At 33.4% G+C, this 144,179-nt stretch overlaps 1 long non-coding RNA gene and 1 pseudogene across 1 annotated transcript; one reads left to right on the forward strand and one right to left on the reverse strand.

Annotated features, from left to right (window-relative positions):
• Positions 1–4,763: 4,763 nt before the first annotated feature.
• LOC127546900 (60S ribosomal protein L3-like) lies at positions 4,764–102,833 on the forward strand (annotated as a pseudogene).
• Positions 102,834–131,159: 28,326 nt separating this feature from the next.
• On the reverse strand, positions 131,160–141,252 carry LOC127547129 (uncharacterized). Its single transcript, XR_007950076.1, has 3 exons — positions 141,173–141,252; positions 132,495–132,626; positions 131,160–131,710 (listed from the first exon to the last, which is right to left on the reverse strand). It is a non-coding gene; the product is annotated as an uncharacterized LOC127547129 (long non-coding RNA).
• Between the last annotated feature and the right edge of the window lie 2,927 nt (positions 141,253–144,179).

A 144,179-nucleotide genomic window follows, 5' to 3' on the forward strand; every position in this document is an offset into this window, starting at 1 on the left:
GAGATATAGCTTAAAGTCACAGAGCACTGATAAAAACGTAGATTTCTCTTTGAAGAGTGTTAGAAAGTATATAAAATTTAAATTTATTTAATTACTAGGCACTTAGGCTTTGAAGCATTAAAAAGAATCAAATGACAAGTGTTCTGACCTTCAGTTGGGGGAAGGGAACTTTTAAAAGGTCATGTGACCAATATACTCAGATGGTAAAACATCCATCCACTGTAAGGTAAAAGGATGCTGATGTTCAGATCTTATCTCTGGGAACTTAATATATTTATGAGTGTTTATTTCATTAGGCCATTACCAGGGACAGAAAAAGGGCACATTTTATGGGTTGAAATATTCCCACAAGAATCACAAACTCAGAAATTAGAGATGGAAAAATCATGTTAGGTTATATCAAGCCAATCCTTTTTGGCTTGTGTTCCATACTCCATCCCCCAAAGTTTGATCCAAACTCATCTGACTCAACCAGTGGGATTTCTCCCACTTCCCTTGAGGTACTGACTACTGTACAGGAAGAACATTTTTCAAATATTGAACCTGCATTGTTATCTCATGAATTCATTTTAAAATTTTTCAAATTTTCATCCTTTAATAGTATTTTTAAAAATAAGGAAATCCCAAAATTAGATCAGGGGAAATGAGAAAGGGCCATGAATTAATAAAGTGTAGTGGTTAATTAATAAATAGTATCTAGTAACATTATACTATCCTGAAAGATACCAAACCAAAGAACAAAGTTACTATTTAGAATTCTTTACAAAAATAATGAAACACTGTAAACAAGGTAGGAGTGAATAGCCTAATGTGAATTGGGTTGTAAAAGTTTCAGAGGAGATCCTACTCTTTAAAATTCCAAGATTGGACCATCTGTTGTACCCAAGAGCATCTTAGTTTTGTTAAGCACCAACAGCTGGAAATGAAGTACAATAAGATCTCCTTACATGGAACCCATTTAGAGCTAAATCCCAGGATTTTGAAAAGATTCCAGAATTCTTCCTAATTAGGATAGACAAATGACACTTAAGAAATCTTACTGATTATAAATAACATTTTCCTTGCTCTCCATGCTACCGTCTTCACTTTAAAAAGAGTTTATTTTAAAAAATCTAAATTTATAATACAGAAAATATCAGAAAGTCTTGGACAGTAGTGTCTTTCAAGAGATTTACTAAGCTTCTATTTTTTTATACTGATTCATCTTACCAGTTTCCAATCCCCTTGGTAGAAATTTGGTCCTGTCACTGATGTTCAGGTCTCCAAAGACATGCGAATGATAAGTGATCTTGTGACTTATTAATAAAGCCAGAAAGGTAGCAAATATGAAAACTCACATTTTCACTCAATTCAACACATAGTTAAGTGCTTATCATGTAGACATACTATATGTTAAGGATACAAAAATGACAAGTCTCTGTCCCAAAGAAATAGATAGTCTATTAGAATTGGGGCAGGTATTATCTGTATACAATAATAATGCACATTAGAAAAGGTTAAGTATAAAAATATGTTAAATAACAAAGCTTGAAAAATTCAAGAAGTGAGGGGTCAGGTCTTGGGGAAGAAAACATTGTGGCAGGGATGGTGCATGTACTGGGCTTCAGTTAAAAGGTGAAGATGGGAGTGACATATTTTGTAAATATGAAGTATAATTTATGAAAAGCACAGAAATAGGGTAGGACAGAATGTTATCGGGGAACAAATAAGTCCATTTTTGCTAAAATGTGTGTGATAAAGAAACAGTATTAAGTAAGTCTAAAAAAGTTAGTCTTAAATTCTAGTGTGAGGAATATGTATTTTTTTTTCCATTAGGCAGTGGATAACCAAAGAAAGTCTTTGAATTGAGGAAGTAAAATGGTCCTATTTAAGTTTAAGAAAGATCAGCTTCATGAAGAATGAATTTAAGAGAGGAGAGAATGGACAGAGACCTATTTAAAGGCTATTATAACAGCCTAAAAGGAGTAATTAATGACTAACCTAACATGAGAGTAATAAGAATAGAAAGCAGGTATTACCAATATGAAATATTTGAAGGATTCAGTGTCTAGGTCTGAGCAACGGATTATATGATGGAGTGATGAAAGTTAAAGAATAAAAAATAACTTTGAAGTTTCAGAATTTGGGGATTAGGGATATGGCTCATACCATCAATCAAAAGTGGAGGGATTTTGAAGGGAATGGGATGAATTCAGTTTGGACGGTGCTAAATTAGAAACATCAGAACAATAATCCTCATTGAGAAGTAAAGAAGTCAGGAATGAACTTCAGAAATATGAGTCTAAATATGAGGGAATAGGCTAAATATGAGAATTTACATAAAATAATTATGAAATAATGGCAGTGAATGAAACTGATTAGGGAACAAGTACAAAAATAAATAAATAAAAGGAAGTAGAGGACAGAACCATTGGGATCATCTGCAATTAGAAAGTAAAATAGGAAAAAAGACCCCCCAAAAAATGTCATTAACTGGATTAAATGGGCAGCTTTCCATTTTTTTTTTCCTTTTACATTTTTTACTTTTGCAATATTGCTAATATGGAAATATGTAGGGGGGTTGCTATAATTATGTTTTTGAACAATTTATTGAACAAAGGGCTGTTTTCAGAAATACAGCAGCATTTACATTTGTTGAAGAAATGTAAGCAATTTAGAATCACATTCTCTAGTAATTTAGAAATGAAATTTTTTGACTATACATGGAATAGTTTAGGGAAGAAGTATATGTCAAATATATAGTAGAAATATACATATATATTTGCATATACTTATACCATACAAGTCCAGATTATAAAGTAATGAACTACCTACCTACTTAATAAATAAGATTCCTTACACTGTTAGAAATACCTTGTGTAGCATCCATATTTTTTAATTGTAGCAAGTTTATTTATTTTTAATATACATTGTTTTATAAATCATGTTGGGAGAGAAAATCCGAACAAAAAGGAAAACCATGGGAGAGAATTTTTTTTAAAAAAAGAAAAAAGTGAACACAGAATGTGTTGATTTACATTAAGTCTCCTTACATTTTTTTCTGGATGCAGATGGCATTTTCTGTCCGAAGTCTATTGGCATTGCTTTGGATCGTTGAACCACTGAGAAGGACCAAGTTTTTCATAGTTGGTCATTGCATATTCTTGCTGTTATTGTGTACAATGTGTTCCTGATTCTGCTTGTTTCGCTAAGCATACATTCATGTAAATTTTTCCATTCCTTTATATAATCAGCGTTTTCATCATTTTTAGAGAACAATAATATTCCATTACCTTCATGTAATACAGCTTGTTCAGCCATTCCCCAATTGATGGACCTCCACTCCTTTTCCAACTTTGCTAACCTCAAGAGAGCTGCTACAAACATTTTTGCAAATGTGGGTATTTTTCTCTCCTTTAAGATTTCCTTGGAATATAGATTCATAATGGCACTGCTGGATCAAAAGCTATGTACAGTTTTATAGCCCTTTGAGTATAATTCTAGATCATTTTTTAGAATGGTTGGATAATTCCACAACTCCACCTAAAAAGCATTAGTATCTCAGTTTTCCCATATCTCCCTTCAATATTTATCATTATCTTTTCCTGTCATCTTAGCCAATCTGAGAGGTGTGAGGTAGTACCTCACAGCTGTTTTAATTTGCATTTTTCTAATAAATAGCGATTTAGAGCATTTTTTTATGTAACTATAAATGGTTTTAATTTTGTCATCTGAAAATTATCTGTTCATATCCTTTGAGGCAGATTTCCATTATTCAGAGGAAAGAACCCCTTTGATTCAGAACTGTGATCCCCTCATAAAGGATGCTTCCCATTCACCTGTGTAGTGGCATGGAATTTGTACAAGACATGATCTTGCCTCTAGTCCTGAAAAAGACAATTATAAATATGGGAGTCTGTAGCATATGAACCACATATAATATTTGAAGTTTTAAAATGCACTATTTTTATTATCATCTCCTCCATTCTACTCAGTGGGCAAAGGAGTAGCGGGGGATGATTGACTGTCATCTTGAAATTTCTACTCATTTCCCAAAGGATAGAACAACAAAGACCAGTATAATTCTACATTTTTTTCCTGTAGAAAACTTCCCTAATTGCTTAAGGTTAAGTGGAGGAGTTCTTTCTTTGCCTGATAAGGAGTGAACTTTAGTTTTTTCCTTCTCCACCCTCATTTCCCAAATAGGGATATCAGCTCAAATAGGCCAGGAAGAGGTAATCCCCTTTTAGAAATACTTGTATGTTTTGTATATTTAGGATTAAATTTTGGTGGGAGTTTTATATTTGGCTCTGATAGTGATCATATAGAATTGTAAACATTTTATTGTACATTGCTGAAAAAAACTGAAGGCTAAGAGAAAAATGGCCTATGATAGTTTCTAGGAGAAAACTATATGTGAGTTTACATATTAAAATTATGTCATCAGCAATATGAAGAAATGGTACAGAAAAAAGCTGCCACATTGTATGTGTTAATCTTCTCAATGGAACAGGAAGTAGGGGTATCTTTTGATTGAGAGAGTTGGAGGCACAGTTGATGATTTAAGATTTGAAATGGTCTTTGTGAAGAAAAGGTTTAGAATGTCAATAAGTGAACAAAATATTTTTAGGCAGTCATGAGGGCCAAAGTAATGTAAAATAGAAAAAATCTGTAGTGAACTCAGCAGAATTTGGTGATTTCCTCCAACAATTTGCACACTTGAGAATCAAAAGGAGAAGATAAATATTGGGGGTTATTCAGAATTGGAAATTTGACAGATCACGATGGTGAAAGATTCTAAGACAAGAAAAGATATCATTGAAATGATTCGTCATAAGGAAAGAAGGTAAACTTGAAGGATAAACTAGGAGAACAGTAAATATTCCAGAGACCAGAAGCCATGATGAAGATTAAGAGCAGACTCAGTAGTAATGTGGGTTAGGAGAAGTGTCATATAAGATACCTGCTACAGGGCAACCTTCTCATGTGACAAGGTATTGAGTTTAGCTATAGAGAAACAGATAAGTAGCTCTTAGTTCAGACATACACAGGACATTTCATCACCTTTCAGATACCCTCTTTGAAGGACTCAATGTCCTGGCTCTAAATCAGCCTAGGGCTTAGCCACAAATAATATACAGCATTCCAGGGATATCACAGTAATACTTAAAGAACTCCTGAGTAACTTCCATAAAGGTTTTACAAAACAAGCACAGTGGAAATGGGAAGGGAACCACAAAAAGTCACTGATGAGTTGTTGCTGGCTTTCTAAAACTATTTATTCGTTTACTTTCCCATATAATTATAAACCTAGCAGAAGATGAACTATTTTGAAAAGTGTATAAGAGCAATGAATCCAACATAAATCTCGTTTAATCTTCCTCTTCACTTCTGACTCATGCATGAGTGGAATCTTTAGTTGAAAAATTCTTAATCTAGGTTGAGGGAGGTCAGTAAACTTGGTATTTTGTTTTACTTTATTTTTAATCACTATCCTCAAATAATTGCTTTTTTAAAATCCTTTGTGTTTTATTATATGAATTAAAAATATTATTATGAATAGTTCATAAGCTTCACCAGGTTGTTAAAGGGACCTATGGCATACAAAATATATTAAATAGTTCTGCTTTAAAGTTTATCTTTGGGCTGATTTAGAAAGGCCAAGATCATCCACTGGGCCATTACTAGTTATCTCAACACTGGACTTTGATGACTCTGGAGGAGAGAGTTAAACTGATAACCTTGCTTAACTCTGTCCCACTTAAATCTAATTCAAAACATCATACTTATGATATCATGTTTCTCTTTAAGACTGAAGGATGAACAATAACAACAGCTTTAATCATGTTCCTCTGCCTTTTTATCTTTTTTGCTAAAATGTAGGACAGGAGTATTTTGCCAAAGAAATGAACTTAAAATCTATTGTTATAGGTGAAGAATTTAGAATGATAGTTAGATCTAATCTATTATATTGCATATTGCTTGTGATCACAGAACTCTCTTTTGCCTCTTTTTCTATCTCCATCACTAACCATAGTGTCCAACACATAACTGGCATTTAATAAATGTTAGTAATTGACTGAGTTGCCTCCATCTCAGTGAATGCCAGAAACATATAGAAAAAGGAGGTCCCTGGAGTTAGATTAGGATATTGGAAAGGTCATCAATGCAAATATTTAAATCTCTTTGGATAGGGATAAAAGAAAAGTAAGAAAAGGATACTTTATTATTTTTTCAAATTTATTTTATTTAAAGAAATAGAATAAGAAAAAAAAAGAGAAACAGAAAAGAAATACAAAACAAAATGAAATAAAAGAAAACATTGTCATGTGCCCAGCAGAACACTAGGGAGGATTTAAAACATATAACAACAAATATCAGTTCAAGAAAATATATATACTAATAGAAGAAATTATATTCACGAGTATTCATCTTTTATTTATTTCCGTAAATTGTTCTTTTGTTTTTGCTGCACACCTTTTTACTTTATTCTTTTCTTTCCCCTTTCATTACTCCCATTATCCCCAACCAGGCTTTAGTTAAGAAAGGATATATTTTTCTTATATATGGATATATATATATATCTTATATATGTGGATATATATATATGTATATATGTGTGTGTAGATATATATGTAAATATATATGTATATATATACATATATATATACACATATATAACACACACACACATTACTTCCACACACATATACGCACATATATATCATTTCTATCCCTGCGGACCCTTTGCTTTAATTCTGTTCCTAACTTGCCTTGCTATTGCTTAACCTGTCCCCAGACATGGATCCTTGCCTTGTCTTCTTCCCTCACCCTTTGCTTCCCTGTCTACCCATTCTTTCCCCTTATTTCTTTAGAGATTTTGGAAGGTGCTATACCCTTCATGGCATATATGTAGTGTTGCCTATTTAACCCATTTCTTGTATGAGCAGGCTTTTAGAACTACAAGCCCTCCTGTCCCCTCTAATGTATCTGTGTCTATTCTTCCTCTGCACCTCATTTGAATAACATTATCACTATTTTTACCTTAATTCTGCCCCAGTTTTTTTGAGTTGCCCTATTGTTGATATCAATCTTAAACATGGTATACATTTCCCAATTTAAAAAAAAAAAACCACAAACAATTTGTCCAAGAAGAGTTCCTTTAAGCTGATCTTTGATATTGGCTCTTATATTTTAAATTGTCTATTCTGAGGCTTTCTTTGGATATTCTCCAGTCTTTCCTAAGATCTTCTTAGGTTATGTCAGGAGGACCCCATGTTATGCCCCAAATCTTTTTGATTTTTCAACAGTCTATATTTGCCCTGAGGCACAAATTTGTTCTATTTATTGGGGAATTCAAGAGAACTTGAAATCCACCATCTTCTCAGAATCCTAACCTAGAAAAATACTTTAAATTAAATGTCAAAAACACTGAGGAAAGTCAAGGAATCATTTAAAAATAAATAGAAGTGAGCAGAATGAAATTTAAAAAGGAATATAAATGAACAGGGCAGTGTTGAAATTATTGTGCTAAATTTCAATTACATATGAAAAGAAAATCAAGAGGCTAAGTGGGAGGTTAGTGGATTAGAGGATAGCATTAACAACTAGATAGGAAGAGTTGTATAATCACTTGGCCAATACTTCAAAGGAGAAGTTGCTGTCTGACAAAAGCAAAGGAGGATTTCTAAGGGGCATGTGGAACATTTCTACCTGGCTAATAGTGTGGAAGAAGGTGTCCAATACTAGAGAGAATAAAGGGTGAAAGATGCAGTGAAAGCTTGCTTAAGTTAACACAATTTTTAAAAATATGTTTTAAAAAGTAGGAGGGGCAAAAAAGAAAGGATAAAGGGGGAGATGTTGACAGTATAGTAAGGATTCCAAAGAGTACAAAATGAGAAAGGCTTGGTTTGAGATGAATCATAGGAAAAGCTGGACAAGAGTAACCGGAGAAAGTGGATTACATTTTCCTTCTTTCTGCTATTGAGAATTTTGATCTTTTTTTGAATGACAAGGATCAAAGGAATAGAAAATTGGGAGGCAAATTAAAGTGAGTTTCTAATTACTAGCAAGAAGAGTTTAAAAAAAAAAAAACATGCTGAAAGAATAAATCATTAGCCCTGATGTTCTCAAACTGTACTGTGACACCTTGAGTGCCAGAGCCAATTCACAGAATTATAGGATCTTTCTTTTGGCTTAAAAGTTCCATAAAAAACATTTCTAAGGGTCATGAACTTCCAAAGTTTGGTAACCTCTACATTAACCTCAGATATTTAAGTGGCTTATAACAGCTTGTTCAAAGTTCAAAGTCCAGTTAAGGTCAGTGTCTTTGAATTCAAAAGTGGAAAGATAGGAGAGTAGAATGTCCCCATACCTTAATGAATAATGTCCTAGATTACTTTTTTCTTTTTATTTATTTTTAACACACATTGCTTGATGAATCATGTTGGGGAAAAAGAACAAAAGGGAAAAACTATGGGAAAATTAAAAAAAAAAAAACAGAAAAGAAGTGAACATCGCATATGTTGATTTACATTCAGTCTCCTTAGTTCTTTTTCTGGATGCAGATGACATTTTCTGTCCAAAGTCTATTGGGATTGCTTTGGATCACTGAACTACTTAGAAGAACCAACTCTTTCATAAGTGATCATCACACATTCTTGATATTATTGTGTATGATGTATCCCTACTTCTTGTTTGCTCAGCATCAGTTCATGTAAATCTTTCCAGGCCTTTCTAAAGTCAGCTTGTTCATCATTGTTTAGAGAACAATAACATTCCATTATCTTCATATACCACAACTTATTCAACCATTTCCCATTTGATGAGTATCAACTCGTTTTCCAGTTTTTGGCTATTACAAAAAGAGCTGCTACAAACATTTTGCACATGTGAGTTCTTTTCCCTCCTTTGTGATTTCCTTGGGATACAGACCCAGTAATGACACTGCTGGGTCAAAGAGTATGCAAAGTTTGATAGTGTTTTAAGCATAGTTCTAGATTGCTCTCCAGAATAATTGGATCATTTTACAACCCCACCAACAATGCATTAGTGTCTCTAGACACAGGTGGGCTGTCTTGATAAATTGAATACACTGCTAGGATTGACAGGTTACTTATAACTTTTGCCTGGTATATATTTTTTGGATATTTTAAATTGTAGAATAACAGATGACAATTTCTCAGGGGCACTTTTGTAGTCATCCCAGTTTAGATTCCAGCATACACAAAATTCAAATGGATCTACTGTTCCAATTCTCTTCAGCTTGTAACCCACTATGACTGGGTTATTGAAAAGGCATTTCTTTTCATTAAGGACCCTCAATATCTTATATAATTAGATGAGTAGCTGAATTGAAACATTTTATACTGGCAAATGACTATACAACTAAGAAGACCAAATATGGTCAAATAAGGTACAAAGTATTAAGGAGAGTTTCTTCTAGTTGCATGGACATCTTCTTGTTTTATGCCAAACTAACATATCTTTTATTTAGCTAGTATTTGTTCTCTCATAAAACTTTCTTTGTTTCTAGTTAGAATCCAGTATTATTTGATGCTGACATGATCCTGGATTACATTTTCAAAATATACATATATTTATCTTTTTCCAGTTAGTTACACATAAAAACAATTTTAAACTTTTGTAGTTAAAACTTAGAGTTCCAAATTCTTTCCTTTCTACCCCACCCCCCCCACATTGAGAATGCAAGCAATTCTATAGAGGTTATACATGTATAGTAATATAGAATATTTTGATATTAGTCATGTTGTAAAAGAAAACACATCCCAAAAATCAAGAAAAAAAATTTTTTAAGTGCATTTCTGTTGGAATCTTTAGAAACTGCTAACTCATTAGTTTTTTTTTAAATAACTTTTTATTGATAGAACCCATACCAGGGTAATTTTTTACAGCATAATCCCTTGCATTCACTTCTGTTCCGATTTTTCCCCTCCCTTCTTCCACCCCCTCCCCCAGATGGCAAGCAGTCCTTTACATGTTAAATAGGTTACAGTATATCCTAGATACAATATATGTGTGCAGAACAGAACAGTTTTCTTGTTGCAGGGAGAATTGAATTCAGAAGGTATAAATAACCCGGGAAGAAAAACAAAAATGCAAGCAGTTTATATTCATTTCCCAATGTTCTTTCTTTGGGTGTAGCTGCTTCTGTCCATTCTTGATCAATTGAAACTGAATTAGCTCTCTTTATTAAAGAAATCCACTTCCTCAAACAGTATCATTGTTGAGGTATATAATGATCTCCTGGTTCTGCTCATTTCACTTAGCATCATTTCATGTAAGTCTCATCAGTACTCTCTGTATTCATCCCGCTGGTCATTCCTTACAGAAAATTAATATTCCATAACGTTCATATACCACAATTTACTCAACCATTCTCCAATGGATGGGCATCCATTCATTTTCCAACTTCTAGCCACTACAAAGAGGGCTTCCACAAACATTTTGGCACATACAGGTCCCTTTCCCTTCTTTAGTATCTCTTTAGGGTATAAGCCCAGTAGAAACACTGTTGGATCAAAGGGTATGCACAGTTTGATAACGTTTTGAGCATAGTTCCAAATTGCTCTCCAGAATGGCTGGATGTGTTCACAATTCCACCAACAATGTATTAGTATCCCTGTTTTCCCACATCCCCTCCAACATTTCACATTATCTTTCCCTGTCACTCTAGCCAATCTGACAGGTGTGTAGTGGTATCTCAGAGTTGTCTTAACTTGCATTTCTCTGATTAATAATGATTTGGAGCATATTTTCATATGTCTATAAATACTAACTCATTAGAGTTGGTGTTTTGGGCCAGAACCTGAAACAAGGTACTAAGTAGAACTAATTGATACAATGCTTGTGTTCACACCAGTACTCACTGAAGTTGACAAGTATGGGAGATTCACAAAGTAAACTTTGTAACTTTGTGAATTCACACCTTCCTTGAAGCTCTTAGGGCCAGAGAGCACTCTGGGAAGGTGTGAATTCACAGAATTACAAAGTTTACTTTGTGACTCTCCCATACTTGTGAACTTCAATGAGTAAAGGTGTGAACACAAGCATTGTATCAATTAGTTCTACTTAGTACCTTGTTTCAGGTTCTGCCCCAAAACATCTTCTTGTAAGATTAGATCAATAATCTATCAACTCTAATGAGTTAGCAGTTTGTAAAGATTCCAACACATTTCAATCTGTATTAGGTTATGATCAATTCTTCCTCTGGGTATGGATAACATTTTTCACCATAAATCCTTCAAAATTTTTTTGGATCATTGTATTGCTAAGAATAACAAAGTCATTTATACCTGGTCATCTTACAATATTGCTATTACTTTGTATCATTTCTCTTTGTATCACCTCATAGAAGTCTTTCCAGTATAACTGTTTTTATAACTCTTTGATCATAGTTGCAAATTTCTCTACAAAATGGCTGAATCAGTTCAGAACTCTACCAATAATGCATTTAATGTCTCATTTCCCCATATTCCCTCCAATAGTTTTCATTTTCCTTTACTGTTCTATTAGCCAATCTAATCGATGTATAATAGTACTTCAGAATTATTTTAATTTGCATTTCTTCAATTAATAGTGGGTTGAGCATTTTTCATATAGCTATGTTTACTTCATCTGAAAACTGTTCTTATCTCTTGATCATTTATTAATTGGGAAATGGCTCTTATTTTAACAAATTTGACTCAGTTCTCTATATATTTGAGAAATGAGTTCTTTATGAGAGAAACTTGTTTCAATTTTCCCCACCATTATTTTTGCTAACTGTATTTCCTCCCATTTTATTCTATTCTCTTTCTCCTTTCACTTTGTCCCTTATCAAGTGTTTTGATTCTGACTACCCCTCCCCCAATCTGCCTCTCTTCTGTAACCCAGTACCTTTTCCCTTATCCTTTTTCCCTCCTACTATCCTGTAGGGTAAGATAAATTTCTATACCCAATTGAGTGTGTATGTTTATCTATCTTTGAATCAATTCTGATGAGAGTAAGTTCATTCATTTGCCCTTGTCTCACCTTCTATTCCCCTCTACTGTAAAAAGCTTTTTCTTACTTCTTTTATGTGTGATAATTTACCCATTTGTATCTCTCTCTTTCTCTTTATTCCAGTACATTTCAAGGATAACTTCATATAAAAATTGTGTGATCTCCCATGACACCTCATTTCAACTCCTCTGTGTGATGTGAAAAAGAACCTTGCTCTGTATATGTCATTATTGAGGATAACATTGAGTAGTGGTGTTTTAAAAGAATTGGTGATGGTTACACACCTAGTCTATATCCTTGGATTTTAAAAAGAGAGAAGACAAGACCAACAGAAAAAGATATAAACACAGAGACACAATTTGAATAAAAAGCCATACATATAGTATATTTGCTTGCCTGTGGAAGATATTGGTTAATCATTCAGCCTTCCATAGGAAAATTCTTGGCCCCATAGATGGCAGCTGGGAGATTCAGTGACTGATTACTGAAGGAGTTCTTGGAGAAGGAACCATACGGTTTCAGAAAAGGAAGAATACATGACTTGGGAAAGAAGAGTAGTTGAAATTTTGGAAGAAAAACAAGAATTCCTAGTTCAAGACTCTTAGAGGCAGGAGGAAGAATTCTCAGATAGCACTGAGTTCTGGGACCAAAGTGTTGCAAGAACAGGAAGAACAAACCTAGATCTTATACTTATACAATGAGTTACAAAGGAGTTCCAGAGGTCCTCAAACTATGCCCGTGGGCTAGATGCAGCAGCTAAGGATGTTTATCCCCCTCACCCAGGGCTATGAAGTTTCTTTATTTAAAGACCCACAAAACAAAGTTTTTGTTTTTACTATAGTCCGGCCCTCCAACAGCCTGAGGGACAGTGAACTGGCCCCCTAGTTAAAAAGTTTGAGTACCCAGTTGACATTGTAAAAAACCACACTTCCTTCTTATTCGGCAATACTTCAACCAAAGGGAAGTTCTATAATTCTGGAGACCACTATAGCTCCCTGGATGGAAGGAGGAGGTGTTCTGAGCAGGAAACTATAGTTGTCTTGACTATGCATGGGCTCAAGTGTGAGTTGTTTAAAAAAAATTCTAGAATGTGAAAGATAAAGACTGAATTATATTCGCTCTCTCTCAATATATATACAAACACATATTTTTTTCTACTAGAGTATTGTCATAGGGTGGGAGCTAGAACTTACCTTTTAACTACTCCGTAGAAAGCTAAGCTTGAGCCAAATTTGAAAGTTCCTAGGGGAAATCCTGAGTGGGAGAATGAGCCAAAGAGTGATTGATAAGAAATATCTAAGATTGAAACAAATCCATGTAAACACAAAGCTTGGTTTGGGGCCATGGTTTAAACAGACATTTAAAAGTTGGGGATGAGAGTAGATGTCCTAACTATATGCTGGGATATAATTCTATTTTTTTATTTTTGCTGAGGCAATGGGAGTTAAGTGATTTGCCCAGAGTCACACAGCTAGGAAGTGTTAAGTGTCTGAGGTCAAATTTGAACTCAGGTCCTCCTGACTTCAGGGCTGGTGCTCTATCCACTGTGCCACCTAGTTGCCCGTGAGATAGAATTCTACAGGAGATCTCCCCTTTCAATTTTTTTTAGCATAGAATAGTCTTTCATGTAATGATATAAAGTACTTAGGAAGATGGCAATGTTATATCCAATTTAGTAGTAGAGAATACTAAAGCAAGGAGAAAAATAGTCATGCTATGAGTCAACAGAGAATCTAGAAATAGAAATAGGAATCTTAACTCCTACTTTTCTCTATTATGTCACAGCCCCCTTGTGGCATTTCAACACTTCAAAACAAATAGCAAGAATCATTCTGTATGCTCTTATCTACAGACCAAACTTGCTGACACATTGTTAGATGATTGAGTGGATGATACATATACATTTTTCCAGACCCTGTACTAAGAACTTTCAAGAATAAAACAAAGCTACTGTCATAAATTCAGCTACACATTTATATGTCCCTAAAGTTTTCCTAAAATATGTCAGCAATTACATTTGAATCTAAAAAGTCAACTGATGTGCTAAGCAGAAGCGAATTCCATGTTTGATGCATGGCAACACTTGAAAGCAAAGAGGCTGCAGCTGGTTGAGCTAAGGAGGGAAGACACTATAAAAGGACAAATTGGGAAAGTTGTGGCCAGTGACCTTGCACTTGAGAATTCTGTAGAGACAAATTTAGAAGGAAAAATAAAGATGTTTCAAGCCCCAAATAATTTATTAAAATGTGAGATGACTAATAGAGATCCAAAGCCTAAAACAGAAGTCCAAATTCTGAATCCCTGGGATATTCAAGTATCTCTCTTTGGTTAAGCAGATATTAAATAGACAGACAGTTGAAAGTAACATTATTCCCAGACCAACTTTTCCAAAAAAGAGAAAAAGATGAATTTTCACTAGAAATTTCAAGAGGGATTAAAACCTTGGCCAGAGAAATAGAATGAGATGCACATATGATCAAGAATTAAACTATAAAATGGATAGAACTCATTGATGATTTAACAACACAGTAGCACAAATTTTCTTATGTGTTATTTTTCATGGGGATAAGGATAGGTATGGAACCAATGATTTCTTTGGTACAGGTTACTCCAGAAGAAGAAATACCTGCTACTAATTCAGATCGAGGCTTCTCTGCAACTTAAAATCTCAAGACATTTTCTGGGTGATAGAGCATTTGTTAAATGCTTACTATGTAACAGGAATATAAATAGAAAACGACAGTTTGGGCCTTAAGGAGCTTAAATTCTAATGAGAAATATAACATAATAGGATGCTAGAAATAAAGGAGGCAGGAGGCAGTGTACTCTCTCTCCCCCTAGACAAGGTGAGGAGAATATAGGAAGAGTCATTGAAGTTTGGTTCCTGGTAACATAAGACAAAGGACTCACTTATGAGAGCTGGGATTGTTCAAGTTTCCAGTAGGACTACAGGTATCAGAGAGTGGGACTGTACTAAGGACACTGGAGGAGGTCTGTCTGGCACTGACAGATTGTGACTTTTACCAAGATTAATGTGTGTCAGAGGCAAGACTTGAACACAGATTTTTCAGTTTTTGAGAGTGGCCTCTATCCACTATACCATGAATATTGAACATTTGCACTGTGTAAGGCACCATAAATAAGGTATGGTTACTGAACAAAAGAAATAACCTTAGAGGAGAAAAAATGCATACAAAAATAATGAAAAAATATAATGAATGCCTAAGAGAAGGTCAAAATAGTGTGCCATGAGCCTTCAGAGGAGAGAGAAATCATATGAGCTACAGGTATGAGCTTTGATTATTCATTAAAAATGATTTTGGGAGCTGGGGAGAGGTTGGAGAATGAGAATTTTTGAAAGAAGCAAATATTGACTCCATAATACATTAGCGGGAGAAAGACAATAATATTCTGATATGCAATCTAGATTTTTAACTCATATAGGCAGATTGTTATAGCCTAAAATGCTACAGGGAAAGTTGGCTCAAAATGAAATAAAATGTGTTCTGTTCCTCTCTCTCTCCCTCTCTGTCTCTCTGTCTCTCTCTGTTTCTCTATCTTTGTCTCTGTCATACACACACACACACACACACACACACACACACACACACACACACACACCCTATTCTAATGAGAAATAAAAAGGGGTTGTCAAGTGGCCAATGTGTATGAACAAGAAACTCACTGATCAACATAATTTTTTTAAAAATATAAAAGTGTAGCAATGAGGATGTAAAAAATCCTAAGGAGAACAAAAAGAACTTTTAAAGTGTTTCATAACTTGCTTCTAACTTATCTTTATAGACCTGACCATAGGACAAATTTATGAAATGATTGGTCAGAACTCATTTTACTTAATGTGAGAAACAAATGAGTTTTTGCTAAAAATTATAATTTACATGTAGTTTCTGAATCCTTGTTAGTTAATTATGTGTTTTCATTACTTCATGATTAACAGACTTCATGGCATTTGGTACTTTTCCTATTCAGTATTTCAAATATTGTATAATTTTATCAGTATAGATATATTCTTTTTACTCACACAGATCATAGAACTTCCATGCATCAGTGAATGATCTGATCAGCTTCTGTGGCTAAAAATTCACTTGGTAGCCAAAATTTGGTTAATGAGCTTCTGTGAATTATCTAGATACCCTTGCTTAAAATTATATATGTGTGTGTGTGTATGTATATATATTTTATATTTATACATATATGCCAATTCATCTTTTTTTGACTTTTTCTGTACATATAACATGAAGTTGTTATTCTTAAATTGTATATTTTTAGTTAATATATAGTGTCTTACTGTTTTCTTTGTCACATTATTAAAAATCTTTCAGTACTGCTTTGGATTTTTTCATGTCTATCATGGTATAGTAAATTTCCATTGTATTCTTCCTACTTTTTATCATATACTTGTAGCCATTTAGTTCCTGTAATTATTATAAAAGGCTTAGAAATAAGTCCTAATTTCTTTGGAAGACAAAACTTTTCTGTGTCTAGAAAGATGCATTAATATCTTGGCATTCTTCACCACTTACATGGTGACCAGTCTTTTGGGATATTAGAGAGCACTGGCCCTGAAGTTAGGGGAAAGTGAGTTCAAATCTAGTTTCAGACACAACATTTATTGACTTGTGACTGGGGACAAATCACTAAACTTCAACTGCCTCCCCGCCCTAAAAATGAGGAGACTATTAGAGTAACAAGGGAACTGAGGCCTTATTTTTACATATTATTACAGTATTATATTACACATCAAATACCAACTTTATTTAAATGAAATCAATGGAATTATCTAGATAATGCAATGGATAGAACACTGGGCATAGTGTCAGGAGGACCTGAGTTCAAATCTTGTCTCAGACACTTAATACTGCCTAGCTGTGTGACCCTGGGCAAGTCACTTAACCCGAATTGTTTCAATAAATAAATAAATCAAGTCAATGAATTGCATCTGCTGTTCTGCCTTTTTTCAACTCCAGAGAACAAGATGGTCTTCTCAGGTAAAGCTCATCATCTCCAATCTCAATATTAACCTTTTAACTCAAGCCTTGATTGACACAGTTTCCCTCAGCTTCTTCTCCCCACTGATTGGAGGGCTGGCGTACTAAGTATCAACCTCCACCCAACGCCCTTTATAGAGAGCAGAAACTCAATCCACTCAGAATATTCTCCTCTATTTGGTTTCAAATCCATAGAACAAGATGGCTACACATCAGGTACCCCTGATTTCACCACACCCCTAGGATTTTGCCTTCTTTTGTGTGCAGTCTCCTCCCATTAGATTATAAGCTTTTTGAGGGCAGGAACTATCTTGCCTTTTAATTAATTGTATCTCTGGTGCATAGTACAGTACCTAGCATACTAAAAATATGTTGGATATAGACTACACTCATATTGTATATAGACTCAAATACATGATTTTTTTTTTTATTCCTATGTTATCCTTCAGATTTAACCATCATAAAACATTTTGCTCTATGGTCCTCCAATGTTTAGACAGTAGAGTTGGGCACAATATTTATTACAAGTTTTGACTTAATTTTTATTTTTTTTGTTAAGCCTCCCTATTTTGTGATCTCACTTTTAAGCCTAATTTTGCCCCCACCCTTGCAAAAGCAATGGAAATGGAAGCACTCAGATGCATTTTAGTTGGATGTTTCTTATTTCAATTATATGCCATTTAAAACTATTTCCCCAAGTTATGCTGAATAACTTTTTATTCAAGGTCATCTGAAAGAAAGTTTAAATTTCTTAAAGTTTCAAAGTTAAAACAAAAATTGGGCAAAACTGCATGTATTTTTTGACATGACATTGTGTGTTTCTATTCCTCAGTCCCCAAGACCAATCTTTATAGCTAGTTATAATTTCTGGAAGGCATATTAACTTTCTCAGGACAGTATACTACCAGGATAGTATTCTTGATGATATTCATTTATTTAGCATTTATATATTAAGGTAATATACAATATTTTCTTGGGTAGCTTACTTTGTGCATTATCTTGATAAATAATAGCGTACTCAGTTATTTACTTTGATGACTTAATTTTGTGAGAGTTATTAGCAGATAGAAAGTTTCCTTGAAGGCAGGAAGACGATTCCAAAAACTTATTATTGTCAGGGAGAAATCATGTAATCTTATAATGACCATGGTTAACTTTATAATACTTTCCTTCAAAGTACATTGCTATTTAAGCTAATCAGACTTGCCTGCTCTATTGGCAGAAGTTGGTAGAGGTAACTATCTTCTTCTTCATCTGGTTATTCCCTTGGATAATGACAATGGGTAAAGGGCTTGAAGCAGGAACAGAAGTGTGAGGAGAGCTCCTATTTCCAGAGCTAATTCCAGGGCTTAATTACCTGTTGATGACAGTTGCTCCGTGGCTAGTGTAGGAGGCATTGAGTATTACATAGTCATTCTCCACAGAGTTCCACCCTCCTCAATTGTGGATGTAGGAGCTTAGCTGGAAGTATGCCTGGAAGTCTAGCAGCAAAGGGGTGGGGAATGGGGGAGCACTGCTATTCCCAATGCAGAAAAACCTTTTTTTAATGAAATAACTTTTAATCAGAGTAGATTTGGACCTTTAAAATCATCCTGAGTCATCTTTCTAAATTTGCAATGAAGAGATATTTCAGGACCCAGTCAGTTAATTTTCATGCAAAGGGATGATAAAAGTACCAATTAGAACAAACTAAAAACCATGCAAAGATCTTCCCTTTTTTATAATTCTCTAATTCACATAAATTTCCTTCCCCCAAAGAAATGTGCGTGGATTCTTTTTAGGAATGCTTTCTACCTTTGATGTTCATCTGATTCACCTGTGGCTGCAAAAAGCTTATCTTGTCACTGGATTTTGATAAATGGAAGAGAGAAGACCACAGACATCATATAACTCTGCATTACTCAAATCCAAGTTATACACGAGCACCATATCATTTTACCATTTTTTATTTACCCCCAATGTCCTGTGGCAACAGACAAGTGATGAGGTAGCAGGTACAGACCTACTAGGAGGTACAACTCTGCATAGGCAGCCCAGATCATGGGGTCATCTTCTCATTGGACTGAAGCAGCAATGGGATTTAGCAGTTCCCTGGTGTCTGAGAGCCTTTTTTAAGAACTGCACTTCTCTCTTGTGAGAAAAGGACTAGAAAAGGTGCCCTAAAAACTGTCTGCTTTACCCAGTTCACGACTTGCAGGGATTTCCCTGTGGTTGAAATGCATGAAAAATGTACAAGAGCTTTTGCAAAAATGATTCCACTCACCTTCATTACATGAAATGTGCTCACACAAATTTGCTAGACTTGAAAGATAAACAGCTCTTCTTACAAGAGAACTCAAAGGTATCACATCCAAATAGCAGTCCAGAATGAAACAAGGCTGGCAAATGAAAGCCAGTTTATCAAAGTTGGAGCTTTCATGGAGTGAACACCGTGATGAGGAGTGTCGTGAAGCTGATAAAAGTTTGCAATCAAAACTAATATAGTCAATAAGCTCATATGCCTCCTCAAAGCAGTGAATGATGGGTTCATAACAATGCAAATGCCACTTGCAGGAAAACACTTACACCCTTCATCAGTGTGTATGCTTCCACCATAACAAACCCTGAGGAGGTGAAAGAAAAAATTTCTGAAGACCTAGAGACCTTCTTCATTCATGTTCTGAAGGAGGACAGACTTGGGATTCTGGATGTCTTTAATGCCATATTCATTCTCCACAGACTTCCACCCTTCTCAATTGTGGATGTAGGAGCTTAGCTGGAAGTATGCATAGATTATCAGACATAGCAGAGAGTCTTGGAAGAAAACAGCAATAACAACTATTTGTCCTTAGTTTCAAAGGTTGGCAATGATGTCCTGCTGAAGGAGAGTTTTAGCCATGGAGAGTTTGAAAACAAGATTTCAGAAGGGATGGCACAGTCAATAAGTCTGGCAAGAAATCGTTGGGAAGTCAGGGTGCTCTGGGAGTCAAACTCAAAGGGGATTTTGCATGTGGAACTGAGACTGGCAGTAATGTCAAACTCAAATAGAAATGGGAATCACATAGAAGAAACTCTGTGGTTACATTTTGGTTCAGAAAAATGCATATTGGCATTATATTCTATTTTATTTTTATTAATTTTGTTAAATATTTTCCAATTATAGTTTAATGTGGTTCCAGCACCATGATGTGGGATAGAGTCATTTAGAGAGAGCTTAGAATCCCCCAAACCTCCTTAAAAGTACCAGAAAATCCTAGGTGGAAAGGAGAACTCTAATCTATCTGGCCTTCCAGGCAGTCAAGGCCAAAATGGTCAGTATGTATATATATGCATGCATAGGTGTGTGTGTGTGTGTGTGTGTGTGTGTGTGTGTATTATTTAATTTATACATATATAGATATAGATATGGATATGGATATACATATAAGTATACTTAGATATATATACACATATCTGCTCTAGAACAGTTTCATGTGTATATATATATATATATATATATATATATATGTAATACATATATATCTTTTCTAGCCAGATGTTGTTACTACTTCACCTATAGCTATCTGAGTTGTTTCTATTTTCTAAAGAACTTTTATATTTGTGAATAAGGCTTCCATCTTATAACAGACATCGTGATAACTCATACTCATCATACATGACAAGAAAGAAAAAAAAGACTTCTTTTTTCTCTCTTGGAAATGGTTATAAAAATTAAGGAACCAGAAAATTAATGCATCACATATAATAAATAGCTCACTTGAAATTTTAAGTTTTGGCCAGGTATAGTAATGTATGCTTTTAATTGCTCCTGCTAAGGAGGCTGAGGCTAGTCGATCACTTGACGTCAGAAATTCTCAGCTCTAGTAGGGTAATGAGGTGACCTTACTACATCTAAAACCACTGTGGAGAGTCCCAGGGAGGGGACCACCAGGCAGCTTAAAAAGAAATTAACTACTAAGATCTGAAAGGGATCAGGTCAAAGATCCCATGCCAAATAATATTAGTACCACAGCCACTGTGAGTGGTTGATGCACTTCCAGCCTGGTGAGTTAGGGAGTTAGGTGAGTTAGGATCCTCCCTCCACCACCCAGAAGAGATTTTGCTAATATGGGTCAAATATTAAAATCCTAAATCACACTATCATTGCTAATGATAATGTGTTTTAAATTAAAGTAGATAATAGAAGTAACATGTTTTGCAAACTTTAAAGGATTGTATAAATGTTACCTATTACTATTACATAATTATTTAAATTATATATCTAGTGACACAAAGTTAGGTCATGGCAAAAAATATATAAGCAAGTTCATCATGCTAAATAGCTCCCAAATATCTCAAACTACTTAGATTTTGCCCAATTAGATTGAGACCTAGTGAGAATCATTCATCTCATTTTGTTTATGATTCAGATTTCTGTCTGAGATGAAATATCACAGGATCAGATTTCATTTTGAAAATTCTGATCTCCCATTTCTTTTTCCCGATGGAATCATTTAATTCAGATAAGGCAGAAAACAAAATATAAAGGAAGAATAATGGTCTTTGAACTTCCACAGAATGTTTATGGTGAATATGTTTATTTTGAAAATCTTATTTGAAAAATGAAGCTCCAACTGTTATAAGAAAAACAAGTCATCAATACTTGAACAGGTTTCAAAGTCTTTTTGCTGTGGATTTGGAGTACAAGTTAAAGTACGTAGATCTTTCTCAAAAAAGAAAGTAAACCTTGTGCTTGAGCAAAGGTAAATATGCTAGATTATAGGAAAAGGAAATGGTGGATGAAAAAAGTTCCAAGTAAATTCGATTCAATAAACATATATTACACATACACTATACATACATAACTCTAGTAGATGCTAGGAAGAAACAAAATTAAGCTTTCTTTACCATCCTGGCATTTATAGTCTAGTAGATTATTAGATCAACTTGTAGAATGTGGAAACTCACTCTATAGTCATCATGCATGTTATAATCTTCAGATACTCATTTTTGAACTTGTCGACATCCAACACTCTCATTTCTATTGCAACTTTGTAAACATGGCCTAGTTTTGATATAACCTCGCACCATAGGATGTTTCCAAACAACTTGATATTTTGGCATTCCTGTATAAATACAACCATAACTTTAAGCTAGAACAATATCTCCCCATCATTAAATGAAACCAGTTTTTATCTTTTAGCTCTTCCAAATTTTATGACTTTCATGGACCACAAAATTCCATCTAGAAAATAAATAATAATTAATACTTGGGATGGCTTAACTTTCTGGTGTAATTCAGAATCAATAGCACCATATAAATAATAACAATAACCCTTAAATAGGGCTTTATATTCACTGATCCATTTGTGTTTCCCCAAAACATAATAAGGTATGAATTAGAAGCATTTTATCTCCATTTTGCAAACGAGTAGATTATTGGTAGTAATCAAATGTGGACTGAAATTTGTATCCACAGTGCTTCGCAAAATGCTTATATGTAGTCATTATTTAATATAACTGAGTAAATCAGTTTATACTTAATCTCAATTCAGGATTCTATCTATTATAACATATAAAGGAAAATAAGAGCAGAAAGCAAGTAGAGTTAAATTAGATCATAGATGCCATATGTTTTGCAAACCTTAAATATTTACTATTATATATATATATATATGTATATATATATAAAATCAGGCACTGTGTTAAATGATGGGGCCACAAACAAAGAATATTCTCTCTCCTTAAGTAGTTCAGTCTAATGAGGGACACAATAAAAAAGAATCTGAAAATCAGGGAGGGACTAGCAGGGGTCCTCAAACTTTTTAAATAGGGGGCCAGTTCACTGTCCCTCAGACTGTTGGAGGGCCAAATTATAGTAAAAACAAAAACTTTGTTTTGTGGGCCTTTAAATAAAGAAACTTCATAGCCCTGGGTGAGGGGGATAAACATCCTCAGCTGCCGCATCTGGCCTATGGGCCATAGAGAACCCCTGGAGTAGAGGAAGCCTATCAACCAGAGTAAGTGATCTGGGGAGTATATGTTTCTGAGATGATTTCAGCTTGCAGAATGATGAATTTCCAGAGATGATGAAGTCCAGGAAATCAGGTGGGTGAGAAATGATGAGAATTCTCTGGTATCATCCTTAAATAGAAGAATGTCTAACAATAACCATCCCAATCAGTGGGATTGAGGGACCTAAAGATAGTGGTTGTATAGTTGATATCATCTTGTAGAATGATGACTTTCCAGTGATCATGAGTGGGAAATGATACTACTTATCAAAATTCCATTTTTTAAAACATCAACATGTAATATATGCAATGAGCAAAAAATACAGTGTTTGGGATCATAATCCCATCTACTAGCATCCAAATTGTGATTACTGAGCCTGTTGTGTTGCTCTGTACATATAGTTTAATTGATCTAGGACAGGAACTCTTAACCTTAGCATATTGTATCATTGACTTCTTTGGCAATTTGGTGAAAGATATGGACCCCTTCGGAGAAAAATGGTTTTAAATGCATAAAAATAATGCAGAGGACACAAATTATATTCAAATATGTATCTCTCTCATGTTTTAAAGACAAAGAACTTCACGGACCTGGATTATATTCTCTAGTAAAGGAGAATTTCTAATGAGGAAATTTCTTTTACTATTGTAGACTGACAACTATTCTGCAATTTACAGCTATAGAGAATTGCATAAGTGTCTTTGAGGTTAAATAACTTGCTCAAGGTCACACAGACAATGTATTAAAAAGTGGGATTTGATCTCAAGTCATAGGGATTCTGAGGATGACCTACCTTCTGTGTCATAATGCCTCTCATCCACAACATATTCATGGAAAACATATTGGTTATAGTGTCATGCTAAAATGATTTCATTTGTTTGTAATTTCTTCCTCTTCAGGAACTGTTATAACTCGATTATCTGTAGTTTGGGGTGAGAAAAGTAGTATGAAATCTATAAAAAATAAAAATTTTATTTTACCCATTAGTTTCAACTTGCTCCTTTTAAACATATTCAGCAAAATTTCTAAAGAATATAATGATTTATTTTTAATTTCTTATCACTTCGTCCATACCCTATTCTATGGAAAAACTACTAATGGAGAAAGAAAGAACAAAAGTCTTCTAACAAAAAGGAAAACTAAGAGCCAGAGACCTGGATGTTAATAGAAATTGGAAAGTCAGCTCTGAAATAATTGAGTTAGTGGTGTATTGCCTAGTACTCAGATATTCAAATGGATCTATAATTTCATTGATTTATGAGTTCCCTCCAACATTGTAGATAACAACCCATTCTTATAAGCTTGTCCTATCCAACTCTTATCAATGTTATTCCAAAAATTTACCATAAGCCTTTTTTTATGATATTTATCTTTATCACTTCAGAGGAAAGGGTATTCCACAACTTGTAGGCATACTGGTAAAATGTTAGTACTGAAAACATGAACTTATGCTTTCATAGGGAATAGAAGGTCAGTTTAAGAACTTTGCAAGTTCCAAAAAACATCTCCAACATCTGGAGGCCTTCTTGTATTTATCCAAACCTCTCAAGGGTATTAGTGACCACTCTGGCACTATTATCCCTCTCTCTCTTGCCAGATGACTTGCCCATATCTCCTTCCTTTCAAACAGTTCCTTAATCTGGTTCTTTATTATTGTTCTTCTTTGTAGTTCCTTATTGCTTTTATCTTGCAAGGTACTCACATGCACAACCCACCTTTCAGAGAATCACAGGATTTGAATATAGAAAGGAACTTCAAGTCTAAGTAGTACTGAAATATGCCTGACAAGGGGATAATCAACCTCTACTTGAAGATCTTAGAGAAATATATACCACTTTCAATATCCATTCCATTTTTTAACGGAAAAAATGGTTAGAACATTGTTTCCATGGAGCCTAAATTTGATTCTTGACTGAATTCCTTCTGGTTCAACCCTGAGGTCAAACGGGATGAACCTATTCTTCCTTCAACATGACATCCCTTTAAATGCTTAAAATAACTGTCATGTTCCCTCTGATTTTTCTCTTCTCCAGGCTAAATTTCCACAATCTCTTTCAACTGATTTTTCTATGTTTGGATTCAAGGCCTTTCATCATTTTGCATCAATATTGTTTACTTCTTATGGACCCTCTCCAACATTTCTTCCTTAAATCAAAGCACCCAGAAGCAAACCCAAAATCCAAGATAAGATCTGGCAAGAACAAAATACAGTTGGATTACCTCTGTTGCCTTTTTTGTGATATTTATCTTTATCACTTCAGAGGAAAGGGTATTCCACAACTTGTAGGCATACTGGTAAAATGTTAGTGCTGAAAACATGAACTTATGCTTTCACAGAAAATAGAAGGTCAGTTAAAAAACTTTGCAAGTTCCAAAAAACAATTCATTTTACTGTCCTCCTTTTCAGTTTTGGGTTCAGCTCATTGTTCACCTGCACTGTCCCATATTTTCATCTTTTTGAAAGATGGACAAGTCCTAAAACATCAGTACCCACAAGGCAAATTTGGACAATCCACAGTTTTAATCCACTTGGTTTTTGCTATGTGGTAAGACCAATCTCCTTTAAGTGGCTTTAGATCTCTTCTAACAAGCTCTATAATACCCTGAGACTAGATGCAGTGTACAGAAAATTCCTTTGACTGAGACTCTAACTGGATCTTCTTCATCACCCCAGCAAATACCTTTAGGAAGTAAATATTTATTTACTTGTTAAATGGCTTGCCTAATCTTCATTAACAGAATATCAATGAACACAAATCTTTATTGTTATGTTAAAATTTCATGTATAGTTGTAAAATATAGTTATAAAAGAGTCTTTATGGTAGCTTTTTGTTCTGTTTCTTAAATGATAAAGACAATGGAATATCTTATTCTCTACATTTTTCAATTAATAGTACGGATATCATTTGTTATTCAATATGAAGTGCCACTAACAAAGATGGACTACACCGAGGAGAATGAGTTCTTTTAGCAGTTGTATAGAGAGCATTGTGGATTCCCCAATAGAATGTAAACTCCTTAAAAACAGGGACTCTCATTTTTTTTTTTAATCCCCAAAGTCTAGTAGAATGTTTAGCACATAATAGACACTTGATAAATTCTTTTTGGAGAAGCTAGGTGGGGCAGTGTAATTAAGAACACCTGAGTTTAAATCCAGTCTCAGACACTTTACAGCTGTATGATTCTGGACAGGTCACCTAACCCTCTTTGCCTCAGTTTCTCATCTGTAAAATGAGCTAGTAAAGAAAATGGCAAACCATTCTAGTATCTTTGCTGAGCAACCTCATATAAGGTCACAAAGAGTTGAACATGACTGAAAAGATGAATAATAACAAATGCTTGTTGATTGATTTTTGGAAATAACAAAAAGCTAAAGTGCCTGGATTAAATTTATGACAAGGATTAAGGAACATTTGAACTTCATAGTTACAACTAGGATTCCCTAGGGGAGTTTCACTCTGAACTATGGAATTATTTGTAAAATTCTTCTATTAACTATTATGTTCATACTTTTCCTCATTTGCTTTATCCCACTTCCACACAAACCTATAGATGTTTTGTTTGGATATGTTATTGAGAAGTTCTCCACCATCTCACCCAGTACTCATCGATAACACTTTTACAGGGAGTAGGGGAGGGGGGAGAGGAGAGGATAGGGAAGGATTTAGAGAAAACTTTTTTTCTTTCCCAGTGTCCTCTTTGGCTAATGGGAAAAGACTCATCAAAGAGGATAAGAGCATCAACAATAACTGTAAGGTATAGAATGGGAAGGTAGTCTAATTAGGAAAAACAAAAGAGAAGTAGATTACTATTTATTCCCCAATTACCTTCTCCAAGAGATATACAGAACTGAGATTGCAGCTATTTTAGTAGAGAGAAGAGGGCAGATGTAATAGATGTTGTAAAGGTAGAAATGACAAAATTTGGCAACTGATGAGACATGTGGGTTAAGGGAAAGTGAAGAAGCAAAGATGATGTGAAGGTTGTGAACCTGAATGATGATAAGAGTAATGTTATACTCACAACAATAGGAAAGATTGGAAGAGGAGTGGGGTTGGAGGAGGAAAGAAAATGTAATATTATCTGACATACAGAGTACAACCCACACATGCTTTTACATCCTCTGGAACTCTTGTCACATTCAAAATAAGGGGTAGTGTATAAGGGGACAGGGCTTTAACTCACCATTCACTGCCCTGTAGCATAGAATCTTGCTCAACCATGAAAAAAATGTTAGGGAGCAGGAAGGAAGGAACTAGTGTAAGGAATTTTTTTTTTCTCCCAATTGAATCTGCACAGCTGTTGCTATGGGTATTCTTATAGGGGTTTGGTTACAACCACCCTGAAGGGCCAGCTCAAAAGGAGGAAGGTTTGGAGTTTGCAGAAAGAAAGGAAAAGATATGTGGCTTAGTGTTGGATATAAGCTCCAAGACTAATTATCAAAGAAAAGGTGAGATGAGATTCATGTTCCTAAATTCTGATTGGTTGATCACACATCCTTTGGGATCAAGCCATAATATCCCACTTTGAAGATATCTTAACTTTTTTGTGTATCATAGAATCTTTGGGCACCTTGGTAAAGCCTTCACAGAATATTTTTTAAAATAGTTTATAATTAAAGGAAATGCTAATTTTTAGAATGAGTTTAGTGAAAATTAAAACGTAAGTTTGTTCCCCTTCACCCCTTCCACTTCACCTCTGAACCAAATTGAAATTTATCCATGGATCCCTTGGGGAATCATGGACCTTGAGTTAAAAATCCCTCATGAAGAGACTAAGAATATAATCCCATTTCTGCTACTGACAAACTGTCTGATTTTGAGGTAATCAATTCACTTTCCTAGACCTCAGTTTCCTTATCTGTAAAGTGAAGGCACTATCTTAGCTGATCTCTAAGGCCCCTTTCATTTATCAGATTCTATAAATAAGCTTTCTGCTGATTAGATTGATAAATGTATCAGTTTTGTCCATAGGTAATTAGTCTAACAGCTGTTGCAAGTCAGGGGACTGGATTGTTTCCTTTGATAAAACAAGTAATTTCTATAAATTACAATTACTGATTTACAATCCCCACAGTAAGACATATGTGTGTGTTTATACACATATAACCAGAATGATGTTAAGCATGCAAAATCAGTAATGGGTGCATGATTCTCAAATCTTGTAGAACTGATAAAAATCAGAGCCGCTGTCAGCTTTGTAAATTGAGAGCTCGGAGGAAATTCTGTGACTGTCTTTGGTGAAGGCTTTTTTTGTGCTGGTAACTTGCTCCCCCTGGTGGATACTTAATTGACATGTTAGTGAGTCCAATCTGTCATTAAGAAGTGCTGTTGGCTAAGCTGAGACTCCTTCACAGGTGTAGTAATGCACCTCCTAGAATAACTCAAGCTCCAGACCCCAGAAAATAAGCGACTGCCCTGATCTGGTGTCCAGCAGATGTCTAAAGAGGCCCTCCTATGGTGAGAAGAAAACTGCCCCTTATATGTACACTGACTCATGTTTTCTCATTGTAGTAGTTATTTCAAAATCATTGCCCTGCACTGATTTGAGATGGGAAACTTAGAAACTCTCCCCCCCCCACCCCCAGTATAAATCTTTCCGGGTGTGTAGGGTGGGAGGAAACTACAAAAAAAGTAGTTTATTATAAAATAATTTCCTTTTCTCATTGTCCTCTCCCCCCCAAAAAAGTACCAACTGATTTCCCTCCCTCTATGTGACAGTAGTTGCTTTCTGTTATAACCTGATTAATAGGAAATATGCAAGTTTTTTGATTCTCAGAAGAATAACTTTCCTCACAGGGCTAATTCACCCTTTGGCTTTCTGTTTTTTTCATTGTTACATTCAATGAATTTTTCTTAGAAAAAGGAAAAACTTATTGCATTTAATACTCAGGAGGACTCAGCAGTTGAAATACTGTATTAAATATTTTTAGTACCTGAGTATGGTTTGCATTGATTAATCTAAGCTATCTTGTGGGTACAGTCAGTGGACTTTCACGTTGCGGCCCCAGTCCAAACAGTTTATAAGCTAAATAAAAGAGGCATTTTAAATATTTATTTTACAAGACATATTTTAAATAACCTACATATGTAAATAGAGCATTCTTCACCAGTATGTTATTGCCAGATCAATTCTCATGTTCTGATATATAATTAATTACTGGTTTATTCCTCTGTAAACCATGGCAGGGAATAAATCAGTGATGCCAGGTCACTGATGTCAGTGAGAATTGCAAACCACAAGTCAGTGGCGACTATGTAAGGGAAATGGAGACTGTGTAAAATCAGAAGAGTTGATGTGATAAAGAATAGGAAAAAGGCCTGGCTATCAAGGCAAGTTGCTGCCCTCTCTTCACAGTCTATAAATTTATTCTTGCATTTCCCTCCTAAATGGAAGCTTTCTGTCTTAGAGATATACTATAAGATACTTGAACATTTTAGAAAGTATGTCTCTCTCATGTAAACATGTACATTTATATCTGCAAATTATTCTGAAAACTGTGTAATTGGAATTAAAAGGAAAAATGTGAAAAGGTTATCTTTTGGTCTAAAAATTGTCTAGGTCCCAAACTGATTTGTGTTCAGCTTATGCAAAATTTGTTCAACCCCATTTCAGTTGCTAAAGTTGAAAAATATTTTCCACATTAAAAAAAGCATCTTGACCTTTTTAAAATTTTTTTTAAAGCTGACAGTGCAAGTAGCAAATTTCAAATTTGGTAGGATCATAGTTCTCTCTAAGATTAAAACATGAAACTCAAAATGTATAACCTTTATTTTGGGATCCCTTCAGACTTGCATTTATGTTCTTGTAGAATTAAAAATTGGTAATAAGAACAAAAGCATTATAAAATTACTTGTGGGTACTATGAAAAGTGTACTAGAACTCCAGAAGAGAGATCTGCATTTCTGGTAAGGACAGGGCATACTGATCACCAGCAGTCATTTTGAAAATCCTGGTTGTTGACTTGTGATTTTGAATGCAAACCACATTTTAGCCAGGTGCTTAAAATTGTAAGTCTTACTTTATTTAGCCAAAAACTATTGTTTTCCCATCAATAATTTAGTGATGAAAATTAAAGGGGTTAAATCATAATTATTTGCTAATGTCTTGATTAAACAATCAGTTTATTAACTGAAGTTTTATATTCTGAACCAATTTTCAAATCATACAAAACAGCCATGAAATAGATATATGTTATGCACTTTTAAATCTATAATGTTAAATAAAATTCATGGTAAGGGAGCTATATTCTATTATTGTCTCCCTTTAATGGGGAAAAAAATAGATTTTGGGGAAAAGCAAATAATTTTCAAAAGTTAATTACAACGGATACCACTTATATTTCTAGGTCCACTGTCATTTTTCTCATTTATGTTAATGATTTGGGTATTGTGATGAGATTCTCTTTCATATAAATACAATGGGGACAGCAAGATGTAAATTAGTGCCTAACCATTTCTGAACCAAGGTGAGGTTATATAGTTATTCTAAGAAGGTGTGAAAGGTTAAAAATGACTCACTAAACTGATTCAAATTACCCTTTAGGCACCTTACACTAAATAACCCAAAATGCAGTGAGTGCTATGAATATGCCATGTGCAATGGTGATATCACTAGTTGTACTTCAAGGCTCAGAAAATTAATGCTATTGACATCTGAAGTGTATTGCTAAGATTTGAATAACATGGCTTAGTCACTGAAGTAGAGATACTGCTTGAGTTAGAGCATTCACAAAAAAAAAAAAAATGGAAATGTGTTTTCTTTGAAAACAAAACAACAGCAACATTATCTTGACTCTAGACATTATATATGACAGGCAAGATATTCTGATTTTGCCTTAAGAAATCAGATGTTGGTTTATAAAAGTGCTTCTAGAATTAACCGAAATTTCTGACTTACCAGTCCTTTATATATCCTTAATATTCTCGTTTCTGACTTGTTCACAGCTCAAAATGTTCTTCAAAGTCCTGTACCAGAGACTCTACATACGCATCAAGTATAGCCCTCTTGTCTTTCAGTTTAGTTTTTCAATATCAAAAGAACATCAATCTGAACTGTCTGCTCCTCTATCTATCTTCCTGGTCAGTTGTAAATTATAATAAAATATTCTGAAACTAGAAAAGTATTTTACAGATAATCCAACCTGCTCATATTAACAAAAAGAAAATTGAGGTTAAAAAAAAAAAAAAAGATGAAACATGTTCAAGGTCACACTGGGAGTTTTTAAGATAGACATATGATTAAAAACATGGATGGTCTTTATTCCCCAGTCCCATGCTGCTTCTATTACAACAGTTGTCATGTTGCTTAATTAAAGATACTTCTTAATTTTGATTAATACATTTGTTGACAATTAGCCCATTTCCCCCTTATTTATTTTTTAATGAAACAAAAGTTTATCTTTTTCTTATTTTCTCTTATACTATGAGTTAGACATGAATGACATGACATACAGTTGATATAAGAGGACTTAGAAACTTGGATTGGTCTTAACTTGTAATAGACATAACTGCACTGGAGAGAATGGTTTGCTTTTAGCTTTTATAATTCATTGCTTCCATCCTACAAGATTGGCCTACCTTCTTAGCTGAGCCATTTCTATCTCTAGGGATCTCTTTATCCTGGTTAAACAAATACAAATTAAAAAAGAGATAAAAAAAACCCGCACAAACTTGAGGCAGCTCAGGAAACAAAATAGAGGCCATTTAAGCCCATCTCGGCTCATTCTGTTTTAGTACTCTATTTCCCAAGTTGTTGCGTGAATGATCCCAGTGTCTTTGCCTTTACAACCTTGCCTGATAGGCCATTGCACACATTTATTATCCTCGATGTGAAAAAGTGCTTCCTAACGTCTGTTCTAAATCTGTTTTAATTTCCATTTATGCTCCATTGTCCTATAATCTGTTCGGAGCTGAAAATAGAACCAAGGTATGATCTTTGCACAACCCCTAGCAATAAATTTTATTAGTATTTTTTTCAAACTGCAGAACCTTGCAGTAAATAAGAAAGCTTTATGTGAAGGGGGAAAATAAACAAAATAAACCTCAAACCCTGTTCCCCTCAACCTTCCTAAACTTTCACCAGTATTATAGAGTTTCCCCTTTCTCTTTTAACCCAATCTTCTTCTGGTTAAAGAAGTAAATCTAATTATAGGCTCATGAGAAATGGAAGCAGTTCTCTGCATGTGGGGAGTTGGCACTGCAATTTTTTTTTCATCAGTCACTGGCCTTACAAACAGGAAAATATTCCATAGGCTGCTAGGCAAAGCTTTCTCTCCGTAGTTGAAACATCTGGTTTGCTTTGTGTAAAATCTTTAGATGGGTGGGTACAAGTTTTTTTTTTTTTTTTTTTCCTTCTAATTGAATTTGTAGTTTATTTCAGGTGAGGATGAAGCAGTTTTAGAGGAGAGAAATAAAATCTTTAGTTGAGCAGCTTCTAGAATCAAGGGATCTGGCCCCACCACTCAAGACATATTTTTGTTACAATCAATCAAAAGAAGTACTGAACAAGGCTCCTAGACTCAATGAGATGCAGTCTTGTTCTACTTACAGGATTAGCAAGAATATTTCTGCTGATAATTTTCTCAGTTGTTGTCTTTTTTACCCTTTGTAGGAACTGCTGAAATACAGAATCACACATTTCTGAAATGTAATGCAATGGATAAATATTGAAGATTGACTTCCATCCTGTGGCTACTTAGTAGATATTGAAGACTGACTTGCTAACCACCCTGTGGCAATTTAGTAGAGACTGATTGATTTTAATATAAAAATATCAGAGGCTGAGTGGTAAAATTGAAAAGCATTTGAATTGGTGTCCAAAGTAATGGTTTCCAATTCTGCAACCTATACTTTTTTGTAGTCATTGTGTGGCCTTGGATAAGTCACTTAACTATTCTGATAGTAAATTTCTTGAAGTGTAAAATCAGAATAATAGAAATTTTCTTGGATAGCCTATAGAACTCTTTTGAAAGACAAATGAAATAAGCTATGTGAAGTACATTTTGAATTATAATTGTATAAAAATGATGTTTTTATTATAATAACTGTGAACTAAGGCAAAGTATATGCAATTAATATTAATTGAATAAATGAATTAATAGAAGTATCATAATGCTCTTTGTAAAGGGTTAGACTTGGAGTCAGACAGTCTTGAGTTAAAATCCTGTTCCTGACATTTAATGCTTAAATAATACTTAGTAAAATCATGTAACTTCTTAGAGACTCAGTATCTTGTTCTATAAAATTAAAGGTTTACTCTAGATAGATTTAAAGTCTCTTTCAGCTTTAAATATACTACCCAAATTATTCTAAGAATAATAAGATTGCTGGTATAATGGATAGAGTGCTGGCCCTGAAGTCAGAAGGACCTGAGTTCAAATCTACCTCAGATGCTTAAACACTTCCTAGCTGTGTGAACCTGGGCAAGTCACTTAACCCCAATTGCCTCAGCGAAAAAAAAAAAAAAAAAAAGCAAAAAAAAATTATTTAAAACAGAATTATAGGATTATCTTGATTTATTTGTCATGTTAATTGAGAATCATAATTCAGTTATTAAGGAGTTGCTATTCAGTCAACCCTTATGTTCTTTGCAAAAATAATGGAGTAGTTTGCCATTTTCTTTTACAACTTATTTTAAAGATGAAGAAACTGAGATAAACAGGGCGAAGTGACTTGCCCAGGGTGGCACAGTAAGAGACTGAGGTCAAAATGCCTCCTTGATTCTAGATCCTATATTCTATCCACTGTGCTACCTAACAACCAGATAGAGATCATAGCTAAATTCACAGAAGCTGGAATTGTAAAAAGGTAAAATATTTACATTTAACACCAGAGAACTTTAATGCTCATAGTATTTATTCAATGGCCTTCCCTCATGAACTTCCATGTCAATAAGAGAAATGCAAACAAATCCACAGGCTTTACTTTGGATCAACCATAGCATAGAGACCTGAGTCTCTGCTTTAAGCATCTGCACATCCTCCATCCTTCCTGCCCAGCAGCATGAAGGAAAGAAGGGCTGAAAACATGCTGCCTTATGATCCTGTGGTAAGTTACAGATATTCTATTCAAATGCCACACATCGTTTCTCCAACTTGAAAGAAGTAACAGGGACTGATTCTGTCTAACCACATGAAAGAAAGGATAGAAAAAGAATAAACTGGTTCAATGTACTGGGCCTGAAGGAAAAGAGATTGAAATCCAATTGTGATCATTCCTGATCCTGTAGAAAGTATTCAACGCAGATGCCTAGGATGATGAATCCAATAACCCCAACATGAGGAATCTAAAACTGATTGAAGCCTAGCCTTTCAGGATGAGTAGGGTTTTACTACCCAAAGGAAAGAAACCAAAAAAAAAAAAAAAAGAAAAGAAACCAAATAGCAATAAAATCCTAAAACTGGAGAAAGATGAGTAAAATATGAAGCATCATAATATGAAGCAAAGTAAATCATGGACTGATGAAATACAAAATTCTGTAGATTTTACAGAGTCTCCATAGCAACAAAGAACAATTCTAGAATGCTTCAAGAGAGAATAGAATTCATGAAAGAGATTAGATTCTATATAGGTCCGAATTTTGACCTCAATACAAATTTTCTTAAAAGCACAGTTAACAGATTAAATGTTTGGAATTCACGTTGAATAATCCTTTTAAAGAAAGATAGAAAAGCCAGAGCACAAAAATACTTACATGGAGGAAAATCTGGCTGACAAAAAGGAAAAGGTAACAACTTTGATAAAAATACATGAATTCTGCCAAAGAACTGAAGACAAGTTGCTCAGAAATATTTTAAGAATTACAAGTTTCCCAAAAGAAGAATAATGATAAACATTTATAAAGTGCTGACTTTGTACCAAGTTCTGGGCTAAAAGTGCTTTAAAATTATCTTATTTGATCCTCACAATAAACCCCAAAGACGGTGCTATTATTATCCCCATTTAACAGATGAGGAATCTAAGGCAAAGATATTTTAAATGACTCATTGAGGTAACACATTTATTAAGTAGCTGAAGCTGGATTTGAACTTTTTGAAGTCTTCCTGTTTGAAAGTCTGGTGCTCTATGAGAAATCAGAAACTCTTTTTGTCTTTCTTTGTATATTCCATCCTTACCATAAGGCCTAATAGATAGTAGGCATTTAACAAATGCTTACTGACTGATAGACTGACTGATTAAACTATAAACAAAGTAGGTGTCTATCAATCGAGGAATGGCAAAATAAAGAATAGAGCTGTAATGGAATGTTTACTCTATAAGGAATGGATAATAATTATAAATTTAAAAAAAAAAACATTTAGACATTCAAATGCCATGCCAAGAACTCTGCTAAGTTATGTGGATCCTTGCGGGATCTCTTTCTGGAGGTGATCGACTAGATTCTTTCAGTGACTATTTTGCCCTCTGGTTCTAATATATCAGGATAGTTTTCCTTGATTATCTCTTGAAGAATGCTACCCAGACTTTTTTTTTTTTTTTTTTTTTTTTGGTCATGGCTTTTAGGTAGACAAATAATTTTTAAAATTGTCTCTCTTGAATCTATTTTCCAGCTTGGCTGTTTTTTCAAAGAGGTATTTTATATTTTCTTCCATTTTTTCATTCTTTTTAGTTTGTTTGACTGATGCTTGATATCTCATAGAGTCATTGGCTTTCATTTGCCCGGTGCTAGTTTTCAATGTATGGTTTTCTTTAATTAGCTTTTAAATATCTTTTCCCATTTGATTAATTTTACTTTTTGAAGTGTTGTTTTTTAAATGGATTTTTTTTTTTTTTGCATTTGACCAATTATGTTTTTTGTTTTTTTGTTTATTTTGGTTTGTTTTTTTGTGGTTGAGACAATTGGAGTTAAGTGACTTGCCCAGGGTCACACAGCCAGGAAGTGTTAACTGTCTGAGGGCAGATTTGAACTCAGGTCCTCCTGATTTCAGGGCTGGTGTTCTATCCACTGTGCCACACCTAGCTGCCCTCCAGTTGTGTTTTTTAAGGAATTGTTTTCTTCGTCAATTTTTGTTCTTTCTTTTCCAAGTTGTTGACTCTCTTTTGCATAACTCATTTATTTTCTTTTTTTTTCTTCTACCTCTCCTTTTTTGCCTTTTAAAATCCTTTTATGAGCACTTCCAAGAAGTCTCTTTGGGTTTGAGTCCAATTCATATCCCGCTTTGAGATTTCCTCTGTGCGCATTTTGTCTTTTTCTGAGTTGCTATTTCGGTTTTCCCTATTACCATAGTAGTTTTCTATGGTTAATGTTCTTTTCTGTTTCTTACTCATTTTCTTTCCTTCTCTTTTCTCCCCTATCTTTTGTGCTGTTTATGTTTGGGCTCTGCTCCTGGGGCAAAGGGGGTGCTGCCCCAAGCTTTCTGTGCAGCTCTGAGCCTTGTCTTTAACAAGACTTTGTCTTTAACAAGAGCCCCTTGTTTTTGGTGTCTTGTTCACAGCAGAGGATAATCTATATACTCAACAGGATGCATAGAAAGGTGTGGTATATCACATAAATAGGATTGTTGACAAAATCTATTCAGAGAGTACCACAACTTGGCAGTTAATAAGACCTGAGAACTGGAAGGTGACAATCAAAAACAAAACATTGATGTCTTTCTGCTCATTGAAACAGTTCACTATCTTAGTACTATCCTGCTATTTTATAAATAACCATGTTTATCCCCTATGTAAGAAGAAATGAAAAATTTAGTGAAACATAGAAAGATTTTTATGAATTGATACAAAACAAAATGGATTGTAAGACTATATCTATAGTTTAAAGAAACTTTACAGGATATATAATTCCATTTTTCATTGTAAAGATGAGGAAACCAAACCTCATTTAGGTTTAGTCACTTGCCCAAAAGTGAAAAAGAAAGTAAGTATAAGAAACAGGATATGATCCATGTATTTAGACAAGTATTCTCTCCATTTGCCTCCTAGAATTTGGAAAAGAATATATACAACTACAAAAATTATAAGAACACTAAAAAAGTGTGACATATAATTATAATGATATGCTTTGATGCAAAGAAGAAATAAGGAGATGCCCTTTCCTTTTATTTCACTCTCTTAGAGAGTGAAGGATCATAGTGATATAATGCTGCTTATCATCAGATATGACTCCTGTGTCCATTTATTTTGCCCATTGTTCCTTGGTTCAAGATAAGGCTCACTAGGTGAAGAAAGCTCAGCAAATCAAGGGACATTCAAAAATGAACATGATGTAAAACACAGCATGAATAAAATAAAAATGAATAAAATAAAACAGATGATATCTGGTCATCCTATTTGAATAATTACTCACAAAGGCTCTTCCCTTAGAGAAAATAATCACATAAAAATTCCAAGAATCATTCATTTTGTCTACTTTAATATAAATGGTAAGGGAGGTAGCATGATAAAGTAGATAAATGTTAACGGAATTAAAACAACCTAAATTCAAGTTGTTCCCTTGGACACATACTAGCTATGGAACCTTGGACAGATCACTTACCCTCTTAATGCCTCAATGCCTTGAAATTCTCTGACATTATTATAAGTAACAGACCAATTGTGTCTCTGTAAGTAAAAAATTCTGTTTTATTTCTCTGGAATTAGCCATAATTTCTTGATCTTGGTTAAATGAACTCACTAGTGTAGCATACTGAAGACAGAGCTATACAACTTCTTTTAAGTAACTACTACTTTCTAAAAAGCAATTGTTTCAGTTTTGGCAAGAAACCCTGGGATTTTTCTCTCTCAGGCTGATTTTTTTGACTAGGTAAAAGAAACTATTCTTGCCTCCATGCTTACCTACCCTGAATCACTGAATTGATTATGTAGCTTCAGTTAGAGAGATCTGGGAAAGACCTTAAAAATAAAGCAAAAAAAAAAAAAAAAAAAAAAAAAAAAAAGTTCCCACTATATCTCAGACCATCTTTACTTATCTTGATCTTGATTTCCATTGGACCCAGGTGGCTCTGGAAAATAGAGTGAGGCTGAACTGACTCACCTAAATCTAATTCACTTGCAAGTCATGGTAACACCTTCCTGATGTCATGTACAAACAAAGGATGAACAACAGCAACAAACATCTTCTTGGCCTCCTACAGAGAATCAAATCTCCTTCCCTAAAATTATCTTCAAGGAAAGAAGTTTGGCTATTTATGGCAACTTCTGGCACTTTTTCTAATGAAACATATACTCTTTTGTCCAGATTGTTTTCAATTAATAAGATAAAGTATGATCTTACTAGAGAGGGTTCAGAATACAAAACAGGTAAATGAACCATAGGATCCTAAATCTAGAAAAAGGCAGGACTCTAGAATCTGCCATCTAGTTGAATTTTATAGATGAGGAAATTAAGAGTCAAAAAAATACAATGAATGACCTGTCCAAGGTGACACAGATAAGCTTCAAAGGTCTTATCTAATCTTCAGATTAGATTTAACAGATTGAATAGAGTAGGAGGAATGCAGAGATGGCATAGCAATTCACTGGGTATAGAAAGATATTCAAATTCAAATAGAGATAAAGAAAATCCAAAACTCTTAACACAAATATGTTAAAATATGGCCAGAAGAAATAGCCAAAATTAAGAAAAACTGTCCCCTCCCCCCACTTCTCTTGTTCCATTCCAAGCACACATTTCAGCTCATCATGTGTTGCCAGGTAATAAGCAATAAGAGTTAACTGAGGCCTCTTCTGCCACATGTCAAAGTTAATTCTATTTTAAATCAGTCTTAATTATGCCAGTGAAGTTTATAGTTTTAATGGAAAGAGCCTGTTCGCTGAAACTATAATTTTTATTGTAAAGATTGGGAACAATTTAAAGTCAAACTCATTTTAAATGTGGCAGAATTGAATTTGAAACTCTAATAATAAATTTTTAAGGAAACAAAACTTTAATCTTTCCTCATGAGTTCCTATTTGTTATCCAAGAAAACCCATATTTTGTACTAACTCTGATTTTCTAAGTTTTATATTTCTTAGATTATTAGTTTTTGAAACAAAATAAATCTTTCATAGGGAAACTTCAATCAGGTTTGCAATTATATAATAATCAGGGGATAAATTCTCACTCTTAAACCCCCAAACAAAACTTATTTTGACCTTGGGGGATTCCCCCATTGACTCTCTAAAATACCTGTGATTCTTAGAGTGGAATTTAAAATTATGGTGTTTTAGGTTAAATACCATAATGTTTTTTGGAAGGATGTTGTTAAAATATAAGTACTACCTAAGTAGGATAATATAGCAAGTCACTAGCACCCATAAACATTCATTCAGAAAGAAATATTCCATAGAGAAGTGGTCTCTAAGGAAAAAGTATGTTGAAGGATGAAAAAATTCATATTATGATGAAATCAGGGTTCAGATGACAAGAAAGGCAATATTCATGAGTTTAAATTTCTCGGATTAGTGATCTGTCACTTTGGAAAGCCAAGGTAAAGACCATTAGCTAAGGAAATGTGAGTTAAATGTTGACCTTTGGAAGTGGGGAAAGGTCTGGAGAATGGGCACTGATTAAGGAAAATAGGCTTGCGTTGTATAATCTGGGGAATATGATGCCACTGATAGCCAAACTGGACAAGATGAAAATGTGAGAAACTTTGAAAGGGTGAGTCTGCTAAGAAGATAATGCATGATGATAGCTAAGCTTGAGCTAGTATTCTGACTGCACATCAGTTGTGTTCTGGTATAGTAGTATCAAAATTAAAAAGAAATGGACCCCTGTGATTTCATATTAATTTAGAAAATCACAAATTAATATTATCTATGTAACACTATGTTTTTATTGATTTTATTACATACTTCCCAAATACATTTTAGATTCAGATTAGGTTTAGGTCTTCTTGGAGTTTTGCAGGAAGGACTTTGATACCTCTTTCCTTGAGAATCCAAAATTAGACAGAGATGAAATATATGATGCAGCTACACTGATTGTCTACAAATAAAGAAGAATATTGTCCTTTGAGGTTCACTATTAATTCATCTGACAAAAAGCTCTATGATTCTAGAATAGAAAAATAAAAGTTTTTTTTCCACTTTGGAGTAATTGATCATCAGTATTATCACTATCACCCTCATCATCATAATGACAGTTATATATCATCATCAATCATCATATTTCATCATTCTATATTCAATGTTTGATGGTGCTAATATCATTTAAGCCTCACAACAAATCTATGAGATCAGTGTTATCATTATTTTATTTATTTAACTTTTAATTTGTGGAATAAAACAAGCATTTCTATAACATAATACAATTTTTAAAAATGATTATACATTAAACTGCAACTCGATCATTTTAAACTTGCTATTCCTTTAAAATATATAATAAAGTTATTGTGTAATTTTTCTCCCTTTTCTTCTTCCATTCCTTCTCTCCCTGCACTATTTCTATTATTATTGTTGTTACTTTACAGATTAAAAAATCAAAAAGGAAATTGATTGGGGCTAGAAAAGTAGTAAGAATCTGAGGAGGGATTCAAACCAAGGCTTACTTAATTTTGGGCACAATATTCTATAGCTCTCCTCTACCTCCCAGTTCTAATCACTTTCATGGAATATGAAAAAACTAATAGGTTTCAAGTTTAAGATCAATATTTGTCTCATAAACATTATACCTGGGTTAACTGTGAATTCCTCTTGACTAATGGAATTTTTAAAACACTTTTTATCTGAAACCTACTGATGAGGATTGTGAAGAACAGTGAACTTAAAGACCTATCAGAAGAGATTAAAAAAAATAATAATAATTGCAAGAAGTTTTCATTAGCTTTTTTAGCTTCAAAAAGTACCAAAGAGATCTTTCAAAAATGAATCCGAGAAGAATTTCTAAACCTTTTCTTCAGGAGTTTCAGTTCAGAAACCAGATGGTGACTGATCATTGACATTTCCTTATGGTTTCCAAATGAGGCACCAGTAGGGAAGAGTTGGAATATAGACTCCAGAGCTGCTCAAGTTCAATGCACCATCATAATCAGGAGCAAACAAACTTCCATAGGACAATTTACAAATTCTTGCAGCTATTACTTAACCTTCAAGATGATATATTCCTAAACTGGTTTCTGCTCCTGCTGCCAGCTGTGACTCTTTTGAACGTTCAGTGTTTTCTTTTGAAATAATTAAAGGGAAATGAATTCTAAAAGAAAGACTGACTGACATCTAATATTCCCTAATATTCTCTTGTTGCTTTAAGTGATTGGTATGCTTTTGCAGGGCTGGAGGCCTATCATCAGCCAGGTCCTGACCTGTAGGCCAAGGAGCTTGGCTGTAACCTGACCTGATACCAGGTGTGTGCCTGCAGGTCACAAGTCTGGGAAAACATGTGGTTGCGAATATGCCTTTCCTAAGCTTGAAGCTGTCTTTAACTGTTTCATAACTTGCTTAAATTTAGACATTTTTACATGTAAAAAATGAGACTTTCTATATAATTTCTGAATGTCAGAACTGGCATTTTTACAGAATAGGAAAAGGGGACCAGAAATATAAAATTCTTGACTTCTAGTCAGGATCAGCCCACAAAACCCAAGCCACCTAATTTGAAGTCCAATCTCTTTTCCATTATATCACATAGGTGGCTAATTATGTTTTCAACAACATTCAAAAAGCACATGCAACCCCCCCCCATTTCCATAACTGCTGCAAAACATACAGCTCTAGCCTAATACACCATATTTTACAAATAAAACAGCTCCATAATCACTTTGTTTTAGGGGATTTGCATCCTTTAAATATGGTCTGGCGAGATCAATATTATAGGTTCAATTTCCATATAGGCTATTAGCAATTTTCTTGTTCCTCTGAAGGTAGAGGATGAATCAGTATAGCTCATAACAATTATTTAAAATTACTCAAGGTAACCATCCTACTGACAGTCAAATTCACTTGCATTTTCATATATGGCATATTATGTTCAATGTAATAAAATATGAAATTATATTAAAATCTTCATTTCAAAAACTAATTTGGAGTATGAGTTCCTGGAAAGAGTTTCTTTTGGATGGTTCATTGCATTATGATGTGTAGCTTGTTAATTTAACAAGTTTTTTCTTTTCTTTTATAATCAATAATTATTTATTAACTACTTGCTCTGTGCCAGGCACTGTACTAAGCATTGGAAATACAAAAAGAAGGACAAGACAGTCCCTGCTCTCAAGCAGCTTACAACCTAATGGAGAAGGAAAAAAAATGCAAATTAATATATGTAAACAGGCTATACATAACACAAATAAGAAATAATTTAAAAATGGAAAGCACTAGAAGAAAGTAGAGTTAGAAATGGCTTCCTGTAAAAGGCAGGATTTTAGTTGGGACTTAAAAGCCAGGGAAGTCGGTACATAAAATGACAGGGGCACAGACAGAAAAAATGCCTGAAACCAAGAGATGTAGAATATTTTGTGGAACATCCATGAAGTCAATTTAATAAAATAACAAATAATAATAAAATAAAAACTTTTCTACACACATAGATGAATATATTTCTATCTAAATATCTTCCTTGCCATACTTTTTATCAATCAACAAGTATTTCTTTTTTTAATCAGCTTTTATTGATGTCTTCCATTTCTTACATCATCATAATTATCTCTCCCAGGAAGCCCTCCCATATAATAAATAAATAGTTTTTACAGAGGAAAAAAATAGTATAGTTGATTGATACTTGAAAAGCCCACAAATCTCTTCAGTCATACTTGATTGTTATAATTCTTTAAATTCACTTATGATTTTTTGTGGGTTTTTGTTATCTCCATCTTCCTACCACAAGGAAGGCACCATATAGGCACTGGGGACCCAAGTAGAAAGAAAAAAATAATCCCTACTCACAGTGACCTTATATTCTGAGAAGGGAGGAAAATATGAATATATTCACATATTTACACATCATAAATATGTGTAGTAAGATATAAAATTATATATATATATATTATATAAAGTAATATTTGTAGTAAGATACAAAGTACAATAGGCTGACACTAGTAGTTGCGGGTAGAGCATCAAGAGAGTCTTCATGCAGAAGATGATGCTCAAGCTGTATCTTAAAAGAAGAGTGGGGTAGAAGTGAGGAGGGATTATATTTCAAGTATGCAAAGATCATACTTTCTAAATCTCTTTTAAGATCTTTTTCAAAATCTTCCAAAAAAACCTTTTGAGTTGGAGAACAACTCATATCACCCTTTGAGGGTTCATCCAAAGATGGTTTGTTTTCTTGTTTCCATAATAGCTATCTGTGGTCAGAGCTATTTTTGTTTTTTTTTTTTCTCACTTTTAAAGTCAACAGATAAACTATAATCATAATAAATAAAAAATGATACAAGTTCAAAAAAACCAAATACATAATTAGAGGATGGAGGAAGTCTATAGTTCATAAATATCCAAGTGTCCTAATGGTCTGTAAATTCTACAAAGTTAATTTTCAAAAATTAGCCAAAAAAAAAAAAAAAAAACTAACATGATATAGAAGGACTTTAGATTTGGAGCTAAAGAACCTTGGTTCTGAAATCACAAGCCTGCGGATGGAGCTGAGATGGTAGAGAGTAGATGTCTTTGTCTGAGCTCTTCCTGGCTTCCCTCAAATCAATACCAAATAAAATTTTTAGACTGACAGAACTCACAAATATTTGGAGTATAACAAATTTCCAGCAGAAGATATTTTGAAAGAATTTCAAGAAAAGTCTGTCTCAATTGGTCAGAGGAGCAGGGAAATTGCAGCCCAGTGCAGATGCAACACAGCGCAGGGAGACCCAGGGCCTAGGAACCTCCATGGAGGGAAATCTAGTGAGAGGATTTTAATCAATATATAGAAGCATTTGCTACTCTGATCTGATTCAGAGGGGAAATCTAGTGAGAGGTTTTTAATCAAAATACAGAAGTATTTGCTACTCTGACCTGGTTTGGAAGTCAGTGGATCAGCAGACTACTGTGAGACCAATACCATCACTCTAGAAGGCAAATGATGAGCCTCTGAACCTCAGAGTAACAAGGAGGACTTGATCATGCTCACCCAAAGCGAGAAGGAAGCCAGCAACACTATCACCAAGGCAGTATGAAGCCTTGTCACCCGTAGAGAAAACTTGGGACAAACTCCTCTATGCCCTAAGAACAGACCTCAGACTTTAAAAGTGAGGAAAAAAAAAATAGCTCTGACCCCAGATAGCTATTATGGAAACAAGAAAACAAACCATCTTTGGATGAACCCTCAAAGGGTGATATGAATTGTTCTCCAACTCAAAAGGTTTTTTTGGAAGATTTTGAAAAGGATCTTAAAAGAGATTTAGAAAAAAATGGGGAAAAGAAATGAGAGTTATGGAAAAAGAAACACAGAAATTATCTGAAGAAAAGCACTCCTTAAAAAATTGTTTTGGTGAAATGGAAAAAGAAAACAACTCCTTAAAAAAGCAGAATTTGTGAAATGGAAAAAAATCTAATGAATAAAATAATTCATTTAAAAATTCAATTGGCCATATGCAAAAGGAGGTAAAAAAGTTATTTGAAAAAAAATAATTCACTAAAAATTAGAATTGAACAAATGGAAGTGAATGACTTAATATGATATCAAGAATAAGTCAAATGAAATCCCCAAAAAAGAAAAATTAGAAGAAAATGTAAAATACATCATTGGAAAAAACTGACCTGGAAAATAGATCCAGGAGAGATGATTTAAGATTTATTGAACCACCTGAAAACCACAATGAAAAAAGAGCCTAGTCAACACCTTTCAAGAAATCATGAAGGAAAATTGTGCTGAGGTCCTAGAATAAGAGAGCAAAATAGAAATTTAAAGAATACACGAATCACTATTTGAGAGAGAGACCAAAATGAAAACTCAAGGAATAGTGTAGCTAAATTCCAGAATTATCAGATCAAGGAGTAAATACTGTAAGCAGCCAGAAAAAAACAATTCAAATATCAAGGAGCTTCAATCACGATTATTTAGGACCTAGCAACTTCCACTTTAAAAAAATTGAAGGGCCTAGAATATGATATTTTGAAGGGCAAATAAGCTTAGATTGCAGCCAAGAATCAACTATCCAGCAAAATTAAACATTACCTTTTGGGAGAGAAGATGGACATTCAATGAAATAGGGGATTTTCATTTATTTTTGATGAAAAGACCAGAGCTGAACAGAAAATTTGATCTTTACAGAACTCAAGAGAAAATTTTATCTTTGTAGAACTTCAAGAGAAGCCTAATAAAGGTTAAAGGAAGGGAAAAAATATGTTTTTTAAAGGTCAAGATGTTTACATCCCTTTATGAGAAGATATATTTAACTCTTGAGAACTGTATGTTTGTTAGGGGTATACTTAGAAGGTAGGTATAATTTGACTTCAATGTGATGAGATAAAAAAGAAACTAGAGATGAAAAAAGGATTATACTGGAAGAAGAGGAAAGGAGAAGTCAAATGGGATAATTATATCTCATAAAGAGGCAAAAAAGATATATTAAAATTAAGGGAACAAAGGAAGGGGCATGAGCATTGTTAATGTAAATGGAATGAATTTTACCATAAAATGGAAGTGAATAGCAGACTGGATTAAAAGCCAGAACCCTACAGTATGTCATTTACAAGAAACACATTTAAAGCAGAGTAAAGATAAATGACTGGAGCAGAATCTATTATGCTTCAGCTGAAGTAAAAAAGGGAGGTGGAATACTTATCTCAGATCAAGCAAAAATAGATCTGCATCGATTATATTATATATCAATAATAATATATATATACATGTATATGGTATCAATGATTATTATATATCAATTATAAATTATAAATAATTTATAATTCCAGTTGGCCTTTTCTTAGTTGCCCAATTTGAAGATATTGTTCACTCCAAAATATGGGCTATAGTAATCTTATTGTATTCTTGCTTGGTCTAGAGACTTATCTCTGAGCACCCCAGTTTTACAAAAGATGTTGACATTTGGGCTGACTCAAAGGAGAGTAACCAGGTTAAGAAGAGAACTGGGAACTTAAAAAAAAAAAAAAAGGATGGATTCAAGCAACTTGGGATATAATTAATTAATTTGGAAGAGTTCTAGAAACTAAAAAGAATTTAATTGTCTTCAAGTTTTTGAAGGATTATCATATTTAAAAAGTTAGTTTTGGGTTTGTCTTGTTTTGTTATTGTTGTTCACTTGCTTTGACTCACAGAATAGAACTAACAGCAATGGAAAATATTTGGTTATACATAAGAAAAAGATTTCTTAATAATGAAATCTATTCTAAAATAGAACAAAGCTAATGCAGAAAATAGGGAGTTTCTTATCAGTAGGTGCTTTTTGAGTTAAGGCTGAATGTCCTCTTGTCAGGGATACTGACAACATTTGTTGTTCACGTAGGGGTGAATGAGATGACCTCTAAAATTCCTTCTTATCCTGAAATTTTGTAATTTATGATCTTTGAACCAAGTTGCTCACTTTGCAAAAGCCTATCCTTATTCTCAAAAATATTTTCCCCACTATCACACTTCCACTGACTTCTAGATTTAGAATTATGGCAAATATTTGTGAATTTTTATAAGCTAGTCTCTGGGTAATTAAACTCTAATTATACTGTTTTGAGTTTTGAAGTCAGAAGACCCCAGAAGATCTCCTGATTCTACCACTTATGCCCAGAATGACTTTGGATAAGACACTATATCTCTTTGGCTATCAGTCTTTTTATTGATAAGTAAGAATTTTTTTTACTAGATGTTCATTAAGGTTCCTTTCAACTATCTCTATGATCCTGATTAAAATAAAGTAAGGAATGAGTAATAAATAGAACAAATTACCTTTTTGGCTAAGATATGAAGATTTCTTTGTTGGAAATAGAAAGTAGCTTGCCACTGAATGACAGAAAAAGTGAAGGAAGGAAGGAAGGAAGGCAAGGCAAGGCAAAGAAAGGAAAAAAAGAAGAAAGAGGAAAAAGAGGGAGGGAGGGAAAAAGGAGGAAGCCCACTATGGAACAGAAAAGAAAATGGTAAACTGAGAAAATCCTTTTATATGGATAAAAAAGATGCTATGAGAAGGTGCCCACTAATTTACAGAAGATCACAGGAACTGCTAAATGAGCAAAAGTAAAATAGTTCTATTTGCTTGAAGAAATATAAATAATTTCTAGGTGATCAGAAATGACTGTTACTTTCAGAATCCAAAACTGAAAATTTCAAATGATTAACTATAAGTCCTCTAAAAATATTTCAGTTAATCAATTACTATGCCTGTCTTTTTATCACAAATTCTTGTCTCATTCTCCCAATCCAATTCTCTAGTGAAGTGGTTGGGAGTAAACCTCTCTGATTGAAGTTTCCAATATAATTATATAAAACTCCTATTGATTATCAGTTGATAGAAATTATCCATTGATAATTAACACATTTTTAGAAATGGGCATTTAGTAAATTGATACAATAAGAATAGTTAATACAAAAACATTCCCTTAAAGTCTAAGTTACATTTTCCTACAAATAGATACAGCAGGCAAGGAAGATGATCTTGAGTATAAAACACATGATACACACTAATAGATTAATTCTTAGTTGGTTACAAATCCTTTTCTCTTGTCTTAGGGTTTTTATGAAGTTTGCTGGAGGGATAGTTCTTTGTTGAGCTTTGAGGTTGGGATTCTTCTTGGGTTTCCAGTTTGTCCTCTGTTTCCTATGAAGATTTTGTCATCAGCAATTGCTATGCTGGAGATATCAGTAGTAGCAATAATGGGAAGACCAAATCTTCTGACCCTTCACACTTGCAATGTTTTTCTCTGGTCATGGAGAGAAGAAGAAATAGATCACCTTTCCTACTCACTTCAAGTGATTCCCTCTCAAAGATTTGACTAGAACTACTATACCATTAATTAGTCGACTATTGAATACTTTTGTCTCTCATATAATTAAGGACTTTTTCCATACCTGAAGTTATGCCTTTCATTTATTTAAAGTGCCTGGGAATTACTCACACCTGTTTTACACTTTGGATAGATTTTGTAACTCAGTCTAAGAGGTATATTTGTCTCATAAAGTCATCATAAAGTAAAATATAGTGATATCTACATTGGGGTGATAGATTCACAGACTGCAAATGTCCAAGCTTTCTCTGCTCAATTAGAATGAGTTGGATCTCATCTTTATGCTTACTAAACCCATAAATAAGACCAGAATTTAAATTGTTACTTCACTGGACCTTCGCTTATCAGCCTAAAGTGTTTCATTTATCAAAATTTATGCATTGACTACCCAGAGTTTCTTCCCAGGATCACATTCTCTTTGTCCTCATCTCAAGAATTAAATTGTATAACCAGTTAGAATTCTCCTGTGCCACAGATCAGTCAGCAAAACACTGTAATATCGGCCATTAAGGTGAATGTACTCTTCAGAGTTCTATTTTGGGCTATTGTGCCTCACTTGTGCCCCATAAATATAGCACAGATATCACTAACAACACATAATGTTCACTAAATACTACATAACAGCACCTAGTCTGATGAAACACTGCCATTTCCATGTTCTATTAGACTCCTGAGTATTGCAAACATTGTGTTAGAGATTTTTTTCTGTACTATCTGTGGTGTGAAATGAACAAATATGTCACTAAGCCCCTCAGAGAAGAATGACATGTATTATTCACATATTTGTTATGACACCAAACTCAGTTAGAGGAGAATGAGTTGAACAACTGGGGTATTACATGGAGTACTTTTCTAGCATATAGGAAAAAGCATAATAGGAGAATTATGGAAGAGTTTGGATGAAAGCTTTTCTCTGTCTTAAAAGTAAAATGAAGATGATTAAATTAAGGAGGGAAAAAAATCACTTATTGCTTAAATTCACTGCTACATACTATGTGATGAGAACAAAACAGATAAGAAGGAACTAGTCACAACTTTACTTTCTGGAAGATTCATAAAGTCAGAATTCACAAAACTTTGACAAATCGTTGTAATAATAGCTTATATTATGTAGTGGTATAACATTTGCAAAGTGCTTTGCATATGTATTCTCATTCTAATCCTTGAACTATTCTGTAAGTTTAGCACTATTATTATCTCCATTTGATATATGTAGGAACTGAGAGTGAAACAGGTTAAGTGACTTGCTCATGGTCAAACAAGTATTAAGTATCTGAGGAAAGTTTCAAATTTAGCACTGCTCCACTTAGTATACGAGTACTAGGTTGCATTTGATCTTTTGAAAGAGAAATCACATGGTTATATCACTAGGACTAGAAAGGACCTCAGAAGCCAGCTATTCTATTGATAGGATTTTATTAAAAAGTACAAGAATTCTTAGAGGTCATCTACTCCACTGCTAAAGAAAATGTTGTCTGGGGAGGATAAATGGACAATTATCAGAAACCCTGGTTGGTTGGACCATCCTGATTTTGAATAATCTGTAGCAGAGGTACTGCTATCTCAGAAAAAGAACCAAGGAAGATTCTATCCCAACTCTTTTGTATATTGTATATATTTCTCTACAAATTACAAGAAAAACAAGATAAACTAAATTAGCATATACATGTCTGGTATATATAAAGAGACAGAGAAATAGATTGGGAATGAGTGTGTATGTATGTATGTATATATATATATATATATATCATATATATTATATATATGTATATGTATAAATGTGTATATAGACACACACATATCTATATTATATGTATGCCTATTTACAATTTACAGCATATATATAAAAATACGTAGAGTTATCTGATGTCTTATGCCTTTGAAATCCCCCTGTTCGTGGTGGGTATGATAGGAGAATGCACGTTATCAGAGATTTTACTATCCTAAAAAATCTTCAAGTATGGCTACAGAAACCAACTCAATCTATTTTTGAAGACCAGCATAGATAAATATGGAAAGTCTCATTATGATAGATTGATTTGATTAATCTGAAATTATTAAAACCCATGAAATAAAGAATATTTGAAAATTTAAGAAAGATGATGAAAAGACTATCACAAAGTAACTCCTATGTTTAACAGTTTCCTTATAGATTAGAAACTAGAATCACTTTCTCAGAAGAAACTTATCTTAAACACCATAAGGGAACATGGAAGACTTCTCTCTTATTAGTTACTTATTTTATCTTTAAAAATTCTCATCCATTTTTGTCCTATAAAAGGTATCTGAATGAACAGAAAATCAGGTTCATGACCCCATCTAATTTAAAATCTGAACTATATTAGTAGCACTTTTTAATAGGATACTTTCTTCCCTTTGTCAAATCCAGTTTTCAGTGTTTTTTGGCAAAGAGATTACTGCTATTTCCTTTTCTGGAAACAATTAGAAATTAAGAGAAAAATACCAGAATTTTCTCCTCCTGACCCCAATGGAACACAGGTGCATTTTAAAGTCCTTTTCCCCATCCTCTGAAAAATAACAGAGTTGTAATTCCACCAAAACTTCAACCTACTTAAAGTATCTTCCTACATAAAAAGACAGAAAGAATGAAGGGAAGGAAGAAAGAAAAAAAGAAAGAAGGGAAGGAAGAAAGGAAGAGAGAAAAGAAGAAGAAAAAGAAGGAAGAAGAAGATGAAGATGATGATGATGATTTTGGAGTTTTTCAGATCTCCAAAACAACATTTCTCCATGTTAAAATATTGTGCACTCTGATCTTTACAGATAAATAGAACTTTTGACTAGAGTTTAAAAGCTCATCTATCCAGGTAACCTCCTCTGAATCCCTTTCCTTTCAGCACCACATTCCCACCGGCTGTAACACATTTCTCTGCTCTGAGTTTTCATCTGTTCCCTTCTACATCTGGCTCAGACCATATCGACATTGTCTGATAATCAAAGGGCTTTAAAAAACAAAAATAAAAACCCATCACTTTGTGGATAACCATAATGGAGAGTTGCACTTAGAGGCTGTGGACAGTTGCCCAAATTTCAGCAAGAACCCATATTTGCCAGAGAGTACAATCTGCAGCATGGATGCTTTATGCTTCATCAGGTTTGAAGGAACAGCTGTGGGTAAGAGGGGAGGATAGTTCTGTTTATTTTTTAAAATGATCCTTTCCTCGTGTACCAAGGACTCGCACAAGCTGCTTGGCTTTCTGATAAGCTGTCTCAGTTCTCAATCCAGTACAGCTGTAAGTGATGTTATCGGCCCAAGCACAAGCTGAGGCTAGAAGCCAAGGATTCCCTGATCAAATAGGAACTGAAAACATCCACCATAGCATTTCTAGCAACAGGTCAAGTGCTTTGTAAGTAATATTATGGAGTAGCCACAGAGGCACACAATAGATGGGGTGGAGGGAGGGAGGAGGAATTGGATACTCTTCCAATGCATGTTCCTAAAAAGGTAAATATTATGCAAGAAAATACCATTTTGAAATGTTGTGATTTCAGAACTGAGGATTTCAAGGTCTTTTTCTTTTGTGAATAATCATAATATTTCTGGTGTTTACATAGTTTATAAAGTGCCTTCCTTACAAGTGACCTGGGAGATAGGTATTATTCTTTTTTTTTTTTTTTTTTTTTTTTATTAGTGGATTGAAAAACAGACAGGAAAACAGACTTTTCCAAAGTAATATAGCTGTCAAGGCTAGATTAGAATCTAGGTCATCTGACTATCAAGGCCAGTGCTCAATCTACTATTCCATATTATCTCTTTAAATACTTTAATTCATTGTTAGCCTAGGTAGCAGTCTTAAAAGTGATAATAATACTGCTGCTGCTGTGCTGTTGCTACTACTACCACTACTTCTATGCAGGAAGAGAAGAAGCAGGAGGAGAAAGTGAAGAAGGAAGAGAAGAAAAAGAAATAATTCATCATTTATAGAGCACTTTAAGATTTACAGAACACTTCTATATATTAATTCATACTGTCACTACAAACCTGGGAAGTAGATTGTAAATGACATGCTGTAGAATTATCTTAGTTTTACTTGCTTCACAATAGTCATAACAGAAAAAAAAAATTGTTTAAAGCCAGTTAGATTACCATTTGATGAGTTTGGCCTGACAGCCTTAACTATTTAAAGCAAGATGTTAATGAAGGAAGGTCTAGGGGTTTTACTCCTCCATGGGTCAGTTGAGATGACACAGAGGAACAGTGTTCAGTGGCCACAAATTAACCCTGACTGGTAATTGTGTACATTTGGTCACCAGAGAGACGTCACTGAGAGACTGTGGCTAGTTTGGAAGCAAAGCATCACCATCAACTGAAAAAGCAACCATTCAAAGAAAATGTGCTACCGATGGGCTGCTTGCAAAGCTTAACCATCAGTTTTTTGTGTTCGGGACAAACAATATCTCACCCTCAAATGTTGGAAATCTGGAGCAGCTGCTAGCCATGACCTCAAGTGTAGCCAACAGCCTGACATCTGGTTACTTCCTATTGTGACTAATTATTATTACTAACTAGGTGCTAAACTGGATTGTTTCTAAGCTGTTCAAGGACTTCAACTGTTGTGAGCATCCTCTAAATTCTAGGGCCCTAGGGCAAAGCCCCAAGTGCCCTGCATTAGTTCTGGCTCTAGTGTCTAACACACTCACATTACTATAAGAAGGATAGCACACTTCTTTTAATGAGGAAATTTCCTAAAGGAATAATATAGTTCAAGGACTCTAGAAGATGAGTTTTCCACTTCAAGGACAAAATTTAAAAGAAAATAATCTAATTTTTCCATTCTGGCAAGTCCTGAAACGATTGTACCATTTGCAGAATAAAGATTGACAGACGCAGATTAAAATGCTGGTGCTGCTTTATGCTGCAGGTATGAATTATCCATATACCAAAGAATTTGTGGTCAGAATAATAGCATTTATATTACCATATGGTTTAAGATTTTTTTTAGTACAATAAAGGGTGCCCATGGAAAAATCTGAGTCTTATGGCCTGTTTGCATAATGTTTTTGTGAGCTGAAATTTTGCAGGTGCAAAGGTTATAGATGCAAATATTTTTATGTGAATATGAGCCAATTAACCAACAACTATATTTTATGAGATTTCAACCACCTAATTGTTTTGTGTCTGAAACGAATTATTTCTGGAAGGTTTTTTGCATATGAAAAAAGTGTGATCTAATCACAGAGTACTTTGTAACATAGAGGCCTGATTGTAAGACCACATGGAGCAAGGGTCACACCATTTCTAAATTCCAGAATCAACTTGCCTCAGTGGGTACTAAATACATATGGAAAGAACAAGGAAAATTAATCTGGAATTTTTGAGGAACAAATAAAAGATGATGCAATAGTAAATTTTATATGATAAGAATGTAAGATCCAAATCCAATTAACCCCATGCCAAACAGAACCACAGAATATTACTTTTTAAAAGCAAGTGGCTATATTTGACTTTTTAAAATGGGTCTGTCCAGAAAAAAAATAGTAAGTGAAGCATGCCGTTTTATGTGGATAATCCTCATTTTTGTTATTATTACAGCTGTTAGCTTATATTTTAATGAATGATTTTATTGTGCTATGCCCTAAGGCTTTTTTCCCCAAAGAGTTCAATTTTAAAAAATCTAATAATTAATAAATGAATGACTCTAGTCAGAAACCTGACAATCTTAATATAAAGGTTAGACTCCAGAACAGGTTGCAGAGAAAGGCTTAGACTCTTTTCCCAGGGGATGTTTTAGAATAGGACGAACTACTTATGATTGAATAGTTTATGAAAAGATAGATGAATGAAATGATTTGCTTCCAGTTTTATGATTATATAATTTATTCTCTTTCCAGATATTCTCCTGAGGAAAATTATGAAATAGGTGAAGTTTGCAACCAGCATCCTCCTACTTTCTATTTCTGTTCCCTATATACTTCTTTTGCTCCTCTCCACCTTCATGCTGTCCACTGTTGCAGGGCCCTTCCTGAGACAGTACCCCTTTTCAGTGCCCCATAATATAAATAAATAAAAATATTTATATTTTGATGGAAGGAAAAGAAGTAGTAAAAGATTTATAGTACTTCTTTTTCTTCCATCAAAATATAAATATTTTCTACTTTTTACTTTTCTATCAGTTACTTATGAAAGAGAAAACAGTTAACCAGCAAATTCAATGATAAGATGAGAATGGACCTGTAATCTCACTGATGTGGGTATTTCAGGAATATAAATGAAAACTTTTTCATACTGTGTAATTTTTCTCAACAATTTACCATAAACCTTCCGTAAAGGATTTATCCTATACTTTGGAGGTCTTTCTCTGTGTGCTTTATGATTCTATCACTACCAATATGTATCCAATATAGCACCAATATACCAATATAGCAACATACCAATATAGCACTCCTTTGTAGCCTTATCATGTCAAAAGAGAGGGCATGATTAGGTGTTTCATTTGGTGGGCAAACATGGCTGGATAGCATTCTATATTGTTTGAAACAATGGAAACAACAATGGATATCCATTGGAATGATTTTCTGGTAATTTTACAGGTTTATGGTTCATAGGATAGCAATTAGTTCATTCTCAAATGATCATAATTTGGGGCCATCCAAAAAAAAGTGGTGGGCATAAATAGGTCTTATTCTACTACCAATCCATAATGATAAGTGCCATAAAGCTTAACATAAAGGTAAAAGTTTAAGAAACTTAAAAGACACCATATAGATATGAGAACAGAACAATGTGGGGTTTGAGGTATTGATAGGTTGTTCATCTAATAGGAACAATTAAGTTAATGAAAAAAAATGTAAATGCTTATGATATGATAAGCATTATCTTAAATGCCATACATACAAATCCAAAAGCAAAGAAAGTTCTGGTTTTAAGAATTTTATAATCTAATGGTGAAAGTACACATATATTAGAGTGATAGACAAATTCAGGAAATATTTGCCTCAAAAAATTTCAGATATTGAATGATCTTTAAGAGATTAATGTGTCCTTTTAAGAAGCAATGACTAGAGTTGGCTTGATTAATATTTCATAACTGGGAAGAAAGGAGAGGTTAGACACATAATATACACACGTGGTAACATTTTTGGCCAATACATTATCTGGTGAGTAAATTATATCTTGAACTGGTTCTTAAAGTAAAGGATGGTTGCTGATTGATCAGCACCTACTTCTCAGAATGGAAGTCTAGATGCTGGTCTGGGCAGCATGAGGTCCAGTGAAATGGCAGGTAAATGGAATAGAAATATAATATAATAAATGAACAGCCTCCAGGATACCGTGTTGGGTGCCTCATGATTTTAAAAGGATTTTTGAAAGGCAACCCAAAACAAGGATAAGACTAGTAAAGCTTGAAAAGGTATGCATGGGCTGTGAGCTGTATCATTGCAAGAAGTACAAATTGATCACATCACAGATCTTTTGATGAATTAAAGACATCAATATAATAGATATTTACTGAGCATCTCATTAATCTTTACCAATCAAACATCTTTTGTTGTGATTGGGATAAGGGGAGAAGATGGAACAATGAATGTTGGCAAGACACCAAGTTTAGGAAAGCTCCACATAATCAGTGTTGTTTTGTTCTAACTCTAGTTATAATTCATTTTGTGGGACTTTAATGCTTCCAGATTTAGTTCTGGAATAAAATCAGAGGTGAAAAAATTTAATCAAACATAATCTGGATTTCAAAACAATAGTAATATTTTAAAAGGTCATTTATTTTCATGTTATGTTTTAAAGGTGAGAACCCAACTAAAGAGAGTATTTAGAATTTTAAATGCTTCCAACATTTTGCTTTATTACTGAAACAATTTCTAGTTACTTCTATAAAACTATTGGTAAGACACATATGTATTTTTAAAACTGCTACCTTACCTACACAAAAATTGACCATGTTATTAGAGCATAAAAACTTCACAATCAAATGCAAAAAGGCAGAAATAGTAAATGTTTCCTTTTTATATTACATTGCAATAAAATTATATTCAATAAAGAGCTAGGGGAAAATAGACTGAAAACAGTGTTATTATCTGTTAATTAATTAAACTAATCTAATTTATTAGGGAATTAAATAATCTAATTCTAAAGAATGATTAGATAAAAAAAACAAATCACAGAAATAATCCATAATTTCATCCAAGAAAATTACAATGATGAGACAACACACTAAAACCTATAGCAGTTCTTAGGCGAAATTTTATCTCTACATAAAAAAAATAGAGAAAGAGGAGATCACTCAATTAGACATGCAACTAAAAAAAAAGAATAAAGAATAAATAAAAAATCTCAATTAAATACCAAATTATGAATTTTGAAATTCAAAGGAGAGATTAATATAATAAAAACTAGGAAAACCATTGAACTAATAAACAAAGCTAAGAGTTGGTGTTATAAAAAACTAACAAAATAGATAAGCTTTTCTTAAGGAAAGAAAAAAAAAATACAACAAATCACCATCATCAAAAATGAAAGGGGTGAACTTACCACCAATGAAAAGGAAATTAAAACAACAATTAGGAGCTATTATGCCCAGCAGTCTGGCAGCAAGTCTGACAATCTAACCAAAATGGATGAATATTTACAAAAAAATGTATTATCCAGGTTAACAGAAGAGGAAATAAAATATTTAAAAGGTCCCATTTTAGAAAAAAATATTCAATAAGTCATTAATAAGCTCCCAAAGAAAAATCTCCAGGACCACATGGATTCACAAGTGAATTCTATCAAATATTTAAAGAACAATGAATTCCAATACTACATAAACTATTAGCAAACATAGGTAAAGGAGTTCTGCTGAATTCCTTCTATGACACAAATATGGCACTGATACCTAAACCAGGAAAGCCGAAACAGAGAAAGAAAACTACAGACCAATCTCTGTGAAGAATATTGATGCAAAAAATTTAAATAAAATATTAGCAAAGAGATTACAGCAATTTATTAGCAGGATAATACACTATGACCAAGTGAGATTTATACTAGCAATGCAGGGCTGGTTACATATCAGGAAAATTATTACCACAATCAACCATATCAATAAGAAAACCAACAGAAATAATATAATAATCTCAATAGATGCAGAAAAAGATTTTGACAAAATAAAGCATCCATTCCTATTAAAAAAAACTAGAGAGCATAGACATAAAGGGAGCTTCCTTAAAATAATAATCAGTATCTATGTAAAACCTATAGCAAGCATTATTTGTAATGGAGAGAAGCTGGATGCATTCCCAATAAGATCAGGGTAAAACAGGGATGCCCATTATCACCATTGTTAGTCAATATTGTACTAGAAATGTGAGCGTTAGCAATAAGAAAAGAAAAAGAAATTAAAGGAATTAGAATAGGCAATGAAGAAATAAAACTATCAATCTTTGCAGATGATATAATGACATACTTAGAGAATCCTAGAAAATCATCCAAATTGGAAACAATTCCCAGCTTTAGCAAAGTTGCAGGATGTAAGGTAAACTTAAACAAATCTTCAGCATTTCTATACAATACAATTTCTATACAATACAAAAGCCCAATCAGCAAGAGATAGAAAGGGAAATTCAATTTTAAAATTATTGTAGACAAAATAAAATACTTGGAGATCTACCTGCCCAGGCAAACCCAAGAACTATATGAACACAATTACAAAAAAAACTTCACACAAATAAAATCAGATCTAAACAATTGGAAAAATACCAATTGTTCATGGCTAGGCTGAGCTAATATAATAAAAATGATAATTCTGCCTAAATTGGCTTTGTTCAGTGCCATACCAATCAAATCGCCAAAACATTTTTTCATAGAACTAGTTACAATAATCACAGAATTCATCTGGAAGAATAAAAGGTCAATAATATCAAGAGAATTAATGAAAAAATTCAAAGGATGAAGGCTTAGCAGTATCAAACCTAAAATTATATTATAAAGCAGTAATTATCAAAACCATTTGGTACTGGCTAAGAAATGGAGGGGTAGATCAGCAAAATAGATTAAATACACACGACAATATGACCAAGATCTATAGCAAGTTAGTATTTGATGAACTACAAACTTCAGCTTCTAGAATAAGAACTCATTATTTGACAAAAATTGCTGGGAAAATTGGAAAATAATATGTCAGAAACTCAGCATAGACCCACATCTCACACTCCATACCAAAATAAAGTCAAAATGGATTTATGACTTGGTCATAAAGAATGCTATCATAAACAAATTAAGAAAACAAAGGATAATTGACTTATCAGATCTTTGGAGAAGGGAGGAATTTATGACCAAAGAAGAACTAGAGAACATTATAAAAGGTACCACAAAAACAGGATTAAAAGGGAAGTACAAAGCTGGGAAAAAATCTTTACAGACAATATTTCTGATAAAGAACTCATTTCCAAAATATATAAAGAACTGTGTCAAATTTATAAGAATAAAAGTTATTCCCCAATTGATAAATGATCAAAGTATATGAACAGACAATTTTCAGATGATAAAATTAAAGCCATTTATAGTTATATGAAAAAAGTGCTCTTAATCACTATTGTTTAGGTACCACCTCACACCTCTTAAATTGGTTAAGATAACAGGAAAAGATAATGATAAATGTGGGATGTGGGAAAATTGGAACACTAATGCATTGTTGGTGGAGTTGTGAAACGATCCAACCATTCTGGAGAGCAAATGGGAACTTTCCCAAAGGGCTATCAAACTGGCATACTCTTTGACCCAGCAGTGCCATGTTTGAGTCTGTATTCCAAGGAAATCATAAAGGAAGGGAAATTATCCATATGTGCAAAAATGTTTGTAGCAGCTCTTTTTTTGTGGTAACAAAAAGTTTGAAAAGGAATAGATGATCATTAATTGGGGAATGGATAAACAAGTGATATATGAAGATAATGGAATATTACTGTTCTATAAAAAATGCTGAACAAGCTGATTATAGAAAGGCCTGGAAAGATTTACATGAACTGACGCTGAGCAAAACAAGTAGAACCAGGATTACTCTGTATCCAAAACAATCCCAATAGACTTTGGAGAGAAAATGCCATCTAAATCCAAAAAAAAAAAAAAAAAAAACTAAGGAGACTGAATATAAATCAATACATGCTATGTTCACTTCTTTTTTCTGTTTTTTTTTTTTTTAATCTCTTGTATGGTTTTTCCTTTTTGCTCTGATTTTTCTCTCCCAACATGATTCATAAAGTAATGTATAAAAGAAAAATATAAATATACATATAGAAAATAAAAATAAATAAAATTACTACAATAAAAATATAAACTTAAAAATAATAAAATAAAAACTATCACCTTATGTAAAGTGATAACTAAATTGAAGTAGAAGAAAATCAGTTTTTTATATTTCAGTACAATTTGTAAAATGTTTTGAAGACATCAAAAAAGAAGGCCTTGTATGAATATGTGATTATGATCACCAATAATATCTTTAGGTCATGTTTCTCTCACATTTTTGCAAATTTAGTGAATCAAGACATTTAATTAATTATTTCCATTGGATAACTAATTTTTTTTTTATTTCAAGTTTCATGTTGCTTGTCTGGATTTCATTAGCATTGTAGAGAATTACACAAGAAACAGTTTCTTTCTTTCTTTTTTGCTTAGTTTGGTTGTGAAACAAACACTGGCAGAATATCTACCATTGTGGGAAACTGTTTTATTGATGGGGTTATGAATATTGGATTGGCAGGGTGGAGTACTACTGTGATTTGAAATTTCGTTTGGATTTTTTATATCAAGCTGTAAGATAATTAACTAGCTGCAAGGCTGTTCACAATTTAGATAACAAAATATATAAGTATCTTTGCATTTAACATGAAATTAAAAATAAAGCATTTACAAGGTATAATGGATGAATATAAGTTCCAGGTGAACTAGTGTTTTATATATATATTTTCTCTCTCTCTCCTCTCCTTTTCTCTCCTCTCCTCTCTTATCCTCTCTTCTCCTCTTCTCTTCTCTCTTCTCTTTTCCTCTCCCTCTCCCCCTCCCCTTCTTCCTCTTTCTCTTCCTTTCCCTCTCCCTCTCCCCCTTTCTCTTTCCCTTTCTCCCTTCCTTCTTCCTTCCCTCCTCCCTCCTCCTCCCTCCCTCCCTCCCTCCCTCCCTCCCTCCTCCCTCCCTCCTCCCTCCCTCTCTCTCTCTCTCTCTCTCTCTCTCTCTCTCTCTCTCTCTCTCTCTCTCTCTCTCTCTCTCTTTCTCCTTCTTTCCCCCTCTCCTTTTGAACTTATATTCCTATCTACTTTATGATGGCATCTTCACAGACATAATTAATTTTAAAATTATCTCAAGTAGCTTAATTCAATGGTTTTTCAAATATAATCTGGGTATTCTATGGGGTAACAGACACTTTCAAGTGATCTTCAAGGTTAATAAGGAGTCCTAACAAAACTAAAAAATTTTACTTTCTAATACAGAAAAAATTGACACATAACATATTAAAAATGGAAATTGTGGTGGGAAATTAGGGGATTTCCTAAGGAAAAAATTTAGAAATATAAAGGAGTAATAGTATAAGACCAAAAATTTTGAGAAGCATTGATAATATAACTATGAAAAAACAATATTTGAGTTTTATTATCTTCTCCTTTATCAATAGGTACTCTATAAATATCCATCTGAGATCATAAAATTTTGTCTGAAGAGGAATATTAAGAAAGGTTATGAATGAAATGTAGTTAAAACTGCTATTTGACACTAAACTCTATGCCAGAGGTTCTTAAGGTGAGGTCTTTAAAAAAAAAAAATCATTGACTATATTTCACAATAATTTGTTTTCTGTGTAATCCTGGGGTTGTTTTGTTTTTAATTTCATACATTTAAAAATCATTGTTCTGAGAAGTAGTCCTTAAGATTCATCAAACTGTTAAAGCGTCCCCCCCCCCAGCCTCTCTGTCTCAGTCTCTTTCTTTCTGTCTCTGTCTGTCTCAGTGTGTGTGTGTGTATGTGTGTGTGTGTGTGTGTGTGTGTGTGTGTGTGTCTCTGTGTCTCTCTGACTCTCTTTCTGTCTCTCTCTCTCCCTCTGTCTCTGTCTTTCTTTGTCTTTGTCTCTCTCACTTTCTCTGTTTCTTTCTCTTGTGTGTCTCTGTCTCTCTGTCTCTCTCTTTCTCTCTCTCTTTCTCTCTCTCTCTCACACACACACACACACACACACACACACACACACACACACACACACACAAGAAACCTGATGTTGGAGTCTTCTCTATTTTGCAGATTACTTGTAGTTGGGTGTAGTGTACCCACAGGTAATCCCTGCTGCCAGGGAGACTGAAACTGGTGAATCACGTTAAGTTCAGCACCAATATGGTGAATTGTTGAGCATTAATGGGCCATCAGATTGCCTAAGAAGGGGTGAACCAGATTAGATTCCAAGTAGGTCAAAGCTACAGTGGGCTAGTCAATAGAATGATAGTGTGGTCTGCATAACTATTAGCTGGGAAAGATAAGACATCCTGTATAAAAAATATAAAAGTACTGGAAGTATCAGTTCCATATTAGTTCAATTCATAATGAATTCAAGTACCCCAATTTTTGTACTTAAAAAAATAGATTCAGTAAGCCCAGTTCAGTTTCACTAAAGCTTCATATTCAGTATGAAGTATCCAGTAGATTGATGAATTAGAAAGTAGTCATAATGTTTTTGAGAAAAGCAATTTATTTCAGGAAGTCATGAATTCTTCTATTATATCCCTCACATCCATCTTCTCTTTTTCACCCTCACTAAAACCACATTTGTACACAGCTTCATTTCTTCTAACTTAGATTATCAAAATTGTTTCATAGCACCTTTGTGCCATTTTTTAGGAATAGTACTCGGGGAAGAGAAGACCTTCCTACCTAGCAATATATTAGACTTTTGAGCACATAACTAATATGTAGAATATTGAACTATGCTGAACCTCATTCAAGAAAACAACATGACTCTAGTAGCCTATTAACAAGATCATTATTGGGCACATGGACTTTGGAGGAAATTTCTAATTGAATGAACATTATGTGAGAGGGATCTAATGGCTCAATAGAGGCTGGGTCTAGAAATAGGAAGACAAGTTCAAATCTGACCTCAGACCCTTACTAGCTATGTGACCCTGGGCATGTCATTTAACCTCTATCTGTATCAGTTACCTCAACCATAAAAGGAAGCTCAAATGAGATAATACTCAGTGCAGTGCCTGACATGCAGTAGACAATTGAGAAGTGTGTGTTTCCTTCCTTCCTATTAAAATTATTTCTACAGTTTAGTAAAAGTCTTAATAACAACAAAGATCCAGGTACAAGTCTTCCTACAAAAATATAAGTACAACTGTTCCTACTGAGAAGTTCAAATTATGTTATAAATCAATTCTTTTCATGGAATACTAGAATTGAAGCTGAAAGTCACCTCCAACCCTTTCATTTTATAATTGAGAAAAGTGAAGCAAAATAGCAGTCTCTAGATCACAGAGGCAATAAGTAGTGAATCTAGAATTTGAACTGAGGTTTTCTGACTCAAAGTCCAATTCTCCTTCCACCTCACCATGCTGTCTCTCCAAGACTTTTTATTAGATGTATTTGACTGGAATTTATATGGCGATAGAGATGTTGCAGCCTCTGGAATGGAAAAAGATAAATTAGCTTCTGAACTAGAAGCACAAAAAAAAAAAAAAATCAGCAAGAGAATAGGTTATGACAATGAACTTGAAAAGATTATATGCCCCTAAGTGGAACTCACAGAATTGCTGAATTTGAAAGATGAAAAATGTCACAGCTATCTTCTAGTTCAATCCATATACAAAAAAAAAAAAGAATCTTCACTACAACATATACTACAAATGTGGATCTAGCTTCAGCTTGAAAACCTCCAAATATAGGAAACCCACAATCTCTTGAAAGAAAAAAAAATACAAATTACTGATCTTGAAATGTAAGGCCTTCTATGATCCAACCCTTTTCTCCAGCCATATTTCCCATCTCCTTTGCATATGATACTTTATAGCCAAAATGGACTCTCAATTTCCTATGAAATGCCCCATCCCATTCCTGGTCTGTGTGTTTGTCCATATAATTTCCTCTTCTTGAAATGAATTCCCCTTTCCCCTACCCAGCAACTATGCCTTTAGAACTCCTTCCCTTTCTTCAAGGTTTAACTCTCGCATCCCCTCCTCCATAAATAATTTCCTGTTCCTCCCAGATAAATGTGATTTGTCTCTTCTCAGATTCCTTACAGCACATTGCAAGGAGCTCTCCTTTGAATTTATTGCACTTTTTCTAGTATCATAGTTATTATGTATGTATCTCCCACTACAACCACTACCACCTTAAAACCTAGATTGTAATTTCCCTGAGAACAAGGACTATATCCAATATATTTCTGTTTCCCCAGTGTCTACCTAACATGTAGTAAGTGCTTAATGAATATTCAATTGAATTGAATTGTTAAGAGGGACTCCTTCCTGTCCTTGAGGGAAAGCAACTTACAGTTACATTCTCTCTCCAATATCTTCCCATATAAATCAGACATAATAGGACTAATATACCTTATGCATGATAGAATTGCTGTAGCTAATTAATGCTTTGAAGTTGCTAATTTATTATTGTTTTATTATTATTGTTCAGATTAATCTCGTCTTACTATATTACATCAGCATGGGCCCTGTTATTTAAGTACATTATAATAATTTGTTGGCACAGAATTGTTATTACTTGTACTACTACTACTAGCATTAATAATAACATAATAATTCCATGTGACAATATTATGTATCACATTTGGAACACATATTAAATTAACACCTTTGCTAGAACTTAAATGCTGACTATCAACAGATGACTGTTTAATACTTTGAAAAATATATATTTTTTGGCCATGATGCTAAAATAAGTCTCCATTATGGCTTTCTAATTCCAGCTTCTACTACGGCAGAGTACTTGTTTTAATTGTGGAGATTTCTTTTTCTAATCTTTTTAGTAAAGCTCATTGATATAATTTATCTTATACACAGAATTTCTCCTGCAATCCTAATATGTCTTCTCCAAGAGAATCATCCTTAATAATAAAAAAGTATTATAGGTGGAAAAGAAAAAAAAAAAGAAGAGAGATTTTCTTAAAGCAAATTAATCAATACATTGGGGGAAAAAACTGACTGCCACATGATATTTTACAACTATGGCCCTCCCTACTTGGCAAATAAACTGAAAACAATATCAGATTTTAAGTGGGACTTAAAAGGAAGTTATGGGAATCAATAGATAGAGTCAGGAGGGAGAGCATTCCAGGCATGGGGGACAGCCAGAGAAAATGCTGGGATTCTGGGGATGGATTGGCTTGTTTCTGGAAAAGCTAGGAGATAAGTATTAGTGGATCAAAGAATACTTGATGGTGAGTAATGAATGTGCAAGAATACTGGAAATATAGGCAAGGGGTAGGTTATAAAGACTTTTGAATACCAAACAGAGCATTGTATATTTGAGCCTGGAGGAGAAGGGAACCACTGGAGTTTATTGAGTAGAGAATTGACATGATCAGACCTGAACTTTAAGAAAAATTATTTTGGTATCTGAATGGGAATGGAATTAAGTGGGGCAAAACCTGAAGCAAGCAGACTTACTATCAAGCTATTGCAGCAATCCTGCCATTTGGCACGAAAGTCTACTCTAAAGAGGGAAAATAATCAGATATGTTGAAAGAATGAAATAAATAAGTCTTATCAACAGTTTGAGGGACTATGAGGATGATGTGTGTACTAGGGATGGTTAGATGGGAGCAACCTTTCCCTTTAAGGCGCCATCTTAATTCTAGTGATTTCTCTCTGTTAATTATTTCCTATTTATCTTGCTTTTAGCTTCTGTGACATATATTTGTTTGCCCCCATTATATTGTAAGCTCCCTTAGGGAAGGAACTGTCTTTTGCCACTTTTTGTATCTTTGGGCTTAGCAAAGAGCCCAGAATATAGTAGGCACTCAATAAATGTTTATTGATTGATTGAATTCATTCCTTATTGGGGGGAGGGATAAATATTGTTCTTTCTAATTTTCAAATTCATTTTCAAATGCTTTATGCTTAATTTTTCTCTTGTCTCTGCTTAACTCTATCAGTTAATGTAAATGCTTGCTTCTCTATATGGTCATGTTCTTATTTCTTATAATAGTAATACATCATTATATTCATCATGTACCATCATTTCTTTAGTCATTCCCCTTTTGAAAAACATCAAATTAATTTCCAGTAATTTGATACCTCAAAAAAACCTTTTTATTTTTGTTTTGTTTGTTTTAATGTATTGACTATAGAATCTAAATATATAAAAATATTTAGTATATTTTAGTAAATTGTTCCCAAAATATTTTGTCTCATAATTATTTTATATGGAATTTCCTTTTCTATTATTGGCTCTTTGTTCATTATTATATAGAAACTATATTGATATTCTGGAAGATCTTTACATTTATAAAGGTAGGGAAGCATAGTAGTAAAGTGACTATAATTATAGCTAATATATATATGAGATAGTATCCTCAAGAGAGTAAGGATTTTTAGTGAATCAGAGAAGGATCTAAGGGAACAGTAAACAGTCTTTCCTGAAACATTCACAATTCTGGCTTTAATTTGATTTTCTATCCCCTATGAGCTGCAGCTTGTATAAACAGCAAGGTACCTCAAAAAATCTGCCCGTGTGCCAAAAAGGAGATCATCTGGGATCAGGAGCTCGTAGATTTGGAATGATAAGGACCTCACAATCAAATACTCCAACTCCCCCAGTTTTCATGTAGAGGTTGAGTAGTAGAGTTTAAATTTATATTTAGCTCCTTTGGAGACCAAATCTGGTGATTATTCCACTGTACCATGTTGGAATTCTCTTTCTGCTATATCATTCACTCCTTTTCTCCCTTCATCCTAGGACTAGGGAAGTACTAGACTTTTTTTGGCACCACAACCCTAAGCCACAGAGTTCCTTAGTTTGTAACAGACAGCCAAAGAAAAACAAGAAGAATCAGGGTTATTACAGCTTACAGGGCCATGGCCTGGCTATACTCACACAGCCTAAGGGTTCTGGATGAGAAAGTTCAAAAAGGCAAATGACAATATGAAATTGACAAATGAAAATAAATGTAGCATCTCTTACTACCCATAATTAAATTTCATTTAATAGCCATTATTGTTCCATGTTAAAAGAGGATTTTTTTTTATTCATACATGAAGTTTTTCCTGTCTTCCAAGTATAGAAAATAAGATTTTACAAACAGGAAAACTGTCATATATTTCATTGTGCAAATAACTAAAATTGTGGGGGTTGGAGAGGAAGATGGTTTTCAGCCAGGGGCAAATTCACAGTAACAAAATTTCATTTTTTAAAAAGATACTTTGCCAACAAAAATGAAAAAAAATTTCCCCCAAGGATTTATTATTTTGGAGACATTTATTTTTGTAAATAATTGTCCTCTATATGAATATGTATGGTAGAAAGGACAATAGAAAATTTTATACACAGCTCTAATACATAAGTAATATAGCTAGAAGCTCTGTTTTTTTTTTTTTTTCCTGAGATGAAGGGAGCTGAATAGATACTTCAGAATTTTTTTCAGAATGACTTTCTTTCCAGCATGCCAAGTAATGAAGAATTTTTTAAAGGGTTATTTTCTACTTGTATAAGCATAGAAAATAGAAAATCTGGAATTGCTGATTTTGTCTGTCGCCATTGTTGTTGTTAAACAGGCTTATTTTTCTACCTCAGTTAAAAATAACATTGATAAATTTGTAAACCTTAGAACTTTTCAACATGCTCCTACCAACTGCAAACATTTTTGGAGTTGTCACCCATCTCAAATAATGTTACGAATCAAAGCAATTAGTCGATCTCAGAAGCAACACACAACAAACATCAAGGGAGAAAAATAAATCTATTTTTCCCTGAATACTGACATTTTTTAGAGAGTGGATTCCATAATTCTGATCCACACAAGGAGACATTTCATTTTAAAGAGGCTAAAACACAAACTATTTCATTTTCTTTCAAAAGCTATATTTTTTGCCCAATATATAAGCAGCCTAAAAAGCATTTTCTTAAAAAAAAATTATAATAATCAGTTTTCTGGGCCATGGGAAGGGTTAACTGGCCTCCCATTCTGTTTTGTTCAGTGTTCTAAACTTTAAAACAGATATCTCTTTGTTTGTCCCCACTAATATCCAATTCCAAGCTCATTAGGGAAGAGGATAGCGCTGTACAAAAATCACTTTGTCCCAGTGACAGAAGTAACACTTATTATACAACAAACTTTTCATGTTTAACTTTTTTTTCCATTCTTCAGAAGCCACCCGCCTGAGGGACTTGTAGCTAATGAGCTTCTGAGTCTTCAGGTCATGAGTTCAAACTCAGGAGTTATCAAATGATGTCTAGTTGAGAGTCAGTGAGCCTAAGTCCATTTCTTTGTGTCCATTCTCAACACAAAGGCTTTTTAAGAACTGGAGGACCTCTTTTTTGGTTCTTCCTACTCAGTCAGCTTTTTAAGTGGGAGAAAGACACTAAAACATGAAAAGTAGTTGTTCTTATAAAAGTAAATTCTTGGATACCCATATGAGAATCACTCTGCTTTCTATACATGCTAATGAAAAGCAACTTGGTTTTAAAAGAACAAGTGAGAAAGAAGCAACAAACAGACCTATAATCATATGGATTTTTATTTATTTTCCTTGGAGCCCCTTGTTAACTATGGTATTGCTGGAGGACTGCTGATATAACAATTAAGTAACACTGGAACTTTTAAGTTGTCCTAATTTTGTCCTCTGTAGAAAAATCTGACATTTTAATTGCTATTTTTGTGTGGCTTAGAAATACATTTTATGACCTTTCATTTCCTCATGGACCATTTTATCCTCTCAGAAACCACCAAAACAATACAACAAGACCAAGAACAGCAACAACAATAAAAAAGGTTGATTTCATCTCTTTTGCAGACTATTATTAAAATCTTGGCTAAGCACAGAGAGAGAATTTTGGACCTCCTTAACATCATTTAGAAATGTATATTTTTAAGAGATATAAATACCTGTTTCTTAGACCACAGGGAACCCTTTATATTACCTACTACAGTGTGACTGTTTAGGGAGACAGCTTGAGCTTTCAAAGTCACTAAAAATGATATCTTCTTAACAATCTTTGACAAATTATTTAGATATAATTGCTAATTTAGCACTTATGACATCTACACACTACTGGCATGGTGAAATACTGTCTATGAGACAGTAAATTGGATAAAGAGAGATTTGAGGCAAGATGATGGATCATAAGATTATTGTAATAATGCAGGGAAAAGGAGATAGGACCTATAGTAATGGCTCTATGAGTAGAGAGAATGGCATGTAGGTATAGTATGGATAAAAATGACAAGATTTGACAATGACTGGCTATGTGGGGTGAATATGAATGAGGAAGTAAGCATAACACACTGAGGTTTTCTGTTTGGGTGTCTTAGAAAAATATAGTGCCCTCAGCCGGAATAGGATATTTGAGAGGAAGAGAGAGTTTAAGGAGGAAAGATAATGAATATCATTTTGGACATGTTGAGTTTCAAATTTCGATGGGTCATGCAATTCAGAGAGTCAAAAACCAGTCTGCAATATAGAACTAGAGAAAAAGGATTAGGGCCTTTAGAGATCTGGGAATCATCTACATAAAGATAGTAATTATACCCATGGGAGCTGATTGAGATTAACAAGTAAGATAATTTAGATAAAAAGGAGGAAAAGGTTCAAGATAAGGCTTTGGTGAAGACCTATGGTTAGTGAGCATAGCTTGAAGATACAGTAAAGGACGCTGAAAAGAAGCAGCTAATTCTATTGAAGTATAAAAATGGAGAGAAGTGACAGAAACCTAGAGAGTAGCCATGAGTATATATTATGGTCATTAATAAGTTCAAAGGCTGCATAGAGTTCAAGAAGCACAAGAATTGAGGGAAAAAATACCGATTTGGCAATTAATAGAATATCAGTAATTTTGAAGAAAAACAAGGAAATGATAAGGTTGGAAGTCAAAACTGCCAAGGATTTAGAAGGGAGTGAAAAGAAAGGAAGGAAAGTCATGTAGTAGAAAAAGATTTCTCAAGCAGTTTAACTGAGAAAACATGTGGGGACATATAGCATGTGAGTTTTTTAATCGTAAGGGAGAAAAACATCTTTATAGACAGTAGGGAAGGAGCCTGTGGATAGGATGAGACTGAAGGTAAAAGACAGAGTGGGGAAATGTTGGAGGAGGGCAGTCTGCTGGAGAAGAGAGAAGGGGATGGGATTAAAGTTCAGGTAGAGAATTGGTAAAGAACCACCTCTGCATGAAACACAGGAGTAGAGAAAGAGAAGCTGGGGAAAGAAGTATAAGTGATTTGTGATGAGGGAGATGGAAACAGAACACTTTCTAAATGTCCTCAAGTTTTGTGATAAAGTAAAAGTTCAGGTCCTCACTTAAAAGATTAGGAAAAGGAGGGGGAAGCCTGGGGAAGGTTGAAAAGGTTTGGAATGGCCATTGTGACAAATGAAACATTGAATCAATTAGGATAGGCATAAAAGAATTGTCTTGCTGCAGTAAGTGCCCAGTTGAGATTATGTAATATAAATCACTATAGGACCAGAGACAGGGTAGGAGAAAAAGTGGTGTATGCATTTATAGCTGATACATAGGTATTAACATATTATTAACATAGAATTAACATATTAACATAGATATTGATTATGCATAGTACAATGTAATTATAAATATATTTATATATTATACAATGGACACATGTTACATATGAATATATATGTATGTATATATATACACATATAGAGATGGGATTTTTTTTATATTATTGGTTGTATGGCTCTCTTCCATGATTCCTTCAATTTTCTCTGAGCAGATCCTCAAATATCAAAAAAGAAAAATGCCCTTTTGACCTCTCTGCATAAAAATGTTCAAGATGAAAATGTTAGATTTGATATTCTTTGCAAACTGACCTTTTGGCAAAAAGTATTCTGTATCCTGCAATTATATATCTATTCTGGGCTTTGGGGGCTTCATTTTATTTCTCTTCTAGAGGCCTTGAGGACTTCTGTTGAAAAGGGAATAATCTCCATTGAATCCCATTTTATGAAATATTTTAGGATCTTCTACATCCATCCCTTCAAGACATTCTTTTATATTTTCTTATATTGCCTGACTGCCCTCTATTCTATTCAGGCTATTTGGTTCACATATCTTTTTTGGCACTGAATGGTATTTAGTCCAATCCTGACATTTTATAAATTCAGAAAGTAAGGCTCAAATATACTGAGACTTAATTTTGTAGATGTAGTTAAATAGTGACTAACCACTTATATGGACAAGTAGCTCAAAATACTACATTTCAAAATTTCATATCACATACTGTAAAGGAAATCCTTTCTACAAAGTGATGATAACTATGATGTTAAATCACAGAAATCTGAGGGTTATATAGGATGCAACTACTTCAAATTCACAAACTAGTCAGCTGCTTAAGCCAAGACTAAGGCATCTTATTTAGCCTAAATTTGAAATTTCTTTAGAGTAAGAATAATACCTCTGATTGTCTTTTAATGGAATATAATCCTATACACTAGTACCAAGTAAATTGCCTTCATTGTATATATTGTTGCTCCAACTGAATCTTTCCTAATTTAAGATTTTCATATACTCACCACTAACTTGTCCTGATTCTAAATGGTGAAAATGAGGGAGGAAGAAAGGCATACTTAGTAGATACTTATCTAAAGTCAAGTAGTTGGTTAACTTCAAAACCTAGATCTTCTAACTTCAGTTTTGGTGTTTGTTTTTTCTCTACCACATTGTTTTATTGCTTTTTTTCCTTAAAAAATGGTTGATTTCCTAGATAACAAGGATGATCATATGAACATCATAATTTTCTGGAATGGACAACTCCTCCAGAGCCAGACATTAATATTTTAAGGGGAAGTACATGTTCTCAGGGTCAGTGCTGAAGGATTTGCATTTTGCAATGATATAGGAATCCTTTATTAATACCATGACTGGTAGCTATGTTGAAGGGATTAACAACTGCACCAGGGAACACCAACCATGGTGTTACTTGTAAAGAATAAGGAAAGATGGTTTTCAGTTTCTTTTAAAGGAATCTCTTTGTTGTGATTTCCAGTGAAATAGAAAAGGGAAATCTTTTCTTTTTTTGATCTGCCCCTTCCCTATTCTAGAACAATGAGGACCACACATATGGCAGTCAAAATATATGTTTGTACAGAAAAACCTAAGATTGAACCTCAAGTTTCTGTCTTTTATGCTTTATATTTTGTTCTCTGGAAAAAGATCATTAAATAGCAATAGTACCACTGATATTTCTATCCTTGGCAGTAACCCTGAGTTTGAGAAATTTGGGACTTCTTTATTTAGGTGTTAGTTGCCCAGCTAAAGGTAATACAATTCAACAAATGAGGTTTCCTTCATTACTTATTATGCTTACTATACCTGATTCAGTTGCTTCCAAAATGAGTTGAAATTAGGAGTATGGTTGTAAATATTTAACACCAGATCTCCCAAAAAAGTATATATGATACACTGTAAAGTTTATTTTGCATTATTCATATTTTATTCATCATTTTTTAAGACTATACACTCAGCAAAATAATGAACCAAGCCATGATCTATGGTATTTTCCAGTTTTGGAGTATAAGTGTATACATTGAACATTTAACAGTCATGAACTGCTAAATCACTATTGATCAGAGAAATGCAAACTAAGACAACACATCTCTAAGATTGGCTAAGATGACTGGAAAAAATAATAATGAATGTTGGAGGGAATATAGGAAAACTGGGACACTAAAACATTATTGGTGGAGTTGTGAAATGATTCAACTGTTCTTGGAGAACAATATGGAACTATGCCCAAAGGGCTATCAAACTGCATACCCTTTGATCTGGCAGTAACTCCAATGGGCCTGTATCTCAAAGAGATCATAAAAAAGGGAAAAGGAGATGTGCAAAAAAAGTTTAGTAGTAGCCCTTTTTGTAGTGGCAAGAAACTGAAAATTGTGTGGATGCCCATCATGTTATAGAATATTATTGTTCTATAAGAAATGATCAGCAAGATGATAGAAGAGAGACCTGGACAGACTTACATGAACTAATATTAAGTGAAGTGAGTAGAACCAAAAGAACATTGTGCACAATAGCAAAATTATATGATGATCAATTCTGATGGATGTGGATATTTTCAACAATGTTCCAGTTCCAATGGTCTTGTGATGAAAGAACAGCCTGCACCCAGAGAATAGATTGTGGGGATCGAGTGTGAATCACAACATAGTATTTTCACTTTTTGTTGTTGTTTGCTTGCTTGTTTTCTTTCTCATTGTTTTTTTTTTTTCCTTTTTTATCTGATTTTTCTTGTGCAGCATGATAATTGTAGAAGTATATATAGAAGAATTGCACATGTTTAACATATCTTGGATTGCTTGCCATTTGGGGGAGAGTTTGGCTGAAGGGAGGAAGAAAATAATTTAAAACACAAAGTTTTTCAAGGGTGGATGTTGAAGACTATGCATGTGTTTTGAAAATAAAAAAGTTTTATTTAAAAAAAATAGTCATGAGCTGGTAAGAGCTGGCTCCAGCACAACTTTGGATAGTGGATATTTACATTTGCTTTTGTACCAAATACAATAAAAAATACTGAAGACATATGTAAATGAAGATGTCTAGTCTCATCAGTGACATTGCTAGGTCAGGTAAAGATTCTCTGAAGGGACAGAGAAATCACAGATACTTTATGCATTAAAGTAATAACTAAAGAACAAATTAATTTATATGGGTCTCACAGGATCTTTCTTTTGCATTAACACTTACTTGCAGCAGAATTTTAAATACCTAGACCTTCCAAGACAAAAAAATCATTGTTAATTTTGTCATGTTCATTCCCAAGAAGTAAAGGTGAAATGGCATAGTGGATACAAAGTTTACCTCTATGACACAGAGACTTGGGCTTTAAGCCTCGCTTCTGACATATACTTATCATGCAAGACTCTTACTCTAGGCAATGCTCTACAGAACACCAAGACTATAAATTGTAGAGTGTGTGTGTATGTGTGTGTGTGTGTATAAATATAAATATATATATATATTTGTATGGTAGAAGGATTCCTTACTATGACTTATAACTATATCAAACCACAGATAGTTAGTTTCTACCCTTCCCCCAAAAAAGGATTCAGAAAAGTATTATGAATATGCAAAAAATAAATGTTTTGCATTAGATGAATATTATTCAGAAATTATATCATTTATATTTATAAAATTTTGCTATGACTTAATTTCTAAAAACAACTATAAATCTCCTCCCTTTAAAAAATAAAAAGAGTAAAATGAGACTCAAAGTTGTAAGAATTATAGGAATATACTCTGAAAGAAGAAAAATATAGAATTCAGAATATAGAATTGAATTGACCCTAGAAGTATTTTAGTCTAAATTCCTCAATTTATAGGTAAGGAGACTGAAGTCCAGATATATAAAATAACTTTTGAGTCACTTAGTAGAAGGACTTGGATTAGAATTTAGATCTTTAAATTATCAGTAAAATACTCTTTCCACTATTTCATATTGCTTCAACTGTATAAAATGCACATAGTTTCTCTTAAGAACGTTAAATGCTTTTTGGCATTTCCCCTAAGTGAAATTTTAACATTTTGGGGTTCTTTTACAATGAATTTCTGTGAGATGGAAAATTAAATAAGAGATAGAATCTAGGTTCTTGAATAGGTCACTTTTCATACAAGTGAGTGTTGGAGAAATTGAACAAAGGATAATGGGACCATTCTGAGTACTAAAATGTTTCTAGATTTGAGAGAGGTCATTGGGGGCTTGTAGGACTAACATATTTTCCATTTGTGAGCCAATTTCCAGTACATATTTTATCTAATATGTTATAGAGAGTAAAAAACTGTAGGTGTCCCTGAGAGTAAATGATGTTGTTTTCTTTTGTTTTTGAAAGCTGACAGGTGGTGGGACAAGGTGTATCCAATATCATCCAACCTTGAATGTTTTGCTGTTCTTTTTTCAGAGTTCAGGAAAGCTTCTGGTTATAATGGGCAGAAAAACACAAGTTGATTACAGCCAGAGGTGATGTTACTGGGGAAACAATACCTGTATTGTACAGCAAGTTCCCCAGCAGCCCGGAAATACAGTTTGTCAGGGGGAAAATAAAAGAGAGAGAAAGATTTCTTAGGCAAACAGATTAAAATATTTGTGTCTGTCTGCCTTGCATAATGAGGAAAATATATGTCTTTGACTGTAAATCTCTTTGTGGTGTTCTCACCCAGAAAGGAAATTGTTTGAGGGAAGAGAAATGATGAGCAGTTTTCTAAGTCACCTCCAACTATGAGTAGAAAGGCTGAATATTCTGACTCTCATAACCTCAACCTCCTTCTGTTTTGACTTTGACTTTCTCTCATACCTCTTCAAGCTCTTGTTTCCACATCACATAGCCACCCCCCTCCCCTCGTGTTTCCTCTCCTTTCATATTCTCAGAAAATGCAATGGAGAATAAAAATATGGTAAGACCTGCTGCCAGCACCTATGCCCTCCAGTTCCAATCTGACAAAAATGTCAAGCAACTGACAGTAAGATATGCGAATAAAATCCCTGCAAACAAGAACAAAACCCAGACTTTTATAGTGTTCTTTCACCATACTGTGTCATAGCTTTCAAATAGAAATATCAATTTTTTTGCCTAAGTTGTTGAGAGTCAATAGCTTTAAACTTAGCTGTTACATTTTGCATTATGGAAATGATATAAAGGATAAAAAATAAGTGACAAAATTGAAGAAATTAAGTGAGAAAAGGAAGCAGATAAATTGACCATCACAGAGCACTGAGGGATCTCTTCAGAAAACCATGAATAAAGGGATTTTTCCTGTACATCTAATTATTTATAAGATGAGAAGGAAAATGCAGATAATTATGAGCATTAGCAAAAGAATCATAAGTTATTTGTACACAATATCAACATAATGCATCCGAAAAAGAAAGACATCATTTTCCTCCCTTTTTCCTTGTTGACACATTCCAGATATGCTATCTTATTTCTTTCCTCTGCTCCATTTGACTAGTTGCTCTGTGTAAACATGGTTTTAGTGATATAATCTCATATCCAGACCCATTTCTGAAATGAAACAGACCCAGTTTATGGGGAATTTCTGAATAGCAATTTCTTCCTAATAGGACATCCTTGTATAAGGAATTAAAGTAGCATTGAAGATACTTCCACAAAATCAAACTATCTTACAAACTATTAAAAAAATTGTTCTGATAAAATTAAAAAAGAAAATCCTTTTCCACTATTCCAGACTGAGCAAGTCAACTTTTCAAAGAACACCTGGGAATCCTGATTCTAGGCAGAAGAATGTTTCAGAAATTCCAGGATCTGTTTGACTTATTCAGAGTAGAGCCCTACCATAAGAAATTAGACTTCATGGAGATGTGATTGACAGTTTTCTAGTGAATTGAGATGCACTTGGCCTCTGTGGGGGCAGTTCAATTCTACTTGCAATTGGCAACTCATGGTCTTAAAAAAAAAAAAAAAGAATAAGAGGAGTACATAAGAAAAGCATGCTTGACTCCATTGTCCTTCAAATCTGCACGCAACGTTTGGCACAGGCAATTAATCTGTGAACAGGAATAAAAGGGAGTTTGCCTTTAATGTTATGTGACTTATTCAAGGGCACCCAGCAAAGATGCTGGCAAAACAGAAAATAGAACCCAGGGCTTCTGATGGATATACCTCTCTTCTGACCACCAGACAACTTTCCCTGTCATTATAGGCAATAGCAATGACTCTACACCTCCACTGAGATAACAGCTGTAAAAAGAGTCATAAAAATGCCATTGAAATCCAAATACCATATCAGTGGAAATGTCTGAAGCACATAATGGCTTCAGTGATAACCTCTTAATGTTAAAATATATCCCTAAGGGGAGACAAGATGCACAACTACCTTTCAAGATGGCCTCTTGGAGCTTTGGTACCATGTGAGACCCTTTTCAGCCTTCCCCATGCCCACATTCCTTTCCACTCTTTCTACTTCATAGAATTTATTATTATTTTTAAAGCCATTCTGGAGAAGAAAGAATAATAGTTTTTAAAATACAATTTACATATGAATAGAAGACTATTTGCAGGTATTGGAGAGGAACTTCTAGTTTAAGTGGGAGCGGCAGAACAAAGAATATCTGATTAGGAGTCTTTGTATAAGGTTACAATGTGCTCATTTATTTCAGTTCTAGTTCAAAGTGATCTGAAGAGGCTAAGACCATTTTCTGAAAACTTTCCTAAACATCCTGTATTTTCTACAATTCTTTCTGAGGTAAATGATCCTGTACTGCACTTTACATCAACAGAAGGTATATATTTCCTTGGGACACTTCAGTAAAGTGAATCTATTCTACAATGAAAAGTTTCCTCTACTTTAAACTTTAACAAACTATTGGTGACAAGAAGGAAACAGACTTCTCAACTCTATATCTTTTCAAAGCCAAATATGAATTATATTCAAGTCTATATGTTCCATATATCAATCAAAGTTGAGGTGTTTTATGATCTGAACTCCCAGAAGCATCCTTTTTGAAAGAGAAATGTTAGGGGCTCCTTACATTTTAACTTAGAGAAAAGCCAACTTGACAACAAATCAGACAATTGAGAAATCTCATGCTTCAGGGATAAAAGTACTAAGTTAGGAAAATCAATAGATAATCTGAAATATTTCCTACCTATAATGTTTTATATTGCCATATGCCCAGAAGTTGTGATAAGAAAATAGAACAGTTTTTAGAAGTCAGTATGGTGAATAAATCCTGTTTGGTTACATGTACCTCCATATGGTCTAATTAGCCATCTTGCCTAAATATTGCATTGTTTCTTTAAATGAGGTTAAAATTGTTGATTTTTGTTATCATTGCTTTTTCTTCCATATTTGATGCAGGTAACTATTTTGTATAAACTATTAGATTTCTCCTCTGAATATACTATTAGATTATTCATATGGGGATATGAAGCCCTTTGTTAATAAATATGATTTCTGTGATTTTATATAATAGAAAAATGATCTTTATTTTCTAAATCTTAAACAGAATAACTACAACTGGCAACTCATATTTGTATAACACTTTGAAGCTCATTAGGAACTTTACTTATAAAAACCCTAGGAGGTAGTTTATTTAATATGTGATGTAAAGTCTATTAAGATTCACTAATCCTTTGGAAACTTCTCACTGAAATATGCTCCAGACTTTTTATTTACAATCAACTACTAATTATCCATGCTAATGAATATCATACTGAGGATAGAACAAAATTTGCATATTTTGCCATGGACTTCAGAATTATATATCCAAGATGTGATCATTGAATGATTCATTTCAATTCAATTCAAATTTTTTGAGAGTCTACTAAGTGCCAGATACAATTCAAGGTGCTGGGGATAGGAACTAAACAATAAGCATTTATTAAGCCACTTGTACATGTTAGACACTATGCTAGCCTCTGAGAATACAAAGACAAAAATGAAACAGTTCCTGTCATCAGTGAGTTTATACTCTTCTGGGGAAATTGTACCAATCAATCACCAAACACTAAGAGCCCTACACTACATGGATAAAAATATACAAAATAAATAGAGGTCAGGACAGAAACTAGTGTCCTTGGTATAGGGAATTTCCAGATGATGACATTCCCTTTACCGGTGTCAAAGTCACCACTTTCCATTCATTCACAGAGGCACCAAATCTCTGGATCATTCCTTACTTTTCACCCTTGTTATTCAATCCACTGTGGAATTTTTCATTTGTCCCTTCACAGAATCTCTCCTATAATTTCTCTTCTCCATACTCATACAGATAGATCAGACTTTCATCATCTTTTCTGGGTTACTGCAACAGCCAAGTTTCTTCCCACTCCAATCCATCATCCATTCAACTGCCAAAGTGATTTTCTTAAAGTTGAGGAGTAACTTCAGCAACCCCCTACTCAATAAATTCTAATACTCTATTATTTCCAATGTCAAATAAAAACTCCACTGGCATTTAAAGTTATCACAGCCTGGCCTTTCTTACCTTGTAAGTTTTTTGTATATTCTCCTCCATGACATGTGAAAAGCCAACTGCTGTATATTGGTCAACTCATTATTCCTCAAAATACCATTCCACCTTCCCTCTCTGTAACATTGCAATCGCTGTCCTGCACTCCCCTGTTTACATCTCTATTTGTTAGTTTTTTTGGTTCTCTTCAAGTTCTGAAGGGATTTCTGAGCCCATTGGCTCTATCTTCTGCAGTTTTCATTGTCCCGTGAGTGCCTTCTTCTCTGAAGTTATCTTATGTTTGCTGTCCATCTGTACATTCTCACACATATGCACATACACACATATTTAATATATATGTATATCTTGCATTTTATTTACATGCTTTCTCCCCCATTTAAAATATACTTGAGAAGGAAGAGAAAGGAGGGTTTTTTCCTTCACTCTTCTTTTTATCTACAGCTTAGTACAGTGTCTGGCACATTGCTTAATAAATATTTGTAGACTGATTAACTGCAAGTTGATGCCTTCTCTGAAATGTATAATCTTAAGGAATTGACTAGGGCATCTAAAAGTTGTACATCTAATATGAGGCAGGACTAAAACTCAGATCTTTCTGGTTCTGAATTCAGCTTTTTATCAACTACTTCATGTTATGGGGATATTATAAAAAGCTGTGGACATCAATAAGTACCTTATTAAGAGTCAATATTTGAGCTGAATTTGGAAGAAAATTAGCTTATCTAATAAGCAGAGATTATTGTTTTATTTTGACATGTAATTGTTAAGATATGTTAAAATACACATTAATTTATTCAATTTATTTAACTGATATTTGTTGATAACTTGTTCTGTAAATGTATTATTAATTGATGGAAAGAGGAAAATAATCACTATTTTTTCATTTTAATTTTATTTTTTAAATTTTAATAAAAATAAAATATGTATATGTATGTATATATGTAAATATTATATTGTGTGTATACATTTCCCCCCAAGTATATAAAACAACTTTTTAACATTTGGCTTTTTTTAATTTTGAGTTCCAAATTCTATCCCTTCCTCTCTTCCCTCCTCCTTAAGATGGTAAGCAATCAAATATAGCTTACTTAGAAGTGCAATCACATGAACCATTACCATATAAATCATTTTGTATATGAGTTTTTTTTAAAAAGTGAAAAATAACATGCTTCAGTCTGAATTTAAATATCAGTTATTTCTCTGGAGGTGGATAGTTTGCTTCATCAATAGTCTTTTGGGATTGTCATGGATCACTGTATGGCTTGGAATAGCTAAGTCATTCAACATTCTTCATTGAACAGTATTGCTATTCCTATGTATCATGTTCTAATTCTGTTAACTTCTCTTTGTATCAGTCCATATAAGTCTTTCCAGGTTTTTCTAAAATCATCCTGCTTGTTATTTCTTGTAGCACAATAAAATTCCATTACAATCATATAACACAACCTGTTTATCCATCTGATGGGCATCCATTTGACTTTTAATTTTTAGCTCTCACAAAATGAGCTATTATAAATATCTTTATACAAATTAGTCCTTTTTCCTTTTTTTTTTTTTTGGATGCCTTTGGGATATAAACCTAGCAGTGATATTGCTAGATCAAATTTTATGCACAATTTTATAACCTTTTGGCATACTTCCAAATTGCTCTCCAGAATAGCTGGATCAGTTCACAATTCCAGCAACAATTCATTAGTATTTTAATTTTTATACTGTCATTGATCTTAAGGGACTTAAATGGTACATATTAAAGTTATTTTAAAATTTTGCCCCCTTTTTAGCCTCAAATATAATGTTTTTATGTTATAGTGTTATTAATAAGTTATAATGCTTTTACATTTGAGCTGAGAGGGCTTATGGGGGGAGAGTCTGGAACTACATTTCATTAGTACAGGGAAGCCCTGATGAGAAAACTATTTCTATTAAAACACTGTTTTTTTGTCAATTGACAGTCTTTCAACTTGTTTTGGTCCTTGAGAGTTTAAATGATTTTCCTATGGTCATCCAGTCTATATCTACTTTTTTTGAGCCTAGCTTACCATTATTATGTCACTTTGTGACTCTTTTAAAAATTAATTTTCTATTCATAATAACTTGTAAAAACTATAACTTTATGGCACAGGAAAAGCCTACAATGCATAACTGTTAAAATCTTACTTTGCCATATCTTATATATAAGAAGGAGATTGGACCATTTTTCTATAACTTACTACTACTTCCATCAGCATCAGTCATAAAGTTAGAAATTCAGTTTGTTGAAAGTATTTGCTAGTTTGTTTCAATTTAAACTGCTAAAAGGCATCACCCAAATAATAATATAATTATGTTTCAGGTCCTATATAAAACTTATAGTAAAATCTTTAAGCTTTAGAATGTTTTAAGCATTGAACTTCCAAAATTGCTTAAAACTTACTGCACAGAAGGTATCCCAAAATTTTGATCAGATCAATAAATAGAACTTTACAAAACAATGGGTCAAAACAGGCATAGTATAGAAAGCTCTCTCATCTTTTTTATTTTGCTCCCTAATTTGTCATTTCTAGAATGGCTGCTATAACCATACTGATGAAAGGGAACTTGCATGGCCCGTAAACTCAATGAGCCATTAAATAGGTGACAATAATCTTGATAGAAGTTTGGAATATTTAATTAGCACAAAAAATATACTTAGTGAGTGAGCTCAATTACTTCCATGGATACTCCTCAAAATATCAACCAACTCTTTTACATGTCCATGAAATGCTTTGGAAGGCATTTAAGACTGGAAAAGGGGGCAATATTTCATCTATTAATTGAAGACCTGGCATGCTTTTGCATGTACATGTCTAGTAATAAAGTTTCAGAAGAAAATCATTTTAGATCCTTGGGTTTGTTAAAGGTGACATTTCTATCTTTAAGGTCAAAGACCAAGTTCACACATTTTTTCTTGAAAAGTAATCTAGAAGTTACAGGGAAGGGAAAGCCATGAATGACCCGAATTGCCAAAATCTACTCCAAATTACCTTTATCTGATATATAGATTAGTTAAAAGTCAATGAAAGCAAAGAGCAAAAACACAGTTCTACAGATATTGGAATCCATATAGATAATTTTTTCTCAATAGGTCTATTCTGACATTGGCACACTCCAACAAAAACTTTTGGTGAGCAGTCTGAAATTAGATTGTCAAAATTAAAGGCTTTCTGTTCTTAAATGAGGAATGGGGTGGGGGGGGGAGCAAGAGGGAAAGAGAAGGCAAAAAAAAGGTCTTCATTCAGCCTAATTATTGGACCTAGAAAGAAAGTCTGATTCATTTTTGTGAGACTGTGCCTAATGTCCCTTGCCTGCCTTGATGTTTGATTTTTCTTGACTCTAATTAGGTTCCTAAGATCATAAATCTAGGACTGGGAGGGGCTTGGAGGTCATCTAGTTTAACCCACTAGTCTTAAAGGTTCATTCATTGTGATGAATAATATCAATTTGTTTCATCTTTCCCTCTTCTCTTTATTCTTTGAAAGGGGTTGGAATTCCTCTAAGGATAGTTTTTATATACAAGTTTTTACAATAGAGAAGCATATTTTGCTAACAAGAATTATAGGGTCATAGATTTAGAACACAATGAGATCATTAAATCAACTGGTTCAACTTCCACATTTTGTCCATAAACAGAATCTCTGGAAAGTTAAATGACTTACCAAACATCATGTAGATTTTACTAACAGAACCAGATTTGAAAGTTCAAGTTCTCTGACTTCAAATGTAAGACTTGTTTTATTTTGTTTTCCCAAAGAAGGGATAAGTTTAAGGGGGTTTTATTATTTAATTAATAGAATACAATTTCAGGTAGAAAAGTCCATAAAGGAAAATCAAGCACTTAAAAGTATTTTCTTTTTTATGATACTAGCCATTTAATTTTATTATGAATGGATTCCAACTATGAATAAATATAATTTAAACCTTCTAAACCTTTCTGCCTTAGAGTCCTTTACATAAAAAAGGGATAAATGTTTCTTAAAGGAAAATTCATCTGTTCTTGTCCATAATTTCAACTTTGTCTTCCAAAATTTTTTCTAAAACAAATAATATACTAATATACTAATTTTAAAATTGTGGGGAATAGTCTCATTATTGCTACATCTAGAAGTCTCCAAATGGTGAAGATGGTCCCTGTACTACAGGTAGGGAAAGACTTATGTAAACTCAAATTCCTTTGGAAACTGTGCATGGACAAATATTAAGAGGATATCTTATTAAAGCTGGCCACTGACCCATTCTTTTTAGCAATGAGTCTTTTGTTAAGAGCCATGACATAACCTATTACTTAAATATATCAATAGAAGGTACTTGTAGAGTTGGTGGAGGAGACAGTCATATAAGTATCTTTGGAATTATTTGGTGACAGTAGAACTATTAGGTAGCTAACTAACTGGTGAAGTAGATAGATTTCCTCAATTTCCTTACCTGTAAAATATATATAATAACAGCATCTACTTTTAAGGGTTTGTTGTGAGGATCAAATGAAATAAAAAGTGAAATGCTTTGCACAAATCCTGGCACACAGTAGGCTTTATAGAAATGTTTAGTCCTTTTCTCAACAAACAGCCCTAGCCTCCGCCTCTGGGAAAAAGGAGGAAGAAGAAAATAGGGAAGAGGAAAAAAAGGAGACAAAGGCTGAGAAACATTCAATGGAGTTCTGTGGATCTTGTTGTCTAAAGGCTTTCACTTTAATATAGGCAATAATAGAAAAGAACCTTGTTTAACAGAAAAAGGATCACCTTTACATCCTGCGGATTACCCCTACTAGATATCTGCTCAAAAAACCATTGCTTGCTTGGAAGATGCTGCCTTCTACATTATGTATAGCAAAAGCTCCATCATGGTCATCCAAAATTCAGCAGGTGCAGGACTTGCAAGTATACTGCTGGCCATGTCTTATGTATCCCATAATCCCATACATGGGACTGTATCCCAATGGGTAGAGCTTTTAAAATGTTAATGCCTTTTATCAATCTACATCTGGACATTAACTTTAGGAGCAAAGTAGTCGATTGTAGATAAATTATACCCTACCAAAATATCACCCACACAGGTCCTCAATAAAACACTTTTTTGATATTATAGATGTGATCCAAGTAGGCTTTAGAAATTTTGAAATATATTCCCTATTGGGGTTGTAAAATAAGGAATTGCTATAAATATCACATTTCCTTTTTTATTTTTGTATTTTATTTTGTACTGTTGTAGAATAGCAGTTGACATTGTACTTAAAACTATGCCAACAAAGACCAAACTCTGACAATTTCCATGAAATAGGAAAACTTCAAATGGATGCATAGAAGCACAGTTTAGACAAATCCATAGTCAAAAGGTGAGACAAAAGGAAATATAGTTTTCCTGCACAATTTGGGAGGAATTTTTAAAGAACAAAAGGGTTTTAATCTAACAAATCTGGGGGGAGTGCTACGTGGGAATGTTTTTCAGTTCTGTTAGAATCTTCATGATCCCAGTTGAAGTTTTCTTGGCAAACATACTAAAATGGTTTGCCATTTCCTCATCCAGTTCATTTTACAGATAAGTAAATTGAGGCAAACAAAATTAAGTGACTTGCCCAGGGTCACACAGTTAGTGTTTCACACTAGAATTGAACTCAATAAAAACTCATCCATTGTGGGATAATTAAGTTGATTAATAAGCTTTTCATTATTCCCAAAAATTCTTTAGAGAATTTTTTGTTATTATTCTTTCCTAGCAATTAATTTTTTTCTCATATCTGTAACTGTATACATGACCTACTAGACATTTCTTCCATCAAGTTCATTGCCAATCTGGCAATTTTCCTTGCTACCAGTCTGTTTGATTTTTTACCTGCCTATAAATTAGGATCATAATGTAGGAATGTGATATTGTTAGCAGGATTAGTCAAACACTGTTATTTACCACCGATCTTCTCTCATTGCCTATTTCAGTTTATAGTCATGCAGGTATGGAGACCAAAGATAATTCAGCAAAATAATATCTACCCTAACACCCCTCATGCTTAATTAACCCATATGACCTTGCTCACAGAGTTCTGATGCTTACTCTTCACAGTGACTGTGCTCACCTATTCTTTAGACTATATACATCCGTGCATCTTTTATGTGTCTCATCTGAAAGTCAATTCATCCTTGAGTGAGAGCAGGAGCTAGCAAACTGTCTTCTTTTAAGGGCTACCAGTTCCAAGTTCCCCTTCCAATTTAACTGAAGAAATTTCTTCACAATTTAAAAAGATAATAGTTTTTAGGCACATTTTAACACTTTATTACTTTTGTTATCTGCCTCTTACTTTTATGATTATATCAACTAAACTGCTGAGAATTGTTTTAGGGCAAGTCCTGAAAAATACCTCCATCAACCCATACCTCGATTAAATGTCTGCTGTCCTCAGCAGTAAGTTGTGGGATTTTTGGAACATAAGTCCATGATGCAAATTCTATATAACTCTTTAGAGTCTTTGGAGTAGCTCCCTAATTATCTTTTAGAATGCATTCTTCTGGTTCCATAGAGAATCTCAACAAATTTCTTTTGGCAATTCTTAAAAATTCTAGAAATTAGTAAAGATCTAGGCCTACCACAGATATTGGATCTGGAGGCTATATTCAGCCCAAATATTTAATGGCATGATTTTAACTAAAAGAGATAATTTTACAAAATTCTTACAAGCTATTTTTCATTTTGGTGCTTGTTTGTTGGTTCTTTGGTTTCCATCCTACCTCCATTCAAAAGCCCCATCTTAAATTAGAGACCTAGTCCCTTTTTGTAATTTGTCTTCTTATGAGGTTTGAAATCTCCTTGGAGCAGCCCTATATCTCTCTTCTTGCTCTGTTGCAAAAATGCTTTGGATAGGGTTACAAAAGGTAGACTATATCTCTCCCCAGAACTAGAGCAATTTCTAGTACAATGTAAAAGATTGTAGTATCAACAGCACATGCAATAAACATAGCACAATTAGGATCTTAAATCTATAATAGAACTAGGAGGAACTGCAGAAGTCTTGAGTCCGTTCCTACTATTTTGCAGATGAGGAAAATGAGATCTATAGTGATTAAGTGACTTGTCCAAAGTTCCACAAGTAATTTAATGGCAGTCCTAGGATTCAAACTCACCTGTTTTGACTGTAAATCCAGATCTATTCCAGCCTTTTAAAAAGTGATTACTTAACACTATCATCACTTAAGATGTCTTCACTTCTTTTCATCAAAATTCCTATAAACTGTCCTTAACTTTTTCCTTAGTATTTTTTATTATACATGCATTTCTATATCCTTGAAACTCTTCACATTATTATCATTCCTAGTTTTACCAATAACAAAATTGATACTGGGAGAGAGAAGAGTAACTTGGATAAAGGGCTCTGATAAAGGCTTCATTTCTAATACATATGTATATATATATATATATATATATATATATATATATATATATATATATGTTTATGTGTATATGTACATATAGAAAGAGAGAAAAAGAGATCATATCAAAGGATATGAACAGACAATTTTCAGATGAAAAAATTAAAGCCATTTATAGTCATGTGTAAAAAATGTTCTAAATCATGATTGATCCAGCAGTATCTTCACTGGATCTGCATCCTAAAGAGAGCATAAAAAAGAGAAGAGGACACAGATGTGCAAAAATGTTTGTGGCAGCCCTTTTTGTAGTGGCAAGAAACTGAAAACTAAGTGGATGCCCATCAGTTGGGGAATGGCTGAATAAGTTATGGTGTATGAATGCTATAGAATATTATTGTTCTATAAGAAATGATCAGCAGGATGATTTTAGAGAGGTCTGGAGAGACTTACATGAACTAATGCTAAGTGAAATGAGGAGAAACAGGAGATCATTGTACACAGCAACAGCAAGATTATATGATTATCAATTCTGATGGATGAAGCTCTTTTCAACAATGAGGTGATTCAGGCCAATTCCAATAGACTTGTGATGGAGAGAGACGTCTATATCCAGAAAGAAGACCAAGGAGACAGAATGTGGATCACAACGTAGTATTTTCACCTTTTTTTGTTATTGTTTCCTTGCTTTTTTCTCAATTTTTTTCCTTTTTGATATGATTTTTCTTGCATAGTATGATAAATATGGAATTAAGTTTAGAAGAATTGAACATTTTTAGCCTGTATTGGATAACTTGATGTTTAGGGAAGGAGAGTATGGAGAAGGGGGGGAGAAAAACTTGCAATACAAGGTTTTGCAAGGATAAATGTTGAAAACTATATTTGCATATATTTTGAAAATAAAAAGCTATTATTAAAAAATTTTAAGAGTAACTTGCATAGCAGGTAATAAATCTCTCTATGGTATTGGAACCCTGGTATTCCTGAATCTGACTAGCACTTTATCCAAGCTAACTCAAAGGGTCATCTTTAATGGATCATGGTCAAGTGGAAGGGAATTCTCCAGGGGAGAATTTCAGCAGGATTTGAAGAGTTCAGTATATTTTAAGCAGAATATCATTTAACAATTTGACATGGCAGTCAAAAAAAAAAAAAAAAGCTAATATTATCTTAAGCTGCATTAAGAGAATTAGTTTGTAGAAGGAGGTAGTGGATAGCCCTGCCCTTGTCAGGCATCTGTAATACTGTGTCCATCTCAGAGCATAAGATTTTAATAAATGCAATGACAGGCTCAGTCATGTCCAGAGAAATGTAACCATTAAGTTAAAGGGACTTAAAATTATGTCATATGAATATTGTTTGAAGGAGCTAAGGTTGTTTTAACCTGAAGCAGACTTTTGGAAAAGAGATTAATAGAGTATCATAGATTTAAAACTGGATTTCAGCTTAAAATCCAACGTCCCAATTTTACAGTAGAGATAATAAAAGGGAGTTATCCAAGGTATTCCTGGGAGAAAATGGTAGACATGATTTCAATGCAACTTTTTAAAAAGAATTTGAAATTTGATCATAAGGAAGAAGTCTCGGATTATTCCTATTTGGCTCCAAAGGCAGAACTATTTACAAAAGTAAGTTTAGGACTTATGTGAGGTAAACCTAAAAAAAAGTTAGAAGTGGCCCAAAGAGCAGTCTTATAAGATCTTCTTTTCTCAAAACCTAAAGAACTTTAAGCAAAGGCTAGGTGATCCACCCATTTAGTAATGCTATAGAAGAGATTCTTGTTCAGGCATTTACACCCTCTGTAATGCATTCCAATCCTGAAATTCTGTGGTTCTGTTATCTTGGGATCAGGTTCCAAAGCCAATAATGCCTCCATATACTTGGGTCTCCAGGGGTTTTTAGTATTTGAGAAGAATGAATGAACAATTTACATGTGAGAGGGAAAGTTTGCAATTTGACCTTTCTTTTTTTCAAAAGAGAATAAATATTATAAGTGATAGATTTAAGGATAAGGAATCAAAAAGGATTCATGATTAGGATAAGCTAAAGTCACAAGCCTATTAGCTAGAAGGTTTGGCTGGTAAAGAAGTTTCTGTCTGTAACGGTGGATAGAACACTGAATCTCAAATAAGGAAAATACAAATTCTAATCCTACATTAGACATGGCTCTGAGGAAATTATTTAATCCCTCTGAGTCTCAGTTAACCTATGTATAAAAATCACAAGCTCATAGATTTGGAGTTGTAAGGAACCTTAGAGAGCATAGAATCCAACTCCCTTATTTTATACATCATTAGTGACGTCCAGAGAGGTTAAGGCAAAGCTTTGGTCACACGGGTAGTAACAGAATTTGAACTTGAATTCCCTGATGACAAATCCAGTGATTTTTCTATTGCCTTATATTTCCCCTTGTGGTGAGCATCAAGACTATTTCAATAGCTTCCTATTGAGAAACTCAAGTTTCTCCCTACTTTTATCCATCCATCACAATCCTAATCAATAAAGTCTAGTGACTCACTATTACTTCTGGGACCACATATAAACTGTAATAGGTGCTTCAAGTTCTAAACAGCCTGTTCTCTCCCAATTTCTTTAATAGTCTTGCACATCACTCATGTGGTTCTCATACCCAAAATTCCACCTCCTCTCTCTGTAACTTTGTGCTGTTTGTTCTTTAGGCATGGAATTTGTTCTTTCTACACCTCTGCTTCTAGGAATCTCTGTTTTCTTTTATGATTCAACTCAAGTGTTGTCTTTTACAAACTATTTCCTGTCTCTTTTCCCCTTCGTCTTCTAGTATCTTCCTATGCTAAGCTGCTTTGCTTATGTCTTGAATATACCTTGCAAATAAAAATAGCGTCATGTCCATTACAAAGCAAGATCTTTTGAAACACGGAACTGTTTCACAGTGTCTCCCCACAATTTCTGAAAGATAATAAGTACTTAATACATGTTGATTGATAATCAAATAGATAAGTGTATAGAGTTTTTATTAAGAGCTTTCTATATGTCAGGGGAGCAGCTGGTGTCCCAATTTATAAACTGCTAGATCTGGAATCAGGAAGACTCATCTCTGTGAATCAAATTTGGCTTCAGATAATTACTGTTTGCCTCGGTTTTCTCATCTATAAAATGAGATAGAGAAGGAAATGGCAAACCATACCTGTATCTTTACCAAGAAAATTCTGAATAACAAAAGAATAATTTGCAAAGAAGCAAAGAAAAGACAAATACTCATGAATATAATTTCTTCTACTAATATATATATGTACATATATATAGGTTTTTTAAATTGTTATTGATTGTCATATGTTTTTTATCCTCCCTGATGTTCTGCTGGGCACATGATAATGTTCTTTTTTGTCTTATTTCATTTTGTTTTGTATGTTTTTCAGTTTTTCCGGTTTTGCTTATTCTGTTCCTTCAAATAAAATAAATTTGGAAAGTAAATAAATAAATAAATGAAAGAAAAAAGAAAATTCCAAATGCAGTATAGCTACTATGTTAAGCATTGAGAATACAAAACCAATAAATAAATGAAAAAGCCTCTACTCTTAAGAAACTTACATTCTAATGAGGAAAGATGAAACGTAAAATGGAGCTTTAAAGAAAGTCCAGAAACTAAGGCGTGTTATCCTAAAGGTATCCCAAAGCAAGAATCATTATGTTCACTTTGAGTGAATCATTTGAATATTTTTAAGTATGAATTTGATTATGGGGTGATGCTATAGCAATAACAGTTTTTCCACTTTTTTTTTTCCTTTTCCTTTTTTTTTTAAATCACTAATAAAATATCCCCAGTAGTTTCTCACTACAACTTTTTTTCTTTCCATCTCTCCCTTTATTATGTATAAACAAGTACAAACTAAATCTTCTAAAGTATAATCTCCAAAACCATTTGCTACCAAATAATTCTCACAAAGAGTCAGATACAACATAAACAACTGAAAAAAAAAACAACAAAAGTTTTTTCATGTCATTTTTCACTTTTTTCAGTATTTAAATACTGATGTTTCTTAAGGTAATATGAATAAAAGAGGTGACTTTCTATAAAGTGAATTCTCATTTAATAACTAAAAAAACAATCTATTTCAAAGTTGAAATTCAATGCATTTTGTTGTGAGAACAACTTTATGTCTGATTTGAAAGCCAGAGGAAATTCCATCTAGCTTCTTCTAAGGATGACTTTTTGATGGATATTTTAAAATGAACCTAATTTATGTGAAGGGTGTTGTGTTAAAAGAAAAGTTCACAAAAAATATCATGCATGATTGATCTCAAGACTGTATCTCGATCCAAAGACAACATGGGAAGGCAGTCAAATATACATTTTATGGGCTTTTGTCTGTTTTGCAATAATACCAGAAAGCATTCTTTAATTAAAATTTAAAACCGTAACTGATTAATTTTCTGTGTAAACAGTCCCTGTAAACATGGAATGTCAGCATTTTAAAGGAACTGGTATAAATTTTAGTTTCTTGTTATAGGCATTCTAGGAAAGATGGCAAAAGTAAAATTTTCAGAATGTGACCCAGAGGGAGAGAAGTTCAAAGCCCTAGCATGTTCTGTAATTCCATAGATTTCCACTTAGACAAGGTCCAGTCAGAGGTTATGGACTGCTGCCCATTGCCCTGTGTGGGAGTGTTGGCATGAGCTCACTTTTCACTCTTGCCATGGCCTGTCATTAGCTACAAATTGCCAAAGGGCATTAGCAAACCCATTCAGTATCACAGCCTGATGCTGGCCTCCTGTGATTTAGCAAGGATGAGGTGTGCAGCAAGGCAACAATATCTGTGAGTGTTCTATATTCCAAACAAGGGTTTCACTTTTCTTAAACACTATTTCTCTCTTTTTATCAAAGCCAGAATATACTCTAACTCCTCCTTATCTTACAGAAATGAAGTATCTTTCAAGTCATTTTCAAACTTCAAAAAGAAAAACAAAACAAAACAAATCCTTGATGCTTACCAAAAGAATAATGCAAAAATGGCTTTGCAAGGAAAAATGCTATCAAGAAAAATGGGGGCCAAGAGGGAAGATGGTCAAAGTAAATGATCTAAATACCTTTGAGTATAATGCTTGCTTAAAATTTGAAATGAAATTTTTGATCATTTTAATTTCTCCCTATTTTCATTCATAACTATCTGAACCTACTTCATTCTTCCAAGATCTAGGAAAATAAGAAATTAGAACCTTCATCCTTCCTCTGAGCACCTCGCTACGGTGTTCATAACCTTGCTTTGCATAGTCAACATAGTTCAGCTCTCTTGGACGGGCTTCAAACCCTCTGGGCACTTAAACAGACCAATTCTACTTGACAAATATCTGTGCTCTGTGCCAGATAACCTTTTAGAGTAAGTGCTTTCACTTTTCTGGACCCTATTTGGTTCTCAATAGATTCACTCTCGCTGTAGTCATGGATCTAAACTCTTTAAAAGAAAGGTGTCACTATGTACATTTATGATGTTATTGTTATTATTACTGATGGCTGAATAAATATGAAGTTAACCTTACCAATTGGGAAATAAATAGAAATCCCAGAATGCTTTCAGGCAGAGCTGAACCCAAGCTATTCAGTTAGATGAAAACCTATGATGGTTTTTAAAGTCTTCTATTGAACGAGGACCCTTTCTCTTTCCTCTATAACACTTTAAAGTTACAATTTAGAGTCTTAAGTGTCTTGAAAATAATACACAATATGTCTAAACTAAATTACTATCTAGACTTAATGTAGCTGTGTCTCAGTATATGCTTGTATTCATACATCACATAGCTGCATGAATTTTTATGTAAATATGTTTGTGTATATAAACATACATGTATCTATATATACATATGTAGATTGATACACATATATCTATGTTTGTGTTGAGACTGAGTGTTCCATTTTTGCTTGTGACATTAGTTAGTTAATAAACATTTAATTAAACTCCTACTATGTACAAGTGCTAAGCTAAGATAAAAAATAGTTCTTGGTCTCAAAAGCTCATGGGTTAATGGAGAGACAGCATGTAATTAACTATATACCAAAAAAGAAAAAGCTATATACAGGTTAAATTTAAGAATATACACAGAAAAAAAGGCATTAGAAATAAGATAGAACATGTAGAAAATAAGATTTTAGTTTGGTCTTGAAGAAAGTAGGGAGATAGAAATAAGGAGGTCATTCCTCAATGCGTAGGAAATAGTCAGGGAAAACACTGAAAATAAATAGAATGCTGAGTGTGAAGGAAGACCTGAGTTCAAATTCAGACTCACACACTCATTAGCTGTGTGACAGTGGTCAAGTCACTTGAACCTCTGCCTCAGCTTCCTCAATTGTAAAATGGGGATAATAATAGCACCAATTTTTCCAGAGTTTTGTGAGAGATAAATGAGATGATATTTGTCAAATGCTTAGCATAGTGACTGGCACATAATAGTCACTGTAAAAATGCTTTTTTTTACCCTGATATAGGGTAGAGTTTATCAGGCAAAGTATCTTGAGGAGATGGATCATGATTCAGGGTTTGACATAAAGTGATAAAAAGGGATTGGAGCACTTAGGAAAATGCAATACAATGTGCACACATTTTTCAGTTTTTTTTGGGGGGAGCGGTTGGTTGTAAGGAGACATGATTGTTTGCCATTTTCTTACTTGGCAGTGAGATCACATAGTGCTATGTTATGATATGAAGACCAGTTTGGGGGCATCTGAAGACTTTCTGGGATACAGAAAACAGCACAAAATAACCAGTCTGTATAAAAGGGCTCTTGTGAATTGACTATGCAAGGGAAAAAAAAATACACACACACACACACACACATACACATTTGTATATATACATATATATTTGTGTGTACATATATATGTATATGGGATATTTACTAGAAATAGATGGAGTAAAATGTATTCTTACTTGCCTTGAGTGAGGTCACTACTTAGAAAATCTAAGATTTGATCAAATATCCTCAGAAACAAGTATCATATAATCATTATCTACATCTGTTTCTCTTTCTGGAGTCATAAGTCCATCAAACTTTTCCTAACATAATTTTCTAATGGATCGTTTTTGTATTGCCTGAAAACATTGTATTTCAAAGTGGATAACAATTTTCAATCTGGCACCATTTGAATTAGGAACAAGATAATTGCAGTCAAATATTGTATCATGTAGTCATTGGTGGGGTGATAGATATCATAGATATACATAGGCACAAGTGGAAAGGAAAAAAATAATCATTTTACAAACTTTGAGTTCCATAAGATCTAATGGAGTTTCTCATATATTTGGCAGAGGATACCCAAGATTATAATTTAACCTTTCCCCCCTCTATCAATAGCATATAAAAATGAACTGTAAGGAAAAAAATATATGTGTTGCTTTTCAACTTCTGCAAAATAAACCAGCAAAAAAAGAATTATCATGAAACATGTAGTTTACATTTTACTTTTAAGTACTTACTTTTAAGAATTTCATATCAGAGTGTACCTTTCCAAATAAGGGACTCACCTTTTCACTCAAGGTGAATAACAATGGAACTAAGCCATATTATTTTTCCAACCACACCTAGTAACAACCCAAAATATATAATTTCTTCCCTGCAAAGCCAGTTCAACAGAAACCATTCACACAGTCCAGTTGTTCCGCACCACATCCTTTGTCTTTCCACTGTAACATTCTTATGTGGGTTCTTTTCCAGAATATATTAAATAGTTCTATAAACAATCCATGAGAAAATGATGTCCCTTACTCATATTATTGTTCCCATTTTTTGGGTGAAAAAACTAAGGCACAAAGATTATATGTCCTGCCAGGGAACTCTGGGGCCTCAAATCACTTTGCCTTTGTCAAGCTACTAATCCCACACCATGTTGTCAGTTTTTAACTCTAACCATTTTTTAAAAGCCGGAAATACCAGCCTGTATTTATCTCTTTTCAGTTTGTTCCTACAAGCTTTTCCTACCCCTCCCCACTCTGCATACACACAGACACACACAGTGTCAGGTTTCTTTATACTGCAACAGAAGAGGTGTTCTTGTTGATAAGAAACCTTCCTCCTATCCCCATTTTGTCAGCCCTGTACTTAGGAGCTGAGGTGGAGTTCAAACAAGGGTCAGCAGAGATAAAAGCCCTAGGCTCTATCCACCAATTCACTCCTGCCTAAAACTTCCTTCGTTTATTTATTGCCATTAAAAAAGGACAAGCTGGTCTCTGTATCACAAAGGGTGCATGAAGGATCCACTGTCTTTTATTACTTCTTCAGTATATGGAACCTACAATGGCCCCACTATTACTCTAAGGGATACCCAGAAGTCCCTCTAAACCAGAACGAAAACATAGAACAGTTGCGTCACTTTCTAGGGGAAGATTATTTTCCCCCAAACCATCAGCCAAATGCGGACATTTTGAAATAACTGTCAATCACAGAAAGAGCACACACCAGCTGAGGGAGGGGAATGGAGCAGTGCCCGGGGTGGGGGGAAGCGTGGAACCCCCAGAGAAAAAAAGTAAAAACACACACAACCTCCCAAGGGTTGCAGATTCTAAACTGAAAGAGATTTACTGTAGCCACTGCAAAGACCATTTGTTAAAGAAAAGGAGATTAAACAGGAGACCCTATTCAGAGCCAATAGTCACTTACAAGATCTTGGAAACATTCCTGGACAAGAACATAGCCAAGATGGAGCTCAAGCCGGGCTCCACAGAGCCAGCCCTGCCGCACACAAAGCCCCTCGAGTTGTTCCCATCCCATATTCAATTTGGCATAAGTACTCTTTTAAATGTTACTGAAAGAGAATATCAGCCAGACACAAAAAAAGGACAATTACATTATAGATTTGAACTCAAAAGCCAATCTTTCTGAATTGAAATGAAACCTGAAAACGGAGCCTGAGATGAGAAAGGGGCTTCGGAGTTCACCGCATTTGCACAAGAGCCCTCATGTCTCTGAGTAGTGTCATTTCTCTCAAGCTACGGAGCCCCTAAGTTTTTTTTTTTTTTCCCCTCTCTTTCTTTTCCCTCCCCCTTTTCCTCTGGCAATGAGAATGGAGATCATAAACGTCAGATGTAGTCTTGTCGCTTTAATGGTCTCATGGCTATGAATAAAAATGGCGTGGTAACAGATTTGTTAATTGACTTTATGTGAAACTGGCATACATTAAGCGGGGTTGCTAACGCTGCTGCTGCTCATGTGTCTCTGTTGCCGCTCTCTCCATCCTCCTCAAATTAAACTTTTAACAGTCGAGAGACCAGAGGGTTAAGCCTAGAAGGCTTGAATGATATTTTCACCGCCTTTGATGACACACTAAAATAAAGAACGTCTCATTTTGCAGCGGAACGTTCAGCATGTGAAGCCCATGTACATGTGGTTACTATTTGCAGAATTTGGCATTTTCTATGAATAGTATAAAACAGGCATTGGATCAGCTGTCATGTTTTGACAGGGTTGTCCTTTTTTTTTTTTCCTACCAGAATGCCATTCTTTACTCCCCCTCCCCCTTTCCTTATTTGAGCAGCAAATCTACTACTTTTTTTTTTTTTTTCCTCGCAAGTGGACTAAGAAATATGATGAATAATGAATTAAAAGCCAGAGCAGGTCGGGAGTTTAAGGCAGGAGGAACCAATCACCCTCAGGGAGTGAGGCCCTTAAAGGGCTGTGAATCCCTATTATGACTGGTGGTCAGATTGTCTCCAGACAGAATCTCCATCAGCCCCTAGAATATGTGAACAAGGTCAGTGACCAGATTAGTTAACTGTGTGAAGCAGGGAGTCTAAAGCTGTTTTATTTACAACTAACTAATCAGCTAGATAGCAGAGGAAAGTGTCATATTATTTATCTTAGTTTCATATATTTGATTCACTCTGAGATTTTACCTTTGTTTCCATATTCCTAAATCCTTGACAATTTCAGGGCCCAAAATTAAACGGAAAAAAATTCACAATGAGAAATAATTTTTATTGGTTGCTATAATACACATGCATCGGACTTATCTGAAAAGTATAAATCTGGTGTAAAGTTTTAAGTTTGGTGAAAGATGGAATTAACTGAAGCTTAAGCAGTAAACCATTATTGAAAACAGAAAAGCTCATGAAGGAAACATTCTTAACCTCCAGAGAACTTTATGCTTTTGGTTTTGGTTACCAGTATTGCATCTATTAACCTTTCATTTTAAAATCTGACTTTGACTTTTATCTGGGCAATACTTTTATTTGCCTTTTACTTTATTCCAACCAAAAAACCCATTTGATTTTTTTCTTTTTCTTTCTGCAATGTCACATATCAGAGCTGCTGTACACCAATTACTTTTTCCTACCTTCACTCTGAAAAGCACAGTTTTGGAGTTGGAAGGGACTTAAGAGGTCTCTAGTCCAATTTCTTTATTTTACGGAGGAGGAAGAGAGAATGTGGGATTTGAACTTTTATCCTCTGAGTCCCAATTCAGAATCTTTCCCCACTGTGTTCTGCCCTGAAAGCAGTTTCCCGTCACAATATTTTCTTCTAATAAATCTTTCTCTTATTAAAGGAGGCCTTGGACAAACAAAAGACTCATGGAAAATACCTAATTTATATTGAAAAAGTCAATAATCTTTTGGTGATATGGTATTATCATATTGTTAATCACAATAAAAATGAAACCCAATTGTTGAGATATTTATTTATCCTAGATTTACTTCACAAATTCAATCATGGAAGAGAAGACATATAAGAATGCTAAACTTTTCATAAACTATATTATTATTACATCATTTCCATTTTGTCCTACACCAATATTTAATTAAGGTGTTGAGAAAATTCTTGGCCAAGAATATTCTTGTTCTTCCATTATTTTTATATCATTTGATAACAAAATGTCAGAATTAAAAGAGAGCTTGGATAATAACTGTAGTTGACATTTATATAGAACTTAAATGTTTTGATGTATTTTACATTTTGTATCAGATCCTACTGTCAGTACTGAGGAAATAAGAAGCAATCATTTCTCTTGAGGATCTTATATTCAATTGAAGGAGATAAGAAATACATATTTATAGAGAAAATGGATATAAAGACAACATTAATAAATACAAAATATATTAGGCACTTAAATGTCTGCTGATTAATTAATTTAGCCAAGACCAAACATCTAAGAATTATATAAGGCAGGATTCAAACACAGGAGCTCCTGACCTGTTAGTCAATCAATAAACATCTATTACGTACCTGCTACATACCAGACACTTTGCTAACTCTTCTAGAAATACAAATATGGCAAAAAATCTATATCCACAAGAGCAACTTGTTCTAGAGGACTATAGGGTAGTGCCTTGTCCAGTATGCCATAATGACCCCAGAGATAATGGAATCCCATACCATTATTTTACATATAAAGACATTGAGCCCTCCTCTTTACTCTGTCCTAAATCTTCTTATCTATTACTCAGTGATTTTATCAGTTCTCAGGGATTCAATTATGATATCTACAAGATTTCTTAGATCTATCTAACCAGATTGTCTCTCAACTAAGCTATAATCATGTATAACCTGGTGTTATTTGGATATTCATAATTGGATGTTATACATAAAGGCATTTTTAAAAAATGTCCAAAACACAACTCGTTTTCACCAGAGCCTATCTTCTGAACTACACTATTACTATTGAAGGCAACACCATTATTCCATTTACCTAGACTCATAATCTTATATCATCCTCCATTCCTCAATCCAACTGTTTCCACATACTCATATGCCAAATTATGTTTTTTAGTATATCTCATATATATCATCTTCTGTCCATTCATACATCGACCACTTATAACATTTTGTCTGGTCTATTGCAATGACCTTCTGTCTTTTCAGTCTTTTAATACATTATTCATATATATATATATATATATATATATATATATATATATATGCACTGTTGTCCAACCTTAAAGGTCAGTTTGCTGTTCCTTACACAAGATGCTCCATCTTCCATCTCTGTGCCTTTTTATTGATTATCCTCCATGTATATAATGCTTCTAAACTTCCAGTTCTTAATAATACTTGTTCCCTTTAAGACTCAATACAACAAGCCAAATTCCCCAAATGATAAATGGTCAAAAGATATGAACAGAACATCTTTCAGATAAAGAAATTAAAGCTATTTTTAATCATGTAAAAAATGTTCTAAATAACTATTGACTAGAGAAATGCAATTAAGACAACTCTGAGGCCATTTATAGTAATATAAAAAAATGCGCTAAATCATTATTGAATAGGTAAATGCAAATTAAAACAATTCTGAGGTACCATTTCACAACATTCAGATTGGCTAAGATGACAGGAAAAGATAATGATAAATGTTGGAGGAATTATGGGAAAACTGAGACACTAATGCATTGTTGGTGAGGTTGTGAAATAATCCAACCATTATGAAGAGTAATTTGGAATGATGCTCAAAGGCTATCAAATTGTGTGCATAATATTTGATTTAGCAGTGGCTCTATTGAATCTATACCCCAAAGAGATCATAAAAATGGGGAAAAGGACCAACATGTACAAAAATGTTTGTAGCAGTTCTTTTTGTAGTAGCAAGGAACTGGAAATCAAGTGGATGCCCATCAGTTAGGGAATGATTGAGTAAGTTTTGGTATATTAATATAATGGAATATTATTATTCTGTTAATCAGAAACAATGAGCAGACTGATTTCCAAAAAGCCTGGAAAGACTTACATGAATTGATGCTAAGTACAGTGAGTAGAATCAAGAAAACATTGTATACAACCATAAGATTGTGGTGATCAACTGTGTGATTGACTTGACTCTTTTCAACAATGAGCTGATTCAAGGAAATTCCAATAGACTTGGGATGGAAAGAGTCACCCACATCCAGAGAGAGAACTATGGACACTGAATGCAGAACAAAACATAGTATTTTCACCTTTGTTTATTGTTGTTGGTTGTTTGTTTTCTTTTTCTCGTTTTTTTCACCTTTTGATCTGATTTATATTGTGCAGCATGATAAATATGGAAATATGTTTAGAAGAATTGCACATGTTTAATCTATACTGGATTGTTTGGTGTCTTTGGGAGGAATGAGAGAGGGAGAAAATTTAGAACACAAATCTTTGCAAAGGTAAATGTTGAAAACCATTTTTGCATTTATTTGGAAAAATATAAAAGCTATTTTAAAAAATACTTACTTCATGAGTTTATTCATGATTATTTAGCTACTACTGCCTTTCCCTCAGCTATCTATGTGATTCAATGGCTAGAGTGCTAGGGATCTAGAAGTTACGTACTGAAATTCAACCTCAGATACTTACTAGCTATGTGAATATGGACAAGCTATCTTGCTTCTGCCTGTCTCATTTTCTTCAGCTATATAATGGGAAGAATAATACCATCTACCTTAGAGGTTTTCTGTGAAGATCAAATGAAGTAATGTTTGTAAAAAAAATTCAGCTTTGTTCCTGGCACATGGGTGCATAATAACTGCTTATTACTTTTTTTTAATCTCTATATGGTATATACTAATTAATATAAATGTTAGAATGTAAGCTTATTTGGGGCAATATTTTTGTTTTTTTAATCACGTGCTACAGTGAATAACACATAGTAAAAATTTAATAAACTTTGGTTACTTAAGAGATTAGACAAATTATGTTAAACTTTAAGAATGACCTTTTGATTCTCTAGTGCCAAAACATATTAGGTAAAGAAAGATAAGCTGTACTTTCAATGAGAACCAAATATAAGCTCTTATAGAGTAGGGGTGCATTTTTTTTTAAATCATGCTTTTGATAGTGTGTAGCATAGCATCACACACTAAGAATATCTTAGATGATGATGATAATGATAACGATGATGAAGACGATGAAGACAGAAACATGGCAATTTATGATGAACAATTTTCTTGGAGAGCAAAATGTATAATTTATCATGAAATAAAAGTTTATGCTCATTCAGAAGAGGCATCATCATTAAATCTATTAGAAATAATGATATATTTTCATAAGAACTTTCATTCCTAAGTTCTTAAGAAAACATCTTGGAAAATTCAAGCCATTTTCTAATTCATAAATGGTCAAAAGGTATGAACAGGCAATTTTCAGATGAAAAATTAAAACCATTTATAATCACATGAAAAAGTGCTCTAAATCATTATTGATCAGAGAAATGAAAATTAAGACAACTATGAAGTTCTACATACCTCCCAATTTGGCTAAGATGACAGGAAAAGATAATGATGAATGTTGGAGGGGATGTGGGAAAACTGTGACACATTGTTGAAGTTTTGAACAGATCCAACTATTCTGAATCATTGTATAATCTTACTGTTGCCATGTACAATGTTCTCCTGGTTCTACTCACTTCATTTAGCATTAGTTCACATAAGTCTCTCCAGGCCTCTCTGAAATCATCCTGCTGATCATTTCTTATAGAACAATAATATTCTATAACATTCACATACCATAACTTATTCAACCATTCTCCAATAGATGGGCATCTACTTAGCAGCCAGTTCCTTGCCACTACAAAAAGGGCTGCCACAAACATTTTTGCAACTGTGGGAAATCCCCTTTTTTGTGATCTTTTTTAGATACAGTGATCAATTCTGATGGACTTGGCTCTTTTCAACAGTGAGGTGATTCAGGCCAGTTTCATTGGTCTTGTGATGAAGAGAGCCATCTGCACCCAGAGAAAGGACTGTAGGTTCTGAGTGTGGATCATAACATAGTATTTTCACTTTTTGTTATTGTTTGCTTGCATTTTGTTTTCTTTTTCATTTTTTCCTTTTTGATTGATTTTTTCTTGTGCAGCATGATATTTGTGGAAATATGTATAGAAGAATTGCACATATTTAACTTATATTGGATTACTTGCTGTCTATGGAAGAGGTTGGGGGGAAGACAAGGAAAAAAATTGGAACACAAGGTTTTGCAAGAGTGAATGTTGAAAAATTTTATATGCTTATGTTTTCAAAATAAAAAGCTTTAATTTAAAAAAAGGAAAAAAAGCAAGCAAACAAAAAACGAGGAAATCCTTCTTTATGATAAATGTCAATAAATATTTTTTTAAAGAAAAGATTTTTCTTGATTTTGTTTTTAGGTTACATAATCATCATCTTGTAATAGAGTGATTGATGTTTTATGAAATAAAAGAACAACTTAGAGAACACTGTACCCAGCAATTTAACCAATCCTCATAATTGAAAAGTTCAAGAAATATGGGAGTTCCAAACCATATGAGTTCCTCAATAAAATTCACCTTCTTAAACACTAAAATTCACATATTTACCTATCTCAAACTACTTGTTACATCTAAATATTCTGATCTGAATATATTTGATTGAGTTATATATATCTCTCTCTCTCTTTACTGCTTCAGTTAGGAAGTAGCATCCTACTTGAATTTCTGTCAAGTACTTGCTTCCTTCACATAGGTAGAGATTTTATTCTTATTTGTATTTAATGGGTATAGCGAATGCCTATTAAGTTAATTTCCTCTACTAAGATAGATAAATGACTATTCTGCAACTTATGGATAATTCCCTGGAGAACTAAGAGGTTAAAAACTGTTGTTCATTTGTCACACAGCCAGTAGTTGACAAAGGAAGAATTTGAACACAGATCTTCAATCTGTGTCTCTCTATCCACTAAATCCTACTTCCTGAGGAGGTACAAAAAGCTGACAATCGCAGCTACTTTCCTCCTTTTATGCATGAAAAGAAGAGCTGTTTAATTTTAAATGAAGGTTATTTTCAATAGAACTATAAAAATTATTTGTAAACAAAATAGAAATGAGCTTATATAACTTTTAGAGCCATTAATTTTTTTCCAGGATTAAAGTAACCTAGCATAAGAGAGAATTCTGTTTTGAAGGGAAATGTTGGTCAACAGATAGACTATTTAACATCATGTTAAAAAAAAATGCAGTCAGCTGTAGGATTAACTGTCCTATATAGCATAAAAGAAAGGAAATGAAAGCTCACTGGGGATTAAAGACACAGGATATATGATTCAAATGTGACTTTGGGCAAATTACCAATTCTGGAAATGCAAAAATTGCTTAAAATCTTACATCTCTGCTTTCCACTGGCCCACTGAGGTTTAAGATGCAAAGTATCTCTTAGAAATGATCTCAGAGATCATCTAATTTAACCCTTAACTTTATAATGAAGTCCATCAGACCATGATCTCTTTAAAAGCAGAGATTTTGTTTTATAATCTTTTTTGTATCCTCTATGCACAATGACCAGCACATATTAGGTGCTCAATAAATTTTAGTTGATTGACTAACTTCATAATTTTAGGGTCTCAACTTCAACATGGAAGTTAAACCTTTTGAATTTTTCATGCGTTTAAGATGTACTGCCTTCATTTACACATTTTTGTGGGTTGATTTACAAGCAATGATTTCTATCCAAGATTCAAGTCACTGTCAAAAAAATGTCTACCTTTTATAGTTTTTAAAATTAAAAATATAGTTGCTCTTCCAGCTTTCATTGTAGCATCTGTAGTAGCAGCATGTTCTACTGGAAGTTCTTCACTCCCAAACATGGCTTTCTGCCTCAAAAAATAGAATAATAAAGGTGAAAGATGACCATATCAAGTTCATTCACCTCACTGACTTTCTGGGGTATAAGACAGATATAACCTAAATCATTCAGGAAGTAGATAGGATGAGCTCAAAAGTGAACAAGAAGAAAGTGGTCTGGATGGTTTCCATTGTGGAGATGTCACACATGATCATACAAGCATCAGAAACTATGCACAAGCCCCTTAAAGCCTCCAGATCTACAAAAGCCATCTTTGCTGAGTTGATGATGATGAACTGGCACAAGTCCAAGGAGAAAGTCTTCATCAAGTACTACAAAAAGTGGTGGGAAGTTGATAGCAAGAAGCAGTTGAAGAAAAACTTTAATAATATGAAGAAATACTGTCAGGTAATCTGATTAGCTGCTCATACTCAGATGCTTCTGCTTCCTCTCAGGCAGAAGAAGCCTCAAATGATGAAGATCCAAGTGGATGGCAGCATTGTGACTGACAAACTGGATTGGACCTGTGAGTAAATGGAGCAGCAGGTGCCTGTGTTTGGGCAGGATGAGATAATATCCCAGAAGTAACCAAGATCAATGGTTACAAAGATGTTGCCAGCTGCTGCCACACAAAGAAATTGTTCTGAAAAACCCACTAAGGCCTACATAAGTTGATTTGTACAGACTTTAACACCATATCAATATAGGTGTTCCCTCTGGCCCAGACTGGTCAGATGGGCTGTAGCTATACATCAATATCAACAAAAAGATCCACAAGATTGGTCAGGGCTACTAGATTAAGTTTGAAAAACTCATCAAAAGTAATGCATCCACTGATTAGGATTTGTCTGACAAGAATATTAACCATCTGGGAGGATTTGTCCACTAGAGTGAAGTGATCAATGATTTAATTATTCAGAAAGTCTGTGTTGTTGGAACTAAGAAGCATGTTCTCATCTTATAAAAGTTTCTGCTGTCATAAACTAAAAGCCATGCCCTGGAAAAGTTTATCAGCATCACTTCTAAATTTGGCCATTGACAGTTCTAGAATGAGGAAGAGAAGAAATCCTTTACAGAGCCTTCAAAAGGGATTGTGTTCCTTAAGAAAGGATTGTGTACCTAAGGATTCCTAACCTACTTAGAGCTGGTGGATTTTTATTAAATTGCAATTATTAACCATATATACATGTACAGATAGATATATGTCTATGTATGTGCCAGACACCACAACTATTAAAAAAGTAATAAACTCTAGATCAATTAGAATATTCATGCCAAATCCTAAATCCAAAAAGGATCTGAAGCTTTTTTCACACTTGGATCACTCTTGTGGATCTGCAATTTCCACAGTCTTTTTTACTGAAGAAGTGAGAGCCAGGATTGGGAAGAGAAGATTAGAAGGAAATTAACAATGAGGAAGACTAAAAGGAAATAAATAGTGAGGTATAAGACATTTATGCTTTCTCTTCTCATGGTCTTTCACTGACTCTCCACTTACAATAAATGTCACAACAGCTTCTTTTACCTTAAAGACATTATTTGGACCTATTATCTCCTTAAGTTTAGCGATGGCCTTGCATATCCTATATCACAATAACAAATTGCTTTAAAAATTTTACAGCCTTTTTTCCAAGTATTTTTTCTTTAAAAAAGAAGATTTTTTTTGAGCTGGCAAGGATGGAATCTTCCATCACTCAGAAGCAATGGAGGCAATTATCTTACCTTATTTGACAGTTAATTATCACATCAGCCTCTTCATGGTACAGATGATTAATGTCTAGAAATCAATGGGTTTACCACAGTCCCTTGCTCTGAACTTAACTACCTAATGTCAGAGCCTCTCTTGGAAACTTCCTACAAATATTTATAATAGTCTGAAAGCAGAAAAATGTAAAGGAGCAGAGCTGGCACAAATGGCCAAAGGGAACATCTTACTATGTGAAATAACTGTTAGGTAATTTGGCAATGACTTTGGGTGAGCAAATGGGAGTGAAAATCACCTGATGTGTAAGCTGAAAAGCTAAGAAACTGAGAGTATAGGCTTTTTCCTGACAGTTTTAATCATCTTTCTTGTTTAGTTTCATTTTCAATGATATCTTGGATGGGTAAAAGCACATTTCATTCAAGAGTTAAAAGGGGTCAGCTTGGGGCTGGTCATGGAAGCTTTTGATCTTTCCTGCTGACCTGGAATTAGTGCATGTATACCTGAGCAACTCTCAAGCATACCCAGCGCACCAGAAAATGTGTTTTACGCTACATTGATATTGCTGGCAAGGCACAAAACAAATGTACTAAGTCTAAAATAGCTTGACTTTTGCTTTAATGGTTTTCTGAAGATGAGTTGTTTGAATATAGTTTTCAGGTCTCACTTTCACAGGGTCTACAAATATATTATTTAGGCTCTCACAAAATTTTGTTCCTTTGGAAATTTGCAGTTTAATACTGGAACAATTGGTTTGTTACCTCACTATAAGTTTATACACCAAGTTATATGAAGACCAATAGTCGTCACAAACACATTGTGCCCTTTTTACTTCAAGAGAAAAAAATCATGTATTTTTGCATTGGATGGTTAGATCCAATTTTCAGACATTTTGTAAATTTTTGCAGTTCTTTTAAAAAAGAATTTCATTTTAAAAAATCCCAGTGGAACTCTTTCTTTTAGGTAATCTGGAAGAAAAATGGAAAGCTCAGCTAAAAATTAGAGTTGGGTCATGAATTGACTGGCTAATGCATATACAAGTGGGTTTGAGGTTATTTCATGGGTGAACTGAAAGCAGAAATATAGTTATGTTGAGGATGAGGTGAATCTTCTCTATACAGTGAATAAACCAGTGTGCTTCTGGGAGCTCAAAGTTGGAACCAGTAGATGGGAAAGCAGAGGTAAAGATAAGGAGCCAGGTTCAAATCAAAGAAATCAGAGTAAGACAAATGCAACAGTTAGGATGTTTGCTGGAAAGGGGAATTGCACTGATAGGAGATACATATAGAGTTTCTTATTAACTGGTTGTTTAGGTCTTTCTTGGAAGACAGATTTACCTGGACCAGCCTTAAATAACTCACTTTCCCAATTGTCAGGATACAATAAACAATCTGAGATGCTGAGGAGCCTAAAATAATAAACAAGTTGAGAGTAACAACTGGGGATAAGGTAGGATTTGTAATGGAAAGAACTTAAATTGTGCTTCCTATTCCCTTTGGACTCCTTCATTCCAAAGATTATTGCTTCTGTCCCTGATGGACCTATGACAGCTTTAGAAAAAGCTTAACTGAAGGCAACAGTTTATATAAACTACAATTTACTGGCCTCCCACAAGACTATTCCATGCTGAAAAATTCCATATCTTATGATGCATCTGCCCAAGAAAGGACTTTTCCACCCTATCCTCTACACATTCTGCATTCCTAATACCCAGAATTAATTTAATGATTAATGTTTCATGCAATGTTTTTTTTTTCCTCAGATTCTGACAATTATTTTAGACAGGCAGAGCCAGTATCATTATTATTCTAATTTTACAGATTAGGAAATAGGTTTCGGGTTTTTTTTTGGGGGGTGCCATTGATAATAATAATTCTAATAATAATAATAATAATTCATAGCTTATTTATTTACTGAAAATGTACCAAAGATACTGGCAAAAATAAGTCCCTTCAAACTCCAATCCATCTTCTATGTAATAGGGAGCAACTTCAATGATAAAGTAGGGTGAAACCAGCCAGATTAAATAGCTATGAAAGTCTATGTTCTTTGTGCTCTGGAGATACTACTGATTCCGCCACTGTCACTAGAACTTGACCCCACTTAGAATGATCATAATAATGATGTTGACATAGTTTATCTAAATATAATTAATATAATATATAAATACATATAAATATAATGTATAATATTAAATATATAATATAAATATAAATTGAAAAATGAAAAAGAAATCTTGTGTACTAGTTAAAGCTTTTCTCTAGTGAAAATATAGCAATAGCATAATAATGTCAAGAACAAATGCTATAAAATATGGTATCTTTCATGTGATAACATTAAGTCTATTATGGGAATTTTTATCAAAAATGTAAAAATGTCATTTGAACTTGTTGTAAAGAATTTTTAATGTGTGCTAAGGAAGAGTAAAGACTGGAAGTCTGATTCTGAAAGTCAAATTGAACTAATGAATGACATCTGTACTTAAAAATGCTTTAACTCTTCCCTAGGTAAGGTATGTTGAGCACACAACTATTAAGCAGAAGGCTGAAGTTGTATATGTTAAGAGACTGAATAGCATACTGAAGTCAAAACTTCATGGAAGAAACATATTTAGAACTACTAAAACAAACTAACACCATGCTAAATAAAAGTGACTCATTACCCCAAGGTAGCTATAAGAAGATAAACATTTCCTTGTCTAAAAGGAGGAGAATTGATAGATATTCTCAGAACATGGTAGTCAAAAAAATTAAAGAAATAATTTTGGAACAAACAGATCCCATTTCACAAAATTATTACTGGATTTGTTGAACTGTTGAAATTAAAAACGATTTATCTTGCTCAGAACCTGTTAAATAATTAAGATCCAAAATCAGCTGCATGATTGACATCCACATGACCTTAAAAAATGATGATATAGAAGTCTTGTACAAATTGCTTTATCATATGCAGATTTATTTTCATAAATAAAAGGCAGAATGATAGTGATGCATCAACACCAGAAAGTAAAATTTTAATTTTACTTTAAATTTGAGTGTACTATTCCCAGAGTCCAGGATGGTAGACAAGATAGTATGCCCCAATGTAGGAGGATATTTTTGCACTTTTGATTCTTTTGATGCCTTTTTAGTAAATATCTTTTTTTAAAAGCTAATTGATGTTAATTATTTATGCATAATATTGAGGAAACATTCACTGCGCAGAAGCTATTGAGTAAATACTAGCTAGCCCTAGAAATTTGATATTGGGTTAAAGAGGAATATCTACTAGATAGGAACTTGATATTTCTAGCATTAGAACCTTAAAACCTCTGAACAATACCCCTTGAGACTGAAGAGAAATGAAAAAGTAACCTCTGTCTGTAAATCTAACCAGCTGGTAGAGACTGAATTTGTAGAATGGCTCTAGAAGTTCACTACAACAATAAAGAAAAAAAAGATTAAATAAATAAAAACTCTAAAAATATTCCTGAAAAAAATATTACTTCACAGAGAAACAGTACAGACAGATAACAATAATGTCACACTGGCTTTGTCAAATATATCTATAAGAGGTACCTCTGGATCAAATATATGAAATGTCTAGAATTCAAGAGTAGAAAACATCCCCAGTGACAAAAATTCACACAAAATCAACCAACTTTTTGTTGACAAATGTGTTAAAAGCCGAGTCATACAGATTTGTTTATATAGGGAGAAGTTTTGTTCAGAATTAGGTCATTGCCACCACAAGTTACAGAAAATTGATCTTTAGGAACCTAGATTTCTTGATCAATGAAGATCATACAAAGGAAATATTAGAAACTATGAAACATCACCACAGATTATAAAACCACATTCACTATTAAAAAGTTAGATAGGCATTATCAAGGTATCAAGCTCTCTATCCTATATAAATAATACAAATTTTAAAAAATCTCCATACATCTTTGTTGATTAATTAATAAGATGACCAATCTTTATAATACAGACCTGCAAATGTTTTTGAAGATTCAAAAAATAAACTGTACTGGAAAAAAGACTATTATCATAGATAAAACTGTTACCCATGATTATCTAGATATAATATTGATTTCCCCAGATTTAAGAAAAACATTTTAAATAGATGTCACCATATCAAATGCCCAATTGATATGGAATGAAAAGCTTTCAAAACAAAGACTTAGCAGAAGGCATCAAAATCATGTGAGGAAAAGGATCAGGTAGACAATCTGACCAGTTTTCTGTCTGCTATTAGTATGGTTCCACAGATGATTTCAATGAGCCTACATAGAAGAATTTGGGTCCACCATTTTTAATTCAATTTAAAAAGTCATTTTATTCAACTATTATTTCCTATAGAACATTAAATCTAAAAGAATAATAGCAGGACAGAAACTTATCCAAGCCCATATCCATTTAAATTATATCAGAAAAGATGAGGAAAAGATAATATTATTCATATACTCAGGTGGATCTGTGATCACTGCCATAAATGTTCCCTGCAAAAATGCACATCATAATCCACTTGGGTCTCCTGATCTTCCTATGTAACTTTTATCGATATCATCCCAAAAGGTCACCAAAAGACACTCATGGAGCATGTTGAGGACTAAATATGATTTCTCTTGAAACAGCAGTTATATCAACAGAACATGCAGACTGACAATGGTTATCTTTGTCCTTCCCCATAAAACCAGCCCCCCTTTATTTGTTTGATAACATCCTTTATCTCACTTCTTTTTTATGTTATTTGCAGAGAGAATGTCAAGATGGATAGGATTCAGTACTTCCAGGAATATGTCTATTTATTGATCATTTGGCTAGCATGTACCATTTACAATACTTACTGGTAACTGAGTTAAAGTATATAGACAGCATAAAGACTAACAGTGCCATCTGCCCCCTTTTTTAGTACTCTGCCAATATCACTGAAGAAGCAGAAGAAGGATTCTCAGGAATGACAGCTATCTTAACATTTTTCCTTTAATTCACAAGGTACCATGGACAACAACAAAATAATGATAATAATACTAATGATAATAGTATCATATTTAAATAATACTTGAATATTTACAAAGCACTTAAGTTATAACCACCCAGTGAGATCAATTTAAATAACTTGCCAAAGCTCACACAGTAAGTACCACAGCTGATGTCACATTTTAATGCATCTAATATCTGCTAATAAAATTAGCATTTAGGGATTTGGAAATATATAACCTTACATGTGCCTCTCCAGGTTGGAGAACATAGAAAACAGTTCTGATTTTAAATCAACAGAGGTATCCCCAAATAAAAGCAATACATGTGTATGAGATTTGAATTATTTAACTGCTTATTTTTCATTCTAACTTTCCAGACTTTTACTCACTAAGGTCAGACAACTCAAGGCATCAAATGTCAATTTAGGGAAACTTCCTTTTCTTTTTCTCAGCATGAGGCTTTTCTTCTTGGCTCTTAAAGTTTCTCTCTGCTTCAGAATCTCTTACCTTCTTGGCTCTTAAAGTTTCTCTCTGCTTCAGAATCTCTTACTTGAGAACAAGAAAATCATTTCTTGATCCTCTCTAAATTAACATATCTCTTCTCATGATTTGGAGATTTTGTAGATGGAATTTGTTCACGTCGTTTCAATGCCTCAAGTCATGATATCTCAGCAATGGATATGTATGCAACCAACAAATCAAATTAGAACCAAGAATTCTGGTTCAAATTGGTCTGCACAAGTCTTGACTGGTGCTCACCAGCAGTTTCATTGACCTTGATCAGCACAAATCAGAACTTTTGGTTTCCTGTCAGCCATGGTCAGTGAAAATGTCAATTGCTTTCCAGCTGTGGACTCTGCTGACTCAAGCAATTGAATGACTTAAACCCAAATTTTCAGACATCTGTTCAATTCAGCAATCAGTTGTAGGTCCTGCCTAGAGGTCCTAAGTGCTTTGCACACTTTTTAACGTAACCCACATCCTGCTTTTCTTTTTTGATTCAGAAAATGTAACTTCCACATGTCTTTTAGGGAAGCAGCTTAAAAAACTTTCCCTAATGTCAGTCCCATTATCAATACAGTTAAATAAAAAGAGATGTTGATATTTTTAGATGCACAGCTATTCTTCTCATATCTATTGTTGTAGCCTATGGAAATTTAAAATACATTTGAAATATTTTAACATGATTCTTGAGAATGCTAAATACTAAAACTTGGCAAAAAAAAAATTGTGAATAATGACAACCCAGCAGAAATCACAGATTTTTGGAGGACCTAATTAAAGACACATTAGAAGGTAAGACAATATGCTTTAAGATTAACAAATTATAATAGTCTTATTTCTGTATACAAAAGTAGAAATTTGAGATAATTTTCTCCTTCATACTGAAAAGTATCCACACCTAAAGGCCTAGTTAACTGAGGGAAAAAATGTTATTGAGGGTGAATCATTCCGATAATTTCCTCAACTCTTTTTTTCTTTGAACTCTATTAACAGAAACTCCCATTATTAGGTAAGCAGAATCACAATTATTTTAAAATAGTATTATATGATGCAGCATGTCATTGTGATTAAACTAATCTACTTGGAGTCAGAAGACATGGTTTCAAGTCTGACAATGACTGGCTGTATAACCCTTAGCAATCACTTAACCTTAGTGTCTCAGGTAACATCCAGAACTTATCTACTAAGTTATGGACAGTATATGGGAGATATTGTTATACCAGAAATTTCCTTCGTATAGATAGTTTCTGTGTTCTTACAGATTCTTTGCACCTACTATAATGTACTGATTCTCAGGACAACTAAAAATATGTCATCTCAATTGGTTCAGTTTTTAAGCAATTGGGCAAATAACATCAAGATAGTACATATACAAAATCAGATTGTCTTTGGTATTTTAATTGTAAAATTCGTCAACATAAAGCCTTAACCAGAATAGATCCTATGCTTGGATTCCCAAAATGTCAAGGAGTTAGGATATGCACTCTAACTTATTCATTTTTACCAATGAAAGAAATTCAAATAATGGGGATTTCCTTAGTTTCCAGCTCCAACAAAATAGCTACTACTAATAGTTTTGTAGATGACTTTCTAGTATTCCTGATCTCATTAGGTCTAGGAGACCCAAAAAATAAGTCCAAGGGCATATATAGTTTAGTGATTATTTAGGCAGAGCTCTAAAGTATTTTAAAAAGATAATTGAACTAGTTCACATCTACATCAACAATTGTGAAAAGGCAGAACAAATTATGATATATGGATGCAATTAAATGCTATTATATTATAAAAATGATAAAAGATAACATAAAAGAAAAAACTGGAAAAACTTGTACATCCTGATGGTAAGTAAAGTGAACAGAACAATTCGATAATAATTGTTATATTATAATAATATTACAAAAACAAATAGCTTTAAAAGATTTGAGAATTCTAACAAATATAGTGAGCAACTATATTTCTGAAGAACCAATGAAGAAACTTGCTACCCATCTCCTAACAGAGAAGTAATATACTCAAATGCAGAATTAAATGTATATTTAGAAGTAAATATTTTTGGTTGACTACACATATTTGTTAATTTATTTTGAGAGTTCCTCCATCTCATTGAGAGGTGAGAGAGAAGAGAAAATAAATATTTGTTGAAAAAAATTATTTTTTGAAAGAAAAATTACATGATAAATATAAAAAGATAAATTAATATAAAGAAAATATTGAGAGAAATAGTATGTATTTCAGTCTTTCTGATGTAATAAAATATAGTTCACATATGTATATATATATATATATGTATAAAATCTTCTATTGTGTTTGTGATGTAGATGTGTGTGACACATACATATGTCATTACACTTTGTGGTACAGTGAAATGGTCACTTAACTTGGAGTCTGAGTAGCTGAGTCCAAATATCTCTTCTGTCAACTTACCACTTGTGTGGACTTGGATAAGTCATAACTTTTCTGAATCTTCATTTTCTGATATGTAAAGTAAAAGGTTGACCATTAAGCTCCCTTCCAAATCTGAATCTGTGTTCCTGTGACCTTGAGAGTGCTGGGAGCAAGATAAAAAATTCCATTCTAGAATTGAGTACTTTATTATATCTAAATATTTGGGGTTTGCACTAAATGTTCCCCTAAAGATCTTTATAGTTCCAAATCTTATTCATCGATCACCAATTTAAAGCTGGAAACTAGACAGGAATGATCCAATAAGCTGTAGATAGCTACAGTCATAGTAACTCTCTGAATTCTACATTAACAATGTGCACATTGTTAGAATCATTGGGAAAATGGGGCATTACGAAGAGCAAAGGTGAAAGAAAGCTCCTGCAGTGCGAAGACTGTCCTAAATGATTAACATAAATGCTAGTTCACTGCACCAGGGAATTTTCAGGAGCCAAATAATGAGGAAAGACTTTGTTTCTCCTTCATCCCTCCTTCCTTCCCTCCCGTCTGTCCTTCCTTCCTTCTTTCATTGAATTAGTTTATATATGATTGTGAATAGAAATTATCAATCTAGGACATTGATCATAGCTGGGAGGAATACTGTAGCATGAGGAAACACAATCCATACACTGTATATGAAGCTTGATATCAGTCGACTAAAGTTGCAATCAGATCTAGCCCACAATTAATTATCTCATTGGGCCTACAAAATTCACTCTCAATTTTTTGAACTTGAAAAATGAGCTCAAAGGTAGCAACAGGTGTGTCACAAGAACTGGCTCCCCTTCCTCTCCAGAGTGAATGATTTGGTAGGGGTAGTATCCTATGAAGAGAGCATTGGATCTATAATCAGAAAATATAAATTCAAACCTATTTCTCCCACTGTTTCCCTATGTGACTGTGGATAAGACATTTAACCTCTTTAGGTCTCATAGTCTTTGTCTGTAAAAATAAGCGGATTATATTAGATTATCTCTAAAGTCTACTACAGCTTTAAATGTATGAACCTATGAATTTCAGCAGTTATAGGAAGATTCTCCCATGACGTCTATTGCAGAAGAAATAGGAGACTCTATTCTGGTATGCCTAGTCAGCCATTTCCTGGGGAATATTGGAGTCTTTCTTTAGCAACAGGCAGCAAGGTTTACATTGTGATTTTTCAGCAGTAATGACCTACATTATTGAAAAAATTAATAATTAGATTGTTCTTTTGATAGAGAAGGGGAGCCCTTTGCTAAAGAATGACCAGCAAATTAGGGTACGGATATAGCTAATATTCATTTGCCTTCATAGGAAAAAAAAGGATGCTACAGGTAGATCAAAGCTTCTTAAACTGTGAGTTGTGTCCCAAGATGTGCAGCTCATGAAATTATGATTTATCAATAAATATTTGATTTATGTGCCTATTTTTTATATTACATCCCAGGGACCATGCAAAATTTTCTCAGGCAAAAAGGGGTTGTGAACAGAAAAAGTTTAAGAAGCCCTTAACTAAATAATGAGCAGAGAATGAAATTATTCTCATAATACAAGTTCTACCACGTGAGAGAATCACTAGTGATTTCTATCAGTGTACATTGGTTATCAATACCATGCCACCTTGATGGAGATCTGAACAACTCTAATATAAATCTAATTGCTTTGTAATTTTAAGTCCATATTCAGGAGAAAATAGCTCAAACATAAATTATTATAGAAAAAGAATAGGGAACAGATAAGTGGGCTCCTTCACTGGCTACCAAATGATACATTAGACAGAGTAGGGAGTCAGTAAAACCTGAGTTCAAATGTAGCTTACAAGCTTATGTGTAAACTTGAACAAATAACTTAATTTCTGTTTGTCTCAGTTTTCTCAACTATAAAATAGGAATAGTACCTAGGTTCCAGGGCTGTTGCAAGGATACTTGTAAAGTGTTTATCACTGTCCCTAACAAATGTTATTGAATCATTTCAGGTTTGCCCCACTGATTTTCTTGGCAAAGACACAGGAGTAGTTTGCCATTTCCTTCTCCTGCTCATTTTACAGATAAAGAAACTGAGGGAAACAGGATTAAGAGACTTGCCCCATGCTACACAGCTAGTAAGTAATCTGAGGCTAGATTTTAATTCAGGAAAATGAGTCTTCCTCACCAGGTATAGTGTTCTATCGACTGAACCACATCTCTGCCCTCTTAACACATAGTACATGTATATAGTACAAATAGTAGCTATCATTATTTTCTCTTACAGGTGTGAGGACTGGGATGATGAGATAATGAATCAGATCAAGAAGAATAGGCTAGAGATAAAGAATGAAAAAATTGGAGGAACCAGGAAGGCAGGATAGAAATTGATAGAGAGCATAGCAACTGGATGTGTGATTTCATCGGTATAATTCCCAAGGAAGGAAATTCCCTCTGTCAATACAGATAGGCCCTTTCTCTGCTAGTCATAATATTAGAGAGTTGTCCAAAGTACAGAATGATTATAAGAGACCTGCCCAGGGTCACAGTCTGTATATCTCGGAGGTGGGACTTAAATCTTGATTTTCCTGGTTCTGAGGTCACTTTTCTTTAAGGCAGTTGCTAAATGAATAAAATAGTCTGGGAATTTATGATCAGGAAAAGAAACAATTTGATTTGGACTGGAAAACTGGGGGTCAGAGTAATTCAGGAAATTCCTGTTATGGAGGCCAGAAAATGGAGTAACTAATATCAAGCCCTTACAGAGAATATAGTTTCAATTTGAAACCTGTGGATTCTATTTGAAGTCCAGAGAATAAAAGAAGCTGATAACCACAAAGATTGGGGCTAAAAGAATGTAGATTTGTTGGGAAAAAACACATTAGAATTGAAAAATTCTACATTTAGGTATTACATTATGTCAACCAGAATTTATGATTAAGCCAAGTATAATGCATGGGTATATACATACATATACATATATATTATATATATACATATCATATATTATATATGCATGTATGTATACTATATGCATATAATTTATCTCCCAAAATGACACATTAATTTCAAGTACTAGGTTACTTCCACTGCCCATTTTTATTGTTCCTGCTTATGGAGAGCAAAATGTTGCTGGAGAAAATTACAAAACCATGCTGAATTTTCCTATTATAGTCAAATACTTTCTAGCTTTAAGTAGATACTTATCTATGTTTATTCCTTAGTGAAGAAAGTATATAATAAAATCTTTTAAGTTCCCAATCCTAGTCATCCCTTTTTATCAGACAACTCTGACTGTTACTTTGTTGAGAATATTGAAATCATCTGCCATGAGTTCTCTTATTTTCCTCTTCATCTGTAAAAATTTCTTTCTCTTTAACACTAGTTATGGGATGCCTTCCATTTCTCCAGGGTCAGAGCAAGAGATGTTTTCATACTGGCTGAGGCAATATTTTTCTCAGCCCCATTATCTCTGATTTTATAAATGAGAAAATTGAAGCCCAGAAAGAAGTGATCTAACCATTATATTAGAGATACTAAATAGCAAAGACAGAATTTGAACCCTGGTACTATGATTCCAAATAAAGTACCCTTTACTCAGCTCTTCATTGATGCTAACTCTAAGTCATTTTCAACTTCATTTCATTATGTGTTTTCAGCCAGTCAGCGGTGACAACATTGATTCTTCATTTGCAATTATTCTTTTGGCTTTTTACAGTCCCATTGATACCATGCTCTTTCATGTCCTAAAACAAGATGGCATTATTTTAGCATCCTATTTATCATCTCTGAGCCTTAAAATAAGTAAATGTTATCCAATGTACCTTCTAATTTTCAATATTCTTCAATACTATAATACTAAATATTAAGTTGTGAGGTAATACCATTGAGGAAAGTTTAGTAGAGAAAAATAAATAAGGAACACTGGGAAATTTCAGCGGAAAGGTGAGTTAAGTTTTGGAGGATGACAGTAATTCAACAGGATTCCCTTTTGAACTGACATATAGCCAGTGAATACAAAATAATATTAATATTAGCCCAATTAGAAGACAAAATTGGTATAAAAAATATAATGTAGTCTTAAGTTAAATTGTAGATTATTTGCTATTTGAATCATTTGTTCCTTTATTCCCCTCTATTAGCACATATAATTGAGAGCTGAGCTGATATATCTTGTATATGCAAATGTGTAATTTACATATTGACATCCCATCATAATACCTACTATATTTTCTTATGATGGTGTTTCTTTAAAAAGTTAAAAGAGGAATACCAAGGTGATGGGTTTTTTTCCCCTTGTCACACCCTCTAATTTGGTTTTGGCTGTGATGAATGTTTGGCACAATAGGGCTGGTCAAGGTAAATGTGTCTTCCTCAAGGTATCAATCAATCCTCTAATTGTTACTGCAAAAACATAAAAATCCCTATTAAAATGTTAATATTTTAACTATCCTTTTCTTAATAGATCTTTATTCGACATCCTTAACTACTAAAGTAAATGGAAAAATTCAGTAAAGTTATATGGCTTTGGCAGAGATTCTACATATGATTGTATGCTCAATTTGTGATGTTATAGAGTAGGTGACTTGATTTTCTTCCTAAGCATTTTTTTATGATATATAAATCATGAAGGCTCCTTGAAAGGGACATTCATACTTATATAAGATATAATTGCAAATTGTCATGATAGATTTTGTTACAAATACTTCTCTCCTCTAAACATGAATCTCACAATTTTGTTCTTTATATTAAAATTTGATATTGATTTGAAACAATTTGCATCTTCAATTGCAACTTCAACTCCTTTTCAGTACCATTCTATCTCTACCTTTCCTCTTGTCCCTCTCAACCAGAGTGTGCAAGTGGAAAAGGATGGTTTCCAAGGAAGGCAATTCCTATCAGAAAGATGACAATAATTGTTATTTTGATGAAGAAAAAGAAAGGAAATTAAAAATTTTTTTAAGAGAATGAAGTTTTATAGCTATGAAAAGTTGTTAATTACAATTTCTCTCTTTTCCCTCTAAGGGGAAAAACAAACAAACAAAAAGTTCATCACTGCCCAACAACTCAGAAGCATCCCTGAACAAATTGGCACAATCATGTTTCATCTAAGTCAAGGTACAGGGACAACTTCCAGACAAACAGGCAAAGACTTTTTGTCCTTTTTTGCTCTTTCTTCAGCATGTTTCTATAGCAGAATGTTTGGGAATGGGAACAAGTACAGCCTCAAAAAAAGTGTTTATGAATAATGGAACATTTCAAATCCATCTGGTTTCTAAGATTTTTTTTTTTTTTAGTTTCTTGCTACAGCCAATTATATAGTATGCTTGAGTGATAACTGGTTCTATCCTCAGGCTCATTCTGCTCTCTAATTTCTACATTGATAGTTGCTACCAACCTCTGAGGTTAGTAGCCATATGGTAGTCCAATATGGCACTTTATACTAGACTTGTTATACAGTAGACAATATTCCATTGAACATAAATCCACATTGTAGTAGGCAACATAAAAGAGGGTGGGGGTAGGTGAGTGGGCACTTTAGTCTTTACAGATTTTATCTTCATGAATTTTTTCTTTTTATTTCAAGAATGTTAATGGATTTATTTCTATTAATAAGTTCCTTTCATTGCTAATCAATTTCTAGGCTTGCTATAGATACTCCATATAAAGAACAAAGGTTATTTTTAAAGTTAAAGAGATAGATTCTTAGTATCCATTCTTTAGTTGACTCCCATTCAGCATGTGTTTTATTGCTCATAGAACCTCTTCTTCCAACAGGAATCTCACCTGTCACTTATCCCAAAGATCAATGTTAAGGTCATTTAAGGCCATATTTACCTGGGACATTTTTAAAAGACTTTTTTTTATGGGAAACTTCTTAAAGGAACCAAAACATGTGCTATTTTGTAAAAAACTATAGAAAGAGACTTATTTATTTTTCTGCCTTTAAGAATAAATTTATTTTTGATATCCTATTCAATGTGTGACAGAAAATAAGAATCTAGACAGTGGGGTCCCTCTACTACAAAAAGGATCCATGAGTAACACAGAAAGGTCCCTAAGCAGCAGGAAAAAACTTCCACTCAATTGAGATGACCCAAGAGACACGCTTCTAATTACTCTGTGAATTGAACTAATTCTGATCACTTTCTAGAGACTAGTAAAGTATGCACAAGAGTATTCATATGCTTCAAAATTCATTTAAAATGCAATGTCCCCAAACAGATTACACTTTAACTTGATTTTTTTTATGCCAAGGAGAGTGGGTGATTAACAGTGGTCAACAGTAGAGTCATCATTTTATTTTCATTTCCTAGGCTGATTATAATCTTTCTGAAATGGAACTGCTAGACCAAGGTTTTTATTTCTATTTAATGATTGCTTAGTATAACAATCAATCAGATTGACTAAAGAGCAATTTAAAATTACTTGAGATGATCAAAAGAATTGGATTAAGTAAGTTATAGACCAGTCACCTTCCCAACCTTTAATTAAATATAGTCTTTATTTTATCCCAATTCAAAACTCTTTTTTTTTTTAAATTGAGGCAGTATAGCGAAGTAGAACTCAGGAAAATTGAATTATACTATTTTGCCACTATCCAGTTTACTCACAATTCCCTAAACACAATTGTACATAGCATTGCTATGACCACAACTGTCCCTTTGGCTTTCCTATTACTTCGATGTCTTCTGATTATCTAAACACTACCTTTCTTTGACGGCTCTGTTCAAGACTTCTCTCTTTTAAAAGATTTACTCTGATTATCCCAGCCGTCAAAGATTGCTTTTCCTTGGAATTTTCATGCTCTTATTGTTTCTACTCTACATTTGACATTTAGTTTATGTGACTTTGTCATGTTATTCATTGCTTTATGTATAGCTTCTGCCATCCCAATTTGATTATAAATAACTTGAAGACAGATATAATGCTTTTGCCTCTTTGTATATCATGGGTTTAACATGGAGTCCTTTATACATCAGGCATTCAAAAACTTTATACTGATGCTAATGATGGTGATGGTTATAGTGGTGAAAATTAAGATTATAATTAGAAAGATGAAAATGACCATAGGAAAAGTGACTTCACCCCTCTGGCCCTCTGTGAAAGTCAGAGAGTCCTTTAAACTTCCAAAATATATATATGTTCACATGTATATGTGTGTGTTTGTATGTGAGTATGTGATCAATGCATTCACATATTATAAATCATTATATATATTATGTGTGTTACTAGAAATTGTTGCATACTGATATTTTTTGTAAATTAAGTTCCTCACTTGCATATGGGAAAATCATAAAATTTTTCCCCCTGGGAATTTCTATATGTATTGATACAGAAAGAAGTAAGCAGGACCAGGAGATCACATAATAACAACAATATTTTAATAATGATTATCCATGAAAGACTTAGCTGCTTTAATCACTATAATGATCCAAGACAATCCCAAAGAACTTATGATGAACTCTGAGTTACATTAAAGCATAATTCCTTTCACTTTATTTTACTTGTTTTATTTGCAACATGGCTAATATGGAGATATGTTTTACATGATTTTACATGTATAAAAATTTTAGATTTTTATAGTTATAATTTCTGTACTACAGAATGTATCTATATATTTTTCTGTCAACCTACCTGTAATGCATATATAATAATAAATTAATATATTTGCTATATGTTATGGAAAAATGATACAAAACCAAGCTCCAAAATAAACTTGGACAAAAGAAAACTAAGAACTATAACCCAGATAAATATTTGTATTCTGTTTCACATAGAATTTATTTTTATTAGAAACTATGGCTAGATTGGATATCCCATGTCTTTTGTATATACTTGTACTCCTAGAGATTTTGAAAAATGGAAGGGGGGGAAACTATGACTTCAATAGAGTAATTCTGGTGATTCCAGTCAATAAAATAATAAATGCAGATTATTACCACAGTAGAAATAACCATTCCTTATGAAGGTCACTATTCCAAATCAACCATACCATAGCCAACTGGGTTTTACATAATAGAGATACACTCATTTCCCTATTTTTTTTAAAACTAATTTAATCTTAGTTGAAAGAGGCCTTGGGGGTTATCTAAGAAGTCTCTTCTACAAAATCTGGGACAACCATTCTTTGCTTGAATACTTTTGGTGATTAGAAGTTCCCCATATGGGCCAACTATAACGTGGCCCATTTCATTATTGAATAGCTATTGTTATTAAGAAGTACTTTTTCATGATAAACAGAAATATGATTCCCTATAATTTCCACGTTTTGGTTCTACTTCTCCATTCTAAAGTCAAATAATGTCTATTTGGTCTCCTATGAGACAATAATTCAAATATTTAAAGACAATAATTATACTGGGTTTTTTTCATCTATAGATTAAGAATATGAAATAACATAAGACATCCTTACATGAAATGATTTTAAGTATCTTTAGTAATACAATTTACTCTCATTTGGACATACTCCAGCTTGCCAATATCCTTTTACAAACCTTTATTGATTTTAATTTTTATATTATCTTCATTTCTGAATATATCCTTCAACTTTCCCTCCATTCCTTTAAACAAAATTTAGAAAGAAATAAAAAAGAAAAAATAAGTTTATCAAAATTAATCAATGAATTAATTAATGTCTGACAGTACATACATGATTTCACATCCATAATTTCCTACTTCTGCACATAAGCAAAGGACAAAAATTTTTAACTTTTTTCTGTAGTCAACCTTTGGCATTATACATATATTATATATTAGTATATAACATGTTTGTTTAATTATTATGTAACTTCTTAAATATAATTATATAACAAGGCTTTTTTGTCTTTTCATTTACATAGAAATTTATATAGTTGTGTATATAATTTTCATGATTCTACTCATTTCACTCTGCATCAGCTTATATAACTTCCTATACTTCAAGTAGTTCTTCAATTTTACTGCTTCTTCCAAAACAGTAATAGTTTATCATGTTATAGACCAGGACTTTTTTAGCCTTCTCTAGCCACAAGAAGACAGATTTATATTTGGAACAGACTTCAGAAATCCTCTATTATAACCCTCTAATTTTATAGGAATTCAAAAATTACCAATTGAACTATCTGACACAGGTAACAAGGCTGGAATTTGAACCAATGTTCCTTGACTCCAAATTTAGCAGTCCTTTCAACACATCCTTTTGTTTCCCAAATAATCATCTACTTTCCCCAAAAATCTTTCATAAAGCCACACCTTTCCCAAATTTCCTATGAATATTTTGACATATATGGAGACTTTTTTCTGTCTTTGAACATTATGGACAATACCTACATCACAGTTTTTCTCTATTCCCCGATTTTTGACCTCATACTGCCAACACACATATTGGCTCTCCCTCAGTCATACTTAATATTCAGTTTATCTATCTACTTCACATGAACTCCTCTTCTATTCTACCTTGGCAATACCATAAGGATCGTCATATTTCACAAAAATAGTGAGTTTTTATCTCAGAAGCTGGAGTTTGGGGGTTTATCAAATATTATACTACTATAGTCATTGATTATTGTGTCGTATGTGTCTAATTTATTCCCCTGCTCCACAATTCTATTTCACAGCCAGTACCAAATGCTTGATGATAGTTACTTTATCATATGCATTTTAAGTCTGATACTACTAGGCCATTGTTTTATTTTTCATTAAATCCCTTGATATTCTTGACCAATAGGTTCTTATAGATGAATTTTATTATTATTTTTCTATTTCTATTAAAGAATTTTTTGGCAGTTTGAATGGTATGACACTGAACAAGTTAGAACAATTTAGGTAGAAGTGTCATTTTTATATGGAGTTTGGCCTACCAATGAGCAACTGATATTTTTTTTTCCAATTGTTTAGATCTGACTTTATTTGCGTAGGAAATGTTTTGTATAGTTCCTGGATTTGTCTTGGCAGGTAGACCCCCAAGTATCTTATTTTTTCTACAGTAATTTTAAAAGGAATTTCTCATTATAGCTCTTGCTGATGGGCTTTGTCAGTAATATATAGAAATGTTGATTATTTGTATGGGTTTATTTTATATTCTGCAACTTTGCTAAGTGTGTTAAATGTTTCCAATAGGTACCATCATATCAATAATATGATAGTATGATAGTTTTAATGACAGGAAAAGATAATGATGGAATAATAAGAAAAGATAATGATGAATGTTGGTGAGGATATGGGAAAACTGAGACACTGATACATTGTTGATGGAACTGTGAATGGATCCAACCATTCTGGAGAGCAATTTGGAATGATGCTCAAAAAGTTACCAAACTGTTCCTATCCTTTGATCCAGCAGTGTTTCTACTGGACTTATATCCCAAAGAGATCTTAAAGGAGGAAAAGGGACCCACATGTGCAAAAATGTTTGTGGTAGCCCACTTTGTAGTGGCAAGAAACTGGAAACTAAGTGGATGCCCATCAATTGGAGAATAACTGAATAAACTTTGGTATATGAAAGCTATGGAAAACTATTATTCTGTAAGAAATGGCCAGCAGGATGATTTCAGAGAGGCCTGGAGAGACCTACATGAACTGATGCTAAGTGAAAAGAGCAGAGCCATGAGATCATTATACACTTCAACAACACTATATGATGATCAATCCTAGCTCTCTTTAACAATGAGATGATTCAAACCAGTTCCACTTGTTCAGTGATGAAGAGAGCAATTTATACCCAGAGAGAGGACTGTGGGAACTGAGTGTGGAATACAACATAGCATTCTCACTCTTTCTGTGATTATTTGCTTACATTATGTTTTCTTTCTCAGTTTTTCTTTTTCTTCCTTCTTGATTTGATTTTTTTCTTGTGCAACAAGTTAACTGTATAAATATATGTACATATATTGGATCTAACATGTATTTCAACTAACATGTATTGGACTATCTGCCATGTAGGGCAGAGGATGGGGGGAAAGAGGGGAAAATTTGGAAGAAAGGGTTTTGCAAGGGTCAATATTGGGAAAATTACCCATGCATATACTTTGTAAATAAAAAACTTTAATAAAAAAAAAAAAATTCTCACTTGTTAAAAAAAAAGAATAATAGTTTTATTTCCTCATTGCCCATTCTAATTCCTTTAATTGCCTTTTCTTTTCTTATTGCTAACATGGACATTTCTAGTACAATATTGAATAATGATGGGAATAAAGGGCATCCTTGTTTTACCTTTGTTCTTATGGAGAATAAGTCCAGTTTCTCTCCATTACAAATATTGCTTGCGGTTGGTTTTAGATAGATATAGGTTATTATTTTAAGGAAGACTCTGGTTATCCCTATGCTCTATAATGTTTTAACAGGAATGGGTCAATTTTCTCCAGAAATCTATCATATCTAGATTTTCTAGGTTTATATTAACCTTTCTAGTTTCTTTCTTGTTTATTTTATAGTTAGATTTGTCTGACTCTGAGAGGAGGAGATTGAGGTCCTTCATTAGTATATTTTTGCTATCTACTTCTTCCTGTAACTGGCCTAAAACGTTCTCTAGGAATTTGGTTGTTCTCCCACTTGGTGCATATACATTTAGTATTGAAACTACTTCATTGTTTATGGTATCCTTTATCAAGGTGTAACTTTCCTTCCTTATCTCTTTTAATTAGATATAGTTTTACTTTTGCCTTACCTGAGATCACAATTGCTACCCCTGTGTTTTTTTTTTTCCAAATGTGTTTCTTGTAAACAACATATTGTAGGATTCTGGTTTTTAATCCCAATATGCTATCCCTTCCATTTTATGGGAGAGTTCATCCCATTCACATTCATGGTTGTGATTATCAGTTCTGTATTTCCCTTCATCCTATTTTCATCTCTGTATATACTTTTGTTCTATCTTTTCACACCGTTCTTATTAGTGTTTTGTTTTTAACCAGCCCCACCTATTACCTGCCCTATCTTCTATCACCCCTCCCCTTTTCTTACTCCTTTCTCCTAGTGTTTCTGCCTTCCCTTCTATCCAGCTGCTTTCTTTTTTCCTCTTTCTCTTCCTATTTCTTTATAGGGTGAGATAAATACCTATAGTCAACTGAATGATTAAATTATTCCCTTTTAGAACCAAAACTGATGAGATCAAGCTTCAGACAATGTTCATTCCCCTCCGTTCTTTCCCTCCATTGTAATAGGTCTTTTGTACCTCTTCATATGATCTAATCTATCCCATTATACTTCCCTTTTCCTCTTCTCCAGTACACACCTTTTTCTACACCTTAATATCTTTTTCTTTGATATCATCACATTAGAGTCCTTTCACAAGTACATACTCCATCCATGTGATGCTCCCTTCTAACTGCCCCAATAACAGATACAGTTCTCAAGATTTAAAGATATCATTTTCCCATCTAGGAATGTAAACAGTTTAACCTATAAATAATATACATGGTCCCCCTGTTTACCTTTCTATGCTTTTTTGAGTCCTATGTTTGAAGAACAAGTTTTGTGTTTGGTTCTAGTTGAATAGAAATTATTGAAAGTCTCTTACTTCTTATTCAGTCTAGCTGGATAATTAATTCTTGGTTGTAAACCTAAGTTCCTTGTCTTTCAGGATACTGATTCTTTTTTGTAGACACTGTTAGATCCTGGGTAATCCTGACTGTTGCTCCTTGATAGTTGAATTGCTTTTGTCTGGCAGCCTGCAGTATTTTTCCCTTGAAATTATAGTTCTGAAGTTTTGCAGCAATATTCCTTGGGGTTTTCATTGTGGGTTATCTTTTTGGAAGTGATGCATGGACTTTTCAATGACTATTTTCCTCTCTGTTTCTAGTATACCAGGCAGCTTTCTTTGATGATTTTTTGAAGAATGGTATCTTACCTGTTTTTCTGGTCAGTCTTCAGGATTGTTAACTTTTCTGTCCTAAACCTATTTTTCAGATGAGTTGTTTTTTGCATTGAATTATTTTACATTTTCTTCCATTTTTTTCAATATTTTTAATTTGCTTGACTGATTCTTAATGTGTCATAGAATCATTAGCTTCCATTTGTCTCATTCTAGTTTTTAATGTGCGATTTTTCTTCAGTTAGTTTTTGTATCTCCTTTTCCATCTAATTAATTTTACTTTTCAAGGTGTTGTTTTCTTCAGTGGATTTTTTTATTTAAGTAATTGTATTTTTTAAGGAATTATCTTCCTTTTCCAAATTGTTGACTCTCTCTTGCATACCTCCCATTTCTTTTCTCATTTTTTCTTCTATCTCTGTTATTTACCTTTTAATATCTTTTATGAGCACTTCAAAGAAGCCTTTTTGGGCTTGAGACGAATTCATATCACTTTTTGGAATTTCCTTCCTGGATATTTTGGTGGTTGTTTTGAATCTAAGTTGGTGTTTTTGTCTTCCCTATCACCATAATAGCTTTCTCTGGTCAAGGTTGTTTTCTATTTTTGCTCTAATATTCCTTTTGGAGATCTTTTTCATGTAGTGATCAGTGGATTCTTTCCATTTTGTGTTATTCTCTAGTTTTAGAATATGAGAGCAAAGATAGGATCAAGATCATTGAGAGAAGCCAGAAAGTTGCCTTAGCTCTACCCAATTTCCTTCAGAAACAGAAACTTTAAATCAAGTTCCTAAATAGATTCTGAAGTGACAGAATCCTCAAAAAGAATAAGAAAAATAATTTTCCATCTTAACATATTCAGGAATAGTTTGTCAGGAATAGGTATAAAAGAAGCACAACCCAGGATCTAAGCAAGCAGATGGGAGGCTTTTAGCCAGAGATCAACAACCAAGGTCCCTCAGTCCTGGATCAACAGGCTAGAGGCACAGCAGTTCAGCTGTGAGAACTCCAGCCCCAGAGTAGAAGGCAAATTATTAAGCCCAGGTCTCCAGAACAACAGAAATTACTAATCCCAATGCAGTGGGAAAAGCTGGAGGAAGCTCAGGCCCTAGTATAGGAAGTCAGTGATTAGGCTCCTGGTCCCCAGAACAAGAAGCTTGGAACAGTACTCCTGAATTCCAGAAGCCAAGCTCAACTTTTAAAAATGCATAAAAAACAAAAAGAACCCTACCATAGAAAGTTCTTATGGCAACAGAGAAGACTGAGATATAAACTCAGAAAAGTACAACAGTGTCAAAATGCATACAAATGAAGCCTCAAAAGGGAATATGGGTTTGTTTCAAGTCCAGAAAGCTCCCTTGGAACATCTCAAAAAGGAATTTAAAAATCAAGTAAGAGAGGTAGAAGAAAACTCTAGAAAACAAAACACAGCTAAGCAGAGAATTATGAAAAAAGACTCAACAGCTTAGAAAAGGAAGCACAAAAATTTACTGAAGAAGTCAACTCCTTAAAAGTAGAATTGTCCTAATAGGAAAAAAAAAATCACAAAAGATAACCAAAGAAAATCGTTAATTAGAATTTGATAAACAGAAGTGAATGACTCAATAAGATATCAAGAATCAGTCAAATAAAAATTTAAAAAATAGAAAAAAATACAAAATATCTTGTTGGAAAAACAACAGATCTAGAAAAAAGATCCAGAAGAAATAATTTAAAATTATTGGACTACCAGAGAGCAATGATTAAAAAAAACCCTAGATATTATTTTTCAAGAAATTATCAAGTAAAACTTGATATCCTATAAACAAAGGAAAAAACACTCATTGAAAGAAGCAGTGATCACCTCCTGAAAGATATCTCAAAATAAAAGCTCCAAGTAATATAATAGCCATATTTCTAAATTTTTAAGTCAAGGAGAAAAATACTTCAAGCAGTCAGAAAGAAATGTCAGAATTATAGAAGACTTAGCAGTTTCTATATTCTACATTCTACATCAAGGGACTTAGAATATGATATTCTAAAAGGCAAAGGAGCTTGAATTGCAACCAAGAATCAATCACTTAGAAAAATTGAGCATAACCTTTCATAAAAGATGGACATTTAGTGAAATGTGAGTCTTTTAAAATTTCCTAAAGAAAAAAACATGAACCTTACAGAAAATTTGATTTTCAAATACAAGACTCAAGAGAAGCATAAAAAGTAAACAGGGAAAACACATTGTTCAATAAAGTTAAACAGTTTACATCCCTACACAGGCAGATGATACCTATAAATCTTGAGAACTATATTTCTATTAGGTCAATTAAAAGAAGTATACTTATACCTCTCAGATTGACTAAGATGACAGAAAAAGATAATAATAAATGTTGGCGGGGATGTAGGAAAACTGGGACACTAATGCATTGTTGGTGTAGATGTGAAATGATCTAAGCATTCTGGAGATCAGTCTGGAACTGTGCCCAAAGGGCTATCAAACTCTGTATACCCTTTGATACTTAGCAGTACCATCACTCGCTCTGTAACCCAAAGAAATCATAAAGGAGGGAAAAGGAACCCCATGTACAAAAATGTTTGTAGTGGAATGTAGTGGATAAATGTTTTTGTGGCAGAAAAGAATTGGAAAAAGAGAATGCCCATCAACTGGGGAATGTCTGAACAAGTTGTGGTATATGAAGGTAATGGATTATTATTGATCCATTAAAAAAAATGATGAACAAGCTGATAATAGAAAACCTGGAAAGATTTACAAGAACTGGTGATGAGCAAAACAAGCAGAACCAAGAATACATTGTACACAATAACTGCAAGAATATGAGATGATCAAGTATGAAAGACTTGGTTCTTCTCAGTGGTTCAATGATCCAAAGTAATCTCAATAGACTTTGGACAGGAAATGTCATCTTCATCCAGAAAAAGAACTAAGCAGACTAAATATAAATCAACACATGCTATATTCACTTATTTTTCCTGAATTTTTTATTCTCTCCCATGGTTTTTCCCCTTTGTTCTGATTTTTCTCTCCCAATATGATTCATAAAGTATTGTGTATTAAAAGTAAATAAACTTATTGCAATAAAAAAGAAGTATACATAGACAGAGGGTGTGGGTATAAATTGAATTTGATGTGATGATCTAAAAAATAATAGGTTAAAAAAGATTATACTGGGAGAAGAAATAGGGGGAGAGAATAAGGTAAATTTACAACACGTGAAGAGGTACAAATGACCTATTACAGTAGAGGGGGAAAGAGGAGAAACGAATATTGTTTGAACATTACTCATTGTATTTCACTCAAAGAGATAATAATATATACAGTCAGTTGGGTATAGAAATTTATCTCACCTTATAGAGAAGTGGGGAAAGGGAGAACAAAAAAGAATGCTGATAGAAGGGAGGGCAGATTGAGAGAGGCAATAGTCAAAAGCAAAAAATTGATAAGAAAGGACAGGGTAAAAGAATAGAAAAGCATAAACAAAGGGAGAAATAGGATGGAGGGGAATACACACATCATAACTGGGGATGAAAATGGGATGAAATTTCCCATAAAATGCAAGTAGGTAGCAGAGTGGATTAAAAACTAGAATCCTACAATATGTTGTTTATAAGAAACACATTTGAAGTACAGAGATACACACAGAGTAAAGGCAAAATGCTGAAACAGGATATATTATGCTTTAATTGAAATTTTAAAAAACAGGGTCAGTAATCCTTTTCTCAGACAAAGCAAAAACAAAACTAGATCTAATTAAAAGAAATAAGGAAGGAAATTATATCTTGCTAAAAGATACCATAGACAATGAAATAACATCATTCCTAAACATATATGCACCAAGTATATATTGGCAAGAAAGAAGTTAAAAGAGGTGAATAAAAATTTTAGAAAAGTGAGATACGATAAAACACAGAAGAAAATTAAATGAGGATAGAAAGGAATATATCCTTTTTCAGTGATAATGGCAAAATAACCATATATTAGTGAATAAAAACCTCATATCAGATGCAGAAAGACAAAAATATTAAAGGAATTTTTTTTCAGATTGTGATACAATAAAAATTATGTGGAGTAAAGGGTCATGGAAAGAGATTAAAAATTAACTGGAAACTAAGTAATCTAATCCTAAAGAATAAGTGGTTCTAAAAACAATTAATAATTACATCAAAGAGGATACAATAATGAGTCAATCCACCAAAATTCATACAATGCAACCAAAACAGTTCTTAAGAACAATTTCATATCTCTAAATGATTACATGAGTAAAATAATGAAAGAAGAGATCAATGAATGGGGCATGGAACTAAAAAAAGGTATAAAAAGAACAAATTAGCAAATTCCAAATTAGAAATATTTAAAATCAAAGGAGAGATTAATAAAAGTGAAAGTAATAAAACTGTTGAACTAAAAAATAAAACTAAGAATTGGTTTTGAATAATCAGCAAAATAGTTAATTTTTTGTTCAATTTGATTGAAAACAGAATAGAAAAAAACAAATTACCAGTATCAAAAATTAAAAGGGTGAATTTACCATTAATGAAGAGGAAATTAAATCAATACTTAAGACCTATTTTGGCCAACTGACAATCTAAGTAAAATGGATGAATATTTACAAAAATATGGATTACCCAAATTAAGAGAAGACAAAATAAAATACTTAAATATCCCCAGTTTAGAAAATGAAGTAGAACAAGCCATCAATATACTTCCTAGGAAAAATATGTGGATTTGCAAGTAAATTTTACAAAATATTTAAAGGAATCAATTCCAATACTATATAAACTATTTGGAAAAATAGGCAAATGAGGAGTGCCACCAAATTCCTCTTATGACAAAATATGATGCTGATAAACTGGGAGGAGACAAAATAGGGAAAGAAAATTATAGACCAATCTCCCTAATTAATATTGATTAAATAAAATATTATTAAAGTTATTACAGCAATTTTATCACCAGGCAGATTTTATACCAACAATGTAGGACTAGTTCAATATTAGGAAAAACCATCAGTAAAATTAGCCATATCAATAACAAAACTAACAGAAATAACATAATTATCTTAATAGATGCAGAAAAAGTTTCTGATAAAATATTCCTATTCCTATTAAAAATACTAGAGAACATTAAGACAAATGGTGTTTTCCTTAAAATTATTAATAGTATCTATCTAAAACCATTAGCAAGCTAAAAGCATTCTCTATAAGATCAGGGGTGAAACCAAGTTGCCCATTATCACCACTATTATTCAACATGTTATTAGAAATGTTAGCTTTAGCAATGAGAAGAAAAAGAAGTGGAATGAATTAGAACAGGCATTGAAGAAACAAAACTATCATTCTTTGCAAATATCATGACATATGTAGAGAATCCGAGAGAATCAACTAAAAAGGTACTTGATACAAATAATGACTTTAGCAAATTTGTAGGATATAAAATAAACCCATATAACTCATTAGTCTTCCTACATATTATCAACAAAGTCCAGCAGCAAGAGATAGAAAGAGAAATTCTATTTAAAAAACTGCAGACAATATAAAATACTTTGTAAAACAAACCCAGGTACTATAGTAACAGAATAACAGAACACTTTTCACAAAAATAAAAAGATCTAAACAATTCAAAAAATAAACTATTTATAGTTAATAAAATAGAAATATAATAAAAATGACAATTCTTCCTAAATTAACTTACATTATGAGTGAATATCAAACTACAATAAATGATTTTACATATATAGAAAAAGATAACAGAATTCATCTGAAAGAATTAAAGCTCAAAGATATCAAGGGAATTCGTGGAAAAGAAAAGGAAAAAAAAAAAAACAAATGGAAAGAAAGGTGGCCTAACTTTATCAGATTTAAAACTATATTTTAAAGTGGCAATCATCAAAACTAGTTGGAACTGGCTTAAAAAAATAAAGTGGTGGATCAATGGAATAGATTAGGAACATAAGATTGAGTAGTAAATGATTATGTTAATCTTCTGTTTAATAAATCCAAAGACTCTAGCTCCTGGAATAAAAACTTAGTATTTGATGAAACCTGATAAAATTTGTTTTAAAGCACTGAGGTTGTTTGGAAGTAAATTTGGAAGAGCCCAGTGAGATCCTCTTTTTTTTCCTTCATTTTTGGTTCTGCATGTCTCTCCAAGAACTCTTAATTTTAGCACCTTCTATCTTTCAATGACCTATCCTGTACATAGGATGATTCTACATATCTGTTTGTTTGTAGGTGAAAGAAGAGATTCTTTGCCTAATTGATACCTAGCCTTAATCACTGAATGGGAGATGCCTCAGTCAAACTGAGACCTATTGAAGACCTTAGCTGAGTCAAGATCTCCCATCTCATCCACAACCATTTCCATTCATCCTTGTCTATATCTGGCCACTGGACCCAGATGGCTCTGGAGGGAAAAGTGAGGCAGGTAACCTTGTCCATCCCTCCCTCCCTCAAATCCTATTTACTTGTATATTATGGCATCATCTCTTTGATGTCAAGAATGAAGGACGTAGACCCTCTAAAGGCAGAGATTCTCTTTTGTTTTGTATCTCCAACATTTAGCACAGTCTGGCATATAATAGGTGCTTCACATAAATCATGGAATGATAATATTAGATGTCGACTCAAGGAATACAAACTTATTTTAACAATCAAGTTGAAATATTAAGTAGAAAGGTGATCTAAATGTCAACAGTAAGTCCAAATGATTGGAAAGTATCTGAGTTTGGGATATAGGAAAGCGGCTTTGAGATAGTTTTCTAAACCACAGGGTCACCCATTAGCATAACCAGATATATGTTCATCCTAATTATATCATGGTCTAAAGTTATTTTGACATAAGGATTTGAATCAGAATTTTTATCTTGGCAAAAACAACAAAACAACAACAACCACCATCACAAAATGAACTTTTGTAATATTTCTAATTTGGTGACTAAATTGGTATTCTCAAAGAATTAAATATATACAATTAATCTAATATTAGTGTATCAAAATGGTTGTCCTTTTTATAGCCAAAAGGTATAACTTGCTGCTAAGAAGAAAATTGGACATTTTTAAGAATTTACAAAACTTTAAAATACAATTTAATCTGACATTCTTTTAAAAAAATAAAACTTTTAACATTGGTTCTCTTACCTATTTTATGGCTGAGAAAACTAAGAAAGGTTGAATGACTTGCCAAATTCACATGGCTCACAAATGACTTGGGATTCTAAACTGCTGTTCTTGTCAGTCATGTCTTTCTAATTTGCAAGAAGATCGAGTGTTTGTGGTTTGAGGTTTTTTTGGTTTCTGCATTGTGGCAACCCTTTGATATTGCTTAAATGTATATAGGAAGTAAAAATGTTTTCATGCTTATTTCTATTCCTTTATTCATTTGTCATATTTTGATATTAATAGAAAACTTGAATAGGTCAGGATAGAGCATTCATAATGGCATATCACATCACCTTATCTTTCTCCATTGTTCCATTTGATTCTGATCTTTTCCCTTCCATGTTACTCATCATGTGTATACATAGTGTGGAGGGTCACAGTCAGTAGGGGAACTATGGATGAGGTATAAGAGTCTTCAGCCCAGAGGGAACCTGCTGACGATGTCTGCTTTGGCTCCCCATCTCCCCTAAGGGCTCTCAGCCTTCCTGAGAAGTCAGGCGGTGGTGACAACCTGTGTTGTAATGGAAGCAGAGTGATAGCAGGTGGCAAAGAGTCATTTACAATAGCAAATTGTTTATGTGGTCCTGCATGCACAGTGTTTCTATAGTTATATAAGGGTATTAGGGTATATAAGGCTGAGAGAATTTCGAATAAACAGACTCCATGCTTGATCATCCATGTGAGTCCCACCTCTTCACTGCCCTTGTAAGACAAGGACTCAGGCTGGTACCAAGATCCTCCAGAGAGTCAGGCTGGACACAACAACATAGAAAGCTTATTCATAAATTATTTCCACAATTTAATCCCTTATTTATTAAATTATAGTCAGATTACTGTTGTATACCTTACAACTGTCTGGTTGAAGATATTATTAATGCTATGTAAGCTTGAGTGACATTTAATTCTTCCTTAAACTTTTCAAGAACCTGAACTCTCTCATACTTTCCCTTAATCCATTATATATATATATAATATATATACACACACACACACACACACACACACATATATATATATATATATATATATATATATATATAGAGAGAGAGAGAGAGAGAGAGAGAGAGAGAGAGAGAGAGAGAGTGTGTCAGTCTAGTTCATTCACCTTTTCAGACAACTCTTTTTCATTCCATTGCTTCCTGGACTGGTTCTCCTATAGAATTTTAGTCCTTTCATAACCTGCCTGTACTCTGAGCCCTTTGAAATCTGAACTCTCAAAATCTAGGGTACAAATCAGTTTACTCCTGGCTTTCACAAAATTTAAAGAGAAATAGTTACCTCTTCCCAATACTCACATCACTTGAATCCAAGTAATCAGGTCATTTTTGTTGGTAAGAATCAGATCTGGAAAATAGTTCCTCTTTGTTGTTCTTCTACTTTTTGAACAATCAAATTATCAGTAAGGCAGTTGAAAAAGTAATTATCTGCTGGGATTTTGACAAAGAGAAATATTTAATTGTCTGGATAATTGAAATCTTCCATATTATGATATTATGCTTCTACATCAGCCTTATGATTTATTTCCATAATTTGTCATTTTTTCTGTTCATCTCTATGTAGTATACTCCAATGACAAGATCAATTCTGTTTATTCCTCCATTTGTTTTTCATATATTCCATATATTTATTTAAATGCTTTCCATAATGTCTATCCCTATTTGATCTTGCATTTCCTAATATGAATATATCTTAATTTTATCCTTCAGTTTTAGAATTGCCACTTGTCCCAAATAAAGTATATCCATACTTAATTATATTCCAGAATTATATATCTTTTTTAAAAAGTACTAATTATACTATACTTATTACATATTTTTCTCCTTCTTATTGCAATATTGCAAATTCTCTCCTCTTTCTTCCTCCTGCTCACTTCTTACCCATGAAAAGTCCAAAAAAAAAAGAAAAACATAACCCTACAAACACACACATATATACATGCACACACATATATACAGACAGAAAGATGGAAAATAAATTTCTACATTATCCATGTTTTTAAAAACAAAGAGAAAGAAAAGGGAAAAATTTCAATCTGTATTCTGAGTCCATCAAGTCTCTATTTAGAGATGGATATCATGTTTCATCACAAATCCTTTGGAATTGTGGTGGATCATTGTTTTGTGTCAGAGTTACAAAGTCTTTAAAAGTTGATTATCTTTGTAATGTTGCTATTACTGTATAGATTATTTGCCTGTTAGTGTGAACTTTACTTTGCATCCATTCATATAAATCTTCCCAGGATTTTTCCCCCTGTGAAACCATTCTCTTAATCATTTCTTACACTATAGATTCCATCACATTTATCTATATCTCACAACTTGTTCAGCCATATCCTAATTGATGGGTATTAAGTTTCTAATTCTTTGCCATCATAAAAAGAGTTGTTGTAAATATTGTTGTAAACATGAATCCTATTCTGCTTTCTTTGATTTCCTTGGACCATATCCCAAGTAATGGCATTTCTGGGACAAAGAGAAGAAAAATTTAATAGCCTGTTGGGCATAGTTCCAAATTACTTTTCAGAATACTTAGACTAGTTCACGGCTTCATCAACAATAGCATATCAGTGTCCCTGTTTTCCAACATTCTCTCTAATATGCCATTTTTCCTTTTTGACATCTTAGCCACTCTGATAGGTATGACAGGGCATCTCAGAGTTGTTTTCATTTGCAATCTTCTAATTATTAGTGATTTATAGCATTTTCCCTATGACTGTCTATGATTTTGATTTCTTCTTCTGAAGATTGCCTTTCTTATCCTTTGACCATTGTCAGTTAGGTAATGACTCTTATTCCTCAAAATTCTGACTAACTTCCCATGAATCCTTTCACAAAATCTTAGTGATATCTATAAGATCAAATTTGCTTTTTTGAATTAAGGCCTATAAAATATGCATTGCTTGTTTTCCAAATCTTATGCATTTATAAAAAACAATTTGAAACCATATGAATAATGACTGACTTCTTTCTTGGATTTTTTGCACAACCTCCAATTTGCCTTTCCAACTCTGAAATTCTATGGACTTTTTTTCAAGAACCTTCTCCTTATCATCTTATATCCAATTCATTCTCTCCTCTTTTTACTGAATTGATTCTAAAAGAAGTCATTAGGGCTATTAGAAAATGGGAAAATGCAGAGCTCTCCTTTCTTGTTTTCTTAGGCAGCTTGTTTTATGTTAATTCTATATAGGAAGCCTTAAAAAATATATGTATACCCAGATATGAAACTCACATTTTCCCTCTCTTGAGGAAGCCAGATGACAAAATGGGGGAAGTGTGATGCATGAATAACCCATAATATAAGCAGAAAATTAGTATATTTTAAATAAATCCACTGGAAAAGAATTATCAGTGAAACTGAGAAAAACCATATGCCACTAAGGTGGGAAATGACTCAAAGTGTGATAATATAATTGACTTAGAATTAAATTGAACCAGGACAAAAGTAAAGCTATAAAAGTTGCCTTACTAAGTGAGAAATATGGTCAATAAAAAGAACATCTTACTGTCTTTCATTTGTTTATTATTTTACTATGTTTATTATTATAATTGTTTTTCATTTGTTATAGTTGAATACCAAAGGCCATGTCAAGTCATTTGTTTAAATAAGATAGCCCTTTGCTGAACTGTACAGACTAGCTAGCTTCTCTATGCTTTCTCTAAAAGAAGTGGGAGTTTCCCATTTCATTTTGGGGAAATTCTTCATCTCCTAAAAATTAGATAGCATCTAGTTCCTCCCCTCTATCTTCTTAACAATTCAGTTTCACTATTTCACCCTCTTAAATAATGGATAAGAATCCTAAGAAATTACTTTATTCTTGTGTAGATGCCAGAGTGATAGTTGGTATTTGAAGTATGTGTATGTAATGAAGTACATGTGCATGTAATTTAATTCTATTCTCTTTATTCTACTATATCTTGTTTTATATATATACAACATGTACAATATCATTTGCTAACAACTTCATTTTGAAAACAACTTTATTGCTTTAAACTTGAAAAATTCATAGAGCCAACATATGTGGAAAAACCTTTTTAATATATTTTACATAGCATTGCAAATAGTGTGTTTTGAAATTATAATATTAAATATTTTTATTTTCATGCAATTTAAATTTTCTGACATGTCCACAGTGCATTAGACAAACCTGCTATGTACATTTCTTTATGCATTTCTCAAAATTAAAATTTATGGATCACAAAACTGAAGTATTTGAAGGGACTTCCAATTATTCCAACACAGAGTACAGATACTTCTGATAGCATTCCCAATGAGCTTTCAACTGATCTGTTCTTAGAGATCACAAGCATCGGGGAATTCATTTTTACCCTAACGAAACCTAGGGTCATTTTAGAAAGTTAAAATGGGTAAGAATTGTTAAGAATCTGCTTCTCATCAATGTTATAAAGCAAAATGAGTTGAATCTCATTTCCAAAGTACAGTCATTAAAAAATATATGTAGCTTCTTTTCAGCTAAAACGCTCTAGTTTCCTTAGTCAATTTCAAGGCATAATTATAAGTCCCTTGCCACTCAGCTCATCCTCATTGGAACGTATTCCAAGCTATCAATGTCCCTTCTCAATGTGTTGTGTCAAAAACTGGACACAATTTTCTAGAAGTGGTCATAGTAGGATAATAGTACTACTACCTTTCTTTCTCTAACAATCATACTTAGCAAAGTTACTGTCTTTTTATAACCATAATATGTTTTACTTATTAACAGCTGACATGGGGATAAGATAATGACTAGACTTTGGATTTCCTTATTACACATAACATCTGGGTGCAGAAACACTATCTACCAATCAAATTGTCTCTCCGCCCACTACTCTATGACCCTTCTCTTCAAAATAGTCAAAGTGAACATCAATGACTGTAATTACCCATTTGATGACTTATTTCATGAGATATCTCTAAAGCTACACTATGTCACTCTAAATCTGGGGAAATGATTCTATAGGACATACAGGACAATTTTTGCTAATTAACTTTTATAGATGTAGTAAGAAATGGCTTTTGATTAATTTCATATACATAGCAAGAATAATATAAAACTATTTCTTCCTAATACCTCTAGGATATACTCTCCCAATACCACCACTGTCTTTGGGGAGTAAGCTCAAAATTTAATTTGGTTCTGACATAAAATTAGTCTTAACAAATCCATATCTAAAGTTGGCACAAATCTCAGATAAATTTCCCCCCTGGGCTTAGGTTCTTACTGTCACTCTAAAAAATCATCCTTTGTCCCTTGAGGCATCAGTGTTGTTCTGGTTATAACCACCCATTCTGGATTCTGATTTCTGAATTCCTTGACCTCATCTTTCTGCTCTAGATAGGATATAAAAGAATAAACTAGACAAGAAATGTTTCTCTTGTCCTCAAATGAGGAAGAAGCACTGAGATCAGCACAGTCTCTCCCTGCAAGGTATCATGTACCAAAAAGAAGCAAAAGTAGCAATTTTATTATTTTTAACATTTTGAATGATATGAGGAAATGTTTGATACATTTTCATATCAATCAAGTTAATAAGGTATTATACACATCATAAATAAATGTCAAAAACTTTTAAGTCCCAAATTATTAAATATAATAGTAGCAAAATATTTAGGTAGAAAGAAAAATTCTCAAATAGGAGCCAAAATTTCATTAACGTTGATGTTTGCTGAACCAATATAGGTAACAATATTCCCATCCTTGACTATCCTATCTAATTCCTAACACACCTCCCAGAAGTTTGTCAAAGTTGGAGCTCACTTGTTCTTCCTATTAATTGATGACATTCACTCTTATTCAAATTCTTCAATGGTTATATGTTGAAACCTGTTCATGTTTAGCATATCCATTTTTTCCTCAATTCATAAAATAGAGAAAAATACACTACTGAAAGGATTCATATAATAATATATAGATTTAAATATTATGTATAATTAATGTGTAATATTAATTAATGTTCATTAGGAAGCTGTAGAATGAAGGAACTCTGGAGAAGGATACTTGAAACAAGGTAACTAAGTGGAATTGATGATATAATGGTTTTCTAGTTCACATATATACTTAATGCTTAGTATAGTGATGTAATGGTTCTCTAGTTCACACATACTCAGTATACTATAATGAGGTAATTGTAATAGGGTATTTAAACTGGGAACAAAGTCAGACTTGGGGGACACTGGTTGAGACTGGCAGACTGCTGGAGGAGACTGGGTCAGACTGAGACTGGTCAGATTATGACAGACACAGAATGAGTAAGAGACAATAAAGACTTTGGACTCTATTATTGTCCATCCTTGTGGTGTCTATCCTGCTGAGAGAAAGACTCTTCTAGAGGACCTCCAGAAAGCTAGTCTGAACATTACAGAAAGATGGATGGTACAGTGGATAGAGCACTGGACCTGAAGACAAGAATTCAATTCAATTTTAGACATTTACTTACTTTATGTTTCCTAGGCAAATGTCTTAACTGCTCCCTGACTCAGTTTCCTCATCCAAATGACATAATAATAGCTTTTAGCTCCCAGGGTTGTTGTAAGGCACAAATAAAATTATATATATATATATATATATATATAGTGTTTTATAAACATTAAAGTGATGTATAAATTCTGACTATTATTTTATTATAGACTTAATTATGTACATATATTTAAAATTTTCTGATGATCAGTTATATGTTCATGCTGGCACATGCTGGTACTATGACACTTAGAATTTGTAACTTTGGCAGTTCATTCAATGACAAATCCCAACCTCACTATGACTTAATAGAGGGTCCTTATGTACTTACAAGAACCGGAAAAATTCACCTGCTGATGACAAATCTTACACTGCTGCTGTTGCTGCTTCTCTTTCAAATCACAAATTCATAGACTTTTCCTAGGAGGAGCCAAGCTTCTCAGATCTGAACACCATGGAATTAGTCATCCTCACTGGCCATTTTCTGTCCTACCAGTATGAATTTGCTCTATCCTCCTTTCTACCTATTTCTTTCAAAACTGACATTTAATCCATATTTGATATAGGATATGTTAATGGATTTTCTACTTCCTACAACACACAAAGGAGAGAAAATTATCAAAACCCTAAAGAAAAATATAACCTTACTTATCCATATTTCTGTCTGATTCTTTTTTTTCTTACTTCACAATGGATTACTCTTTATCTGTATAATTTTAAGATGATTAAATCTTAAAATGTAAGGTTTTATCTTAAAAGTTACATTCTAGTAACATGTACATAGCTCCTCTTATTTCAATAAGTAGTTAGCATGAAATTTCAGTATAAGCAAAATTGTCACTGTACTCGTATACATTGCCTTTCCTGCTGTGCTAACATCTTCTATTTCTTGACTTAGACTTTAATTTCTAAGTATCAGATAAAAGTGAGTAGATATTTATATGAATGTATACGTTGAGTACTTCTTGGGTTATCAGAGGCTGATATGTCCAATAGAATTTTTTGTAGTTTTTAGCCCTATTAACCCTGTTATCCACAAATACTAATTCCTTAACAGAATATATGCTTTTTTGCGGGGGGAGGGGGGAGGAATGTTATTTAGTTCTACTGAAAAGATATTGGTAACCTGGCTCCTTAAAAAACTAATCTCACCATAACTGGATTTGCCTCATAATGCTTAATAAATAACAGAAGAGATAACTCACCAATGTGAGGTACAGAGGAATATTAGCACCAATAACTACTGCTAGCAAGAGACCTTAGTCATGTTTTCACATGGAAAGTTAATGACATATAGCTGATCTGATCATCGTAATTATCTACATTATTCTAACAGCTCATTGATATGAATAGTAAAAAACAGATTGGATCTCAATCTGGTTTGTTCATCACGTATAAGCACAACCTCTCTCCCAAGAGGGAGCAACATATCTATAGCACACAAACAATCTTTAAACCTACAGTTCATGGAGTGACAAAATAAGATAAAAATATGAATTTAAAATTATTTTTATTTCAGTTTGTATATTTAATCTGCTAAAGTCACAGAACAAAGATACATTGGGAAGAATGCCGAGCGCAGAACAGGAGAAGATTGCACCAATGCAACTCCATCACATGGACATTTTTCTCCTCCAGTGCCTGTGTTATAAAACAAGTGGGCCTGGGGCTGCCTTTGGATTACAGCCCCTTGAAGTGATAAACATGCTGTTTCACTGAGATTTGCCCCAGGAGATAAACATTTCCGATGGATTTCTCTGACAAAGCCAAGAAAGCTAATAATTGCAATGTGGGGGGGGGGGAGGGAAGGGAGATGGGAAGGAAGTGAAAACTGATTCAGTTTGATCACCTATGAAAGGGGGAAGGAACAAAAGAAGATTCACATTTGTAAGCATGAACTTGTCAAAGCTCTTTGAGGGGCCTTTGAATAAGCACATCCGTTTGGTTATAAATAAAGGCATCAGACAGTAATTTGCATGGATTAGGGTTGTTAACATTTATCAATTTCTGGATTTTAAAGAACTCCCAAATTCTTGATAGGAGTATCTCTTTGTAGTGAAGGATTGATGGTGGGAGTGAAAGAATCTGATGAATTTAAAGCTACAGATGAGAGAAAGCAAAGCCATCCAGATCTCAACTGAGATACCATTAGTAGTTCCCATAAATCAAATCATGTTTATAGTGAGGATACAGTTGAATTACCATCTGGACTTTTTAACCTCGACATTTATTTCCAAACCTTTCTCTAATATTGAAAGTAAACTTAACCCTTCCTTTCATCTCCAAGGTTTTGTCTTTATGCCAGTTCTCATTGAAAGGGAATGATCTGATTTTTGATGGGGACAGAATGTCACACATGACAGGAGATCGGAAGAACTCAGATGTTTTTTGTGTAAAACCAAGCAATAAAAAACAGAAAATACACTTAACTTTGAACAACAACAGCTCAAAAAGAATTTAATACAAAATTGGGGGCAGAAGAGGAAAGTAATATTAATATTTTAATTTAGATTAAGGATGCTGATAAAATGCAAATAGTAAATATGACATATCTGAAATATGAAATATTTTGCCTATATATGGAATACTTCTGTTATAAATAGAGAAATAAAAGAAATTAATACAGATCTTTTCCAGTGATTCAGGTCAAAGATCTAGATGAAATCCAAAATAATATCAAAAGTCTCACTGAGATCTCCAGGAGTCTGTTCTTACATTTTATTTTAAAATTTCTGCTAGTATATATAAAACAAAAATATCCAAATACCCGATGAGCTATTTTCCCCACCCATCTTGTTTCTAGATCACAAGCACTCTATGAGGCAGGAAACATATCTTTGATTTTATGTATATTACAATACTTCATAGAGCCCTGCTTTCTGGTCACTGAATTCTTTTACTGGAATGGAAGAAAAGATTAGGGATCAGAGGTTTATTAAACTAGCATGGTAAACTGAGGGCTTTTCCTCTCTCCTGTATTCTAGTTGAAGTATTAAAAAAAAAATTGCTTATTTGACCCAAATAAATTTCAATAAAAGACTGACAATTGCGTATCTGTTTTCTTCAGAGAACCACAGGATTTTGAGGATTGTTTTAAAGAAGGGAAAGAAATTCTTTTCCTCCTCCCTCCACTAACTGCCTCCTCACTATCTTCACTACCCTTTCCCTCAAAGAAAAAAAAAAATCCACAGGCGACTTCACTCTGAATTTAAGACAGTAAATTCTCTATCCTATCTGGACAAGAAGAGTGAATTAAGAGTCTGATTCTTACTACTTTGGCTTAGAAATCTGGCATGGTGCCACTGTTTAAGTAGGACTAACTTCTGAGGTGTTTCACTGCTGAGTAACTTTTGTTATTTCCTAAGTTCCTTTGGAAATTATTTGGAGTCTTCAATTATCTAGCCAATGTAAAACTTAACATGGTATTGTGATGTTTGTCAACATCTAAGACATGAGAGAAAGTGTCTAATATTCAGGAAGAAAGAAAGAACAAATTGATCATTCACATCAGCCTACCTCTAAAGCTAGGAGACAACTCTCTCTAAGGATTAGTATTCCTTCCAAAGGTTTAGCATTTCCATTTCCTGATGAAGCCAGTATCTTATCTGTAGGGTACAGAACAAAAAGACAAAACAATAACAACAATTGCAACTCTCATTTTTTTTTTCTTTTTCTTCCAATCTCAAGCAAGTACAATTTAAAGAAAGGTTGAATCCTGATTTTATCTGCGAACTGGTTGAGCTGTCATTACCAACTAATTGGTCTGTCAGAACTGTCTCTGTAAATATTGTAGGCCAAAGTAACTTCCAGTTACAATAACTGTGGAATTTTGAATGACAAGTAGTTTTGTGAAAATTGAAGTCTTAAGAGAGCAGTTAGAATAATGCTATTTAATTGAGGAAATGTGAGTTTACTTCTTTATTCTATTTCCTTACAAACAAGAGTCATTTGACTATGAAACTTGGCTGCTGGGACACGCAACTCATACTTATCACAAAATATTTTTTATGCAAGGACTTTCATTAAGGAAAAAAAGATTATTTCTTAACTGCTCTTACAAGTTGTCTTGATAAGTTTCTTTGTGTCACTGTATTTTTCAATGTGAGTTGAAGGTTTTTCACCCAGCCCTCATTATGGATGACCTAACATTTGGCTCTGGTGCTGATGCCAGAATCCTTTCTCTTTGGTTCCTGGCAACATTGATGCCATTTCCTATCTCTTTCCTTCCTGAACTTACCTAAACCAAAAGCACTGGGCTTTTGTTGAAATGATTTTCTGCTTTCCTCTCTTGTGTGCCGGGTGTCACATTATCTGTGAAAAGTTGCAACCAACTTCCTCTGACTTTGGACACAGGAAGGGGAAATGAACAGAAGTGAAGTTACTGATTTGATTTAAGAGGTCAAGGGTCTTGGGGGTGAATGAACATTTATCCAAAAGCTCAGGCTGCAGAGTATGCTTTTTTGTTGTTATTGTTATTGACAATCACTTGCTATTATTGTATTGGAAACACTCAGCTAACAATTAAATGGTCACAGAAAAAGGAGAAGATCCTTTATAGAAAATAATATATACATGTAAAATATAGAAACTAATTGTTTTTCATATAATAGTTCATGCAAACATAGCACTTGTAAGAAGCCCTTTGAGGGTGGTCAATTAACAAGCATTTATTATAGATAGTAAAAAGCACTGGAGAACCTAAGAAAAAAGCAGATGTACAAAATCCTGTACCTTCAAGAAGCTTACAATCTAATTATTTTATTTCTACATTTTACAAAGAAGAAACAATCTCAATTGATTGTGTTTTGTCTATGATCATAGAGCCACTAAGCATTGATTTACAGAGATTTTTTTGAAAGATAATATTGTTTTGTAGAAATAAATACAAAACAAACATATTTTGAATCATTATAACCACAAATTTATATTTTTAAATTTAACAAAATACTTTTTGATTTTGGCTTTATCTATTTCATAAGAAAAAAAAAATTCAAACATGCTTCCAAAATGCAGTTTGCTAAAGAAATAAACTTTTAATTCACAGCATACTTGTTTCACTACTGAAAGCTTACTTTACATATTTTCTTTGATCTCTTATGGTATTTCATAACTGTTTAATATATTGTTCTTTCATTCTTCTCCATCATTTTACTCTGACCACAAATCTGTAGACATGTTTAATTCATCTATATGTCTCATGTAATTCTCATATTCTTTTAATAATAATAAAGTCATAGCATCTTGAAACAAGAGAAACCTTAGAAATCATCTAGTATAATCTCTTCTCTCAATTGCTTGGGAAACTGAAGTTCAAAGAAGTAAAATGGAGAACACTGAGTAAAAATGCACTTAATTAATTATTAATACAGGGAATTATGTATGGATATAATGGGATCTCATCCTATACTACTGATTCTCTGTCCATGCTCTTTCTACTAACCCATGTTAAGCTTTAAATGTTCACATTATAATAGACTTTATGGGACATAAGATTATTCTGACTTTGGGATCACAGTAATAATAGATAAATAGGGAGAAAGACAGAGAGAGATGAGCTCAACATGTATATAGTCCTTCAAGAAATCAAGAAAGTCCTGAAAATAAATCTATATATGTTATGTCATTTGATCACAGTGATTATTCTGGGGTTCTAAAGTCACATAATATAAAGGATCAGTGCTCTTAACCAAGACCTTGGAATCAGAAAATGAAATACTTGAAATTCTGCCAGGTTAAAGTATTTTAACAAAATAACATAATGGCTAAGTCTGTCAGGATGGGTGGGGGATCCTTTGGAAAGCTGACAAAGTCAAATGCAAATATATTGTTAGTTGTCAATATTCTACTGACACACCTTTAAGACTCAGTACAATGGGGTATTAAGACAAAGGAGGAATTTCCCTTAACATAGGAAGAAAATGCTTAAGCAAGTTGTAATGACAAGAGAACAATCACACTCATTTTAGTGATGTCATTATCAATTCAACATGGACTGAGCCAATGACAGCATCTTCTCAGCCTTAAAACATCAGAAATAGAATTTAATAAAAGATCAGAAGAATAAAAGGGTGTAGGAGTAAAGGAGGAAAAGAGAGATGTGTTAATAATACATATAACAAATAATAAACAATAAATTACAATAGCTGGAATTTATATAGTATTTTAAGGTTTCTAAAGGACTTCACAAATATCACACTTAATTCTCACAAAACCTTGTGAGGCAAGTGCTAATATTATCCTTATTTTATAAATGAGAAATTGAGGCAGTAAGCGGTTAAATTGTCTGCCTAGGATCACACAACTAGTAAATGTCTGATGCAGAATATTAATTCATGTCTTTTGGACTTTAGGCATAATAATCTATCCAATGTATTCATTAACTTGCGTCCAAAGAAGTATAACAGACTACTAGCTACTGATTGTAAACAAAGAGAAAACATAAGATGCCCTCATCATCCAATTTTTCAACATGCTAGATCAAGGGTATGTGGGTGTAGGTGTATAGAGAGTTTAAAATATAGAA

The sequence above is a fragment of the Antechinus flavipes genome, chromosome 2, assembly GCF_016432865.1.
Source record: "Antechinus flavipes isolate AdamAnt ecotype Samford, QLD, Australia chromosome 2, AdamAnt_v2, whole genome shotgun sequence".
NCBI lineage: Eukaryota > Metazoa > Chordata > Mammalia > Dasyuromorphia > Dasyuridae > Antechinus > Antechinus flavipes.